General features: G+C 35.2%; 9 protein-coding genes, 1 long non-coding RNA gene and 1 pseudogene across 14 annotated transcripts in view; 8 read left to right on the plus strand and 3 right to left on the minus strand.

The window, feature by feature from the left end:
* The first annotated feature begins 6576 nt into the window (after positions 1–6576).
* On the plus strand, positions 6577–8456 carry LOC116164595 (cytochrome P450 6j1-like). Its single transcript, XM_031478789.1, has 6 exons — positions 6577–6807; positions 6860–7097; positions 7152–7438; positions 7484–7839; positions 7886–8152; positions 8204–8456. The coding sequence occupies exons 1-6, from the start codon at positions 6623–6625 to the stop codon at positions 8374–8376; spliced, it is 1506 nt and encodes a 501-aa protein (XP_031334649.1). The 5' UTR covers positions 6577–6622; the 3' UTR covers positions 8377–8456.
* A 3499-nt stretch (positions 8457–11955) lies between these two features.
* LOC116163922 lies at positions 11956–13775 on the plus strand. Its single transcript, XM_031478051.1, has 2 exons — positions 11956–13414; positions 13474–13775. Exons 1-2 carry the CDS (start codon positions 11956–11958, stop codon positions 13773–13775), a joined length of 1761 nt encoding a protein of 586 aa, XP_031333911.1.
* A 206-nt stretch (positions 13776–13981) lies between these two features.
* LOC116164144 lies at positions 13982–15729 on the plus strand (annotated as a pseudogene).
* A 2684-nt stretch (positions 15730–18413) lies between these two features.
* Positions 18414–19173, plus strand: LOC116162753. Its single transcript, XR_004143603.1, has 3 exons — positions 18414–18703; positions 18805–18950; positions 19014–19173. It is a non-coding gene; the product is annotated as an uncharacterized LOC116162753 (long non-coding RNA).
* Positions 19174–22966: 3793 nt separating this feature from the next.
* Positions 22967–24810, minus strand: LOC116164869 (cytochrome P450 6B5-like). Of its 2 annotated transcripts, XM_031479115.1 has the most exons (7): positions 24563–24810; positions 24280–24508; positions 23960–24231; positions 23795–23913; positions 23535–23747; positions 23215–23487; positions 22967–23170 (listed from the first exon to the last, which is right to left on the minus strand). In XM_031479115.1, exons 1-7 carry the CDS (start codon positions 24748–24750, stop codon positions 22992–22994), a joined length of 1473 nt encoding a protein of 490 aa, XP_031334975.1. In that variant the 5' UTR covers positions 24751–24810; the 3' UTR covers positions 22967–22991. The 2 variants fall into 2 exon arrangements, with proteins under 2 accessions (XP_031334975.1, XP_031334976.1); XM_031479116.1 differs by lacking the exon at positions 22967–23170 and having other exon boundaries at positions 23316–23447.
* Positions 24811–37026: 12216 nt separating this feature from the next.
* LOC116163369 (probable cytochrome P450 6a13) lies at positions 37027–43378 on the plus strand. Its single transcript, XM_031477260.1, has 7 exons — positions 37027–37273; positions 41512–41746; positions 41791–42080; positions 42131–42267; positions 42317–42538; positions 42590–42850; positions 42898–43378. Exons 1-7 carry the CDS (start codon positions 37092–37094, stop codon positions 43059–43061), a joined length of 1491 nt encoding a protein of 496 aa, XP_031333120.1. The 5' UTR covers positions 37027–37091; the 3' UTR covers positions 43062–43378.
* Positions 43379–45438: 2060 nt separating this feature from the next.
* LOC116163370 (cytochrome P450 6j1-like) lies at positions 45439–48364 on the plus strand. The gene is made up of 7 exons (XM_031477261.1): positions 45439–46722; positions 46765–46993; positions 47045–47322; positions 47367–47494; positions 47544–47756; positions 47802–48074; positions 48120–48364. Exons 1-7 carry the CDS (start codon positions 46535–46537, stop codon positions 48284–48286), a joined length of 1476 nt encoding a protein of 491 aa, XP_031333121.1. The 5' UTR covers positions 45439–46534; the 3' UTR covers positions 48287–48364.
* A 2998-nt stretch (positions 48365–51362) lies between these two features.
* On the plus strand, positions 51363–65406 carry LOC116163371 (stearoyl-CoA desaturase 5-like). Of its 4 annotated transcripts, none has more exons than XM_031477262.1 (6): positions 51363–51380; positions 64065–64308; positions 64362–64492; positions 64543–64748; positions 64798–64983; positions 65033–65406. In XM_031477262.1, exons 1-6 carry the CDS (start codon positions 51378–51380, stop codon positions 65316–65318), a joined length of 1056 nt encoding a protein of 351 aa, XP_031333122.1. In that variant the 5' UTR covers positions 51363–51377; the 3' UTR covers positions 65319–65406. The 4 variants fall into 4 exon arrangements, with proteins under 4 accessions (XP_031333122.1, XP_031333124.1, XP_031333123.1 ...); XM_031477264.1 differs by lacking the exon at positions 51363–51380 and adding an exon at positions 51795–51896; XM_031477263.1 differs by lacking the exon at positions 51363–51380 and adding an exon at positions 58110–58176.
* Positions 65407–79840: 14434 nt separating this feature from the next.
* LOC116163924 lies at positions 79841–122212 on the plus strand. The gene is made up of 3 exons (XM_031478052.1): positions 79841–79924; positions 120881–121486; positions 121644–122212. The coding sequence occupies exons 2-3, from the start codon at positions 121174–121176 to the stop codon at positions 122210–122212; spliced, it is 882 nt and encodes a 293-aa protein (XP_031333912.1). The 5' UTR covers positions 79841–79924; positions 120881–121173.
* Positions 96623–107572, minus strand: LOC116164484 (nose resistant to fluoxetine protein 6-like). Its single transcript, XM_031478668.1, has 9 exons — positions 107313–107572; positions 98280–98604; positions 97996–98233; positions 97624–97950; positions 97398–97573; positions 97232–97352; positions 96998–97184; positions 96807–96949; positions 96623–96754 (listed from the first exon to the last, which is right to left on the minus strand). The coding sequence occupies exons 1-9, from the start codon at positions 107518–107520 to the stop codon at positions 96644–96646; spliced, it is 1836 nt and encodes a 611-aa protein (XP_031334528.1). The 5' UTR covers positions 107521–107572; the 3' UTR covers positions 96623–96643.
* A 21831-nt stretch (positions 122213–144043) lies between the features above and the next one.
* LOC116165029 (rho-related protein racD-like) overlaps positions 144044–144179 on the minus strand; it is an 8375-nt gene continuing 8239 nt past the window's right edge. The window contains exon 4 of the mRNA XM_031479297.1: positions 144044–144179. This exon is cut by the window's right edge and continues 143 nt beyond it. Within this exon, the coding sequence (XP_031335157.1) occupies positions 144111–144179 (69 nt within the window). The 3' untranslated portion in view covers positions 144044–144110.

The following is a 144179-nucleotide window of genomic DNA, read 5'->3' on the forward strand; positions in this document are numbered from 1 at the left end:
GCCAAACATCGATAAAACTTAAAAGGGCTAAGGTGACGGAAAAATTTGGTTCAGACTGTGTTAGAGGCTTTGGACACACTCTTTCAGAATATTTCCACCCTTTAAATACATCAACACTCTTGTGGTTTAATAAAAAAAGTAGTTTACAGTCCCCACTCGCAAAGGTTAATAATTTTATTTTGTCGTCGACCTATTGTGCAATTTCGAACAAGTTGTGGTGTTCAAACTTCCTGAATAAGATGGGCATATTCAAACCCCTATAGTACAATATATAGAAATATGAAGTCTAATGGAATCAATAATGAGCATATACTGTCCAATATACCTACTCGGAAGCAACCCAATGACACGCATTAGTTCAATGCTTAAGCAAGCCTAACTTAGGACTCGACATCAATTAACTAGCTTATATATGCCTACGTTAATGCCACCACAACTTCCGAAACAAACGCCTTAAGACGTTAACAGTACGCCCAGGTGCTAGAACGCCTGCTAACCCACACTGATAGCACGGCGGGACACAATATTTCTCTCCTCGACACCAGTGTAAGCATCACAACACGGCTCAACCAACTCATATAGCTCACTATGTATATGTCTTCCAACCAATAGAGCACCATGCAATCAACAGTAAAATACAACTTCAAGAAGCAAAGGAAACACTCATAAATACAAGATAACGCAACAGGCACTACAACAAGCAGGTCCATCCAATGAAAGTTACACGCCCCTAGGCACATTTAAAAACTAACCACAAAACTCCTTCTTCACGAGAATAACACACCACATTTTCACCAACCCACTGCAGCTATTCACCGAAACGCAAAACCTTGATACAGAACTATGGCTGCACAGACATACTTAAATATCTCCGAGCAGAAACCCAAGCAACCTTCTAATATACACCTCAATAGAATCAAAAAAGAATAGCACACTAAATACAATAAACGCAACATTGGCACACTAACAAGACATGGAAGATCTGACCTCATCAATAAAATTACACGACCTAGCGACAAGTAAAACACGTAAACTCCTTCTTACACAGAAACACACCACATTTTCACAACGCCACTCGTATTCAACCGCAACGCAAAAACTTAACAGAAACTACAGGCTCACGAACAATACTAAAAATATCTCCACCACTTAAACACCCAAGCAAACTCTCACAAATACAACCTCAGAACAAGAAACAGTCATAAATACAAGTAACGCTACATGCACTTAGCAAAGACAGGTCCACCCAATAACGTTAACACGCCTAGCACACATTATAAAAACACATAACATCCGTTCTTCGCACCGAAAGCACACCACGTTATCGACAAACCCCACTCGTATTCACACGCAAGGACGCAAGTATACGCTATCAGCATACTAGATCATCACAAAGATACTGTAATTATCCCATCAATAACCAAGCAACCTCACAAATACAACCTCAAAACAAAGGAAACCACCATAAACACAAGAACGTCAACATGTACATTTACAAGACACGGTCCATCCAATAAAGTTACACGCCCTAGCACGTTTAAAACAGATGTTTACGCATATCGACAAATACTCCTGTCTTCTCCATAACGAAGCGCCGACTCGTATACAACCCAAACGCAAAAGACCTTAAGCACCAGCAGGCTCACAAAATTACTGCAATATCTCCACCAAAACACGCAAGCAACCCAAAATACGACGCTCAGGAACAAGAAAGACCCATAAATACAATTATAAAAAACAAAAACTCCTCTTCCACAGAACAAAACCAAGATTATCACAACCACTCGTATTCACACCCAAACGCAAAGCAAAGTAAACACTTACACAATTTAAAGCTCCATTTTTAATAAAATTACAGAGATCATTATAATATATGATTTATTTGTTTTTGTTTTCTCTTTCCTGATCAGAGTAGTATGGTATTAGTGCCCATCAATAAGTATGTATGGTAAGTACGAATTACATTATCCCTAGATGTCCAATGCTACGTCGTGTATTATATATTCATTTTTTTTTTTTTTTTTTTTTTTTAAGACCCTGACATAACTCACGACACAGACACAGACACTGAAGTCGTTACTTAGATTTGTAATCCGTGCGATTAGTTAACGCAGGCTAGGACTGAGTTCTCACCAAGAAACACCGACCATACACTAATCGTTACTTGATTTAATCCGTTGCGATTAGTTTAACAGGCTCTAGACCTGAGTTCTCACAAGAAACACCGAACCATATAATAATAATAATAATAATGCTTTTATTAATCCAGGTGATCCATTATAATAGATATAGGACATGTCAGAAATCATAAGTATAATTTAATGTAACTATGATATTGATAAACATAATATATTATGATAACTTAATTTAATTTACTTAATACCTAAATTATCGCTAATAAACTCTTCCAGGGAATAGTAGGCTTTGAGAGCTAGGATTTGTTTTATCGTCTTGACAAATTTATGATACGGTAATTGTCTTACCGCGGGCGGTAGTTTATTGAACAGTGTAATGCCCATGTAAAAGGGATTCGATTCAAAAAGAGCCAATTTGTGATTCGGGTATTTTAGGTCAAAGCCCTTTCTCGTATGATAAGAGTGGTTTTGATTTAAATGACAAAATTTGTGTGTATTCAACCGAACAAACTTTAGTACTTCAAGTATGTATATACAGGGTAATGTCAGAATTTTTTCTGTTACAAATGCTGTTCTACAAGTATCACGGAAAGGAATATTAAACATACAACGTATGATTCGTTTTTGTACAATAAAGACTCTGCCCACATTTGAGGAATTTCCCCAGAATATAACGGCATAGCTTAATAATGACTCAATATGCGCGTAATAATAGGTTTTGCATACATCCTTATTTGTTATGTGAGATAGTCTCTTAAGTGCAAAACAATTTGGTGCAATTTTTTTGCACAGGTAGGCAATGTGATCCTTCCAGTTGAGAGACATGTCAATGTAACAACCCAACAATTTAAATGCACTGACGTGTTCGATGGATTTTTCACCTGTTTTGAATAGGGCGCTTTCCCTGTATTTGCTTTGCTTGGTATAAAACTGCATAAAGCAAGTTTTGGATTTATTTAGTATCAATTTAATATCATCTAAATGATTATGAACAGATCGCATGGTTTTGTTCATGTCAATTACCATGTCTGACATGTTATTCTTAGATGCTAATATTGTCAAGTCGTCAGCAAACATACAGTGATCACTACTCATGACATTACCAATGCTATTTACATATAATAAAAATAGCAGGGGTCCTAGTACGCTACCTTGTGGCACCCCTCTCTGTATATCCAAAATATCAGAATTGCAATTTGCAAACGTGACGTACTGTTTTTAAACAGTTCATAGAGAAGAGGAGTGTTTGTGTAGCGGGTGATCGAAAAGAACTGCAGACAGTTTAAATTGGGCGCTTTAGTTTTTAATGTTTTTCACTTAAGGAATTGGCAAACACGTTTAGAAGGTAGTTTATTTATGCATTAGTGATTAAATTGATCAACCACTGCTTTTACATAAATGACATTTGGTATGTTACCAACTTTATAAATGTTTAGTTTTACGGGAAATTCAAACTGTCCGCACTACTTTTCGATCACCCGGTATATGTGCAAAGGGAAAAGTTCCGGGTAGCCGCGTACGTATAATCGTATCGATATCTTTCGAGTGGGGTCATATTGAACATCTGTGAACCTATTTTCTAGTGGAAAAAACTTACTTTAACACTTTTCATTTGAAATTAACCCATGGTTCTATTTTGTTTGTTTAATTAAAATTCAGATTTTCAAAGCAGTGATATTCTTTTTGAATCGCCCTGTAAATACATCACATAGTGTATAGGTGTATGGAATGGATGTATATATAGTATACGAAATATACCTATATCGGCCATGAAAATCATCATGCTCCGATTTGTTCTTTCAGAATTATTTGAAAAAAAATTGTGAATCGTTTTTTAATCATAATTCCTTTATTTTTTATGGTGGAAAGTGCATTACACATTTTAAACGTCTATATTTCACTTAATTTTTGTCGTACAGAAAATTGCCGGCGAGGAAATTGTTTGGAATTTAAAAAGCTACAATTGGATGCGGCAGCATTTTTTACGTATCTCCAGTTGCCTTGTAGTTACTTTGGAGAGAAGGACGTTTTTCTCAAAATTCGATTATTCACTTTTAGCCTCAATTATTTAAAAATTAAATCTTCCAAACTGGTCACACTTCTAGAATGTATTAATAATACGTAATTAAACAAAACTGGAGAAAGGGAAGGACTAATTTTAATTAGGGTGGTAATCAGAGGGTTGCGTGCGCTGTTTTTTTGCTGAAAAAGGTACGGATCTACCTTATTTTCATCGTAACTCAGTTATGCTAAACTTTATTTAAAAAAAAAAAGGTTTTTTTAAATACTTTAAATTAAATTAAATTAAATTTCCTTTAATGCCCAACAGAAAAACAAACATTCCAATTACAGGACAATATGAATTAGCTACAAATAATAGAGTGTGCACAGACGTAATAATATATTGAATCTTAATATAATAATACTTAATGTTAAATAACAAAACAACTAAAACAAAGCATTTAAAAAGTATTCTACAAGTTTTCCTCGAAAAATACATTTGCCATTATTTGACGGTGAAACTCTCTAATTTAACGTTTGACGAACAAGAGCCGCAACTCGTTTCGTATTGATCATACAGCAATTATTAATAAAACCATTTTCTTTGTTAAAAGCTTCGATTTTGTTCTCTACAGTTTTCATAATAAAATGCATACTTCCCAAGTTTTTCGCGAATAACGAATTAAAAACATCGTTCTTTTCTATGAAAAACTCGTACCTTCGGGCGCGAATAACTGGAGAAGTATTAACATAAAAAAAAATGTACCTATAGAACACTTTTTGCTTAGAATTAATTTTTCTATCTATTCCTGTGTCAAAAATTGCCACCCCCGAGTGAGGTGACAACTACCCCCAGGGTGAAAGCGCCCTTTGGCAGGATATAGATTTTGATCCTTAGGCCATTCCTTATCTACTGTCAAAATTTTGAAAAAATTTCCAGGGCAAAACCTTCGTTTCCTGTTATTCCTGAATTGGAATATAAGACCAAAAACGCTATAAAGTATATCATACTGTTTTTGAAACATTCGCGATAATTGCTTTTAAAGTTTTAAAACCAAAAACCTAATATCAATCAAACGTCAAAAGAAATATTAACATTGGAAAATACCTAATTAACAAAGGAAGGTACGCGGTCATTCTAAAACAGAAAATAATTGCATATTAAAATGAAAGTTGGATAATGTTCGCAGCATTACCACTTTTAATGAGATTTTACAAATTGCTAACAAAACTATCATGATGAATTTACCGATCGATCAATTGCTCGGCGATTATTCCTTTCGACAAATTAATGTTTCCCGTTTGCATCCAAAACGTAGTCAATTTTGCACTTATACACGGTGGAATTGCATGGCATTTGGCAGAGGTTGTTATTCTTGAATATAGTGCTAGGCTAAAATTGGGGAAGTTTTATGTGCTGATTAAAACTCCGTTTAGCAAATTTTAAAATTCGGACTCGATTAAAAGTTATTTAAAGAAAAATGAAAATGCTACTATCCAAAAGATTAAATGCCTGTCTAATTACGAAAATTATTACAAAAAAGATTCTCATTTTAATGGAGCAAACCCCAAAATATATGAAAAACAATGTTGCGATTATCGAAATATGATAATAGCATTTTTTTTTCTATTAAATGGGGAGTCGTAAACAATTATATAATGATAATTTGGAGTAAATTAGGAGCAATAACAACATCAAGTGTGATGCAAAAAGTAATTATAGCAATGGAGTAATCGATTGTAGCGGAGTGTAAGGGCCTTTAATCCTTTGGGTGCTTGTTACCTTAACATCGTTTCTGGTATCCCACTTTAATTTTATTGTATCATTGATGATCTGTACGCTTTAGTATATAGAATTGCTCAATGTGCAAATTTGATAAAAATTTGGAAATCCATGGTTAGGAAAGCACGACCTCTATGTTATCAGACAATAATGATACGGACACGCATTTTACTGCTTACTATTATAATAATAGGTGTGAACTACCAAAACAAAATCAAGTACGAGCTTCACAAAAAATGATTGCAGATATCCTTAGTATAAGTAAAAGCAATGCTAAACGCGTATAATTTCCTGATTGACTGGGATACATGCTACCTGCAATTCCGGATCAAGTTGTATCATGTAATTAGCCAGGTGGCATGATGCAATACGTGTTACTGTTTCGCGTTCTTGGATTTAGTTACCTGTGAATTTAGTTGCGGTAATTTCGATATAAGATTAACGCATTTAGCAATGTCACACCCCTCTAGTGTGTTTAATCTGTTTAAAAAAAATCTTGTTCTGTTGAAATCTTAATCAGCGCAAGTAAATATTATTCCGATTATTGAGAAAAAGCAGCAAAGTTCATAGTTAACGTCATGAACGATCTCTTCGCACTTCTTCAACTTTGCAACATTTCGCAATCCTCCAAGATCACTCTATAAATACTGTAAAATCCTAGCGAAGCGTATCAGTGTCGGCAGAACTGTTCACGAAAATAAACATGTACATCGCCTGTTTACTTTCACTAGTGCTACTAACGTGCATTTACTTGTTTCTTAAACGTAATTATAATTACTGGAAAAGGAAAGGGGTACCAAATCCTCCGGCTTCGGTCATCTTTGGAAATTTAGGCGAATCGCTTACGTTTACGAAGTCTCTGGGACAAATTTACCATGAAATTTACCAGTAAGTGATAGCGTAGGTACCCAGTTCGTTTGAATTTACCTTAATTTTTAAGAAAATACACGGATCTCGCGTACGTTGGTTTTTACAAAATGCGAACCCCTGGCGTTATACTTCGAGATCCCGAGTTGGTGAGGGAGGTTCTAGTCAAAAGCTTTAATCATTTCCAAGCGAATGATCTGAAGATAGATGACGCAAATGATCCTTTAGTTGCAAAGAACCCATTCTTCGTGCACGGCGAGAAGTGGAAGAATAACCGCAGTATACTTTCGCCATCGTTTACCAGCAAGCAGGTACTTTTGTAAATTTCTGTGGTACTTAAAGCGTTACGTGTTCTACAAATTTAGGTTAAGCCATTGTTTCCGTTAATGGAAGAGGTGTGTCACAAGCTGGTAAAGTACTTGGAGACCAAAGAAAATGAGAAAAGTGGGATTGAGGCCAAGGAGTTAGCGCAAAGATTCACAATGGACGTGGTTGCGAGTTGTGCGGTTGGGTTGGAAGCAGACTCATTCAAACACGAAAACACCGAATTTCGTACAATGGCGGAAAGGATATTGTCACCCTCCTTCTTCACCAACATTAAACTATTCTTCCTCTTCGCTATGCCGTCATTAGCTTTATTCCTCAAGCTTAAGTAAGAAACTGATCTAAATGAATCCTCCCTTACCAATTTTTCTAGGTTTGTACCTGACGATGCGGCCGATTACTTCCGAAAAATTGTAAATCAGACCATGAATTACCGGAAAGAAAACGGAATCATAAGGCACGATTTCCTAAATAACATGCAGAACGTCAAACTAAGCTTGGGAGAGGAGAACTTTACAAACGAAGACATCACCATTCACTTAGTCGGATTTTTCATGGACGGTTTCGAAACAAGCTCAGTCGTTCTGAGCCACGCATTGTACGAAATCGCCGCAAACCCCCACCATCAAAAGAAACTACGGGAGGAAATTGAGCAATCGTTGACAGAGCGCGGAAAGTTTGACTACTACACTCTGCGCGATTTGGACTTTTTGAACAGATTCTTGCAAGGTAAGTCCCCAATCGAAATCTCGCTAAACTAATCGGTAACGTTTAGAGAGCTTAAGAATGCATCCAGCCGACATGTTTATTGCAAAGCTCTGCACCGATGAATTTGAATTTCCATCACCGACAGGATCCGGTCCAAATATCAAGATAGAACCTAAAACCCCAGTAATCATACCGATCCACAGCTTACACTACGACCCGCAGTATTACCCCGATCCTGAAAAGTTCGATCCCGATCGATTCACCAAGGAGAATAAGGAGAAGATTGTAAAGGGCACATACCTACCTTTCAGTGATGGGCCACGGATTTGTCTAGGTAAGGGCAGTCGATTACTTAATCGGGTTTCATCATAACGTATGGTTTCAGGTCAAAAGTTTGCCTTAGGTCAGATACGAGCGGCGATTGCGCATATTGTAACAAATTTCGAAATTCGTGTAAATAGTCGAACGATTCAGCCTTTACAAATCGATCCTACGTCGTCATTAGTGGCAGCAAAGGGGGGCATTTGGTTAGACTTTTATAAAAGGCATCGGAACTGATAGAAATGTAGGTATTAGATAAATTATTTATGTAACTTAATTTTGTACTAAAATAAAGCTGTAAGATAAGTTATCAATGATTTTTGTTGTTGTGTTAAATCACCATTAGTTTGCAATGCAAACGCGTCAGTTTACGTTATTAATATTGGAAAAGTCAATGAGTAGTTCACATAAGATCGGAACTTTTGCTTGGAAATACTTAGACCTCTTAAAAAGTCCGCGAAGGTTAAGTTATGGACAACCGATATCAGTTAACAATCGACTTTTAAAAAATCAGCGAATTAAAGATTGTTTTCTGAGGAACCACGAAGAGAAGAACCCAATATAAGTTAAGTTATGGTTTTCGTGTTAAACTGTTTCCTAATTGTGATTTCAATGAAACGAGTTGACTACTAATTTTTCATGATTAATTTCCTATCCATTAGAAAGCGGCATTGAAGGTAAACCTTTCATTGGAAAAGGTACTAAATTCTAAATTCGTATATTTTTTATGTAAAATCCACTTTGCGAAAGAAAGTTAGATTGTAAGATGAATGTTTTTCCCAGATGACAGATTAAACTTTCTCCTTTTATTTAAACATTTATACTAAGCCGACGGAATTGCAATATAATTTTGTCTAAACATGATTATGAAAAGTTCAGTATCATAAACATAACTGGAGGCTCAGAAATAATCATTTGTCAAAATAAAAGGTCAGTATTTTTCTCTTCCTTCAAGATGCTCCGTTATCCTTAAAATTTTTGAAAGGGTTTCCCAAAATGCGGTTTTCAAATCTCTTGAATAAACTATTAAATGATCAACTCAACTTTCCCAAACTTTCTTTACGGCCTCTTAATGTGTTTTGCTAATACTTCCTCCAAAAACCCCTCAAGCCTAAAGCCGGATTCTTCTCTAAAGTTCTCATAGAATTATTCAAATATTTTCACTACATTGTTTCAGTATCGTTTTAAACATTACGTTCACTTTGAGCAAGAGTAACAATAATCAATATTTACCTTGAGATAAGCACCCAGGGAAAGTAGAGATGAGTCAGGGTGGATCCTAGATATTGGATTACCATAAGATGATGGACAGGGTCCTCGGGAACCTAGGCTTCAAATTCGAAGCATTTGTACTACCTCCAGGACTAGAGTTGTTCAAGCCCTCAATGTCAGTCAAGCCATCCCATGATCCCACACGTGAGATGAACCTAACGATGCTGGAAAGGAAGGTGGCTCCAACCGTACGGTCAGGATACCCTCAACGTTGATCGTTTAAGTTAGACTGAAGGGGGACATTCCCAAAGTATGTGGTGTCCCGTCTCATCGTATGTGTATAACATCCTCTAAAAGATGGTGATTCTACCAAACCCATGCGGTGCAAGTGTTTTTTAGTTTGCAGTGCCCAGAAAGTATACCCACGAGTAACCCCAGGTTCTATCTTGATAGCCGTTTGCAAAAATCAAGGGATGAAATAATTTATATGGGAGATTTTAACATTAATTTGCTGGAAGTTCATGCAAAATCGACAATTGGCGTCTAACTCTTCTGCAAACATTAGGACATGACCAAATTATTCACGAACCAACTAGAGTCACCCAATTAGGTGGTAGTCTCATTGATTGTATTGTAGTGGGCGATACAAGTAAGATATATGATTACGGAGTATGTAGTGTACATGAGTTGTCTGATCATCACCTGGTATTTTGTATAGGCTTGCCAATATTCAGCCATCAAAAACAGTAATGCGTTCATACAGGGATTTCAGTAATATTGGCATTATAAGGTTTGATAAAGATCTAAAATCCGTTCCTTAGAATACCTTGTACGTAATAGTTGGTCTTTCTAATCAATGTATTTGCAGTTTGTTTGATAGACATATTTGCGTCAGAATTATAACAAATACAAAACCGTATGCACCGTGGCTTACTGACAACCTTAAACTGATGATGACCTTGCGAGATAAGGCCTTAAATAGATATAAAAAATCTAAAAAAACCACACATGGGATTACTACAAAATGATACGGAATTATGTAAACTTTGCGGTAAACAGTGAGAAAAGGGCGTTTCGGGAACACAAAATACATACGGCAGCGTAATAATAACACTAAGGCGGTTTTGGACAGAATTAAAACGAGCAGATATCCATAAACGTAATAAATTCCATATTCTGCAAGAGCTTTGTGATGAAAAAATAATTAGTTCTTTTAATAGTTTACCTCTGATAAACAATACCTCTAATGATCTAATCATTTCTACAACAATTATTTCCAAAAGGTCACTGCTGGTGAAGTATTGAAATGCATTTCGGTTTTGCAGTCCCACTCAGTTGATGATCAGATAAGCCTTCGTATGTTACACTTGTGTATCTCGTATTTAATTGATATTATCACTCATATAATTAATGAGTGCCTTATGCACAATACTTTTCCATATGTTCCCAAAAATCAATTCCCAAGCAATTCACTGACTTTACGTTCTATCAGCATCTTGCCCTGTCTGTCAAAGGTTCTTGAAAAGGTGATGGCAGGACAAATAAGATTGTACCTAAATGCTAAAAAGGTTTCACCTGCTTTGCAATCTGGATTCAGACCCAACCACAGTTTTACTACAGCTTTATTGCATGTATCTGACGCCATTATGACTGCTGTTGACAGGAACAATCTTATCATGCTTGTGCTGCTGGATTGCTCTAGTGCCTTTGATAGAATTAATCATAATGTGCTTCTCTCCACCTTGAACTTCATAGGCTTTGAACTGCCGTTAAGAGTATTCGTGAGTATATGAGTGATAGAACGCAACGAGTTTTATTGAACGGAGAGTCATCTAAAACATACAGAGTGGCCCAACGAGAAGTATACAGAGGGCTTTTATAGGGTATTAAATTTAGAAATTTCGAAAAATCCTCGAACACGTCAATTTTGTATTCGAGGGGGACAACTTTTGGAATACAAATCACGAACCCAAGTCTTCACCCCTCTACGTAGGGAGCTTAACCCCTAAAATTTTAAATGGAATCCTATGGCAAATGGCACGTTATTTGAAAGCCAATTTACTAATCTGCTTTGCTTTTTAAATTCTATTGATTCGTTTCGGAGATTAAATTACATTAAAGGTACACGCAAAAACCGATTATGCACTATTACCAGAGGTTATAATTCAACAAATTCAAGGCATGTTTTTTTGTTCAAATACTTAGCCCTTCTGCTCTCGCTCTGCAGTCGAAATCGCAAATAAAATTTTTGACGTTCATTTGTTAATATTGTAATATTTCTTTGACGTGGGAATTTAAAGGATACATAGGGGAATTTGCTTTATTTACAAAAAACTGTTTGTTTTTGCTTATTTTGTCATACCTACAATTTGTAATCATTATTTTCACTAATACTTCATACTATGCGATCAAAGAAGAGTTGTGTCGAGCAACCTTTGGAATTTTTGGTTACCCAGTGATATGATATTTTATCTAGTTATCATTTGATAGTCATTTATCGTTATTGTCAAAGTTAATTTAATTGTCTAGTTGATTTCTTTAAGCTAATAAAAGCCATATTTCCAGTGGTTACAAATATTATATCAATTTTATTAGCTTAAAATAATGATTAACGAAAACCCATCGTCAACTAGTTTTCCTATCACGAGGTATTTACGTCCTGACAAATTTGATGTCGAACCTGATGCTGCAGAAGCGGATGCACAATGGCAGCACTGGAGGTCAACGTTCGAAAGTTTTTTGAATGAAGAAGTAAAAACTGATTTAATACCAGATGCATTAAGACGCAAGCTCTTAGTAAATCACCTATCAGCTTCAATCTACAAACATATCAAAACTTGCGAAACTTACGAAGCCTCAATTGCAGCTTTAGAAGGTATTTATATTAAACCTAAAAATATAATTCTAGCCAGGCATATTCTTTTTAACCGGAAACAACGTGCGGATGAAAACATCTCTGACTACGTAAGAGCTTTACGTTTAGCGGCAAAAGATTGCTCTTTCGAAACCGTTACCGCTCAAGAACATGAAGAACAAGCAATCCGTAGCACCTTGATCTCCGGTTTGCTTTCTCGTAAAATCAAAGAACGCCTGCTAGAAAATAAAAAACTTACTCTTGCCGAAGCACTTGATCAAGCTATTGCACTTGAAACAGCTGAAAAGGACGCGCTAATAATAAGTAACAATTCACCACAAATTAATGCTATATACGAACAAAAACAAGATACAGCATCAAACATAGCAGCGGCTACACAACACCGACCATCACAAACAATACTTGAACCATCCTCACGATCAGTAAGATGTTGTTTCTTTTGTGGTGGTAACGTACATCAAAGGTTTAAGTGCCCAGCTTTCCGTGCTATATGTAACCTGTGTTCTAAAAGAGGTCATTTTTCAAATGTATGTAAATCACGAAACGCTACCAACAACTCGGCTTCGTTCAAAAACACAGTCAACAGTCTTATCGATGACGGTTCATCTCACTGTAGTACAATATCTGCCGCTTCACCGTCAAGCTTGAAAGGTGCAACTATTCTAATCACGGTGAATGGTTATAAAGCTGATGCTCTTGTTGACACTGGCAGTTCTGTCAGTTTTATAAACAGAAAAATCGCGCGCCTAATGAAGTTACGTCAAAAACCATGTACACAGTCTGTTAACTTAGCCTCGCTGAATCAAGTATCGGTTGTCGAAGGTATTTGCTTTGCCAATATCACCATGAATAAACACAACTACAGGCAAATACCACTTCTTATCGTCGATAATCTCTGCGCGGACGTGATCGTTGGACACGACCTACTAAAAGAACATTCTAAAATTGAATTTGAATTGGGAGGTCCCCATGAACCATTACGCATCTGCAACGTAATGCAGTCCTCGGTGCCACCAGCATCTATTTTTACTAATTTGTCACCTAACATCAGACCTATCGCCGTAAGGAGTCGTCGATACAGTATACAAGACGAAGAATTTATCAAGCAAGAAATATCAAAATTACTGGAAGACGGTGTAATAGAACCAAGCATTTCTCCCTGGAGAGCACAAGTCCTAGTAGCGGGAGGTGGCGCTCATCGAAAACGTCTAGTAATAGACTACTCTATGACTATTAATAAATTACAGAATTGGATGCATTCCCATTACCAAACATGGAAGCGGTGGTCTCAAAAGTATCAAAATACAAAATCTTCAGCCAGATCGACTTAAAAAGCGCATATCATCAAATGCCCATTTTAGATAAAGAGAAAGTCTACACTGCTTTTGAAGCCTGCGGGCAACTGTACCAGTTCACAAGAATTCCATTCGGTGTTACCAATGGTGTAGCAGCGTTTCAAAGAACCCTAGACTTCATCATAACCAGAGAGAAACTAGAAGGTACATTTGTATACTTAGATGACGTGACAGTATGTGGTAAAGATGAGTAGAACATGAACGTAATCTAAAAAAGTTTATGGATGCGGCGAGAAAATATAACTTAACACTAAATGAAAGAAAATGTGTTTTTAAGAAAACAAAAATCGATCTACTTGGCTATACTGTCGAAAATAACACAATCAAACCAGACGCTGAGAGATTGAAACCCCTTTTAGAACTTCCCGCTCCCATTAAAACCTCAGAACTCAAACGCGCTTTGGGAATGTTCGCCCACTATGCGAAATGGGTTGAAAGATTTTCGGAGAAGATAAAACCTTTAACTTGTGTTTCAAGTTTTCCTTTAACGCCTGATGCTCTAAAATGCTTCCAAGAGATTAAATCAGACATAAAGAAAGCTGCTCTTATAGCAATAGATGATGATGAAACTTTCACTGTTGAAACTGACGCCTCGGATTTTGCTATAGCCGCTACGCTTACGCAAAAGGGTCGTCCAGTCGCTTTCTTCTCTCGAACGCTTTCTAATCCAGAATGTCGACATTCATCAATAGAGAAGGAAGCTTGTGCAATTGTTGAAAGTCTTAAAAAATGGAGACATTTTCTGATTGGAAAACACTTTCTTTTAATTACGGATCAAAAATCAGTAACGTACATGTTGAATCAAAATCACAATAGCAAGATTAAAAATGAGAAGATAATGCGCTGGAGGCTAGAGCTATCCTGCTACAAATATGACATTATATATAGACCAGGTTCGGAAAACACAACAGCAGACGCTCTGTCACGAGTTTGTGCGTACATGAACACCGACAAATTAAAACAGCTTCATAATGCGCTTTGCCATCCTGGAGTAAGTAGAATGTTCCATTGGATACGCTCTAAAAACCTACCGTATATAGCAAATGATGTAAAAGAGATGATTGCATTGTGTCCAACGTGCGCTGAAATTAAGCCAAGATTTTTGAAAGCAAAAGGTCAACTAATTAAGGCTACGTCTCCATTCGAACGCCTTAATATTGATTTTAAAGGTCCTCTCCCTTCTAATTCTTCAAACAAATATATTTTAACGATTATCGATGAATATAGCAAATTTCCCTTCGCTTACCCATGCAAAGATATGACCTCATCCACAGTCATTAAATGCCTGAAAGACCTGTTTCTCACTTTTGGCCAGCCTCTTTACATACACAGCGACAGATAACCTCATTCATGTCTGAAGAATTTAAAAATTTCCTAAAAAACTCAAACATTGCATCCTCAAGAACGACGCCATACAATCCACAGGGTAATGGTCAAGTGGAACGTTTGAACGGAACACTTTGGCGTACTATTCAGCTCAGTCTACGTTCAAAGAGTTTGTCAATTGGAAACTGGGAGGAAGTCCTTAAAGATGCCCTTCATTGTATCCGATCACTTCTTTGTACATCGATTAATGCTACGCCACATGAAAAACTATTCACGTACCCTCGAAGATCACCAAACGGGGATTCGCTACCATCATGGCTTTCAACGCCTGGACCTGTTCTAGTAAAAAAGAATGTCCGTCACTCAAAGACTGATCCCGTAGTAGAAGAAGCTGAACTTATCGAGAGTAATCCTTACTACTCTTTAATTAGAAGAGCTAATGGAGAAATGTCAACCGTGACAAATCGTCATTTAGCGCCCTTCCCAAACAACGTTGACGAGGGTGAAGATGACGTTAGTCTTGAAACTTCAGAGACTGAGGCCTCACAAGAATTACAAACTTCTGATGGATCTTCGACGGAACAAGAGGTTAGAAGGTCTACTCGAATTAGAAGGCCACCCTCGCGGTTTCAAAACTTTGTTGTAGAAAGTGGAATTGAAAATTCTACACGGGCAGAAAATTCTGCAGAAGAAGAAAATTCTACAGGGGAAGAATGATATGATATTTTATCTAGTTATCATTTGATAGTCATTTATCGTTATTGTCAAAGTTAATTTAATTGTCTAGTTGATTTCTTTAAGCTAATAAAAGCCATATTTCCAGTGGTTACAAATATTATATCACCCAGAAAATCGGCGACTCGATTGTCAATCCTTTTTTGATCGCTCGTTATATGAAAAGCTGGAGAAATCCTACTCGGGGGTTATCGGGGGCGTAGAGTCCATCTGTGCCCTCGAAATTGACAGAGGATGCCCAGGGGCGGCGCTACGAGGGTGCAGTGATGTAAAGTTAACCGTGAAAAATCGTTACTCGGGGCAATTCATATTTTTTTTACTGAAAATTCACCCCCGCCCCCCATGATCTCTACTCCTGAGCATACCCGGAGAATTTGGACAGTAGATCTGGTCTCTGCGCCAACGAAGATAATAAATGCATTTTTGCACCCCTGTGATTTTACGGAAATGCACGTCGTAGGATAGACAGGATAAGGGCAGCGTTACACCAGTATGTAAAATTTCCAAACGGTTTTAACTACCTGTCTTCTTTTCCGGAGGGTCGCCCACGCACATTCAAATCACAAATGTCATTTTATCTTGGTAAACGAGAAAGGAATGTTGGCATTGGTCGCGTTTATGACTCGTCTTTAGACAAACAACCTTTCATTGTATTCAATGACATCATAATCGGCTGCAGCAGTTCCTTTATAATATTTTTTTACAGACGCGCGCCAAGTTAAGTTGTACCTTAGCGACATCTAGAAATAAATAGCTGCACTACTGCTGCTTGCCGCCATTGTGATTGATTTAACTTTTTAAAAATGAAATCTTTGAGAATGACTCCTGGCTGCAGTATTGGGTTTTAAATGACAAAACTTTCAATATTGAAAGAGGAGGAGCAGTTTTACAGCGACTGTACTTTAAAATTCAACAATTGCTTAAAATAAAAAATAAAATGTGTCGTCTTATTTCATTTGAGCAATATTGTAGTAATTACTGTCTTTCTAGTAAAACCTTTATACAGTCGCTCTAGAGTAATGTATGTAGAATTTATATTTTCAAAAACCAAGCTAAAAAATGATTGTATAAGCCCAGGAGTCATTCTCAAAGTTTGATATAATTTTACAATGCAATTTGTCAGTGGCGACCTCTATTGGTTCTCATGAATGCCGTCCTTAACTAAGAAAATTCGTCGGATTTTGAAAAAAAAATTGCACAGTCCGTCGATTTGAAGGAATCATCGGGACAATTATTGGAAAAGATTGTTTTAGGGTTATAATATGTATAAAAAAATTGAGAATACTCTTGTACTCCCCCAGTTTGAAAGACGAAGATCTCTTTTTCTACTTGTTTATCTAATTAATCAATGAGTATGAAACCTACGGTGATCTGGTTTGTCACATTGTTTTGTAATCAAAAGTAGTTACTAAATACGGATTTTCAAAAAGATCGAATGAATTTTACTTAACAATAACAAAGTGTTAATTTTAGTGATTACTGTTTTTACATTTTTCCCTAAAAAACAATAACAGTTGAAAATGAGCGTCCTGGACCAACTGTATCTTATAGAAAATTTTATTCTAAACAAGTTCATTTCTATTCATTTTTTCCCTCAGAGCAATAGTTAACGAGATATTGGCAGTCAAATGTGAAAAAACACGACATTTTCCCATTTTTTCTTCGTTTTTTGTTTATAACAATTTGTTCCGGGCGTTTCCGGCCGGGGGACTATGATTTTCCGATTCAGCGGATTTTTTTACATAGAATACGCTTGGTTTCGTTCAGTGAAATGACAACATCCAGTTTATACTACTTTTAGAGCTAATTTGACTGGACTACTAATCTGTAACAGATAACAACAAAAACAAACAAGAGGGGTAGTGAATAGCGTGGCACAATAGTGTTGCGACAGCAATTCCAACGTCCGACATTAAGGCAAAATCGTACTCAATAAGAATCAATAATTCAATTTACGTTAACCAACCAAGAGCAAAATTTTGACTCGAACACGGGTTGCTCGTACAATTCAGGTATGTATATAAAAAAGCATGAACATGACTTTAACTTAATGAAAACTACTCTATGAGGCACAAATAACTAAATTTCTAGAAACAACAGTGCAATCGAACTAATTCAAAATGTAAACAAGATAAATATGAAAATTCTTTACTTTGATAACATTCGAAATTGAAATAAAGAAAACCAAAAAAATTATTAAACGCACTAATAACAATAAAATTGCTGACTTGCCAAAAAACTTCCAAATATTCTATGTTAACTTAAGAAAAACCGTGGTTTATTTCCATAGTACAAAGTGTAGGTGCATAAAACTCGTCGAAGGTCTCTTTTACATAAGGTTTTACGTGTCAATGAAATTCAAGAGGGGTTATGTCACGATAACAAAAATATATAGGGAAGTTTGGGACATAAAAACTTACAAATTTCATTCGAACATCCTGGGTTCCTGTACGTGTTGGCATTCTGGGGAATGAATATGCTGAAAAACTTGCCAAAGAAGCTACCATTGTTCATGAACTAAAAACGATCACACTCCCGTTTGCAAATTCTATATGATCCCGTTTTATGTCAAATAGTCATGAATCTAATATTATCTAATATTGAAATCTACTACCTAAAAGAGTTACTTACCTATGCAAAAGGACGTGATGATTAAAAATCAAGCACAACAATAATAAAAACAGGTCAAGTTCACTTGTTGAACCAGGTAAATCCGAATGGGTCAATAGGTCTTGAATTTAACAATTCAAATTCCACAACGAAAAGTAAGTTGAACGGCGCAGACAGGAAAAGATACACCAAATTTCAAATACACAGGTAGAATAAAAACTAAAGAGCACTGGATCAACTCCCCATAAGTTTGCCAACGGAAGCGCCGCCTAGCTGAGAAGCGGACTCATGGAAAACTGTACCTATCTCACAAAAGACGATCTGCTTTGAAGATGATCGTAGAACAAATGGCTACTAGATATTGAAGCCCTGGGGAGTTGATTATACACTATTAAAGTATTGTTTAAAGCTATCAATGACAGCAACCGGAATACGAGTGGTACTTTTCTTGGTACGGATACAGCCCCAAAACTGCTATAGATCGTTGATTACATAGTGCATAGTGGAACCATGAACGAGATTTTACATATTTAGTACGCATTTTTGTTTTAGCTTTACCAAGTTGAATCATACCAGAAGTACACCGTCGTATCCTGTATAATGGAACATTGAAATGGCTCAATGTCCATCAAAATATCCATTTTTGTATTACTTTTTCGGTAGATAGGCAAGTTGGATTTTAGAGTGTATTTTGAATGGTAAGGTGACTTAATAGTGTAGAATGTATTTGAGATTAAATTTCAAATATCGTATGGCGATAGGAATATTTTAATTCGCACCCAGATATCCAGTGTAGTGCAGATATCCAGGGATCCTGAACCGCTACCCACAATTTTCCCGACAGGAGATTCGCGGAAGTGATATGCGAGACGTTGAAAATTTCCATCCGCTTGGAGGTCAGCGACTTGCTTCATTAATTAAGGAGGTACATTTTTTCCATTACTTACCTTTTGTTGCGAAATAAAGTGAATGAAATTAATACAGAATCAACTTTATTTATTAGGTTAGAATATCTTTCAATAATAAGTTTATTTCTATTGCAATTAGGTTTAGGTATATACATTTTAATAATTTTTTTGGAATTTTTGCTTCTTATAAAAGGGAAATGAAAAGGAGTTTATGTTTTAAAGAAAAACCCAAATGAAAATGACATAAGCTCTCCAAAATGTATTGGGGTATGCGTATTTTTCCAAATTTCGATTACATTTTGATGACGATTAGTGAGATACCGGTGAAAGTGGAATGAACTTCCTTAATTTATACCATTTTTTACCGGAGCTAACTAGAAGCAAACATACGAAATAGGTAAGTTACAAGGGTACGGCAACATATCAAGTCAAAGAGATCTACAGAAGAATTTACACCCGGATCCTGAGAAATAACCTTTACAAGATACCAATATAAGCTTTAGCAAACCTTCGACTGGAAAGAATTACTGGACCACTCTTTTATTTGTAACCTGAGGACCATTATAGCTACTAACTGTTCCTTTCATGAAACTTAATGCAGAAACCTCTAAAACTTTCGTGACAAGTTGGGTACTTGCAAATCATAATCTGGATAAAATTTTAAGCCAAACTATAAATTTTGAATTCTGATTCAGTTTTTGTGCTTATTTCAATTCTAACGAAATCCTTAAAACTTACTTCTTTCTTTTCATTAGTTAGTAGAAACTGTTTGCAGAAAGGTTATCTACTCATTACAAGAAAGGGCAGTTGTAATTTTGACTTGTCGAATTAGTGTTCGTTCAGTGCACATATAAACAATATCTGGTCTTGTTTCGAGGATTTGATGTGGAATATGATCAATAACGCATTGCAGGAAAAGAAATAATCCATGTTACAGAAACGTACGAATTGTTTCTGTAGTTTCCAGTTAGGAATCTCTCGAAATTTCACGTGTCCATGCGTATAGGTACTGAATAAAGCTTTCATTCTATATTCCAGTTCTCGGCACAGGGAAATAGCAGAACTACCATTATTATAAAAATGTAATGTTTCCATAGGTACAAGAAAATAGAAGTCGTATTTCAGATTTCGTTTAAAGATACCTCCCTGAATTTCTCAATCTGTACTGCCGCTGATGCGCGTTTAGCGTTTTCTACTTTACCTTTGTTTAGATCAAAGATATAGTGCACTAATGTACTTCAATTCAGATACCTAATTCATGTTGCATAATTATAGAAGGGAAATATTTCCTAAGGGGTTTTAGTATGTATTTACTGTCTACAGCAAATGAAGGCGATTATGGTGAAACAATTTATAGAATGAGCAGTTTGTGCCATTCTCATCCAGGTGGCAGGATATTCCTTACTATTCCTGCTATATTACGTTGATACGTAACCTACCTTACCCATTCTTTGATTGCGGCATACAGGGATACACAATACGCATTGCACATAGCATATTCGTTAGAAGTTTTCGAGATCTCAGCAATTACAATAGCTAGAGACTTCAAATTTTCACTAAAAGCTTTCTACCATCGTGTAGATGTGTAGACTCTAGTCTATTTTGAGTTAGATTACTCATGAGATAGATAATTTTAAACTTTGCTAATAAAATACTGATCTGTATTACCAAAAATGTTCTTTAATCGTGCATTATGCTGATTTACTACTTCTTTTTCTAATGGTGGGTTTCTCCAACATGACTTTTAAGTTTAACGTTACTAAGCAACCGAATAATTTCGACCAACCACAAACTCGTTTCTATATCTTAAGCCTTACCCTTAGAGGGCATAAATGTTCCATTTTATTTTGTATTCAGCGCATTCCAAAATTAAGTACCTATCTGTCATAGTCTTTGACATAAGTCAAGCTTTCTCTAAAGATTTGGAGATGCAGAAAACTTTATATGCATCCCTTAAACCGTTAAAGATGAGTGAGTGCTCTTTTTAGCGCATTTGTGCAAATTTATTTGTAAAAATGTAGCTTTTAATTTCATTTTGGCTGGCTGGCTATCAGTAAATGTGGGCCCGTAGAAGAATGCCTTTTAATTATTATCGTTTTATTTAGTTTTGGCCTTAAGCTTAACATACCCTTTCTTTTACTTAGCTTTGCACCGTTTTGCCGCTGAATAATCAACCGTTATTAATTAAGGAAAATCACCGTCAGGGCCGTAGGCCATATTTTGTTTTAGGATTACCGAAATTACCGCCGCCATTTTGCTGGACCTGACCGCAGAATTCCTAGAATTAACATCTCCGGGGCTACCGGGACCGACCCGTCCTTCCGTGGTTACCGACGACCTCGTCCTGGCGCGAGGTTTTTGTCTGGTGGCGCTCGAGTCCGTCCGTCCGTCGATTCCCTGTACCGCCGTTTCGCCGTTTTCTACAGCCGACTACCGCTTGATGAATTATTACACCCTGTGTATCATAATATATTTAATGAAATTAACTTCCAATAATAATTGAACTAATTAGGTTTAATTCCTCCAGATCACCGACTATGCGCGAACGGCGAACAGTCCAAGTTCGTCGCAGGAATACCGATCTGCCACACATAAAAGCGCTGAAGTCCCTTCGGTCTTATACTAGGACTTTGATCATTATTTATAATCGAATCCTTAAAGTCTAAATAACTTTTTGAGTGGTCACTAAAAATCTGAAAAAGTTTCCAAGAGCTGTTTCGATAATTAGTAATCAAAAAATGTCAAAAATTTCAGTTTTTTCAAATTGCAACTACTATTTCTGATGCCAGAAATGTAGAACATTCTGTATGCCTGTATGCGTTAGTCTTTGAAAGAAATATTCTTATCTATTATTCATCAATTATTTTTTGAATATTTAAAAAATACGATTACAATTCTTGGCTGAACAATGAGAGTCATTAGAATTCACGAAATTTCTTGTACACTTCCTTTAAGTACTTGTCTAAAGGTTAGTCCTTAAAAAATAAGTTCATGTGTAGGTGTTTATGTTTAAAAACAGTACCCGATTTTCTACCCTTTAAAAAAGATGGAAGAGCACTGCTTGTGAAGAATTGACCAAGGACGTATTTGCATTCTAACAAACCTTCTTTGAAAATCAGATGTTTTCATCAAACAAAGTCGATAGAGCAATTGGGTTTTTGATATTACAATATGGACTTCTCTCTCATTTGTTACGTAAATGCGTTTTGCGGTTTTTATAACAAAATTAGTAATTAGATTACATTTCTTTATCTCGGCGATAACATTAAATTGCACTGACAAGATTGAGTATTCGCTTTCTACTGCTTTTGCTGAGAGGGTATACGATTTTCCCGTACTCGAGATTTTTACATCTGGCTTTCTAATTGATTCCATTGCTCTTCAAAGATTAAAAAAAATCGCTCCCCTAAAACGACATCAATTTTTCTTGACGCACTTGATGGTCTAAAGGGATGACCAAAATTATATCCAATTAGTCGATTCAGCAAAATCTAGACTCTACAGATTACAATTTGGAGCCTTACAACTAAAATTTAACACGTACTCTAGAAAGAATTCTTGGTGCAAGCCTAGAGATCACGATGAAGAAAATTATCCAAACACGCCGATAGCTTTTAAAACAGAGGGGAACTGACCAAAAGAGCCCATTTTTTATTTTGGGATGGAAATCAAAACTATATCTTACATAAATCAATTCAGAATTCTGGTTTAAAACCAGAAATTACTAGTTTCAAAGTGAAAATTTCCAGAATGCTGGGTTGCAACTTGGATATTCTTTTCACTTTTTCAGTACTCATAGTAAATAACACAATTCAAAAATTATATTTTGTGTTAAAGTTCATTTACGTGTCTAGCTGTAAAGTTTAACCATATTTTATTTTTTGGAAATTTAGTCAAATGGTAAAACACCTTCTTTAAAGGAAAAGTTGTCTTATCATTTATGCTAATTGTGAAATGTAGTAAAATAGATGCAAGTGCTACTTTTAGTTGTGTAACTGCGAATTGTTGGCCTAAAAAATAAGTGTTACAAAGGTGGATCGCTCTGGATAGTTACCTAAACAGATTCTAGGTCCGTACCCAAAACCTAAAAAGGTATGTTTAGTTCTTCCGCTACTGCTCGTCTCACTAAAGCGAAGAGGGTTAAATTGATGTGGGTCAAGATAGTATTTGGCATCTCGATGAATTGCCTCAACTGGTATAAATACTTGCGTACCTTTTTTGATTCGAACAAATCTTTCGTTCCCATGTGCATTTGGTAAAGGCATCAAGCATTCGTTTGTACAGCTTCTGTTCAAAAATTTGATCACCGGGTGTTTTCGCAGCGTTTCTGTTACAAAACGAATGAACAAGGGTGCAAGTGGCTGGAATACTTACCGAAAACAACGCTTTCTAAATAGGACATATCTTTTAAAGCTTCATATGAGTATATACTTTTTTTGGCGCTGTTTATATCATCTAGTTCATTTTGTGCTTGAATTTGTACCGATGGATTTCTTGCCAATTCTAAAAGTGCGTAGGTGAGCAAATTTGCGCTTGTTTCGTACCCATCAAGGAAGAAGGCCATTGCGTGTCCCAAGAATGTGAGATCTACAGTGGATAAATGAAGAACAAGTGAATTACGTGGATCTACTGACCGTTCTTCATTTTGGACTCTTTCAAAAAGTCAACAAACTCCTTTTTGTCTACTTTTCGATCTTCTACAACTCTTGCAATTAGATTCTTGAACGATTCGGGCACCTGCTTACCCATGTACCTTAATTAAACACAGAGTTTTAAGTCCTCACGTGAAGATAACTTACGAGATATTCAGCATTTTGCATAGATTTGGAAAAAATAATCCCAGAGTGTGAGTTATTGGCATTGTACCCATCGACATACTATCTCTGATGCCATTCATCATGGAACTGTTACTTAGAAATGATTCGTTATCAACCCCATAGGCGCAAACCATTACATTATTCCCAGTAAACATAAATGCCAATTCATCCGCGCGGATACTGCAGTTGTTGCCTTCCAAGTAGGACGTCATGTTTTTACCCACCCTCTCCATGCGATCCAGCATTAGCTTAATCTACAAGTAAGTGTTTACTCAAGCTACTTTATTTGAATTAATAAAAACCTTTAGGCTTGAAAAGTTAGGGGCCAGCAATTTTCTCAGTGCCTTCCACATTCGTTCTTCGCAGAAGAACGGATTTAGTTTAACGATCGGATCGGCAGGTCGGATTAAGGTAGCAGAAAAAGAGTCAAAATTTTTAACGAGACAATACTCAATTACTTCTGGATCTCTTAGGACAATCGCTGGCGTTAAAAAATTGTAAAACCCGACAAACGGAGAATCCTGGTAATTCCTGTAATTGCGTTTTTAATATAAGAAAGTAGGCACCCTTTCCAACGGTACGTACCTGTACAAGCTGTTTAAGAACTCGGATAACGTACATTGTAGAGTGATCATTTTTATAATATTACCAAAAAGAAGGACAGGTTTTGGGTGTGGTACTCCTTGATCTTGCCAAAATTCGTGTTTTCTTTTCACGTGCAAATAATAGGCAAAAATAAAGCCAAGTAAAAATACTGCAGCAATAATAATCATTTTGTAATGATCACAATAAGCCAACAGAGTTTAAATCTGTTTGTATCAGGGTTACATGCAGTTATCAGGGCTCCATATTATCATTTATAGGTCAACTTTAAGACAGATTGATTATGCTTATGCCACGTGTTTGGCATGCAAGCTTTAATGCAAAATTATGTTGGAAAGGTCTTGACCTCAACTGCTACTATGCGAGGTTTGAAAAAGAAAATCCACATAGTGCCATAGACCCGCCATGCCACAAAGTCATTATCCATTGTCATTGTACTGTGACAAAATAGAACTTTCAGGTGTGGGGGCCAAAGTATGGAACCATCGGTTATTTAATTTCTAGGAATGAGGTACCGTACAAGACCAGTGTTTTGGTTGATTTACGCAAACATTTGGCTATTTTACGCAGTATTACTGCGCCAAAAAGGAACTTCTCTTAGGGTTTTGGGAGGATCATAAACAGTTCTAAATTTGTGAATATTATCGCGAAAGGTTAATGCAAGCTCTGGCCATAGTTCTGAGATAAAAACACAAATGCTGATTATACTTCACTAAATATACACATTCCACCAAATATGTTTTCAAGACCAAATGCAAATGGTTTTAGTGCCCCTAAGGGATTATTGGAAAGTGCATAGTTATAATTTTATGATTGTACGGCAAAGGTTGCACTTTTCTTCTGAAAAAAAGATTTAATTATTGTTGAGAAACCGTTACAAAGAATAAGTTTAGCATTTCTTGAGTCTGCAATAATTTTTCCCAGCCTATAAAGTTCCCTTTCTCTACTTCTTAGCGATAACCATAATAATAATAATAATAACATTTATTGCAGCACAGACTTACAAATGGAAAGAGTTCGCCTATAAGGCGGTCTACCACTCTTCCAATCACTTAATATAAATAAACCATAATACAAATAGAATAAAAACAATAGCATAACAACAATTACAATAAATAGAAATCTCCAAATCTAGTGTGAACCAAACAACAAACAAACAACATTTTACCTCAGGGTGTTTTTTTGGGAGCTTTAGTTAAACGTTTCTGGGAAAGTAAAATAGGTAGGTTTTTGAAAATTTGTAGTTAGGAGTTACTCTGAAGGGCGATTCGATGTAAAATATTTTCAAAATTACCACACTTCCGGAAATACCGGAAGTAGATAGTAACTTCATTATTTTAAATAACAACCCCTATTTTTAGCGCATTTTTGCAAATTTATTTGTAAAAAGTAGCTTTTAATCTCACTTTGGCTGGCTGGCTGGCTGGCTGGCTGGCAGCAAATGTGGGCGAGTAGAAGAACTCTTGTAGAAAGGCAACGGGTGTACGTGTATCTACAGGGCCGTGAAATTTGTCAACCTTAGGGACATGGCTACATGATGTGGGGTTGGCGACATCTGGGCGTCATCCTCGAGCGTAGTATACTAACGTGAAGGTTTTTCAGTTTTTTCCTATCTTCTACTACAGTTTTGGTCCGATTCTTTTGAAATTGGTGTCGTCGGAAAGATGTTGTAAACGCGCACAACTCCTGCGTGGCGGAATTTTGTTTTTTGTCATAGGGGCGAAATTAACGACCTTTTGCGAGGCGCGCGCGCGCGTCTTCGAGAAGTAGTCAACTTCGGGCGCCTTTTACCTTCCGTTGCGAACTCACGCGGTTTATCGTTTCGTGAATCTCGAATCGCTGTCTCTCTTTCTCGTGTCGCCAATAGAAGTGAATTGCGAGTGAACGGGACGTCGGAAGTGGGTACCGTAAAAGAGAATGTGGTAGCCCGCGACACGATCTCACTGATGGTGGAGTCAAATCTTCAAACGCGAATTGCGGGTGCACGCGGAAAGTGGGAAGCGGTTCGTGAATGTAGTAGCCTTCGACAAGATCTGTTATTGATGGTTGAGTCGAAAGTGGCTAATAGAATACTGATCTGCCACACAAAAATGCGCTGAAGTCCCTTCGATCTCAAACGAGGACTTTGATAATTTGTTATTTTTACGTGAAATTTTAGTTATTTTGATACCTTTTGATATCTGCCATTTATGGTTTTTAAGTTATTTTGACTTTAAGAAAAAAAATGGCGGATGCAGATGAGATGGATAATTGATTACTTGAAACCGGTTGTAGTCATGGCAACCCATTTTTATCAGTGTACTTAAAAAAAAGTTAAGTTACGTACAACCACACCTATGGAGATCCAATTTTAAGAAACTTCAAAGGTTAAAAACTCAGTTACTTTAAATGGAATGACAATGTTCTTACTATTGCTGTTTATATTAAGTTATTTTTATTTATTAATTAATTTTAATTTATATTAATGTCAATTAAAATATTAATAATATTGATTTATGTGTTTACAATAAGATGATTCATTTTGAAATTGACAGTGGAAGTCCTGTCGCAATAATAAATTATACTACATCCTTAGAATTTTTTCAAGATTTTGAGATAATTCCAACTCAATTGAAACTAATATCTTACTGCAACCAAAGTTTAAAGGTATTGGGATATGTTAAAGTTGATGTTGTATATGAGGATTTCAAGGGAGATTTAGATGCTTACATAGTTACAGGAAATAAACTTTCATTGCTAGGTAGAGAATGGATTAGAAAGCTAAAAATACAGTTATTAGAAGTGGGAGAGTTAGATATAGTTAATAATAATGTACAAACAGAAATTTCAGCATTATTAAATAAATACAAGGGAATCTTAGGTTCAGGTATAGGTAAAATACAAGGTATACAAGCTGCAATACATATAAAACCTAATGTTAAACCAAGATATACAGGGTGGTGACTTGCATAACGCATCATAGGGATTTCAATGTAAAATTCATAACATGCGATTATTGGCTCCCCAAATTATTTTAGAGCAAAAATGTATTGAGGTTTTTTGTAGAAAAATTGTTTTTACGTCTATCAATCGCATTACTTTTCACTTTTTGCATAATAAAGACGGAAAATTGGAAAAATAAAACCCGCACCTTTGCAATAATCTGTGATGCCATGGAATTTTATAATACAAAAACTACGCCAATATCCGTCATGCCATGGAACGTCAGCTATAAATCAAATCAAATTCTATCAAAAAGTATTATATTTAGAACAGCGAATTCAACATAAAGAAATACCAAATTACGAAAAACGGTTTCCTATTATAACAATTTATAATAAATGTTCGAATAAGTAACCATTAACTGCAAGAGAGTAACCAAGTCGAACATAAAATCCATTTCGAACTGCTGCTAATTGATAACTGGATATCTTTTTGTTTTAGAAAATTCCATGGCATCACAGATTATTGCAAAGGTGCGGGTTTTATTTTTCCAATTTTCCGTCTTTATTATGCAAAAAATTGAAAAGTAATGCGGTTGATTGACGTAAAAAATTTTTTCTACAAAAAACCTTAATACATTTTTGCTCTAAAATAATTTGGGGAGCCAATAATCGCATGTTATGAATTTTACATTGAAATCCCTATGATGCGTTACGCAAGTCACCACCCTGTATAATAGCACGTACAGTACCATTTGCTTTGTTAGGCAAAGTAGATAAAGAGATTGAAAATTTAGTAAAACAAGGGGTGTTAGAAAAATGATCACTCTGAATGGGCTACCGTAGTAGTACCAGTACTTAAAGCAAATGGAGAGGTTCGGTTGTGTGGGGATTACAAAGTTACAGTCAATCCTAATATTTTAGTGGATGATCACCCTTTACCAACTATTGATGAACTTTTTGCAGAAATGGCAAATGGAGAGAAATTTACAAAAATTGACCTAAATAAAGCATATTTACATTTAGACGTGAAGGAAGAGATGAGAGATATTCTTACGTTAAGTACACATAAGGGATTATATCGTCCAACTAGATTAATGTTTGGTTTGGCAAATGCACCAGCAGTGTGGCAAAGAACAATAGAACAAATTTTACAAGGTATTCCTGGTGTGTCAGTTTTTATTGATGATATCAAGATTACAGCAAGAAACACAAAATTACACTTACAAATTTTAGAGGAGGTTTCAAAAAGATTACAGCTACATAATTTAAAAATAAATTTGGGTAAGAGTAAATTCTTAGCCGAAGATATTGAATATTGTGGATACTTAATAAATAAACATGGCATACATAAAATAAAATCAAAAATTGAGGCGATAGAAAAGGCACCAAGGCCAGTAAATATACAGCAAGTACGAGCTTTTATTGGACTAGTTAACTACTATGGTAGATTTTTTAGGAATCTTAGTACAATTTTATTTCCCTTAAACAAACTTTTACATAAAGATACAAAATTTTACTGGTCCGAAGATTTGTAAAAAGTCATTTAAATTAGTGAAAAGAGAAATAATAATAATAATAGAGATTTATTGCCCAACAGAACAGACCAATTACAGGACAATACATAATAGTTAACGCGCAATGATTTAATGTAATAAGAAAAAAAAAGAAAAAGAAAGAAACACAACAAAAAACTCAAAATCTTAACATAACTAAACAACAACAAAATAATCATTTTCACTGTGACATGTAACTACGAAGCACGGCTGATATTTGAGATAAAGTGTCATGGTGAATTAATGTCGCACAAACTAGAAATGTTATTAAAACTGTCACACATCTGCTGGATAGGTGCCCTCTTCAGTAAACTGGTGCGCGCCTTCTCACAGTAAAATGTGTCTACGTGACGAGTGTGGTACTTCGGAACCAGAAATTTTAATGAAGAAAGTAATCCTATGCAGTCCACTTCATTATGCAATAACTTGTATAGCAGCCGTAGTCCCATGATGGTTCTTCGATCTTCCAAGGTTTGAAACTGGAAACGCTCCGTTAATAACCTATTGTCACATCCTTGTGGAGGATAGACCCCATCGTACCTGAATGACATAAATTTCAGGAATCTTCTTTGTACCGACTCAATCTCAATTTTTAAATATTTATAAATCGGGTTCCAAATGACAGAAGCGTATTCAAGTTTGGAGCGAACATAAGTGACGTAGAGTAATTTTGATACATCAACTGTACTAAAAGGCTTAGTGTTACGAATTCTAAAACCAAGCATTCTCATGGATTCACGTCTAATGTTAGAGATGTGGTCATTAAAGTTTAAGTGGTGATCAAACGTAATGCCTAAGTCAACCGTACTAGTATGTCGTCTCAGTGTAACATCGCCACATGTGTAGTGGGTAGCCTCTTCCTCGTAAATGTAATAACTTTACATTTAGATGAGTTTAAGCGCAGACAATTAGTATTGCACCAATCTTGTATAATGTTCAGTTGAGTTTGCAAAAATTCGCAGTCTTCCATGTTACTAATACGTGAGAAAATTTTTAGGTCGTCGGCAAATAGTAGATGGTGACAGTTTATATAATTTGATAAATCGTTAATAAAAAGTATAAAAAGTAGAGGTCCAAGGTTAGAACCTTGCGGCACACCTGATGTAGCGACAAACGTTTTTGACCGAGAATTCCCGACCTCCACATACTGGACTCTATCACATAAATAAGAACGGAAAAAGTACAACAGATTGATATGTAAACCACAGTCACTTAACTTGCTCAGGATTAGGGATTGTTTAATCGTGTCGAATGCTTTCGCGAAGTCTGTATATATAACAACCGTTTGTCCTTGCCTATCCATCACTTCCGAGGTGTACTGAGCAAAGCAAGCGAGATTTGTTGTCGTGGAGCGACCCTCCATAAAACCATGTTGGTGCTGCGAAATGAGGTGCTTCACTTGGGGCTGAATACGTGCGTATATTACCATTTCAAAGATTTTCGCAAAGTTGGAAAGTATGCTAGCGGGTCGATAGTTTGTTATTTGGTTTGAGTCCCCAGTTTTCGAAACCGGACACACTCGAGCTTTTTTCCACATCTGAGGAAATGTATTAGTTTGAAAAGCAAGATTAAATATATGTAATAATGGTAAAGTCAACACTCCCCTACAGTCCTTAACCAAGTACGCTGAGATCTGATCCGGACCAGCAGTCGGTTTATTCTTGAGCCTTTTTATGGCTCGTATAACTTCAGCATCAGAGACATTCGGTAAAGTAATGCATTCCAAATTGTTACTAATCACCCCTCTGCCAACACCTTTACTGTTACTTTCGTTTAGGTAAATACCACTAAAGAAATTAGCAAAAGCATCTACAATAGAATCAGGATCGTTATAGCACACGTCGTTGTGGTACATTTTTCCAGGTATTCTTGTGATGCCCTTCCGTTGCCGAACAAAGGACCAAAATTTTGTAGAGTCAGCCTTAATCGATTCTTCAATATTAACGAGGTAATTACGATACGCCGACTTGGTTAGAGCTTTTATACTTGATCTAAGTCTAGAGAAATTTTCATAGTAAATTTGCGACTTAGTTTTCTTAAATTTCCGAAATGAATAATTTTTCAATTTTTGCATTCGTCTAATCTCCACAGTAACCCATATAGGATATGATCTGAAACCTCCTTTTCTAACAGGAACGAAACGATGAAAGAGTTCATTTAGGACATTATAAAAGTCCAAGCACGCTAGATTAACATCTGTGTAGCTACTAAGGAATGACCAGTCAATGGCTAATAGGCTATCGTAAAGACCAATGAAATCGGCTTTATTAAAATTAAGGGTTTTATTCGAGGTGTTATTGCAACTGGCTAGCGGAAAGTTATTTCGAGCATCATGCTTCAGCTGAACGACAATTCGTAAGGCCGGATGGTGTTGATCCTCGACAACAAATGGCTCCGTATCATGACTTACTTCACTACACAAATCAGTTAGTACGAGATCTAATAGTCTATTGTTTGAATTTAAGACAAAATTACATTGCTGAAGGTTACACAGATCCATTAAATTAGTAATTAGTTGAGATTTCCGATCAATTTTACAATAGTTGCTAAAATTTGGAGCATTGAAATCTCCCATAATTAGTAACTTTTTCTGAATGTTATGACACATTTGCTCAAGTAAACTCATAAATATCGACCAGTCATTTATAGTAGTATCAGGTGGAATATATAGCACAAACACATAAATCGCGAACATATCGAACTGACATTTGCACCCTAGCACATCAATAGATGGAACAGTTCTAGAGAGTTCAGACATATCTAAAGAGTCTATGTACTTACAGTTTTTTACTGCAAGAAGTACTCCACCACCCCATTTTTGATTGGTTAATTCATATTGACGGTCGCGCCTTACCACAGTGTAATAGTCTGGAAAATATTCATTGCTAGAAATCTGCGACATTAAAGCAGTTTCAGCAATTCCTATTACGTCATATTCACACATATTAACAGAAACAAAAAATTCGTCCACCTTCGACCGCATACCTCGCACGTTTTGGAAATAGCACTCTAATGTCACTGCAGTGTTGGGCACATTTAGTTTAAATTAATAATTTTAGGGATTCCACGGACATATTTAAATGCAAGCATATTCATTTTTGGTACATTTTGATAGCAGTTTACCAATTGTGCTAGCTACAGATGCGAGTCAATATGGTGTAGGGGCTGTACTTAGTCATATTTATCCAGATGGATCTGAAAAACCAATTCAATTTGCGTCACAAACATTAACCAATACACAATGTAAATATTCACAGATAGACAAAGAGGCATATGGAATAATATTTGGGGTAAAGAAATTCTATAAGTATTTATATTGTAGGCATTTTATTTTGAATGCTCCATTAGTACAAATTTTTAATCCGGCAAAGTCTTTACCAGTATTAAGTTCAACTAGAATGCAACATTATGCATTGTACCTATTTACAAACATTCGATTACGAAATACGTTACAAACGTTCTCATTTAAATGCAAATGCAGACGTGATGTCCCGATATTTTTGAATTAAATCAAATACAAACATTACCAGTTACAGTGAAACGATTAGCGGAGGAGACTTATAATGATGATACATTACGACCTTTACTACAAGGTTTAAATTCAGGGAAGGTAGTTGACAAACAATTAAGATTTAATTTAGGTCAAAGTGAATTTACGGTACAAAACGGATGTATTTTAAGAGGATCTAGATTAGTTATACCAATTGTTTTACGCAGGGAAGTATTGGAAGAGCTTCACACTTCACATTTTGGTGTTGTGAAAATGAAAGGGTTGGCACGCAGTAAAAAAAGTCGAAGTTCACCCATGGGAAGTTTCAAAAGCACCATTTGACAGGGTACATGCCGATTTTGAAGGACCGTTAAATGGGGGCTATTATTTTATATTGGTGGATTCATATTCAAATTGGCCCGAAATTCATTTTACCAAAGACATTACTAGTGAAGGTACAATTGAAATTTGTAGGAAAATATTTTCGACTTTTGGAATACCGAAAGTTTTTGTAAGTGACAATGGTAGCCAATTTACTTCATTAAAACATTTCTAAAACAAAATGGAATTTTACAAAAACTTTCAGCTCCATACTATCCAGCAACCAATGGGTTGGCTGAGAGATATGTTCAGACTATGAAACAAGCACTAAAAACTATGAAGTGTGAGGGAAATACTCGAAATTTTGAATTGAGTAAATTTCTACTTCAGTATAGGAAAATGCCACATTCAACCACTGGACATTCACCTTCTTATTTAATGTTTAATCGGGAGATACGATCTAGAATAGATTTGATAAGACCCGAGTCGAAAGTTACAAGTTCAGTGGAACATTACATAAAATCTCGTAGAATTAATGTTGGTACAAGAGTAGTACAAGAGATTACTTTCATGAGAAATGGAAGTTTGGGACAGTAATACAAACTTTTGGGAAATTACATTATACGGTTAAATTAGACGATGGTAGACAGTGGCGTAGACACATAAATCAAATGAGAGAAATTGGAGAAAATACTCCTTCTGAGCGATTTTTACCATATAATATTCAAGAGATCCCAGAAGATGATATCAACGTAGTACCTGAAGTTGACAGTAATAGAACTTTGGAATCAGAAAGTACAACCGATAAGGAATTACCTATGCAAGATTCTGCGCACGATCAAAGTGATCATATTCACCCAACAATGACCGATAATGCAAATGTTCCGGTGTTAAGGCGCTCTATCGGAACTAGAAAAGCACGGGTTAGATTTGATTTATAAGAAATGTTAAATATTATTTTATTTAGGAAGAGGGGAGTTGTTATATGTCGGTTGTTTTGGTTGCTCAGCAGTGTTACTTAGTTACATATTTATTATTTTTCAGTTAGAGTGTCATTAGAGATTCTGCTCTGTACGAAATAAATAAATTGAATCAATTTATGTACAATTGAGGTACCACGAACCCAAAACATACAATACAAAGATTAACAGATAGAGAATCGAAATTGACATATTTTGATGTTACATGTTCCTATAGCTATCTTTAACAGTTTCTGATTTATTCCGATTTCATTGAATTGATACGATAATTATTACAGGAACAAAAATTGTTGATGCAGAGTTAATTTTGAACGAGGAACTGTAGCTGGTAAAGTATGTCTTAGATTATGCTGCTTATCAAAATTGCAAAATTATTACTGCTTCTAATGTAAAAAAGTTTCAATACCTTGAAAACGTACATATGTCGTAAAGATAGAATTTTTAACTGTTGAAAAATTGGTCATGAGTGTGTCATTTCACTATTTCTAGTAATTACCCTTATTACGGTTTTCTGCAAAACCATTATAGGGTAAAGATTAGAAGTATACGTACCACCGAAGCAGCACAGCCCGTAACCTAACTTAGAACTCACAAGAGCATGATAAATATTTGTTAGAACATTTACTGGACAAACGTTCCTTAGGAAATAAAACTTACGAAGAACACCAAACATTTCTTGCTTTAATTTACTGATATGCTCCTTCCAAGATCATATAGTATTAATGATTAACCCCAGGTATTTAATTTTTTCGATATTTTCAATTTGCACAAGAATAATTTAATCTGTTTGTGCAGTTTAAATCATGAAAGTAACACGGACTTTGGAAGATTATGTGCAGTTTAAATCATAAAAGTAACACGGACTTTGGAAGATTATGTTTTCTTTAAGAGAAAAAATTGGGTACTTAAGTTTTATCACTCAAACCCATATAATTTTTGTCGAACCAATTGCGCAGTAGTTCTAAGGCACATTGCATACTAGCTTGAAGAGAAGCGTGTGAATATTCAGAATATGTAAGAGCCAAATCATCAGCGAACGTAGTGATATTGCCTAAAAAATTCCCATCACAGATGTCATTAATATAAATCAAGAATAAGACCGGTCCCAAGACTGAGCCCTGAGGAACCCCATGCTCCAATAAACCTTCTTCGCTGAGATAGTTTCCAATTCTAACACACTGCGTTCTTTGAGAGAGGTAACTGGAAAACCATTCATGGGACAACCCTCTCGCCACAACTTTTCTAAAAGAATACGGTGGTCAACCGTATCAGAAGCCTTGGTTATGTCAATATGTATATGGCAGCAGTTTTGTTTACTGTTATTTAAGCTTTCATAAATATCATGAAGAAAATTAATCAAAGCATCCTCGGTTAAAAGGTCACTCCTGAAACCAAACTGGTGTTTACTAAAAAAACAATTTGAATTGAGAAACCCCATTAATGGTTTTTCACAAGTTTCTCCAAAATCTTAGAAAAAGTATAGAGCAAGGAAATCGGACGAAAATTATTTAGACTACTGGCACAGGCACTGCGCAGAGGAATGACAACCGCTAATTTTAGACAATTCGGAAAAACGCAACATTGAAAGCTAAAATTATATAAATACACTAAGATGTCGGCAATAAAAAATTAGATCTTTTTAGCCACGGATGAAGTAATGCTATCAGCACAGCAGCAGTTTTAAGACTTGAAATCAAGCCCAAAACTTCAGCACGATCAGTAGGTACAAGAAAAAATAGAATTTTGCTGTTCAGGAAAAGGAAAAATTAACTCCACGTTCCTGACATTAACAGGCTATTTCGCAAACTATTAGGAATATTTAAAAAATAATTATTAAAAGCAGATGCTATATCTTCGGGTTTGTAAAGTGTAGATTCCGCAGTATATTTCTGAATTTACAGGGTTTTTATTTCTTTTTCCAATAAACGAATTTATCATGTTCCATTGAGCTCTCGTATTTCCACCACACTCGTTTATTTTAACATATAGTACGTTTAAGCCTGTTTCTAAAGTGAATGTAGTGATTTCTTAAGATTATGTTATTGGGATGGCAATTTGCTAATTCAGAAAGTTTTTTTTCTTTTTTTGACCCGACTGAGTAACGTGGTTGTTATCCATGGATTAAGTTTAGTAAATTTACTGCTCACAGACAAATCATAACGGCTATCCTCAAGCGCTTTATTTAATATTTGTAAGAAAGTATCAAAAGCTAACGAAACTGTTTCTTTTGAATAAACAGGACTCTAATCTGTTTCACCCAACGTATTTACGAGTCTATTAAAATTAATCTTCCTTTTGGGCTCTCTGGTGTCACAGGTAGACAAATTATGATTAACTATTATATCAAGAGTGACCAAAGAATGATCAGAAATACCCAAGTGCAACAGCTTTGTAGTATACTGGACCAAAAAATCAGTTGAGAATCTAATAAAAAAGTGGTCAATGCAAGATTTACTGCTACCAACAATTCTAGTTGCTTCATTTACTACGGGTTTATAACCAACGCTAGCCAAACAACCTAAATAAAGATTAACGTCATTCGTATCATGCAGAATATTTATATTAGCATCCGCAGCAAAAATGAAATTTTTCATTAAATTGAATGTCGGCAGGTGTCGTGTTACTGGGGTGATGCTAAATCCCAGTAATTGCTAACTAATTGACGGTAAACAAATGTCTATGTATGTTAATTTCAGTTAAGCCTGATGGGGATACCCGAAATCGATAGCCAAAAGAAAATTAAATATACCATGCGTCCGTTCTTAATTTAATTTGTTCAATTTTATTACTTCCACTTCGTATACCCTCCTATCGTACTCCAGAATCCAGATACGTCGTTTTTTTAAATGTACCTATTGGCCTCTCAGACCTGTAGGTACGTGTACCCGAGTTATACTATGTCCTTTTGCCCCCTTTTCCATGTATATTTTAGATGTTTCGGCGTTCGGTTAAAGTTTTCAAAAAAATGTTTCATCATAATTTTTAATTTAAGACTTTGACGTGCCGGTGTGATAACAACTATTCATGTTAGCTATCGATTTTAAGGCCTTTGACTTAAAAACCGACTGGTAGTAGTATCGGTACCATATTGAAAAAAACAATCGAACCAATCAAGCAATGATACTTTAAATAAATAATAAGCTTTGATGCTCTTTAAACTATGTTATCAATGATTAGCTCTGCGTCGATTCGTAGGGTATTTTCAATGGGAACTTATCACTGCAGCAACAACTGTAGAGAAAGATGATTTTGTACGTTCTATTATTGATCGCATTTTTTATTTATTTTTGGTGTAAAGTGAGGTACTACACGTATTGGAAAAATCGTCATGTGCCATACGAGAAACCAATGTTTCCTTTTGGAAGTATGCTGAAAGTATTAACTATGCAGCGTAATATATCAGAGGTTTGCTGCGATTTGTATCGGTGAGTGCACTTTTTACGCGTTAACAAAAGGATGACCACAGTTTTCTCGTTCACCATATACTTGCATCCCTTTTCCGAAGGCATTAAATATAGCTTTTACCTGAATCTACTAATGGTGTATATAAAATTAGGCGTGTGCGGACAATTCGCGCCCGGACAATTCGCACTCGAAAAATTCGCTCCCGAATAATTCACACCCGGATAATTCTGTAAATCTTTGGTTTATTAAAATTAAATATTTTTAAGAGGCTACTAGACGATTGCCTTTACAGAATGTATGTAGTAGTGCACATATTGGTAAACATCTACTTCATGGAAAAATGTTTCAAATAATAGTTATTTGGTCTTTCATTTTCAACACATCGCGATTCTTTAAGTATTTCCATTTCTTAAATATAATCACGCTGTTTTTTTTTTAAGTTGTATGAAGAGTCTGATATAGTTAAATCCTGTAATTTAAGAACACATAATTTTTATCTACTGCGCTTTCGTTTTGAGAAAATAAGAATAGGTAACTGAAACGTCTTTTGTGGAGTAATTAAATACCAAATAGTTATACCTAGTTATAGTATATCTACAATATTATGTGTAATATTCGCCACTCCCTTACATAAAGATTTCTTAATGAAGACACATAAAAAATTGTTCTTTATTTCTTTAGTTGAAAAGGGTGACAAAGGAAATGAATTAAATTTTTTTTAGACAAAACGAGTATGTATAAATGACAATAGAACAATGCATTTCATAAGATAATATTATAATTAAAGGTAAATTTGAAAAGACCCCGATAACACAAATTGCACTTCATAAAGAAACAATAAGAGAAATATCGTAATGACATCCTTTCTATTATTTCTAAAAGATGAATGGGGTTTATTACAAGGTAAAAGTAATTAGGTTTGAAAAATCAGGTTTAAGTATGTATGACCACAACTAATTAGAACTTTAACGCCTGTATAGTATCTTCATTCTTGAAGGTTTGATAGAGTGGTATTTTAAAATTTATCTGAGCACGGGTTTTGATTTTGTGTATACTTTTTTTTTAATTTTAAAAAATTTTATTTCTGGTGGCAGTGTTGTGATGATGTTAGAAAGGTAAGTGTCCAGTTTTCTTAGAACCAGTTTTACGTTTCTTTGACCACATATGGCTATATGATGATTCTTGGTGACTGAGTAAAATTACACTAACTGTTTATTTTTTTGCGTTATCTTTGCTACAACTATGGTAGTGAATGAACTTAAAAGTTTCTTTTTGATTTTCTTACTGTTATTTATATATATATATCAAGAGGTACATGGAAAAATTCTGGCATTTTTTAAGAGATTGTTAATAATCAAAACAGTAAGGGTTTTGAAAATCTTGAAACGTTTTAGGAATAGTTCGATATTGATGATTTTTTCTTTTAAATGTTTGTAATTATTAAGTACCTATATACTTCCTTTTTATTTTTTATATGGCATACCTAGTACTAAAGCAAAACCCTTAGCATTGGTAATTGCGCAACAAGGAAGATAGGAAATCATTGGAAAGACTTTCCTTTTCTGAATTTGGTGAGACTATAATTTTTTAGATTTGATATTTTCGAAATATTTTAAAAGTAAGTTGAGGGCGCGCTGTTGTTTATATCATTGGAAGGATGCCGATCACTATGTAATAGAAGCTAATGCGATCGTGCGTCAAAATTATGCAGTTGCAAGTGGTATAAAAAAGAGAAAACTTGTACTTGCAACGTCGAATGCACTGGAAATGAAACAACTAAACCAAAAAAATTACATATCCGAATTCAGAGATGGGCGACCTTACCAACGATGCATCATTTAAGATTTTAAGGGTTGTCAGCGATGCGAGACAAAGACATTAGTGAGCAAGTTTTATTTTAGACACTGCTTCCTTCCATGATCAATTTGACGTGCTAAAGCGTTTTTTGAAAATTATTTTAATTTACAGAAATATATATGTATGGTTTCTAATGCACCACCGTATATTATTTAGCTTCGGAGAAATAACACCAAAATCTCCCCATAAAAATTGTTATAATAATAAATGGGTAGATTTTGGTGTTATTTCTCCGAAGCTTCTTAAGCACCCCACTGAGAGTCATGGATCTTCACAATTTCAGTATATTATTTAAATAATAGCCATATAATTTATAGCAAGATCAATTTTTTTCACGATATTTATCAACATTTTTTTGCTTTTTTCGTTACTTTACAGTTCTTATCTCTTTAATTTTACGGAAACTCTCAAGAATCTATTTGTTTTACGTTCAAATATGATTATAATTTACTTGAGATTCTTTTAAGACAATACATACGTATTTCGTTGTGTCCTTTAAATGGACGACATCGAAGGTTAGAGAACTTGCAGCTATTAACAAATAATAATAATTTTATTTAGACTTTTATATTCCTATTGCAATATTATTTGTACGTGCTAAAAGGTTTCCAAATGAAAAAAACCTTGATTGTGAATTGGTACAATAAAACTGGGTAAATAGGTTTAAGAAATGTCAGGTGACAGTTTTGCTGATAGACCGATACCAGCGTTTAGCAGCATCCGTCTACTTGTGAACATGAGTGCATGGACAATTTACATCACGGATGAGTGTCTTTTTACCTTTTTTTTTGTTTTTTTTTTTTAATAAATTTTCATTCATGGTACCTTTAGCAAGTGTTCTCATGTTTAATACGGAGATTACAATAAAATAAGTACTAAATTCCAGATTTTGAGTGATATGGATGCTATTAAAGTGACCTAATATCTCTACTGCTTTGATACGGTCCATTCCATTTAAAACGGTACATAGGATTGTACGTATGAATTCTAGCCTCATAAATACTATTAAAAAAATTATTCCTCTACAAATTGTATGGCTATTGTTTAACCAACATAAATATTTAAGTGCCACATTAAAATGCCAAAATCAAGGAAAATATCATCAAAAATGGACTTGTCCCTGAGGCTAAAAGTTGAAATTTGATTTGTTACAAAAAGTTGATAATGGATATGAGATTTAGGCGGTGCAAAACTATACGGGCGCGTAACAATGGAGTTCGGTACAACGAAAAGGGGAAAGAGATACATAATCTATGAAGGATACATGTACCTCTTTGCTAAGAACCTTAAACTCCAAAACTGCTCATCATGGCTGTGTCGAGTGAGAAGAGCAAAGAAGGATCCATTGGCTCTTAGTTTAACATGCAATGCCAGGATCTGGGTCAACGATGACAAGGTAAGATTAGCTAAACCGAGCACTGATTTTGGAAGTGCAGATGGTTTCCAGTTTCAAAGCCCTTAATTGGGTATTTTATTAGTTAGGATATCGTCTTTTGACCTTTTGACTTTTTTATACGTAAGTTTCATCGTTGCTTATACCGTCGTCTAATGTTAGTTTTTAGGTTCGGCCCTCCCTTGCAAAAAATTTAGTTTATCAACCTCTTCAAATATCAATTTTACTCTGGAACCAACCACGGATATGGTCGTTGGGCTTTCCAGTTTTACTGCCCTTTTGGGTTTTTAATTGTTTTCCATCTATATTGTAAGTTTTATAGTTATAGTCTCTCCTCAATGATCTCTACCATCTTGTAGATCACCTGAAGATAACCGTTGGTCGAAACATGTAGTGTATCACTTCGTTTTATTAAATTATATGGGAACGGTTTACAGAACTTTTATTCAATATTAATAAATTATCCCATTTAGAGTTTGAACACAAAATGGACGTCACGATTCCAAATTATACCTTAATATTGAAAGTATCCAAATTTTAAATGTAGGTATACGTCTATTACATGCACAAAGTAATAAAACGTTATATTGGTGAGTAATTTTGGAGATTTCAAGCTCTGAGTTAATTTAATACTTAACAGCCGACTTTCTATGTTAAAAGTCAACCATACACAAAATACCCTCTCAGGGGAGCGAAATTCTGGTGCGAATTATTCGGGTGGGAATTGTCCTACAACCAAAATTAGGTCGTCCTTTCAAAGGTAATCGTTGAAATTTAGCAAAGTAGACCTTTCCTTGCATTTTTTTCGAACCATGAAGAGTGTGAGCATTTCGTCTGAATAGTATTCATTGAATGCCATTATAAACAGAAATTGCAAATGTTTTATCGATCATTAAATAATTGATAATTATTATGACTATTTTCTAAGAAAGATTAAGATAAAGTTTTAGCTACTCGTTGGTAGTCCCCCGCTAACCATCGCCTACTAAAAGAAAATTTGGCTTTTAGGAAATACAATCGATATCGATACGTGGGTTTTTTTAACATGTGGTCACCAGCAATTCTGGTATGCGACCCGGAAATCATAAAAGAAGTACTAATAAGACAATTCAGAAGCTTTGGCGTTTGGATTCATGTACCTCACAATGTGGATCGTACGCTATCGTTAAATCCCTTTGTTCTGGACGGGGAGGTATGGAAAGATGTGAGAGGCAAACTGACCTCACAGTTTACTGGTGCAAAAGTAAGTGTTACTGTCATGAGTTGGTTTTCTTTATACTGTTCAAGATGAAAAACGTTATTCCGAATATGGTACATGTTAATGGCAGAATGATGGACTACATTAAAGGTCAACTAAGAGAATCCTGTGATGAGATTAATGTGGGAGATTTGTCCCTGAAATTTACGGGCGAAAGCGTCTACCATTATGCTTATGGAGTCGATGGCGGATCGTTCAGTGATAAATGCCCGCATCCACTGGAAGTTGCTGAACAGATTTGTACTAGAAACCAACTGGGCAAAGTAAAGCAAATGATTGCAATGATGTTCCCTAGCCTTGGAAACCTAATAAAATGCACGTAAGAGTAATATTGTCCCCATTTCTCTACATTTCATGACATTCCTGAAGTTTCATAGGTGGACCCATTACGAGTAGCTTTAAAGAAATGATACTATCTGTAGTCAAGTACCGAAAAGATAATGGGGTAACCTCTAAGAACTATCTGGACCATTTGAGTGAATTGAAATCAATGGGAGTACCTCACTGTGAGTATCTTTGGATTTTCACATTGACTACCACTTTACTTTCCTACAGTTACAAGTGAAGACCAATTAGTGAGTCACGCTTTTACGTTTTTTCTCGATGGTACCGAAACGACCGCGATAACCTTTTCGTGTACTTTACTGGAGCTCGCAAAAAATCCGGCCGTTCAAGAGCAAGTCAAACGTGAAATGGAACGCTCACTGAAACGACATAGTAACGAAATCACTTACGACGCTCTGCAAGAATTAGACTACACTGAATCAGTGATTTACGGTACTGTTGAGGACAGTCGGCCATCTGGCGCTTACAAGATTCATTTTTTAGAGACCTTAAGGTTATACACTGTGATACGATTGATGGGACGAGTTTGCCTGGAAGACGTGACGTTGCCCTCCCCATTCTTCGGGAAGGATGGGGAACATGTCAGGATCAGCAAAGGCACGCAAATATTTATGCCAATGGAAGAAATGCATCGAGATGCCACACACTATCCTAATCCGACCGAATTCAATCCAGATCGTTTTCAGGATAACACTCAACGTTCAATTTTTATGGGATTTGGCGACGGACCAAAGTTATGTTTAGGTACTTTGTGAGTGTTTGTTACAACCTGACTAACTCAAAAATTTTAGGCAAACCATTTGCAATGGCGGCGATCAAGATGGGATTAATAGCAATTTTGTCTGACTTTACAGTAGAATTAAGCGAGAAAATGGATCGTCCGGTGAAATCGGGAAATTGTAACATATTCTATTCACCAGAACCAGATATTTGGCTAAAGTTTGTGAAGGTGTAATGTGTTTCTAAACACTTATTTTTGCACATAAACAGTAATTTTAGGGAGTGGTGGGTGTTAGCAGCAACCATGTCATAAGCTGTACTATTTTATTCATTTATTATTATTATTATTATTAAACAGTAGATTATTTCATGAGCCCCTTCAACAAAGTTCAAAAAGTAAGGCGGTACAAAGATACATTTAAAAAAAAAACGCATTTTTTAATTCTAATTCTAATTTATAAGAGTCAGTCACAATCAATAGTTAAATTTTGATTCCAGGCCCTATATATTTTATTCTGGGTAAAGTAAAAGTCAAATAAATATCACCATGAAACAATTTAAAGTTAATTTACAGGGTGTTTTCTTTGTAGGTCTAAAGTTACAAAATTTTATATTAAAGAATTTCACTTTTTTTAAGTCGAACACCCTGAATATTTTTGTGTCATCTTTTAGCTCCTCCAAAAACAAATTTACTTTTGGTAATAATCTCTGATAGTTTTTGAAATTTCTTGGTTTTCCTGATTTCCTCGTCTTCTAAGATGATTAAATAATTTTTCAGAGATCTGTCCAAATATCTGTTACTGTTTAGAGTTTACGTAATAGTCTGGATGCCAAACTGGGATTTTTGACTTAACGTGGAAATGAGGTACGGTGAAGGTTTATGACGGTTTTTAGTTCGTGTCTACTTTGAGAATCCGTTTGATGCCACATTGACACCCTTGAGCAGTTTGAGAAATTCAAGATGGCGGCCAAAAAAGTCAGCAAAAAATACAAAAATTAAAGTTTTAAAAAATATGGGCATATAGCACATCCATTTTAGGGTTTTCGGGCCTTGTGAATTCAAATTTGCTGTTAAAATTTTTTTGGGGGCGTTTTGGTGGAGTGGGGGCTGTTTTTGGGGGGTTGGTTTTTATATTTTTTCAATATTAACGAGTCGTACATCAATTTATATGTTTTTATGAATAAGAATCTCGAATTTCAGATCAAAATAGGTACAGAAACTCCTATTTGTTAATTATTTTTGGGGGGGGGGGGAGCTGCTTGAGGGGGAAAGCTGGAACTACTGAATAAAACTACTCTGCTGCTCAGTTCAACTACTCTGCTGCTGTACTTGAGCAAAAATAAAAAAAATCTTATTCTTATTCTTATATAAAATAAAAATTAAAAAATAAATATATTAACTCAAACTCAAATACATTACTTACAGATATAATACATTTTTAAACAAAAAAATAACAAGCAAACAAAAAAAAATATTGCAGATAAGCATAAATTTACTCGTTGTCCGATTCTTTGCTTTCGGATTCATTTTGCGCAGTTTCCACAAATTTTGTTAGTGGATTTTTACATTTATTTTCGTCCCTTTTATCCATCATGCATTTGCACATCAGGCTACATGACACCCCATTTGATAGACAACCACATCTGTTCGAGCTGCAGGGGTCATTAGCTTTGCAAGAGCATTTAGCAAGCTCTAGAATAAAATCTGGTGCCAATTTAGTATTTTTGAGGACAGAAATTGGGTTTAAAATTTTGTTTTCGTCATCTTTTTCCCATCCATATTGCGTAACGTCAATTTTAGGAAGAACAAGGTTTTGGGCAGACATCCAGAAGTACATCTGAAGATGCGCCCTTTTCACATTTTCGCAAAAAGATTCGGTCGTCGGCGGTAGAGAAGCAAATAAGGGTGCTTTTAGTTGGGCATGTCCAACTTTTTTTGCCCAAGCAGACAGTCTTGCAGCCGTCATATTGTCTACGGATTTGACGTTATAGCAGGCTGCAATAAAGTCGGTACACTCTTTAAATACATCTTTTAAATTACTGTCTAATTTACCCAAATATTTAACAGTAAAACCCTCTTCTATTTTTTTAATTATTGTTTTTTTGCCAATTCCGTGGTACTGAGCTACAGTGTCGCATCCAGATAGACAATGAGCAGCTGGTAAATAGGAGATAATTTGTTGATATTTTTTCACTGTTGCTTTAATATCAGTTGTTGCACGCGTAGATTTAAAATACACCATAAATACCTCATTTTGAAATTTAAGCAATTGATAATAGTACAATAATAAGATAAAAACATCTGTATCATCACATAGGATAGTAACAACGATATCAGGTTTTTTTTGGACTTCAAATATAAATTGCATCGTTAAAATGATATCTGCTTCTTCGTGCTCAGTTGCCAAATCAGGTCTTTCGGTTTTTGTACTATTTTCTATTTCAGTTGGATTTATTGACTCTCCTATTAAAATAAGGCGATTCCCAAAAGTATACTGTACATTTTGAACAATATATTAAATCAGAATTTTAATTAATTGTTTTTTTATTTTTGGTAGAAGTCAAAATTACTGGTTGAGAGGGAAGTATCGTTTGTTCTGTTAGAACATAACGTCTAGCAGAATGTTTTGCTCGACTGGTTCTAGTGGATGATTTAATACTGTAATCGTAGTATTTATCAAAAATTAAAATCACATCGTATCGCACTTGTTATAATTATTATCTTTTTATTAAAATGATGTCGTTGTGACAAGGGTGACAGAGTGGCATCAATCGGATTCTTAAAATAGACCTACTTAGTGACCTAAAACCGCAAAAAAATGTTCACCGTACCTTACTTCCAGCTTTTTCGTCTGGATTCCAGACTATAAAGGTTCTTTGGAAATTTTCCATCCCTCAGAGTTCTTCCACTCGAAATTTCTACTGAAGTACTGAACATTCTACGAAAATCCCATTAAATCACTGAAGAGTGTGGAGAAGCTCCAAGTAACCCTTGAAAATTCATACTAGAATTTCTCAAAATTTTTCAGGAATTATCTCAAGCAAAACGAACCTGTGGAATCTTGATTTCGGATCTGAACGTGGGATCCTCCTGGTCGTAGCCGAGCATCTAACACATTAGGTTGTGTTTCAACGATGTATTGTTTTTAGAAAATCACTCAAAAACGTAAAAACTTTTTATTGTTTCATTTCTTTGTGCCTTTTTTGTGGTTTTGATATTTGCTACAAATTGTGTTTGCACAAGCTTTTCGGAAATGATTTCAATTTTTTTTAGAAATCTCGTAGCGTAGAATTTTTAATGGATCTCTAGATAACCATGGAGAGAATCAATAAACAATTTGGAAAGCACTTGAACCCGTTAATGGTTCGTCAAAATCTTTGGAAAAGTCTATAATCCAGAATCCTTCTTCCAATAATGTACGAAATACCCCAGAAAAATCAAGAAAACAAGAATCATTGTACCTTTAATAACAAAATTTCTAAATATTTATTGGCCTTGGATCGAAATCTCCCAGTCATAGTTGAAAAGGTTCCCTTCCGTGGTCTATGATCTATATATAGATTAAATTACAGCATGCTGCGTATTTTGATCAGGTTATATTTAGACTTTCACCTTTGGTCTTTAGGTCATGAAGATTTGTAACATTTCATCATAACGATAAGAGCTGTTGTGCTACTTTTAATTGTTAGTGCAGCAACAGTAGTAAAATGTTTGTCACTATTTCGATTTTGTTGCTGATTTTTACTATTTTCTACACCTGGTATGTGAAAAAGAAATATTCGTACTGGGAGGAAAGGGGCGTACCGAATCCGAAACCTTCGCTCATCCTTGGGAACATTGGAAAAATGATAACTTGGCAACGTACATTGACCGATTTCTTTAAAGATGTTTATAGGTGAGGAACTTTGCGGAATACCTTTTTGCAGTTGATTTTTAGAGAATATGAGGGATACTCGTATGTGGGAATCTACAATTGTTTAACACCCGCCGTTGTTCTACGAGATCCTGATCTGATATCCGACCTACTCATCCGCAATTTCGATAGTTTCACGGATACAATGATTGAGATTGCCGATCCGATTGCATCAATACACCCTGGATTTGTCGAGAGGGATAGGTGGAAAACGCTTCGGAGGGAGATGGTTGGGAATTTGACCAAAACGAAGGTTTTCACACAGTAAGAACCACGCATGGGGGTTTATTCTTTCTATTTTCAGATTAAAGGCATGCTCGTCCACATAGAGAAGGTTTGTGAGGAAATGCTGGAGTATTTGAAGCGTAAAAATTACTGCGTAAAGGCTACGGATCTTTCGTTTAAATTTACGGGAGACAATGTCATGGCTTGCGCGTACGGGTTGGATGGCAAATCTTTTATCACGGGTACCTCCCTCATGGAGCAGATCAGAGACGAGATGTCCATGAGTACCAAGATAGGCTCGTTGTTCCACACCAGTGGATTATTCTTCCCAAAATTATGCAAGCTATTTCAAATATCGTAAGTAAACTATTGCTTGCTAACAAAATGTAACGATTAATAAGGTACTTGGGAAAGCAAGTGCCTGATAAATTCAAGGAGCTCATCGCAATGGTGGTTACCTATAGAGAAGACAGCACATATGCTTATAACGACTTTGCTAATTTCCTAAAAGAATCAAAACAGAAGAACGGTAAACCCCTAGGTGGTTAGGTCGCCCAATTTTAATATTAAATTTACAGACGACAATTATTTCGGCTACGCCATGTCATTTTTCCTTGATGGCTTTGAAACAAGTGGATACGCGCTTATTTACACACTTTTGGAAGTTACCAGAAACCCTATTGTACAAGAAACTGCCCGAAAGGAGGTGGAGGTTACGTTAAAAACCCACAACACCGTGCACTCATATGAAGCCCTGAAGAGCATGGTATACCTAGACAGCATAATCCATGGTAAGTGCGTTCTCGGTACACGGTTCCGTTACTATCGGCTTTTAGAAACGGTTCGAAAGCATACAGTGATTAAGTTCATAAATCGCAAGTGTACAAAGGACTTCGTGCTACCCGCACCTCGCGCTGGGCACGGCAAACCCGTAACAATAACAAAAGGGACTCACATCTTCGTTCCAATTGAAGCAATCCATCGAGACGAAAAGTATTTTCCCAACTCATCAAAATTTGACCCCAACCGGTTTTTCGACGAGCACATAATGGAATCGAGACCTAAGAATGCGTACTTGGGTTTTGGTGATGGTCCAAGAGTTTGCCTAGGTAAAGGTTTTGGTTTTCAACTGTGAAATAAATGGCAACTTTTAGGAAAAAAATTCGCGGTGGTACAAATGAAGATGATACTCGTTACGCTTTTGTTAAACTTTACGCTTAAAATTCACGAGAAAACGGTATTTCCATTAGGAAAGGAGTTTTACCACCTGAGTAAGTCGCCGAAAGGTGACATATGGATAGAGTTTTTGCCAAGGTCTTAATCATACATTTTATTTAATTATATTGAATAATGTATCTTGATTTTTTTATTCTAGCAATACAAATCCATTACAAACATAGGTATTTTATGTTAAAGATTATTTTTTTAAAATATGAACTGCTTTCATTTTCGATAGTAAAACCACTTTTTATACACGATGTTCCGGCTAAAGTCAGCATCCCCCTACTACACCTGCACAGAAAAATTTACAAAAAATGATCGGAAAAAAACATGAAAGTCTTCAGATTTTTGGAAAAATGGTTATATGGTGCAAATTTTAGTTAGGGCATCCTACATTAGTACTGCTCAAAACTGTTAGATTCGCAAAAATGGATTTTATGAATTTTTTAAACGGCTAGTTTTATGATAAAAAATGTTGATTGTAGATCATGCAATTATTTATAAAAATTGTCCTTACACTTTTCCCCCTAAGATTCAGTATTTCTGAGAAAAAGAATTTATTATACCGTTTTCCATATATCTCTTTGAATTTGGGAGGCTGTAGTTTCCTCATGGTTTATTCTTCCGAGTTCTAAACGATCATATCTACGGCGTCGTTTTCAATGAGAATCTTTAACTTAAACTGACATTTACTATTTATACGGTCATAATAAAAGTTATAGACTAGAAACCAATTTCGAAAGAAAATTCAAAGAGCTGTAACTTTTGAACTAGTAGCCCAATCTTCGAACTGTTGAAATTATGGATTCTACAGGGTACATTCTATAAGAAAATGTTTTTTCCCGGTCGATCTGAGACAATTTTTTTTTCGGGGCTCAAAGAAAGGCAGTGTATAACCTTCCTTTTTTTTTACCAAAAATCGACTACACCAAAATTTCTCGGGAAAATACTTTTTCTTATTAATTTTGGGGCGTAGAACCCAAAACAATTCTTACTTTTTCGATTAGACTTCTCAATCAAAAGTTATAGACTAGAAACCAATTTCGAAAGAAAATTCAAAAGGCTGTAACTTTTGAACTAGTAGCCCAATCTAGGAACTGTTTGAAATTATGGATTCTACAGGCCACATTCTATAAGAAAACTTTTTTTCCGGGTCGATTTGAGACAATTTTTTTTTCAGGGCTCAAAAAAAGGCAGTGTATAACCTTCCTTTTTTTTTACCAAAAATCGGCTGCACCAAAATTTCCCGGGAAAACACTTTTTCTTATTAATTTTGATGCGTAGAATCCAAAACAATTCGTACTTTTTCGATCAGACTTCTCAATCAAAAGTTATAGACTAGAAACCAATTTCGAAAGAAAATTCAAAGGGCTGTAACTTTTGAACTAGTAGCCCAATCTTGGAACTGTTTGAAATTATGGATTCTACAGGCCACATTCTATAAGAAAATTTTTTTTCGGGTCGATCTGAGACAATTTCTTTTTCGGGGCTCAAAAAAAGGCAGTGTATAACCTTCCTTTTTTACCAAAAATCGACTACACCAAAATTTCTCGGGAAAACACTTTTTCTTATTAATTTTGGTGCGTAGAATCCAAAACAATTCGTACTTTTTCGATCAGAATTCTCAATCAAAAGTTATAGACTAGAAACCAATTTCGAAAAAAAATTCAAAGGGCTGTAACTTTTGAACTAGTAGCCCAATCTTGGAACTGTTTGAAATTATGGATTCTACAGGCCACATTGTATAAGAGAATTTTTTTCCCGGGTCGATCTGAGACAATTTCTTTTTCAGGCTCAAAAAAAGGCAGAGTATAACCTTCCTTTTTTACCAAAAATCGACTGCACCAAAAATTCTCGGGAAAACACTTTTTCTTATTAATTATGGTGCGTAGAATCCAAAACAATTCGTACTTTTTCGATCAGACTTCTCAATCAAAAGTTATAGACTAGAAACCAATTTCGAAAGAAAATTCAAAGGGCTGTAACTTTTGAACTAGTAGCCCAATCTTGGAACTGTTTGAAATTATGGATTCTACAGGCCACATTCTATAAGAAAATTTTTTTCCGGGTCGATCTGAGACAATTTTTTTTTCGGGGCTCAAAAAAAGGCAGTGTATAACCTTCCTTTTTTACCAAAAATCGACTACACCAAAATTTCTCGGGAAAACACTTTTTCTTATTAATTTTGGTGCGTAGAATCCAAAACAATTCGTACTTTTTCGATCAGACTTCTCAATCAAAAGTTATAGACTAGAAACCAATTTCGACAGAAAATTCAAAGGGCTGTAACTTTTGAACTAGTAGCCCAATCTTCGAACTGTTTGAAATTATGGATTCTACAGGGCACATTCTATAAGAAAATTTGTTTTCCCGGTAGATCTGAGACCCTTTTCTTTTCGGGGCTCAAAAAAAGGCAGTGTATAACCTCCCTTTTTTACCAAAAATCCACTACACCAAAATTTCTCGGGAAAACAAAAACACACACTTTAGTCCCTTGGTATATAATATACTATTATTTTTCAGTTGACAGTATAATGGACTGTCACCACATCATTCCCTCAGACGTCCTGTCAAATATATTGATGGAGTTAAATTGATTCGTATGAAGCACTTCAATGTTGTGCAAAAAAATAATCATTACATTTGTATATTGGAAATACATTATTTGGAGTTATGAAAAATAAAATTTTGTATGCACCTCAGGTTTTACTCGATATTTAACCCTCGGGCGACTTACAATTTCGGGGCTCTGTCGCCCTCGGCATAAATATGGCCTTAATGCTCTTGATACATAAATAACTATTATAACGATCTAACTTCCAAACATTGATGTACCTAAACAAGTTTTATGTTAACTTTTTTTCACACAATGTAACAGGTGTAAAACCTTGAATATGTAATTGTCAACTCCTTCAAATTTCGATCTCTAAATAATTTTAAGACAGAAGACAGGCATTTGCCGAAATTAGTCACTTTAACTTAGTCGTCCCAATCTGTTTTCTCTATTAAACAACATTATGAGGGAGGTTTAGTGTTTTCTTACATCAGAAACCAAAATTTCGATATTTTCAAGTGTAAAACTTTACAGCATGGAAGTATATTCTGAAAGATCTCAATAGAGTCTTTTTTTTCCAAATTATTTGTAGTTCCGTTTACTATCCTAGTAAAAATATCAACAACCATCCTATAATATGGTAAGTTTAAAAGAAATTTATGGGGTAAAATAGTAGATAATTATAAAATTCGTGCTATATTAACATATGACTAAGTAGCTTTAAAAATTACAGATGCATCCCCTTAGCTTAAATCTGATGGATCAAAGTGTAAGAAGTTATTACGAAATTTTAGCAGTAGCTCATTGAAATAAAGTGTACGTGACGAATGGCAAACAGAGAAATTATTATTAAATGTGAAGTGCATGCGTACCTACATTACCCAACACTCTCACATCGTTAATAAACAATCGCCCGAACCCGAATTAAAAAATAAATTATCGACGTACCTACCTTAATTACCCAACCAAATGTTGACAGAAAGATGTACAAACGGTGACGTTAAAACTGCAAACGAATCTAAACGGAAATTCAGTCGAATAAACAATTTGTTGCATTTCACTTGGCAAAAGAAACATAAACAATTATTTATAACGAATTGGGATGTTATTAATTTTATTGTATTGTGCAGTGAGTTTCTAGTAATTGGGGTTTGATGTGAGTACCAATTTTGAAATTATTTAAATACGATGGAGTCAACGTTAAAAAATTGGCGCAAGCAGATGATAATGTATTACTTTCGGCTTTTGTTTGAACAGCTTAAATGTATTGGCAATAACAAAACTTTCCTGTTGATTATAATTTCGTCTGACATACATTTAGGTATCCAAAAATGATGTCAACCCTTTCGTCATAATTTTTAATGCACTTTTAAGGACTTTCAGAATGAACGGTATTTATATCAGTGTTCTTTCATAATAACAACTATTGACTTTATTGTGGAAGGTTTGAGTTACTAGCCTAATAAGACTTGGTCTAATTTATTACACTTCTTTAACAGATTTTTGTGTGTGGGCATCTCCAAAGAATCCGGATTAGTTTCTAATTTTGGAAACGCGAAGGCGCCTGTCTTTAATCACGTTTTTGAGTATGCTTTTTTGATCTTGTAAAACTATTCAAAAAATGTCTACTCAAAGATGGAGAGTCACTAGACGGGATATGAAGAATCGACCTGGACTAAATGTGGCATCTGAATAGAAATCTGAATAGAGCATTCCAAAAAAAATTCCTACCGTTTTTTCGGGGGACCTATTTAATTATTTTTTTGGTACAAACGACTTTATCTCGATAGCCCGATATAATCTTGAGAAAAAACACTTTGCAGATGGTAACTTAAGCTTTAATAATAAAGAGTTTGTATTAGTGCCGATTTTAATTGGACCACGCTGTGTAGGGCTTTCTACTGGTATAGCCTTTGGGTAATTCCTCATAGATTCAGGAAATAGGTTATATTGAAAAAAAACGTCACTAATTGCATACGTCCTAATGAAGAGATTACAAGTTAATATTTTAACAATGGGTAATATACGCAATTGTGTGCCATAAAGTTGTGACAGAACATCAATAAAATTTTAACTTACCGTCGCTCATAAATTATTTTACATAACAATTACCACGCTTGAGGTTGTCACTTTCACTTACTACAATGTAATTTTAATCATGGGGTAATTGGAACTGTTAACCATTCGAAGAAAAAATACTATATCGTCAATCAAATTTTACAAGTGTATTAACAAAAAAACCCATCAAAAGATTGTAGGAAACACGCTACTTTTTATGAGCGTAAATTCTGCCTAGCTCTTGCCGTCTTCAACCTGAATCCGCGGTTTCCTTGAAATTTTCGATACCCACGAATTTTTCGGCTACTTAGACTCCTTTGATCACTCCGACTACTCCAAGATCCTAGCTTTTATCGACGTCCTCGACTTCTTTTTCGCTTCGATTTCATTAGCTGTATCGATTTCTACGACATTTTTGAATCTCTGGGTTCTACAGGTTTGTCATCTTTTTCAACACTACCTCATTTTCGGATTCCCTAGTCTCTGGCTTTTCCAACTTCGGCGTCGGTCACGGTCCTAAAATCTACGGTCAGTTTTTATCTACCCAATGAAATTCCACTTTTTTAGCTCAGTTGAACATACTTACACGAGGCTTCTCCAGTATTAATGCCATTACTTACCAAAGCTTCATTAACTTCTACCATTTTTCCAGATGAGCTACACTCTCTTGACCTATTCACTTTATTGATTATGTGGCGTCTTTCTTCTTTGGATTTATTGAGATTTTCTATGCTCCCTCGGTTTTTTCAATGCTGGTCCAGCAGTCTCAACTTGTTATCATCCTGTTTTTAATTTTTTTTGGTTTCCTAATCATTTTTGGCTACAGTATTTAAGCCTTTTGATGCTTTTTCGCTTCCTAGGATTCTTAGGCTTCATTAACTTCTTCAATTTCAGCGGATCCTCGACATCTTGACTCTCTTCGTTTCCTATAACATTGCCACGTCGGTTTCTTCGATCTTTTCATCTTTATTCTTCACCGTTCTGAGGGCTAACGGCGTAAATAGGCTTTTTAAATTACATCATCTTCCAGCTTTTCCTCGGCATCACCTCATTCCTTGTTTTCTTCAAACTTTTCGAATTTTTTGACACCTTTAGCTTCTTTCCTTCTTCGGCTTCGCCGAATTTTTTTGGTGCTTCGTCTTCTACAGTTTCTTCAGTTCATGATTTCCCAAACTGCCTCGCCTTTCCTGCTTTTTGTATGCCCTCGGTTCATACGAATGTACCGTTTCCTTCTTCCTCCCTCAATTTCTTATGCTTCCTTCGTTTCTTTAGTTTTTGCATCGACGTCGGACTTCTCGACTATTTCGGTTTTTGAGTTTCTTTGATGCTTTAAACTTATTGGAATTGGGTTCCAGGTATAGTCCAGTCAAATAAGAAAAAATAAAAACATTAATCGGTAAAGATCTGAATTTTGGTATACATGTTCATTAGTGTTCCCTATTGGACATACTAAAAGTCCCCGTCAAAATCTGTTGCGCTCGAGGCGCCATCCTGGAAAAAAGGAGCACTTCTTCAGTTTCTTGCCTATATATCGACAACAATTATTGATACGGAAAAATAGTTCAGATAAAAAATATAGTTTATTAAATTGCCCACAAAAAATCATATTAAAATTTTTTTGTATGTCCAATACTTTAGCTATAATCCGACATCGAATAGGGAATCAAGTATCCTGAGCTCTCGAAACAGTCGCGCAGATATTTTTTTACAACTTTTTACAAATCATTAAATTCATTGAAAATTCTACCAGTATTCTTATATATGCGAAGTCGTCGCACTCAAGCTTGGTATGAGACACGTTTAAAGGTTTCTTATAAAACTCTCTCTCAATAGAACTTTCATCTTCAATGTGAGCACTGAGTGTGGACTGGGAGCCTTCAGTGCAGTCCGAACAGGGTCAAGGTTATTCTGAAGGTCTGATAACGATGTCGGTTTTAATATCTCTCACTAACAGGCACGTTATACTTATGCAGATAGGGCGTTCTTCAGCTTCAGAAATCATTTCGTTGCTCCAACACTTACACATTTTCGCTTACCTTTTTGAAAAAAACATGATGTATCATCAAACATTATCTCATTGCTAGAATGCTTTATCGCACGACGATTCTGTTCATTTTTTGGCTCTGTTACAGCTATCGGTGTAGTCATAAAAAAGACGGCCCTCCTTCTATAACTACGATACGGGGCCTAAACGCGTTCTGACGTATTCAACGTGAGATTACAGCTAAAGTACTGGAGATCCAAAAAAATGTAAATACTCATTTTTATAGGGAATTTAGTAAACTATATTTTTCATGTAAACTATTTCTTCGTGTCAGTAATAATTGCCGAGAGATGGGCAAAAAACTGGAAAGTGTACCGTTTTTCCAAGATGGCGTCTCGAGCGCAACAGATTTTGACAGGGACTTTTAGTATGTTCATTAGAAAGTCCCAATAAATGTGTATACCAAAATTCAGATCTTTACCGATTAATGTTTTTATTTGTCCAAAATTGCGCTAATTTGACTGGACTAGTAAGTCAAACGAAAAAGGTAATCCAAAAGAAACCACGACGAGAAACTTAAAAGTAAACTAAAAAGCTTTGAGTGAAGGTTACAGCCTTAAAAATACATGCGTTTTAAGAAAAATACTGCGTAAACATATAAAATACCTCGAATTTGTTAGATGCAAATTACTAATCCGTAACAAAACGTTTTAATGGAGTCACGAAGACATCAAAGAGAAAGAGAAAACCACTCCAAAGATAATTATGGTAAATCCAAAACAGGTCAGATAAGTAATGGTTACAAAGAGAAAATTTTACACCTAATCAGCTCGAGAACTGAAACTTTACTGAAGAGGAGAATGAATAAAACTGAGCGATCAAGCAGAGAAAAATGATATAAAATGAAATGCAGAAAGGCACAAAGCGTGGACTGTAGCAACAAGACATAGAAGTAAGTAAAAGAACTATAGAAGGCCTCTAACGGCAAAATAAAGAACTAGGTAGAGCTCCACTACAAGTAGAATAATTAACACTACAGAAATTAACTAACATCTCAAGTAGTGGATTACAATGAAGATACCTAGATGGTGTAAGGAATACTAAATAAAACTTAACAATCGGAATCCAAATTGGTAATGTCAAACGGTCAGAAAATAGCATTACAAACAACTCTGATACACCGAAAGCATTTTTTTAAAATAAGTCTTGGATCGGAAGTGTTCTTAAAGCTACGTTCAGAAAAGTGTTAACAACTTGCATCCTTTTTCGTCTAGTTCTGAGTAAAAGGAAGGTGACACTTTCTGATTGGAGCTAAACATCTTTAAAAAAATTAGTTCCGTGCATTCATATTGCGTGCCTTGCAAAAATATCGGAAATTTTTATTTTACTCCGGACTCTTTGATTTTCTTTCCCCGGATTTCCCTATACATATTTCTATAAGTCCTTTACATTTTCTCGAGTACTCCTGGAGTCTACTATTAGAGTTATGCCGTCGTTTACAATTTTTCTTTCAGAATTTAAATTGAAAAATCTCCAAAAAAGTTAAGCACTGGAACCCCTGTGGCCGTTGACTTATAAAAAGTAAAATAAAACAAAAACATCAATAAACCATAATAATATGTTAAAGTTTAGTATATTATTATGGTTTATTGGTGTTTTTGTTTTGTTTCAGTTTTTATATGTCCAAAAAACTTAAAAAATATAGATTAAACATAAAAGCTGAAATTAATATGAAACAGTTTCATTGTCGTGTTTTTGTTTTCTAATCAGCTATTTTCCCAAATTTTTTACTGAGGATAAATTTACTTCTATTGAATGCTCAATGTATTGGGGATCTGTTATTAAATGATTGAGAGCAGTTTTGTGTCAGAGATCTTTATCCGGAATTAATTATTTTTACGAAACATGTAAAAATATACAGGGCGTTCCATTGAAAAAGAAGTTATTTTGTTGTATATTTCAATTATTAAATGTTCAATTGGTTATCTTATTTGCACACTGTAATCCTGACTGCTTCATACTTTATAAATTAGTCCAAGGCCACGCAGGGAGGAAATTTTATCCCCAAAAAGAGATGTTTTGATAGGATTTTACCAGTTTTTCCCCTTAGGCTTTTGCGTAGAAAGAACCGGGTAAATTAATATTACTCCAATGATTTTCTGCTTGAAAACTAAGAACTCATATGCGGTTACTTAAAAAACAGGCCTGTTCCAAATTAGCTAAGGGCTCAAAACCTTTTTTGAGAGAAACGTCTCCAAAAATCTCAAAATTTGTCAAAAATGGTAACATCCGCTTTAAGAAGGTTTTTTTTAAAATTTCTGAGTTCATAGAATTTTGTCATAAATTTGAAGAAATTTGATAGCTGAATTAAGCTCTTAAAAATACGCCTCGCAGCCTCCAAAAGTTGCAAAATTTGCATTTCTTTTTTTCTCTCCTAAACATAGAGGTTTTGCAAATGTCTTTCAAGAATGTTTACAAGGTGCCACAACCTTAAACGACTTTTCGGCACTTTCTTTGATGTCTAAGAATATGTGTAGACACCAAATTTGGTTCCAAAAGCCGTTTAGCTTTGGAAATGAGAGTACAGAGCGACCGACATTGAGATTTTGTTCAATTTGGCTTCCTGGTGCTTCAAAACGTGTATTTTTGTAAAAAAAAATGGGGGGTCATTTTTAATCCAATGCCCAATTATATTATCCTAATACCGAACTTATCATTAGCATCAATACCGACATAAATAATTGTGTTATTAGAAATTACAATCATTATTGTTACGCGCACTAATATAAAGGAATTATGTAATTAGAATTCAATTATTGTCAACAAGTGTTGATGAAATCTCAATAATACCCTGAATTGTTACATTGCATCCCAAGTCATTTGTGTTTTGTTCATGTTGGAAAAATTTATAATCGGGAGAGTTTGCGTTTCTATTTCGTAGGCGCATAGTTGATGTAAGCATCATTTACAAAACTTCTTATTTCTTTGCTCATCTATACTCTAAGGACCACATGTAAAATATGTGTTGAAAGCTTTGAAAATAATTTATGTGGATTCTCTGAACCTTTTTGGACAAATTATGCACGACATTTATCTTACTCCAGTATTCGAAAATACAACGCAAAAGTGGAAGTGGAAGTAAAAGATGCCTATGATGGGTAAATATCGGCGCCACATTGACATTAAATGCCCATTTTGTTTTATTAACATATTGCGGTAAGTAGGGCTTTAATTAATTATGTAGATTTCAACGTGCTCATTAGGCAAGAGGCAGGTAATTGTAATCTATCCCACTTTTTAAAGCTTCTGAGCAGTACAAGTATATAACTTCATTGGTGAAGACCACGCACGGCGTATATTTTTACTGCTTTGATTCATTTCTCACCTGCCACAGGTATGTCGCTTAAAATAATTTGACTTATATCTTAAAGATACTGATTGTTAACTTGAAGAACATTACCGCGTGCGCAATTTCACAATAAAATAATGGAAGTGCTTGAACAGCATAAACTACTTTTGTACTGACCTATTCAAGTGCAACTGGAATTCCTCTAGTTTTAATTGTCCTACTTCTTGTTGATGGGGATCTTCTTTTTTTGTGTAATTGTTACGTTCCCAGTATTTATTAACCGTTTGGTTTGTTAGAAGATTTAGGCCATGAACCCCACCTCTGCAGAATGGCCAGTGGCAGTCGTAGGTCAAAAGGTTTCCATTGTATGGTTTCCAAATTTTAAATGCGTGGCCATCGACCTAGTCCTCTGTTTTGGAATATTTGCAAGCGATTATTGAAACATCGGCATTGTATTTCTTTAATTATTATGAAATTCGCACTTGAAATATAACGGGAGCAATAGTATGTAAATTGTGGATAGTGATTGTACTGACGAAGGATATTTTGAGAGGGTGAGTTTTATAATTACAAAAAAATAGTTTCTTGTGTTAATAGTCAGTTTTGAATTAGTATTCGGTGTGCAACTTAGTGAATCCATATCATGTTATACATCAAAATTCTCAGAAGAGAGAATCAATGTTAGTAGAAAGTAGCTCCACATACAGTAAAAACAGTACTAAGATGTCTGCCCGAAACACGGTGGTATGCTGGGAGAAGCTGGTGTCAGCTCGCGGTAGATCACCATATTTTATATCCCTGCCCGTTCCCCTTGTAGTCGAGGAAACGAAACTTAAAATAGTATAAAACCTGGCATTTTTTTCAAAATGCATCGATTTGAATGAAAATTTGGGATTAACTTCAACTTACCCTCCACTTCAAAATCTATATTATGGCGATGGACGCTCTTCATTTTTTTAGGGGTGAAAACCACCTCTTTTTGTCAAAACCCATTACACTACATATTAAAGCTTTAGGTGAGTAAAATTTGGTTCAGATGAATTGAGTAATGATTGTTAAAAGCTTTGGAAAATGCCCCGATTTGTGTTATCAGAATTTTTCGAAATTAATTTTGTAATTGTAACTCCTTTATTTTACTGATAGAAGGTGCACTAAAAAACTATTTTGTAGGTAGTGCTCGCATGTAAATACGCGCTTTAAAGGTCTCTATCTTACTTAATTTTTGCCGTACAGTTTCCAGCGAGGAAAATGTTTGGAATTAAAATAGCTACAATTGGATGCTGTAGCATTTTTTACGTATCTGCAGTTGTTTTGTAATTATTTTGAAGAGAAGGACGTTTTTCACAAAATTGCAGAAATTCATTTTGCACTTTTAGCTTCAATTATTTCAAAATTAAGTCTTCTGAACTGGTCACACTTCTAGAATGTACTAATAATACCTAATGAGAGAAAACTGGAAAAGGGGAAGGATTAATTTTAATTAGGGTGGTAGTTAGAGGCTTGCGCCGATTTTTTCACTGAAAGTACGGATCTCTCTTATTTTCATCGTAACTCACTTAATTTTTATGCTAAAGTTTGTTTAAAAAACAAGTTGTAAATCAGCATATTCATGATTAAAGCGCATTTTTGGTAATGCAGGTCAGTATTTTATTAGCGAAGTTTAAAATTATCGATCCCACGAGTAATTTTGGCTGCGTTAAATAATTAATTTTATTTAATTTCAATTGAGGGTACCTACGTCTTCATTTTGTAAAACAAATCACAAAGTAAAGAATAAGTTTTTATACTGGTAGCGCTATCTAACGGTAAAATTAGAGCACCTCCGACACCCATATTGAAATTATTTTCTTCAATTATCGATCTCACAAGTAATCTAACTCAAAATAGACTAGTGCCTGTACATCTACACTATAGCAGAAAGCTTTTAGTGAAAATTTGAATTCCCTAGCTATTGTAGTTGTGGAGATCTCACGCGGACAGCCGGCCTGCCAGCCATAACGAATATAATAGCGTATCTTTTTCAAAAATGCGCTAAAAAGAAGAAGGTTTTTTTAAAATAAATAAAAAATAAAAAATATTCTACAAGTTTTTCTCTAAAAATAAATAGTTTGGCTGTTATTTGAAATCAATCAATCATTTATTATTAATAATAGTCGAAACTATAAGATTCCTGAAAGAGTTAAACAGCAAATTACAATAAATAAAGAAGACACACAAAACAAATTAAAATACACGATGTCCACTATGAGGATCTCGCCTACCTTAAGAGATAGAAAGTTGGGTAAATGGGTTGCGAATTTCCGTCTTGAATAACAATCTGGAAAGAATTTTAAAATTTCATCAATATTTTTGAAAATATTGCAAAAAAACAAAAATTTCTGATTTTTCATCTTAAACTAATCGTACTAGACATTATTCAGATACAGAGATTTTGAATATGGCATCTCGATTTTAATATCTTTTAAGATGACGGAGAAGCACGTGACAACTTTAGTTTTTTTATGGGCGCCATTTTGAATGTTGACATTTTTTCTCTTTACAACGATCTATCACACATGGTGCTTCAGTATCACATTTTTCGTAAAAATACAGTTTTTAATTTTTTGGGAACAGTGCTTTGGAGAAACAAAACGTTCTTGGTTTGATAGTTGCCACGTGTTTCTCCGTCTTCTTAAAAGTTATTAAAAACAGGATGCCATTATTCGAAATCTCCATTAAAAAGTGTCTGAGAAATGTGTTAATTGGAAATGTCTAGTACGATCAGTTTACAATGAAAAAATTAAAAACGAAAATCAGAAATTTTCGTTTTTTTGCGATATTTTCAAAACTATTGATGATATTTTAAATTTATTTTCAGGTTATTATTCATCACGAACATTCGCAACTGCATTCATTTAACCTCTCTCATCTCTTAAGATAAGCATAGTGGCACTCGAAAAATGGACACCGTGTATAAGCCTGAATATCACAGATTAACGGGCTGAGATAGAAGATACTCGTTCACTGATTATAAGGCATTTGCTTTTAGATAATTGCTGGTCACATCTTTTAGCTGAGTTATTGGTAATGATCGATATTTCAATGGTGTTTTATTGTAAAATTAACTGCCATAGTAATTGATGCAATTTAGTAAAGTAGTTAGGCGAACTTGATTAGTGCATAAATTATCAATGCTTCTCGTTAGATATAGATGAGTTCAATCACTAGATTGATAAGACGAAATATTAGCTATAACATGTAGAATGCAATTTAAAATATAAATACATGGCAGAGTTAAAATACTGAATTTGTATTACAGAAAGATCTATAATTAAGGTTAGATATTATTCGGATGGATGGATTGTCTGTGAAACTCTCTAATTTAGCATTTGGACAACAAGAGCTAACCTTTAATAACCCACAACTCGGTTGGTATTGGAGATACACCAATTATTAAAAAACGGTTGTCTTGGTTTTTTTAAAATCTACGATTTTGTTCTCCACAGTTTTTTTTATAAAATGCATACTTATCGAGTTTTTCGCGAATAACCAATTAAAAACATGGATCTTTTCTATGAAAAATTCATACTTTCGGTCGCGACCAATTGGAGAAGTGTAAACTTTCAAAAAAATGTATAGAACACTTTACACATTCATTTTTAATTACAATAAAAAATTGCTATCCTCGAGGTGTGGTGGTAATCACCCCCAGGGTGAAAGAGCATGATATAGATTTTGATCCTTAGGCTATTCCCTATCTACTTTTAATTTAATTTCAAGTTAATCGATTCATTTTGAAAAAATACTGGGGCAAAACCTTCATTTCCTGGACTATTTCCGTTAGAGACTCGTCTGATGTAAACCACACGAGCCCCTCATGTTTGGGGAACGGGAAATCTGAGTTCAGCCACTGCTCCCTGTCCGGGAGGGTGACCATGTGATTCTTCTTAGTAAGACAGCCCCGATCACATCCCTTCTTGTGAGAGGGGGGAGGGTTCCTTCCCACATCGGCCCGCGCTCAAGGGAGCCTCCAAACTTCCGCTCACCCCAATCGTTTAGCCGTATGAAAGCCTTTCGAGCCTAAGTCTAAAGGCTCTAGCCCAGAAGTGCCTCCCTCCATGGCCATAGTAGCTTTGCGCATGACAGACCACCACAAAGGTGCACTGTACAGTATTATTGGCCTTATCACTACAGTTAATATACCAGTCGAGGGTTCAAGCCACATGTGCAACCAAAAGTCCAATGAGCATGTAGTCCATAGACATGCAGCGACCTTTGTTGCCTCCCAAATACTTCACTGAAGAAATACATTTGATCAATAATATTAATCTGAACAAAAGGAAACACTTTGGTGATGAGAAAGTTGGATTTAGTGATACAGGGTGGTCACAAAAAGATAGGAAAATGTTTTTCAAATGCAACTACCACTATTTTATTTCTCCATTCGATAGTCGTTTGTGTGCTTTTCAATTTTTATAAAGGATGTCCAGTGCCTAAACCCCGTAGTTTTTTGTTTATTCAATATTTTTCACAAAAATAGTTACTATGTTAATAAACCGGTGTAGACCGTGATAATAAAGAACAAAATAAAACCAGAAAGTAAGCAAGTGAGACAAATAAATTATCTGCTGCAAGTCTACTCACTATTTCGTAATAAAAAAATAAATAAAATAAATAAAAATAAAAAATTAATTAAAAAGGCGAATTAAAAAAAAAATGAACTAGTCCTTTTAAATAGGTAATCTTATTTTGCTACGAAATAAGGAGTACAATTGTGGCAAATCATAAATTTATGGCACTTGGTTACTGTATGGCATTCTTTGGTTTTTTATTATTATGGCCTACTCCTGTTTATAAACATGTAATTAATTAATATGTAACTATTTTTGTGAGAAATATTGAATACCCTAAAAAATACGGGGGTTTGGCACAGGACGCCGCTTATAAAAATTGATCACACAAAAGACTATCGAATCGAAAAATAAAATAGTGGTAGTTCCATTTGAAAAAAAATAATTATGGCATTTTGAAAATGGAAATTTTCTTATTTTTTGTGAACACCTTGTATCACTAAATTCAACTCTCTCATTACCAGATTGTTGCCTTTTATTAAGATTTACATTATTGATCAAATGTATTTCTTAACTTCAAAATCAAGGTCGCTACGATTGATCAAACTAGGGGTGCTTTATAGAGAATTATTCGGAAAATAATTAATAATTTGGCAACACTGACAGAAAACCAAATAGTGAATAGGTTTCCATGCAGACGTTAAAAAGTGACATCGAATCGGCTAAAAATTTACAGGGTGTTCCATTTAAAAAAATCCGCTATGTATTGACACCGAAAAAATAGGACACCCTGTATATTCAAAAATATTTTCTGTAGATGCGCAACCATCTACAGTTGACATTTGCACAAAAGGTTTTTTCATACTTGATACCAGGTATGAGCTAGGCGCACTGTTGCAGGACCCTATATAACGTATATCAGACAGAAGCCGTTCATATTGACGATGTCCATCAGTCCCTTTACAGGAATCGACAAAACTTAACTACTTTCTATGAAAGAACGCGTTAATGGCCTTAATTATGGTGTGTGCCGATTGTATCCTTGAACTATGCCATACAAACTTAAGTTGAATTTGTTTTGTATCGCGGTTACGTAGGCAATATTTGAACTCCATCATTGTTTGCTAATGTTTTGATAAAAGTGAACCATTTTTATGATTTCAGACTCGTAGGCGCCTAAGCATGTCGCTAATAATCGTCTGTCAATTCTGGATGAATACTACCTAAAATTTAAGTAATTACCATGACTGTCACAACAAAGTGTCGCACTTTTTAGTCATGACGCATTCATGTACAATTAGTCGCAATTATACTGGTCAATTAAATACAAATAACTTTTTAAAATATGCCCGGCGACCTTAGCTAATTGAAGCTATCTTGCAGAGTATACCTGACGCAATGCCACCACAGACCACCACACCGATATGTGCAGATCTGGCGAGAAACATAGAAAGTGAACATCATGCTACTACAGTACAGAAAGAAAAGTACTATAAGTCATATTTTGGCACGTTTGGAGCAGAGTTAAAATGGGTTAACATAATCGCCATCTTCGCTTTACACGCATTGGGCTTTTGGGTAGTGTTTGCTTTCCCATATTGGTATCACAAAAGGTTGTTCGTTTATGGTAAGGCAAAAGTTGCATAGAATTAGTGAACATATTTTGGTTACCTGTTTCAGGTGTATTCATTGGTCAATTGACTGGCTTAGGTATAACAGCAGGCGCACACAGGTTATGGACGCATCGCTCTTACAAAGCTAAACTTCCATTGCGAATTTTTCTGATGCTCTGCTTCTCATTGGCCGCACAGGTGAGTACAACAAGAAGCCATTGTAAAGAAAGCATGTATTCTTGCTACAGAATGACTTATTCGAGTGGGTTAGAGATCACAGAGTACACCACAAATATTCAGAAACAGATGCCGATCCGCATAATGTGAATAGAGGTTTCTTTTTCGCCCACTGTGGATGGTTGATGATGAAGAAGCACCCTGAAGTAATAAGAAGAGGAAAGGAAATTGATATGAGTGACATTCTGGAAGACCCGGTTGTACAATTCCACCTAAGGTCGATCTGGAGCATTCTGAAGCAATAGCTGACTGACTTTTGCTTGCAGATACTTCACACCATTAAAAATAATGATCGCGTTCGTTCTTCCTTCCATAATCCCTCCGTTATTGTGGGGCGAAGATTGGTTTTGGTCAATAATGGCAATTTCGGTCGCACGTTACGCACTTTCACTCAATTTTACATGGTCTGTCAATAGTGCGGCACACATATGGGGGAGCAAACCGTACGATAGGTAAGCACCATGGGTGTTTTATTTTGTCGTAACCCCCAGCATATTTTAGACATATTGCGCCCGGGGAAAACATATGGGTGTCAATGGTAGCGAACGGAGAAGGGTGGCACAACTATCATCACACCTTTCCCTGGGATTATAAAACGTCGGAATTCTTTAACGTTAACTCTACGGCACGCTGGATAAGGTTATTTGAAAAGATGGGCTGGGCGTATGATTTGAAATCCGCCTCAAAGGAGTTAATCGAAAAGGTGGCCAAAAACCGTGGAGATAGATCTAGATTTGAGGACATCCACTTTGAAGTGAACGAAAACGGGGACGTGGTTAATAATTGAAAATTATTATTTGCTAACCTCTGTTTTTGTTAAACTTCATGCCTGGAAATAAGGAAAGGGAGATTGTAGATGATTGATAATTGTTATTTATAATTAAATTTAATTCAAAGTAAATTGACCCTCTCTAATTCGTACCTACAAATTTCGTAAAATCACAACGAACGCTGGTGATGGTAATTATACTGGTTGGAATGTCAACAAACATGACGTTTCCAAAACTACCGCCCTCTCCTGACGCTCGAGTGAATCTCCATTTAGCATCTTGGGCTCCACCACTATCAGGAATGTGTAAAATATTTGTATAGCGATTTGTGCGATAAATATACTGTGCGGGTCCGTTAACTTGGCCCCCCCACTGAGAGATTTCATAGTCGTATTATTTTGAAATGAATGCGCTCGTTATGCTCTCATATGCGCCACCGATAATAACTCTTGCGCCATTATCGTTTTTTAGAAATCCGAAAAAACATTTGGGGGGGGGGCCAAGTGAACGTAGCCCCCCCAGTACGTATTTTGTCCCTTGTAACTAGGTCACCTGATACATTTGGTTATGCGCTCAATTGCGCCACTTGAATTAAAGCTAGCGCCATTACGGTTAAGCCGTGACAAATTTTCAAAAAGTGGGGGGGGGCAACTTAACGTTTTTAAAAGTTACTTTTTTTTAACATCTTTTCATACGAAATTGTACTCTCAGGTATGCGCTGAAATGCGCCGTAAAAAGATATCTTTGCGCCATTATTGTTTTTTGGTTATCCTTAAATATATTTGGGGGGGGCCAAGTGAACGGAATCCCCCATAACGCATTTTGCTACCGGTATTTGTGCCACTTGATACATCTGGTTATGAGCTCAATTGCGCCACTTGAATTAAAGCTAGCGCCATTACGGTTAAGCCATAAAAAATTTTTAAAAAGTGGAGGGTCTAACTTAGCGTTTTCAAAAGTTATTTCCGGAAGTGCGTCCATTTTGAAAATATTTTACATCGATTCGGCCTTCGGAGTAACTCCTAAATACAAATTTTTAAAAACCTACCTATTTTACTTTCTCAGAATCGTTTAACTAAAGCTCCCAAAAAAACACCCTGTATAGTGTTTCTGAAACACTATAATGGCGCCAAGATTTTTGTTTACGGCGCATTTTAGCGCATGATGAAAGGTACGATGTAGTAGAAAAAACATGTTAAAAAACGTAACTTTTGAAAACGTTAAGTTAGCCCCCCCCCCTTTTTAAAAATTTTTTATGGCTTAACCGTAATGGCGCTAGCTTTAATTCAAGTGGCGCAATTGAGCTCATAACCAGATGTATCAAGTGGCACAAATACCGGTAGCAAAATGCGTTATGGGGGATTCCGTTCACTTGCCCCCCCCCCCAAATATATTTAAGGATAACCAAAAAACAATAATGGCGCAAAGATATCTTTTTACGGCGCATTTCAGCGCATACCTGAGAGTACAATTTCGTATGAAAAGATGTTAAAAAAAAGTAACTTTTAAAAACGTTAAGTTGGCCCCCCCACTTTTTGAAAATTTGTCACGGCTTAACCGTAATGGCGCTAGCTTTAATTCAAGTGGCGCAATTGAGCGCATAACCAAATGTATCAGGTGACCTAGTTACAAGGAACAAAATACGTACTGGGGGGGGCTACGTTCACTTGGCCCCCCCCAAATGTTTTGTCGGATTTCTAAAAAACGATAATGGCGCAAGAGTTATGTGGCAGTGGGGGGGGGGGGGCCAAGTTAACGGACCCATACTGTGCACGTCCTTCGGCAGGGAACAATCAATTGGTGCATTTACTCCCACCATAAATCTTAATTAATTGGGGAAAATTTTAATATCAACATGGCGGAGCATTGGCTTTCTATTCCAATGCATAATAACAATATCACGTATTATTTTCGCAAATTTGTTGAACTTTTGTTGTGTATTTGAGTAGTTAAATCCTAAATACATTAGAAATAGTTGTTAAGAGTTTTCAAACTACCGTAAATTTTGCATAATTAGTTAAAAGGGTAATAAACCATTTACAATAAAGTTGGTACTTAATAACTTTACAATACGTATGGACATTTTTTCTTGCCAGTTGTACAGATTCTTTAGGGATATGAAACGAGTCTGGGAAGAGCAGGTCTCACAGTGAAACAATCCAGAGCAAATGCAAACCCGTAGAGGGTTGGCGCCAGACAGGCATTAAATCCTAGCAAAATAAAACTAAAAATAAAACAAAAATGAAGGACCATACGAGTTTGCAAAACTCCAGTACTAGGGGCTTCTTACTTCTTGTCTGAATAATCAGCGATAGCTAACAGACTTAATTATTTAATTTCAATAACAAATTATTAACGTAACCAATTCCGTATCTTAGTAATATCAATATTATAACATTAAAGTACAAAACCATAATCAGAACAGCTGTTCCTGTTAGACCTTGTTGCAACAGAACCAATACAGTAGCTGAATTAGCGTTAGAATATAATCGATAAATGCAATAGAAAATCTTTAACAATTAAGAAATATAGAAAATAGGTCCACAATACCCGCTACAATAAATACATGCAACAATACAAGGGCATAAAGATACACAAAAACGTGTAGGATTAAATTAATGTTGAATGCCCAACGCGTATAAATGGGGTAACCAAACATATGCTGATACAATTGGCTTTGCTTACCTCAATGACTGGGTTCCCAATGATATATTAAACAACTTCGAATTTGCCGGAAACATGTGATATAAACTAACTTAGGAATAATAATAATAATAAATGCCTTTATTCACTAGGAATGGGCGAGGTTCAGTAATGACATGTATGCCATGTGCTGCTCTTCCACCTAACCCGATATAACATATAGAAATTAATATTGATATGGCCACAGATAAAACATAAACATGTAAAAAATTAAAGAAAGAATATCTCCAGTGAACACTAAGGTACATAATTATTTATATACATATAGGTACACGTTTCATACACGCATAATCATATAGGTATATTATTGGAATTAATGGGACACGAAAACAAGCAAAGATTCAACTGAAGGGAGCAATTAAGTGCATAATTTTATATTTGTAAAGGGAACGGCATTTTTTCGGTGAGAGAATTAATTGTAACCTGAAAGTTATCTCATCCACATCAGTTACTACAAGTTTTTGGAATTTTATAAATTAGTGGTCGCTTACTTTTCGGAATTTTCATATTGATTTTGATGAAAGTAACTTTGATATTCCTGATGAAATCGACCAATGAGAACCATTTGTATAAAAAGATTCTGTATCGTATTTTATTCAATGATAAGAATCAAATGCCAGCAAAGGATTTTGGTTATTCTGTTTCAGTGATTATTTTGGATTGAGGAGGAGTTTTATATTTCCTCAGGAGAATGTAAGGATAATCCATTATAAGCTAAAGATAAAATTACGGAACACGTGATCACGAAATATGAATTGCATTATTAAAATTTCTTTTGACGAGTCAAACCAATATTACAGGAACGTGTCAAGAAAAATGGACCCCAAAAAGGTCCAAAGGTCATCCAAAAGTTACTAGTTTCTTTCTCAGTTTCGAAACGAAGTATACGGACACAACTACACCACTATTACTTATTGGCAATATCCACGAATGCCCAAAATTCTATTCGTTTACGCGTGAAAAGTTTTGCTGTAAAGCCGCTTCCGAATAAATTGGTGTTGCTTTAAAAAGCCGTAGCGACCGAGATTTGGCTGTTGCGGTTTACCTATTTCGTTACCTTTGCAGTTTCGTTTCACATGCCGGAAGTTGTACGCTTCCCCACAGTTAAACGCAATAAATCGTTTTAACAAAACCTTAGGCTGTGATATACAAGTTTTTATCGAAAAGCTCGAAGTGTTGCTAGAAAAAATGCAAGGATCGCGTTATCACATTTTGAACGACACTTTGCGGAAAATTTGGTCTTACATCATGCAAATCAAGTAGAACTGAAGTGAAAGGCGAAATTGGTTAGATATAACTTATGGGTAGCACACGGTGCCTCCTAAGGATCCTACTTGAACATGAACAACGCTTTATGAATTTGCTTTTTGTGCAGTTTGTAAGTACCTAAAGCTATTAAAAAAAACCTCCAGCAAGAGAAAGTACAAGTTTTATCATGTAGTTTAGGTTCAGTTGGAACTTCGACCACATCGTTAGGGGTTGATCAGATTTAATCTCTGCGTACACAAACAAGGAATTAAATCGAGCGAATAAGTTTTAATACGCTAACTCTGGTATTTAGTTTGATTCGGAAGTAATTTACGTTTTCTTTTCCTCTGCCTTTTTGGATGTTGTACAGATTCAATGGCTGTGATTAATTGTCTACTCTCGGTTTCCTCATTTTTACGTTATTGCGCTTCTAGTCTTTACGATTCTTGCCTTATAAGTTGAACACTTAAACTTTCATTGTGCAAAAAGCACATTTAAAGCTGTTTACTTTATAGGTGCAGTGATGCGTACGATTTTAAGATCAGCGGCGCCCGAAATCGCGTGACTTAGGCTATGGTCAGGACTAAAGTTTGCTGGAGCATTACAGGGTGAAGAGAAAACGGCCTAAAACGTTTGCCTCCCCAATCTTAAATGACTTGGAATACAAATAAAGCTCGGGGTAAATGAAACTTACAGACCCATATTAGTTATTTATGTATCTAGGGTCCCCACGAGTTGTGAAAATTATGGAATGAATGAAATAAAGCTAGTTGACACTTGTGATTACCCATTTTTTGTCTAGAACTACAAATTTAAGTTAGAACAATAAATTCTTTCAACGAATAAATGCTGAATTATCGTATAACATCGAATAACAAAGATGATTCCTTAATTGAGCATTATTTCGGTAATAAACATTATAATCTCAAAGATCAGAATTAGGATTTGCTTCACGGTCGAACTGAATCAAATTGCTCCGAGGTAATTACTAGAGGTTGGGCCTCATAGACAGTTCATAGTTTGTTGAAAATAAATTATAAGTTGGTAAATTAGCATTTTAAGTAGATTTGTATGTAATTATATGCATACAGAAATCATTAAGAATATACAGTAAATTTGGAACCAGTACACTTGATACTGCCAATTTCTAGAAAATCGCAGAATGAAAGCACCATTTTACCAATCTTCACCCGAGGCAATTTATTGTCAGAAACCATTTCTTGCCACCCAGGAAATACGGAAAGTGAGACCAGGTACAGGTGAGATAGGAGTGGTGTTAAGTATATGTAGTAGGCAGTTCTAAGAATATTAGTTGTTTTTTGGATTGACATTAGAAAATTCGAGACATTTGGATTTTTTTACGGAAATGCACGTTTTGGAGCACCAGAAATCCAAATCAAACAAAATCTCGATGATGTTGATCAGTATATCTGTCAGTCTGTCTTTCCATGCTCTCATTTCCGGTTAAACCGATTTTGGAACCAAATTTATGCACATATTCTTAGACATAAAAGGAAGAGCCCAAAAAGTTTTCGAAATATTTTTAATAATCATAATTTTGTGATTTCATAACTAATGGTGACTATGCGCTTTCCTAATTACGTATAATAGCCAATAGCCCAGGTTTATTTGCTAGCACCTATATTACGTTATATTGGTAATAGTTTTTAAATGTAATGAGGGTATCTGTAGTGGCCACAGCAATTTTTTATTCTTAAAAATTGTTTTTTATAAGTAGTATGTACTGTTCAACAGCCACAAGTAGTTTCTGTGCTTCCACCTGTAAAGAATTTTAAAGAATTCTATCTATGTGTGTAGTATGTACGGAAACGGACAAAAGTAATGGTCCTTAAAATAATAAAATATCGTTATCTGAAATCGGGGAAAAATAATTCTGCGAAAATGTTTGAAGTATCTACACTTCTTTCACTTAACTTCAAATTTTCCGAGAACAACCGGAAAATCAGTTTTTTACGTTTTCGATTCATAATCATATATTTGCGAACAAAAGTCATAGAGTTTTAAAATAGGATCGCAATTTCGAAAGAAAATTCAAAGGGCTGTAACTTTTGAACTAGTAGCCCAATCTTGGAACTGTTTGAAATTATGGATTCTACAGGCCACGTTCTATAAGAAAAAATTTTTTCCGGGTCGATCTGAGACAATGTTTTTTTCGGGGCAAAAAAAAGGCAGTGTATAACCTTCCTTTTTTCCAAAAATCGACTGCACCAAAATTTCTCGGGAAAACACTTTTTCTTATTAATTTTGGTACGTAGAATCCAAAACAATTCGTACTTTTTCGGTCAGACCTCTCAATCAAAAGTTAAAGACTAGTAACCAATTTCGAAAGAAAATTCAAAGGGCTGTAACTTTTGAACTAGTAGCCCAATCTTGGAACTGTTTGAAATTATGGATTCTACAGGCCACGTTCTATAAGAAAATTTTTTTTCCGGGCCGATCTGAGACAATTTTTTTTTCGGGGCAAAAAAAAAGGCAGTTTCCAAAAATCGACTGCACCAAAATTTCTCGGGAAAACACTTTCTCTTATTAATTTTGGTGCGTAGAATCCAAAACAGTTCGTACTTTTTCGATCAGACTGCTCAGTCAAAAGTTACAGACTAGAACCAATTTCGAAAGAAAATTCAAAGGGCTGTAAATTTTGAACTAGTAGCCCAATCTTGGAACTGTTTGAAATTATGGATTCTAAAGGCCACGTTCTATAAGAAAAATTTTTTTCCGGGTCGATCTGAGACAATATTTTTGTGTCCGTGAAGTTAGCAGAACATTGAAGGCACAAATGTCGAGACTAGGTGGGTTGGTTAGTGCTTCGTTTGTGCTGGTTTGTGCCGTAAAAAGTTTGCCAGCAAAACATACCGTTTGGAAATTATTTCGATTTTTAGATGTACTGCTAACTTCGCACACTTTTGTCGGCACAAATCTCGGGACTGGGACTAGGAAAAAGGATCATTTTTGGGCTCGTAAAATTGAGCCGTTTCCGAGATATTTATGATTTTTCGAAAAAACACCACTACAATGGGAAGAAACATTTTTTTTTGCCACCGAACAGAGCTGCGCAGGATAGCAAAATTTTCGGAAAGAATTTTAATACTAATCAAAAATAAAACATCATTCCGATAGACAAGCTTCGACAAAATCACCAAAAACTGAAAAAAATAGTTTTTCGATATACACTTTTTTGACACGATAAATCTGTGGTTTTGGCTACATGATCTACCAATTGGAAATATATATTATTCCTAATTTTTTGCATACCTAATTGGTCTAGAATGTCAAAAAATTATAAAAAATTCATTATTCTTTTGCACCTTTTTGTGGTATGTCCAGTTATCATCAAATCATGTTTACTTTAGAGGAGATGGTATGCGTTAGATTTGAAAATTTGTAATCATATGTAATTGTTTTTTTAAACATTCATAAAAGTAAAAAAGTATACCTGGAAAAAGATGGTATACATCAGGCAGGGGATCAAACTACTTCGGTAACTAGTGTTGGTAATTCTTTGTTTTATTTATCACTATCAATACCATATAATATTTTCCTCCAATTTGAAATATGAGTTACGCTGAAACGTTAACATCATTGGTTATGACTTATGACTCATGTCAATGGTAATGTGAATATACAGGGTGTTGTCTTTCAGGGATCATGTTCCATTTTCTACCCCTGAACTTTGTTTCAATGCACCACTGGTAGATTGTCAAATAAGAACTTGATTTTTTAATTTGTTTTGAAACTTTTTGGTCTCTTATTGCATTTTTTTTTATTTACGACCGTTTAATTTATTAAGTATACGGTCAAATTATAACAGTAACGAAGCGTCTGCGGACCTATGTTTATATAAACTTTTAGTCAAAATAAGCCAAGAATTAGCCCCTTCCGTATTTATATATTTAGGAACACCCCACTGAAAAAATGTCAAATACCTTTGAAACCATGCCATTTACACCTAGCATGAATTTGACAAAATCATATTGATTTTTTAAAAGGAATTCGAAAATCCCCTCAGAAAAGATAGTGCCATTTGAAATAAGAAAGTTCCGGTATCGTTCTGATACAACCGGAAAAGCGGTCATTTTGACAACATTTTTAAATGATTCCTATTGATCGATTATTCAAAAAAGATAATGGGTTCCGAATCAAAATTCCAAACCATTCCTGAGATACTTCTAATGGTCCACTTGAAAACACCACTCTGTATGTATACCTATATAATTATACAGGGTGTTCCTAAATGTGACCTAAATACGGAAGGGGCTAATTATTGGCTTATTTTATGACTAAAATTTATTTATTTATTATTTATTATCCCTCTCTTGTTCTGGGCCCTCAACAGGCTTGTGCCGAATTACAGAGTGACCCGCATAATGCTTTTTAGGGGTGCGTCTGCAGAAGGTCTTATGTTGTTCTATACCACTCCGATATTTACCTTACGAATTAGGAAAACTGCAAGAAAACCTAATGAAGTTTATACAGACATAGGTCCGCAGACGCTTCGTTACTGATTTACAAGGTGTTATAATGCACTGTACACTTTTTCTGAAATACTTCCAATAGCAATAGGCCAAGATATCCTTCCAAAGAAAAGGCGATATGTTACTAGTTCGAGGAGGACAGAGAAATTGACTAAACCGCACCGATTTCAAAATTCCAACAATTAATTTAAACACAAATTTGACATCCGATGGCATAAATATAAATGGTAAATTATCAACTCTTTAAAAATATAATAAATCTATTTTCCTTTTCTTCTGGATTTTTATTATATTAGGTATACGGATATTGTCAAAACCAATGTATGTGTATTCAACTTTATCTATTGAACATTATTCAACGTGCTTCATATGCGTTTATAAGTAGGGTATCATAAACTATTATTCAACGTATCTCATAAACTTTAATAAATAAGGTATCATAAACAATATTTAAACGTTGATCTCGCGGATATTTAGAGTGGATGGGCTGTACTCCCCTAGAACGTGTAGTCACCACCACTGCAACGGTATGCTCAAATACCCTTACAGAGAAGGCATATCATTCATTTAATTACATTTTGATATAAGTTAGTAAATAACCAAATTGATTATCCTGTATAACGCGTGTGCGGACAATTCGCGCCCGGACAATTCGCACTCGGATAATTCGCTCCCAGGATATTTCGCACCCTGGACATTTCGCACCCGGACCATTCGCACTCGAAAAATTCGCTCCCGAATAATTCACACCCGGATAATTCTGTAAATCTTTGGTTTATTAAAATTAAATATTTTTAAGAGGCTACTAGATCATTGCCTTTACAGAATGTATGTAGTAGTGCACATCTTGGTAAACATCTACTTCATGGAAAAATATTTTAAATAATAGTTATTTGGTCTTTCATTTTCAACACATCGCGATTCTTAAGTATTTCCATTTCTTAAATATAATCACGCTGGTTTTTTTTTGAAGTTGTATGAAGAGTCTGATATAGTTAAATCCTGTAATTTAAGAACACATAATTTTTATCTACTGCGCTTTCGTTTTGAGAAAATAAAAATAGGTAACTGAAACGTCTTTTGTGGAGTAATTAAATACCAAATAGTTATACCTAGTTATACTTATAGTATATCTACAATATTATGTGTAATATTCGCTCTTAATATTAAAACAGAATCAACATATAATACCGTACACAAACAAAGTGATAAGTCTAAAGTCTAAGATCAAGATGAAAATAGAAAAAGGAAGTAATTTTAACGCTCCCTTACATAAAGATTTCTTAATGAAGACACATAAAAAATTGTTCTTTATTTCTTTAGTTGAAAAGGGTGACAAAGGAAATGAATTAAATTTATTTTAGACAAAACGAGTATGTATAAATGACAATAGAACAATGCATTTCATAGATGGCACTAAATTTGGATAAGTAATTAAGATAATATTATAATTAAAGGTAAATTTGAAAAGACCCCGATAACACAAATTGCACTTCATAAAGAAACAATAAGAGAAATATCGTAATGACATCCTTTCTATTATTTCTGGAAGATGAATAGGGTTTATTACAAGGTAAAAGTAATTAGGTCCGAAAAATCAGGTTTAAGTACGTATGACCACATACTAATTAGAACTTTAACGCCTGTATAGTATCCTCATTCTTGAACGTTTGACAGAGTGGTATTTTAAAATTTATCTGAGCACGGGTTTTGATTTTGTGTATACTTTTTTTTTAATTTTAAAAAATTTTATTTCTGGTGGTAGTGTTGTGGTGGTGTTCAGAAAAGGTAAGTTTCCAGTTTTCTTAGAACCAGTTTTACGTTTCTTTGACCACATATGGCTATATATTGATTATTGGTGACTGAGTAAAATTACACTAACTGCTTATTTTTTTGCGTTATCTTTGCTACAACTATGGTAGTGAATGAACTTAAAAGTTTCTTTTTGATTTTCTTACTGTTATTTATTTTATAGTTTGAAGAGATACATGAAAAAATTCAGGCATTTTTTAAACAGATTGTTAATATTCAAAACAGTAAGGGTTTTGAAAATCTTGAAACGTTTTAGGAACAGGTCGATATTGATGATTTTTTCTTTTAAATGTTTGTAATTATTAAGTACCTATATACTTCCTTTTTAATTTTTGTATGGCATACCGAGTACTAAAGCAAAACCCTTAGCATTGGTAATTGCGCAACAAGGAAGATAGGACATCATTGGAAAGGCTGTCCTTCTCTGAATTTGGTGAGACTATAATTTTTTAGATTTGATATTTTCGAAATATTTTAAAAGTAAGTTGAGGGCGCGCTGTTGTTTATGTCATTGGAAGGATGTCGGGCCGATCACTATGTAATAGAAGATAATTCGATCGTGCGTCAAAATTATGCAGTTGCAAGTGGTATAAAAAAGAGAAAACTTGTACCTGCAACGGCGAATGCGCTGGAAATGAAACAACTAAAACAAAAAAATTACATATCCGAATTCAGAGATGGGCGACCTTACCAACTATGCATCATTTAAGATTTTAAGGGTTGCACTGTCAGCGATGCGAGACAAAGACATTAGTGAGCAAGTTTTATTGTAGACACTGTTTACTTCCATGATCAATTTGACGTGCCAAAGCGTTTTTTGAAAATTATTTTAATTTACAGAAATAGCTATGTAGGTATGGTTTCTAATGCACCGCCGTATATTATTTAGCTTCGGAGAAATAACACCAAAATCTCCGCATAAAAATTGTTATAATAATAAATGGCTAGATTTTGGTGTTATTTCTCCGAAGCTTCTTAAGCACCCCACTGAGTCATGGATCTTCACAATTTCAGTATATTATTTAAATAATAGCCATATAATTTATAGTAAGATCAATTTTTTTCACGATATTTATCAACATTTTTTGCTTTTTTCGTTACTTTACAGTTCTTATCTCTTTAATTTTACGGAAACTCTCAAGAATCTATTTGTTTTACGTTCAAATATGATTATAATTTACTTGAGATTCTTTTAAGACAATACATACGTAATTCGTTATGTGTCCTTTAAATGGACGACATCGAAGGTTAGAGAACTAGGAAACTTAACTTGCAGCTATTAACAAATAATAATTGTTAAAATTTTATTTAGACTTTTATATTCCTATTGCAATATTATTTGTACGTGCTAAAAGGTTTCCAAATGAAAAAAACCTTGATTGTGAATTGGTACAATAAAACTGGGTAGTAAATAGGTTTAAGAAATGTCAGGTGACAGTTTTGCTGATAGACCGATACCAGCGTTTAGCAGCATTCGTCTACTTGTGAACATGAGTGCATGGACAATTTACATCACAGATGAGTGTCTTTTTACCTTTTATTTATTTTTTTTTTTTTTTAATAAATTTTCATTTATGGTACCTTTAGCAAGTGTTTAAAAAGGTACATAGGATTGTACGTATGAATTCTTGCCTCATAAATACTATTATTAAAAAAATTATTCCTCTACAAATTGTATGGCTATTGTTTAACCAACATAAATATTTAAGTGCCACATTAAAATGCCAAAATCAAGGAAAATATCATCAAAAATGGACATGTCCCTGAGGATAAAAGTTGAAATTTGATTTGTTACAAAAAGTTGATAATGTATATGAGATTTAGGCGGTGCAAACTATACGGGGCGCGTAACAATGGAGTTCGGTACAATGAGAAGGGGAAAGAAAAGAGATACATAATCTATGAAGGATACATGTACCTCTTTGCTAAGAACCTTAAACTCCAAAACTGCTCATCATGGCTGTGTCGAGCGAGAAGAGCAAAGAAGGATCCATCGGCTCTTAGTTTAACATCCAATGCCAGGATCTGGGTCAACGATGACAAGGTAAGATTAGCTAAACCGAGCACTGATTTTGGAAGTGCAGATGGTTTCCAGTTTCAAAGCCCTTAATTGGGTATTTTATTAGTTAGGATATCGTCTCTTGACCTTTTGACTTTTTTATACGTAAGTTTCATCGTTGCTTATACCGTCGTCTAATGTTAGTTTTTAGGTTCGGGCCTCCCTTGCAAAAAATTTAGTTTATCAACCTCTTCAACTTTCAATTTTACTCTGGAACCAACCACGGATATGGTCGTTGGGCTTTCCAGTTTTACTGCCCTTTTGGGTTTTTAATTGTTTTCCATATATATTGTAAGTTTTATAGCTATAGTCTCTCCTCAATGATCTCTACCATCTTGTAGATCACCTGAAGATGCCCGTTGGTCGAAACATGTAGTGTATCACTTCGTTTTATTAAATTATATGGGAACGGTTTAGAGAACTTTTATTCAATATTAATAAATTATCCCATTTAGAGTTTGAACACAAAATGGACGTCACGATTCCAAATTATACCTTAATATTGAAAGTATCCAAATTTTAAATGTAGGTATACGTCTATTACATGCACAAAGTAATAAAACGTGATATTGGTGAGTAATATTGGAGATTTCAAGCTCTGAGTTAATTTAATACCTCACAGCCGACTTTCTATGTTAAAAGTCAACCATACATAATACCCTCTCAGGGGAGCGAAATTCTGGTGCGAATTATTCCGGTGCGAATTATCCGGGTGTGAATTGTCCGGGAGCGAATTGTCCGGGTGCGAAATATCTTTGGTGCGAATTGTCCTGGTGCGAAATATCCGGGAGCGAAACGTCCGGGTGTGAAATATCTTTGGTGCGAATTTTCCTTGGTGCGAAATGTCCGGGTGCGAATTGTCCGGGTGCGAAATGTCCGGGTGCGAAATGTCCGGGTGCGAATTATTCGGGTGCAAATTGTCCTACAACCTATGCTGGCATGTGCCACGCGTTCCTTTCAAGACTATTCCTTGAACTTTTTAGATATCTAAAAGGAATACAAATGTTATGTTGTTATCGCCAGTAGATGCACTGTGTAATGCCTTTAATGATTTTTGTATTGAGATCGATGTCAACCACTGTTCTTGGAGTGAGATTTTAAGGGTATTACATGCTAGATTTTGATTTTTGTTTAGAAGTTGCGTATATTAGTAATGTTTATTGTGTGCTATTTATATTTACATTTATATATTTGTACATTATGAAGATATATATTTGCTATAGGTATATATAAAAATTAGTTGTCAAATAATTGGATTTATTTGTTGGGCATTAAATTAAATTAAATTATCTCCTGAACAGCATAAACAAAGAAAGCCATTCTTATTCTAGGATAAGTAAATTTTTAATAATTAATTAAAGAAATACGAATACACAATATTATATGAAGCGTCATTTGCAATTACATAAAATCGTTAACACGTCAGTTGACATATTCACTTATGTTTTCCAACAATCATGATTACTTACATTCTCTTCCAATAATGGCCCGACAAAAATCTATAATAAAAAATACCATCCCCGATAAAACTTATAACGAGAGCATTTCTCTTCTTATTTCCCTTAAAAAAGATATAAACTTTTTGCACGGTACATATATATTGTAGAATGTAGACCATTAATCACCGCATTACATAACAAATATATATCACATAGAAGATAAGCATCACTTTTTGCCCAATTACATCAACTCGTAATTGTCAAAGGTCATTATCATCGCTTCCCAAACTTCGAGCGGAATAAAATTTCTTTAAAAGGTAAGTTTTTTAAATGTCACAACTATTCGATTTCCCGACGAAACTTTTGCTGTAATTGCGCGAAAGTGTTAATAAAATTAAAGTGTACGGTGTCTGTTCAATGTTTTCTGTAAGTTGGAAATTAAATTACCGAACCCTTTTAAGGCGCGTTTCAGTTTTTAGCGACGATCTTTAACTCTAAACGGTAATTGAATTAAAACAACTGTAAAACGTATACTAGTTTCGTCGGGATTCACCCCCCAGAAGATCGACCAAAGTAATTCGCAAAAATTAATGATGGTATAATAGAGATGGGACGTGTATCGTTGAATAAGCCATCAAAGGATAATTTAACACAATACTTGTGTTGGTGGTGTAGGGCGGGGTTGTTAGTTTTTGCAGTGCGCGGGTTTCTGTGCACGTGGGAGCTTTTCCGAAAGCTCCATTTAAAAGCTCAGTGCGCTTGCATCATGTATAACGTGATGTTACCCTAAGTAATAGCACTCTAGCGTATTGTAGAGTGTAGTGTTTGTGTTGAACTTTTTTAAGTGCTGTGATTTTATGCGTGCACACGTAAGATTAAAGTACTTAAGATATAATCAAAAGGTAGCTTTCTGTACATTAAAAACAATTTCATGTTAACTTTTTTGCGGGGAATCTTTCTCAGAGACGTGATGCTAATCTTCGTACCTATCGCCGACAAAAAGCATTATACGCCACGCGTTTCATTCATGCAAATTTTTACTGAAACACAAATACGGAATTACGAAGAGCTTAACCAGCAAATACGCTTACGTATGAGAAAGCTGACGAGCGTCAGTCGTACTAAACTTTCACTTAAAAAACTGGATTTAGTTAATGCCGTTTTTCATGTTGGGAAACAGAGTTATATGAGGGTAATTTAACTCATAGTGGCATGTCATGTTATATAAGCCGGTCTCTACGCTGCCAATCTAAGCCCTTTAATAAAGCTCATCACATCACTGGACCGGTAATAGATATTTCGTTTCCATTTGTCCGTACAGAAATTAAGCTCTCTGGCCTTGCTGCCATGTGACGAAGTTATTTAGACCAGGAACATTAAACTCTCATCATTATTTGTAAAAGCAATTTACGCTGAACGCAAAATGCAGTTTCTGCCCTATTTCTGAAAACAGTGGCATTCAATTTTCAAGTTTAACTACATTTTCGCACTTACTCAAGCGTGACGCTTTTGTCGAAACTAACACGCTCAAATGTAAAAAAAAATCAACTCACCAACTACCAACAGTACAATAACGACATGGAGTTGGTACGGTGCTTTGGGGACTATTTTGGAATTACATTGTATGTAATATAAAAGTCTCCACCAAATAAAGTTCATTCCTTGCAACGACAAACTACAAAGTGACACATTTGCATGTGCATTTTAAAATCTGCTAGGATGCATGATCTTTCGTTCAATAAACCCACTCATTACTTCTACACCTCTTGGTCACAACCCCTAAAATGTTAACAGGACATATAACATTTTCTTTTGGTTTATATGTCTTGTATAAAAAAAGTAAGACAATGTAGAAGGTAATAGGTAAACTCGGAAGACAATGAGATTTTGGAAGAAATAGTTTGTTGCTCCTTATAAAAAATTGCGCAGGTTAAAAAAAATAAAAAATGCCAGCTTCAAAATTTTATCTGTTAACTCCTTGACGGTAATTAATGGTAATTAATTTACGTATACCTATAATTTACTTACTTTGTTATTTACAGGTTCCATATATTGATACTTTTCATTATTTATTCTTCATCCGAAATATTTCTTAATTTGTAATGTGCCAACTTCAAAATTTTATCTGTTAACTCCTTGACGGTAATTAATGTAACATTTTAAACACACTATTTAATTTAATAATTTTAGCTACAGCCCGAAGATGAAAATTTATCGAAATCGATCGCCTAAAGAAAATCATAAATTTATTATAGTTGTAAATTTAAGATAAAAAAAATAGGTATCTGGTTGGAGAGTACATGAAAATTCTTTACCACTTTATTAAAAAAAATAGGTTAAAAATTAAGGGTCGTATTTAGCTTTGTTTATTTGTTATAGATAGCACATACGTAATGTTTTCTCATGTACGTGTTTCATTGCGAATGTTGCTTCAATTACGTTTTAAAAATTCAAAAGTTACGTTTTTTCTACTACATCGTACCTTTCATCATGCGCTAAAATGCGCCGTAAACAAAAATCTTGGCGCCATTATAGTGTTTCAGAAACACTATACAGGGTGTTTTTTTTGGGAGCTTTAGTTAAACGATTCTGGGAAAATAAAATAGGTAGGTTTTTAAAAATTTGTATTTAGGAGTTACTCCGAAGGCCGAATCGATGTAAAATATTTTCAAAATGGACGCACTTCCGGAAATAACTTTTGAAAACGCTAAGTTAGACCCTCCACTTTTTAAAAAATTTTTTATGGCTTAACCGTAATGGCGCTAGCTTTAATTCAAGTGGCGCAATTGAGCTCATAACCAGATGTATCAAGTGGCACAAATACCGGTAGCAAAATGCGTTATGGGGGATTCCGTTCACTTGGCCCCCCCCCCAAATATATTTAAGGATATCCAAAAAACAATAATGGCGCAAAGATATCTTTTTACGGCGCATTTCAGCGCATACCTGAGAGTACAATGTCGTATGAAAAGATGTTGAAAAAAGTAACTTTTAAAAACGTTAAGTTGGCCCCCCCACTTTTTGAAAATTTGTCACGGCTTAACCGTAAAGGCGCTAGCTTTAATTCAAGTGGCGCAATTGAGCTCATAACAAAATGTATCAGGTGACCTAGTTACAAGAGACAAAATACGTACTGGGGGGGGGGCTACGTTCACTTGGCCCCCCCAAATGTTTTTTCGGATTTCTAAAAAACGATAATGGCGCAAGAGTTATTATCGGTGGCGCATATGAGCGCATAACGAGCGCATTTATTTCAAAATAATACGACTATCAAATCTCTCAGTGGGGGGCCAAGTTAACGGACCCGTGGATTTTACTATTTGTTAAGGGAAGGTTGAAGATTAGTACAGGGTGTTAATACAAGTTAAGGCATACTGTAGTTAGTTAAAGTGACAGTTTCCATAAATGTGAATGGCATTCATTTGAGATTAATATACAGGGTGGTTATTTAATTCATGGTATCCGCTTTCCGCATGTATTTTATATTTTAACAACAATCTTGTTATTGATAATCTTCTTTTGTATAATTTTAGCTTTAAAGTTTCGGTACCAGTTTCTGTAACTGTTTAGAAGTCTGAAATAAATTATTATTATTATTAAAAGTTACGATGTTTATCATCGGCTTGTACGATGGGTCGGAGGTTTTTGTTTGCTTTATGCAGGGGCGTAATATATCGGTTCAATTTATTTGCACCATCTTATATTGCATAAATGCCAAATGTAATTATTTTTCATGACTCTTGAATTTTTTATGGTATTGGAATACTGTAATGGAATGAGTCTCGAAACCCTACTTTGCATGCAAATAGTAGGTATACTCCTGTGTTATATGAGACAGGTTTGTGTCCTGTCCAAAATGGCAGGCGCATCTACCCATATTTCTTCAACTGTGAGCCTTTGGTGTGAACAGTCCTAATAAATACACTCATTTTCGTGAAAGATAGTGGTACAATATTTTAATTATCGGTGTAAAGTCCCGATTATGAAGGAGATAAAATTCCTCGATGTTGTCGTACGGGTTGAAGAGTACTATAATGTCACATTGTAAAATGCAGGTTGGAAAAGAAGTGAGAATGTACGCAATATCCCGGAAGGTTTCGTTGGAATCAATGAAGTCCCTAGAGTTATTCTCGTGTGGTTAAGAGAGGGCAACCCTGATTTGAATTTGGATTTGATTTATTTTGTAATTAATTAATTAAATTTCACTCTCTACCCCCTCCTCTCTATTTCTCGAGTTTTATTTATGTTGACCGATTCTGAAGGCGGGAGTTTTGAATTTTGGTTTTGAGTTTCGCAGTCGCTTTTCGGCTGGTCCTGGGTTATTACAGAATTTTGGTACCGTAACCGGTATTTGACCTTGGTTCATTACAACGTGTAAACCACACATTCATTTTTTACACCGACAAAATGTGAAGGTGGTAAATAAACCACCTGTCCAGCTAAGTCAAATAAATCAAACATTGATACTTCGAATTTTTATGATCTCTCCTCGTACACCTCCGATATTCGCCGCAAAGCAAAATCCTAATATGAAGATCCAGTAGCCTCGATCAACTTCCTAAAATTCCAAAGGAATCAATTACATAGATTTTTTGAGATAAATCTTGGGCACAAATACAAAAAAATTTGAACATGAGAACTCTATCTGGGCCGTACCGTGGATTCAAATAAACACACAATTAAATATTTTACAATGACAAACAATGTATTTCGAAATACATACGCAATAATTAATCACTAAACAACCTGAAATAAGGGGTTGGGGGGCACATTTACACCACACGCAGTTGGGAGACAAATAAACAAAGAAAGTCTTAAAATTGTTTAGTTTCCTCTTACAAATGCACTTAATCTCGCCAAAACAACGGTTTTGCGAGATTCAGGCGCACGTAACACTTACAGAAGAACACTCGAGTCATTTTTTTATTATTCCATTGAAACAATGATAACACAAACTGGCTTAATTAACACCATTACTAATTTTTAATGCGATCGCTGTTCAAACGGGAAAACACTTTAACTTTTATTATACAAAAGAACCTTCGAACAGGGTGTCGTCTTGCGCTACAAACTGATTTTGCAAAATCAACGTAACTTTCTTCCGAAAACGGACAAACCGCATTAAATTTTGCACGAACTTTAACTTAACTACAGCTACAGCACCAATTATTCTGATTGCGACGAAACTACGTCTTCAAATATCCAAAGAGGCAATTTTCTTGAAAAAATTAGCGTACAGAAACGTACACGCTCTTTTCCCATGGCGAGGTGAACCGCTACTTCTCTTCCTTATTTTTCTTATTGAAACAGAATACCACTCAAACTCCTACTTCCGCCAATTTCTAGCGCAACACTAATAAGAAGCGCTTGAGATGCCCGCTCTTCCATAACAACATTATTATTATTAATTATTAAAATGTAATGGAATTACCACGAGATGAGCACAATGTAGGCTCAGGTAAAATTGTGGTGGGCCAGGGTGAATAACGGTTTTTTTACACTAGCCAAAATGAAGAGAAAGGGAAATGTAGTAATAGCAAACCGAATAGAGAAAAGAGAATACTTAGGTGCCTAAAGGGGAGAAAACAAGGCAGACTAAGAGACCATTGTTATGGTCTTTACAATCTAAAGAAATACAATAATGGATATGGAACGAAAACATTTAAACTTAAATCCATTTAAGTAAAAGTAAAAAAAACAGGATCAACTCGTAGTCAGGGTCAATATCCAAACGGGCTTCCGCAGAAAACAACGGAACTATAATACTTAAATGACTATTAAACAAATGCAGTAATTACCATTCGATTGTATCAAAAACCAGTATGTAATCAAAGGTGATATCAAGGAGTAGTCGAAAATTAAAAAAATTACCTTTGGATGTAAGGGCTTTGTGAACCCAGAAGGACGCTTTCTGCCTTATCTATAACAGATGACAACACAAACAAACAGAAGGATCGTGAATAGCGCGGCACATCGTAGATATGTTTCCAACTAGGTCTCAATCAAACTAACCTTGGGTCTCAATAACCTAGTGATGGTGTAAGAATATTGAATATAAACGAGAGTAAGACTCGAAAAGAGTTACTTAAACAGAATATAAATAATAGTACTAGCGGTATAACGGAAATTCTTGAAAGATACTGCATTTTTTTATACCAAGGTGCCACTTGGTACAGTTGTTCCTTAGAGCCATTTAAACGATTTGACCCGAAGAACACGTGACATTTGCCGTGTGGGTAGATTTTAGAGGGGGTGGGGGTGATTTATTGTAACATTTTTTTAAAAACTAAATATGGCCTAGAGACGAGATCTGGGTGTCGATTTCGTATGATTTTAACCCGAGGAATCCAATGGTAGCGCCAGAAATGTAATCCGGATACCGGAAGTCCGTGAAAAGCCGCTATTTTTAGAAAATGACAGACTTTTGATCGAATTATATTTTTAAGGCACACCGGGTCGTGTAAGGTGTCTAGACTTATGTTTTTGGGGTCAGGGAATTCATTTTTGATAACAAATATAACCTACTGGCATCGGAACTGCATGAGAGGCTTCCCTACTGCACTTTTTGAAGACATCGCGCGCGGTGAAACCCAAGATATTCCAAAGTTTTAATATATAAACTTATATTATTTTATTTAATAAAAATACCCATTAACAAAACATAAGATATATTAAAACATGGGGTAAAAAATGTATAAGCCTATGAAGAATCACCAAGTACATCGCTGACCTCCTCTGAGATTGCGTTATCACCACTGAAAAGGAATTTTACATATAAATATTAAAGGTTCGGTAGTAAATTATATCCGAAAGTATACAATATTCTTACCCTTTGTTTGAGCAATCTCCCATACATTTTTGGCATGCAGGGGAACATGGTAATCCGTGTCGCCGCAGCACGAGTTGGAGGAACACATAAGGAGGGCGGCGTATGTCGCTGGCCATATCTGGGGATGTGCAAACCAGGTGATGAGAAGCTCTACAAGTCCAGAAGGATGGGGATGGACACTTGAAGCCAAAGGCAGGAAGGTTCTGTAGTCCAAGCTGCCACAAGTATGGAAGGCAGTCCGTGCTCTGAACAGGTGTGGCTGCGAGACCCTTCGGTGCAGCTGCCGGCGAGGCGGATTGCCATGTTCCCCTGCATGCCAAAAATGTATGGGAGATTGCTCAAACAAAGGGTAAGAATATTGTATACTTTCGGATATACCTAATTTACTACCGAACCTTTAATATTTATACCGGGTGAATATTCCCAAAACGAACATAGGGAATTAACATGGGAAAAGGGGTTTTTGTAGATAGTTGCTTCCCCATGTTAACTTAGAGGGTTGATCATGACACCAATCGAAAGAAGATTTTTTCCTCGTCTAATGATATACGAATTAGTTCATTTTCAGGTGTATTTCTCACTATATTATCAAAAACTCGAGAAATCCACTTACCAAAATCATGTTGAGCCATGACTAAGACAAAAAGCAGATTCAAACATCGAAATCAATATCAGTTTATGACGCCTGGCATTAATTTTTTTGTAAAATGCGGTTCACTGAGGAAAAAGTATTTTGTTTTCCGTGCATGTGAAAACCTATTTCAATTCGTTAGGAAATTTCCATGGCTTAACATGATTTTGCTAATTGGATTTATTGCCGAATTTTTGATAAAATAATGAGAAATACACCTGAAAATAAGCTAATTCGTATATCATTAGATGAGAAAAAAAATCTTCTTTTGATTGGTGTCAATACAAACCCTCTAAGTTAACATGGGGAGCAACGATCGGCAAAAAACGTTTTTCGCATGTTAATTTCCTACGTTCGGTTTTAAAAAATATTCACCCGGTATGTGAAATTCCTTTTCAGTGGTGATAACGCAATCTCAGAGGAGGTCAGCGATGTACTTGGTGATCCTTCATAGGCTTATAAATTTTTTACCCCATGTTTTAATATATTTTATGTTTTGTTAATGTGTATTTTTATTAAATAAAATATTACAAATTTATATAGGTATTAAAACTTTGGAATATCTTGGGTTTCACCGCGTGCGACGTCTTCAAAAAGTGCAGTAGGAAAGCCTCTCATGCAGTTCCGATGCCAGTAGGTTATTTTTGTTATCATAAATGAATTCCCTGACCCCAAAAACATAACTCTAGACACCTTACACGACCCGGTGTGCCTTAGAAATATAATTCGATCAAAAGTCTGTCATTTTCTAAAAATGGCGGCTTTTCACGGACTTCCTGTATCCGGATTACATTTCTGGCGCTACCATTGGATTCCTCGGGTTAAAATCATACGAAATCGACACCCAGATCTCGTCTCTAGGCCATATTTAGTTTTTAAAAAAATGTTACAATAAATCACCCCCAACCCCTCTAAAATCTACCCACACGGAAAATGTCACGTGTTCTTCGGACCAAATCGTCTAAATGGTTCTAAGGAACAGCTGTACCAAGTGGCACCTTGGTATAAGAAAATGCAGTATCTTTTGGTATACCGCTAGTACTATAAAGAAAACGTAAGACTGTGTTATCAATGCTAAATATACGTACATCTTGAAAAATGTCGCACAACGACCAGATATTTCTTACATTCTAACACGCAATTTTTACATCTTATAATTTAAATAAACAAATTTATACTAATGATAAACTTTAAACAAGAAATTAAGCAGTTAAAAACAATTCTAAAATGGAAAAATAAATACTAAAACAACAAATTCCAATGAAATGACTCAATTCTGTGTTTATTCGTAGTAAAATCGCCCAGATTTAAATCAAATGAAAACATTCGCACATACAGGGTGGCTTGTTATTTTCGGTATTATTTCAGCCTATTTCAGTCTACTTCTTAATCAATATCACTGTATTTATGGGTATGGATTTCGATCCGGGAAATTTTTGATCCTCGTTAAAATAAACGTATGCCGATTCGGGGTGCTGACTTAACGCAGTACTTAATGTTTCTTTGGGCTCTGGCTATTCTAATGGACGAAATCGATCGCTGTATATAACACTATTATAGCATACCTGGTTACACCGTTTCCTAAATGACAAAGAGAGGTCCAGATTCTTATAGAAGCAGTTATCAGGATCTCAATAGATCTTAATCATTTAGTCCTTTTGTTGGCTGATAAAATAAATAAATAATCCTTAATCGTTTAAGTTTGAATCCTACTAACTCAAAACACTGAAGATTTTGGACATAAAAAAACTCATAAAAACATTAAAATATCCAAGTCTGGCAATGGAATTAAAAGGATTACGAAAACCAAAGGAAGTAAAAGTGATTTTCAGCAAAACAGATTTTACTTGTATCCCGTCAGTGTTGAATTAGTCACGGAGGACTTTTAATTTCAGATCTGCGAATCTAATTATTTTCATATGAATTTCATTCGATTCTCTAATTACATTCCGAACCTGAATCAGGGTTAAATTACTTTTGCACGCCGTAATTAACTTTAAAATTAAATTCATAGTTAAAGAAAGCGAAAACGTTTCTAGAAGATTAAAAAGGAAAACTAATTTCGCGAAAGTTTTAAGTAGTAAAACTGTACTTAATGCAAATGTCGGGCTTTATGTCGAAAATTTTGAACTTAGATGTAAGTTTTGAAAATATTTGTAGTTTAGGAAATGGCGCAATCTTCATTCGATTACGATTAAACTACAATAAAATAAGTTTTAATAGTGATAATTTAATGTTTCTTTAGCTATTAATCACGTTGTGCTTGGATAGTTTGTATGAGTTCAACGCAGAGATTTAGATCGGATGTCACGTCCTCGTAAATTTACGAGATATTTGAGTTTTCCTAACTACGTTTACGGCTTTGAATTCAATTGCCATATTATTGTCCATCGTTACCTACAAGGAACAAGTTGGAACTGCCGTTCAAACTTTCTCCAGCTATCGCTGTTTCCATGTAAGTGTAGAGGTTCCGGCGATCCATTGTTCTTTCTTCCTGAAACCATGTGTTATCTACATGGACCGTACAATATTACGAGTTTATTCTAGGATAGCAGTAATGCCAAACATAACACCATATGTAGTGATAACATCTCACTCGTACAGTTTACGGCACTCGCCTACGTCTCGTGTTGCAAAGTGTCAGTTAATTGACTGTCACTTGTGAGCTACCGAAAAATTATTCCTCATAATACCAACCACACCTTGAAAAGGATTGAGAACATCCATCTTTTATAGCTTAATTCAGTTGGCACGTCTTTTTCATATTGCATACCGGATGAGATTGAAATGAGAAATAAAATTGAAAACTTCTGAACTTAGTACTACAGCATTTATAGACAGATCTCCCATATATTTTATATACGACATTGACGTCCAAAACGATAAAAGTTTACTACTGCGACGTCTAATAAGAAACGGAGATATCTAAACTTATTATAACAATTTAACTCTAAATTAAAACCAGTTAATCTGGACGTTTGCTAAATTGAAGCACCAGTTTAAAAACGTGTTAACAACATCCCTTTAGAGGAAATTCAGGCAGAGACAATCGTGCCTGCTTGTTAAATTTTGTTCTTGGGTATGCGTGACCTTTCTTTGATCGTCTTTGAAAAGCTTAGGAATTTTTTGAACATAAACGAAAGCAAGATTTTGATGTGTACATTGTGTGGGCGACCCTCTTTAGTAATCGGTGCTGTATCTCACACGGTGTTCGTTACTTACTTTTTAGAAAAACAGTACAAAATACTCTAGGACTGTTTTAATTAGTTTATTAAATTATCCTTTTAAAAAATTTCTAGGGGCTGTGCCGTGCCAGCAGTACCAAGACGATTTTTTTTAATTGAAATTAAGTAAATTATGTGATTGCAAAATATATCGGCATTAAAAGCGACAGCTACTCGGCGTCCCCACATCTTACTTTTCTCCGTAGCTCTATCTATCGGTTGTAGGACAATTCGCACCGGAATAATTCGCACCAGAATTTCGCTCCCCTGAGGGGTATTTTGTGTATGGTTGACTTTTAACATAGAAAGTCGGCTGTGAAGTATTAAATTAAATCAGAGCTTGAAATCTCCAATATTACTCACCAATATCACGTTTTATTACTTTGTGCATGTAATAGACGTATACCTACATTTAAAATTTGGATACTTTCAATATTAAGGTATAATTTGGAATCGTGACGTCCATTTTGTGTTCAAACTCTAAATGGGATAATTTATTAATATTGAATAAAAGTTCTCTAAACCGTTCCCATATAATTTAATAAAACGAAGTGATACACTACATGTTTCGACCAACGGTCATCTTCAGGTGATCTACAAGATGGTAGAGATCATTGAGGAGAGACTATAGCTATAAAACTTACAATATATATGGAAAACAATTAAAAACCCAAAAGGAGAGTAAAACTGGAAAGGCAAACGACCATATCCGTGGTTGGTTCCAGAGTAAAATTGAAATTTGAAGAGGTTGATAAACTAATTTTTTTGCAAGGGAGGGCCGAACCTAAAAACTAACATTAGACGACGGTATAAGCAACGATGAAACTTACGTATAAAAAAGTCAAAAGGTCAAAAGACGATATCCTAACTAATAAAGTACCCAATTAAGGGCTTTGAAACTGGAAACCATCTGCACTTCCAAAATCAGTGCTCGGTTTAGCTAATCTTACCTTGTCATCGTTGACCCAGATACTGGCATTGCATGTTAAACTAAGAGCCGATGGATCCTTCTTTGCTCTTCTCGCTCGACACAGCCATGATGAGCAGTTTTGGAGTTTAAGGTTCTTAGCAAAGAGGTACATGTATCCTTCATAGATTATGTATCTCTTTCCCCTTTTCGTTGTACCGAACTCCATTGTTACGCGTCCGTATAGTTTGCACCGCCTAAATCTCATATACATTATCAACTTTTTGTAACAAATCAAATTTCAACTTTTAGCCTCAGGGACAAATCCATTTTTGATGATATTTTCCATGATTTTGGCATTTTAATGTGGCCCTTAAATATTTATGTTGGTTAAACAATAGCCATACAATTTGTAGAGGAATAATTTTTTTAATAGTATATATGAGGCAAGAATTCATACGTACAATCCTATGTACCTTTTTAAATGGAATGGACCATATCAAAGCAGTAGAGATATTAGGTCACTTTAATAGCATCCATATCACTCAAAATTTGGAATTTAGTACTTATTTTATTGTAATCTCCGTATTAAACATGAGAACACTTGCTAAAGGTACCATATGAATGAAAATTTATTAATTAAAAAAAAAACAAAAAAAAAAGTAAAAAGACACTCATCCGTGATGTAAATTGTCGTCCATGCACTCATGTTCACAAGCAGACGGATGCTGCTAAACGCTGGTATCGGTCTATCAGCAAAACTGTCACCTGAAATTTATTAAACCTATTTAGTATTTACCCAGTTTTATTGTACCAATTCACAATCAAGGTTTTTTTCATTTGGAAACCTTTTAGCACGTACAAATAATATTGCAATAGGAATATAAAAGTCTAAATAAAATTTTAACAATTATTATTTGTTAATAGCTGCAAGTTAAGTTTCCTAGTTCTCTAACCTTCGATATCGTCAATTTAAAAGACACATAACGAAATATGTATGTATTGTCTTAAAAGAATCTCAAGTAAATTATAATCATATTTGAACGTAAAACAAATAGATTCTTGAGAGTTTCCGTAAAATTAAAGAGATAAGAACTATAAAGTAACGAAAAAAGCAAAAAATGTTGATAAATATCGTGAAAAAAATTGATCTTGCTATAAATTATATGGCTATTATTTAAATAATATACTGAAATTGTGGAGATCCATGACTCTCAACGGGGTGCTTAAGAAGTTTCGGAGAAATAACACCAAAATCTACCCATTTATTATTATAACAATTTTTATGGGGAGATTTTGGTGTTATTTCTCCGAAGCTAAATAATATACGGTGGTGCATTAGAAACCATACATAGCTATTTCTGTAAATTAAAATAATTTTCAAAAAACGCTTTGGCACGTCAAATTGATCATGGAAGGAAACAGTGTCTAAAATAAAACTTGCTCACTAATGTCTTTGTCTCGCATCGCTGACAGTGCAACCCTTAAAATCTTAAATGATGCATCGTTGGTAAGGTCGCCCATCTCTGAATTCGGATATGTAATTTTTTTGGTTTAGTTGTTTCATTTCCAGCGCATTCGACGTTGCAGGTACAAGTTTTCTCTTTTTTATACCACTTGCAACTGCATAATTTTGACGCACGATCGCATTAGCTTCTATTACATAGTGATCGGCCCGACATCCTTCCAATGACATAAACAACAGCGCGCCCTCAACTTACTTTTAAAATTTTTGAAAATATCAAATCTAAAAAACTATAGTCTCACCAAATTCAGAGAAGGAAAGCATTTCCAATGATGTCCTATCTTCCTTGTTGCGGAATTACCACTGCTAAGGGTTTTGCTTTAGTACTAGGTATGCCATACAAAAATTAAAAAGGAAGTATATAGGTACTTAATAATTACAAACATTTAAAAGAAAAAATCATCAATATCGACCTGTCCCTAAAACGTTTCAAGATTTTCAAAACCCTTACTGTTTTGATTATTAACAATCTCTTAAAAAAATGCCAGAATTTTTCCATGTATCTCTTCAAACTATAAAATAAATAACAGTAAGAAAATCAAAAAGAAACTTTTAAGTTCATTCACTACCATAGTTGTAGCAAAGATAACGCAAAAAAATAAGTTCTAATTAGTTGTGGTCATACGTACTTAAACCTGATTTTTCGGACCTAATTACTTTTACCTTGTAATAAACCCTATTCATCTTCCAGAAATAATAGAAAGGATGTCATTACGATATTTCTCTTATTGTTTCTTTATGAAGTGCAATTTGTGTTATGGGGGTCTTTTCAAATTTACCTTTAATTATAATATTATCTTAATTACTTATCCAAATTTAGTGCCATCTATGAAATGCATTTTTCTATTGTCAATTATACATACTCGTTTTGTCTAAAATAAATTTAATTCATTTCCTTTGTCACCATTTTCAACTAAAGAAATAAAGAACAATTTTTTATGTGTCTTCATTATGAAATCTTTATGTAACGGGGCGTTAAAATTATTTCCTTTTTCTATTTTCATCTTGATCTTATAATGTAAATATTTTTAACTTTAGACTTATCACTTTGTTTGTGTACGGTATTATATGTTGATTCTGCTTTAATATTAAGAGCGTCTCAAAAGTAGCGAATATTACACATAATATTGTAGATATAGTATAACTAGGTATAACTATTTGGTATTTAATTACTCCACAAAAGACGTTTCAGTTACCTATTCTTATTTTCTCAAAACGAAAGCGCAGATTTAACTATATCAGACTCTTCATACAATTTCAAAAAAAACCAGCGTGATTATATTTAAGAAATGGAAATACTTAAGAATCGCCATGTGTTGAAAATGAAAGACCAAATAATATTATTTGAAACATTTTTCCATGAAGTAGATGTTTACCAAGATGGGCACTACTACATACATTCTGTAAAGGCAATGGTCTAGTAGCCTCTTAAAAATATTTAATTTTAATAAACCAAAGATTTACAGAATTATCCGGGTGTGAATTATTCGGGAGCGAATTTTTCGAGTGCGAATGGTCCGGGAGTGAATTATCCGGGAGCGAAATGTCCAGGGTGCGAAATATCCTGGGAGCAAAATGTCCGGGTGCGAATTATTCCGGTGCGAATTATCCGAGTGCGAATTGTCCGGGCGCGAATTGTCCGCACACGGATAACTCTCCAACAGCCTCCGGATTATTATCAAATGTGATGGGGAGGAATTTCTGCATTTTTTTGGTGGTAAAAATCACGACTCTGCCAAATGTTGGAAAGACATGACCTATGAAGATGAGCAAAAATTCTTGCTTCAGGTGCTTGAAAATTGGTTACACCTCCAGGAAATGCAAGAAGAAAATCCGATTTGAGTCATGTAACCACAGTCATTATCACAACATGTGCTCACCTGTTAATAAGCAGAAGTCGTTGAAGGAAGAGGACATCATAGTGGGAGAGGAAGTGCACTCCTAGTATACTCCTAAATACTTTAAAAGTTACTACCGTTGATGAAACCGAGAAAGCAGTCTCAGTTCGGTTAAGTGGAGACGCGGGAAGTCAACGCAGGGAGGAAATGCTATAAAAATTGGAGAAGAATTTCTCGCAGTCTTTGGAGGAAAGCTGTCGCCACTCGAAGGGTACGATAAGTTCGCAGTAGGACTAAAACAGCGAAAGCAAGCGCTTTGTTATCAAACTGTTGGCAAAGAAAGAGTTCTGTGCAAGGATCAATTCTGTTCCTGAAGGATCTCGGCTGAATGAACTCCAAGAATGCTCTCAGACGTCGGAAAATCTTCATCGGATATTCAGATTTTGTTCGGAAGGGATAATTGGTAAGGTGGTCAAATCAGAATGTGGACTGATAGCAACAGAAACCATCTTTGGATGGTCCTTGGGAGGACAAAATCGTTTCAACCCCGTCAGTCGTTTCTGACTTATAGAATATGGAGACCATCGGCACAAAGGACCCACCAGGCAAGAAGTCAAAGGTGGAGAGCGACACGAATACTATTAACCTCATTTTGAAGACGGTTCAGAGGGAAGATAATGGAAGGTATATTGTGGCACTCCTATGGAATGGGAAAGAGGAGTATTTCGTTACAAATCACTCAGTCAGTCAAAAGAGGATGGAATCGGGTAGAATAAAATTCGAACAACATAATAAGTGGAGTGACTACGGAACGGGAAGGACTCATGACGGAGATATCTGAAGAAAATATTGGACCTTTGTAACCTCATCGTCCCGTGTTTAAGGACAGTGCTATTACTCCACTGCGGCCAGTTTTCCACGCATCATGTCATCTTTTCCAAGTTTGAATAAATGTCTCCCAACTTGATTGAGTTGATTCCTTCCATTATGCCGAGGTTTTAATAAAACACGGTGGGAGTATCTTCACATATTAGGAAGGCATTCCAAAGAATAAGTGTACATGAAGAAGACAAGCTATTCCAGAAGTTTCTCTGGCGGAAGGACAATAGCTTTAGAGGAGAAGATTTGCCAGCACAATCTAGTTGTTTTTGGTCTCAATTTATTGTAGTCCATATCTGCTTGGTGCATCTGGATTTTGGATTACGATAGCAGGGTGGACAGGGTCCACCTCAGCCTCAAATTTGGCCCCTTTGTACTGTCTCCCTGACTAGAGTCGTCCGACCCGTCAACGTCACTCATGACATCGCATGGAGGATGTGAGAGCTGCAAGGAAAAGCCAAATGCCATTATGGGAGCTGCTAAAATGGAGGAGGAATTGGCTTCATCCTCAGAAATAGTTCCCAATGCAAATGGAAATAGCAATTCTTTCTAGAAATGTCAGTTTTCGGCTTGAAATGGAGTAGAGGAAACGGCACAATGCGTAATCAAGGATCCGAAGTTTGAAAAAGATGGTACAAAGAGATGTATTTTCTCCTCAGTGGTTGATCCGATGGGATACTTGTCACCAGTCACAATCCAGGCAAAATTGCTACCTACTTCAAGGAACTTCATGTTTTTTCTGACGCCTGTGTTTTGCGTATGCTGCTGTTGTGTTCTTGAAGAGTGAAAATAGATGTGGATTTCTGTCGAAAGCAAGATTAGCCCCGTTACAAAAGAAAAGTTCCAGTAGGGCAAGTATTCCAAAGTTGGAGTTGATGGGATGTATAATTGGAATGAGACTAGTTTCGAGTTGTGAGTGAAGTGGTCGGATATGAAGACATCCCCACTCACTTCTGGACTGATTCTTCAGTTGCACTCGCTCGGATACAAAGAGGTGAGGATCGGGGAGTGTTTTCTTCTCTCGTCTCTCTTCGGGTGAAGGAAATACTTAAACCAACGGGACGGGAGCAATGGAGACATGTCGCCGGCAATCTGAATCGCGTGTAAACCTGAGTTTGGTGTAGAGAAGACGCCACCATCTTCTTACCAAAAAGTCATCCACTTGTCACAGCTCTAATTCATGAGCATGACTATCTTTCTTTGTATTATGACGACGGTGGAGTCAACTCCACTCGTGAAAGTTTGAGGAGCAAAGTACTATGAGCTTCAGGAGGGGGGCGTCAACAGTGACACGAAAGACGAAACTGCAATATATGCCTTCGTCACAGTACTATACCACTAAAAGTGAATTCGACAGATACAATGGACCTTCATTCCACCTGCATTTTCTTGGTTTGGGGATTATTGGAAAAGATTAGTTCGCTTGGTAAAGAACCTCCTCCAGAGAAGGGGAAGGTCAAAGCTGGAGTATTACCAGATAAGGACTTGCTACCACCACAAACCACCAACAGTGGTTACAGAACATAACGGTGATCTACATCCTTAGAGCCCTTCTATGTTCAATAGGCCCCTTAAAACAGGAATTTCTCCTGGCAAGCAGAAGGCCTTTCTGAACGATGTAATTTAATGCAAGAAGTTAAGAAGAAGGTGCAAGAGGGACTTCGTAAGGAATAGAATAGAAGAATTTTAACAATCGACTCACCTTTCAGTTTGAGCTTTCATATATACAATTTGTAAGTGTTTAATGAATAAAAACTATTTATTTTTAATGAGTCGACTAATAGTTATAAAAGGCATTTCCAAACATAAAGTTAAAATCACCGAAACATACAATGTTTCCAACATGTGACCATTAGCTCTCAAAATCTACAAAGTAAATCAATCAGTGCCAAATGAGAACAGGCTTAATTGCATTTACCGCTTCAGTTATTGTTAAAGGTTGCTCTATACGGATCCTAGCGTGTGCAATAATCACAAACTCAAAATGGACGAGATACGCTGTGTATGTGAATTTCGACAATACCTGAAAGATTGGTAAGGAAAGAAATTTGTTAACGAAACCTGGAACAGAAAGTATCAGAAGTTTGGGAATTTCACAAGTTTACTTACCGCCATATCCGAATCTACAAGCGTATATCAACCAAGCTATGGCTAAAGACCATAGTGGATGCATTAGCCCCATTCTTGTGGCATTTTCCAGTTTGTATTCACTGGTATAATTCCTCGTATGGACTCCAAGTATAATTAGACCAACAAAAACAGCTAAAGACGCCATCCATAAGACTCCACACAGAACCTAAAAGCTAAGAGATTTTTCCACTGCATCGACCAATGTCACCTAACTTTGTTTAGGGTATATTTCCTCGTTCTTGAAACATGAATAATGTATCCAAGTATAAATCCTACGAACCATGGTGTTGCTCTCATGTGAGTTTGGTACTTCTGCTTGAGGCTGATCGCTTTTCTAAAAGTTTGGAGTGTACAGATAGTGTGGCATATAATAACCTACAAGGTATCAGCGTCGAATATCCAAGGAAGCGTAAAAGGTGCCACGGTTAAGCATCCAAGCAGAGCACCAGCAAGGAGCATACCCCAAAATGGTTTTCGCTGCAATGGTACTAACAGTAGAGGGGAAAGGATGAACAGTTGCATATCAGCGCACAGGTACCAACTCGCCAATGAACACTGCAAGGTTATAAAAAAGATAAACTGCACAAAATCCCGAAGTATCCAACCATGTTTCCAGGATTGACGTAATTCTGTACGAAAAGTAACGTGCTCCACCAATACGTCTGGCACGCGTCATTCGAGCGCACCAATTTCCACAAAGGCCCATCACCTACGTGCTTTAAAAGAGACAAATGAAATACGACAATCACAGTTAAAACTGGTAAGAGCCTTAGTAGCCTCGCCGCATAGCGTCTGCAAGGATTTAATTGGATAGCATCCTTTTTGTACCTCTTCATCTCATTATATACCAAGAGCATGCCGCTCATTACAAAAAACGTATCAACCGCCAAACTGCCACCAAGCACCATTGTGTGGATCACCTCATCCCTCACCTGTAAGTCAATCACTCACTGAAAGGTAGCCAAATTCCTACTTACACTACGAATCCTCAAACGCTTACTTCGGAATACGTGGCGAACAATGATCCACATCAAACTCAAAACTCGCATTCCTTCCAGGCAGGAAATTGTATTTGCGGCGTTAGTCGATGTGGCCAGGCACTTAGTAATGTTATTCTTCAGCGAGAACGCTGAGAGGATCACGTTTTTGTTCCCGTATTTCATATGGGCCACAGTTGAAAATACCACTAGTGCTAATAATCCAGCAAGTAAAGCCCTAAAAATACACCTGAATAAAAGCTCAATTATCACATACGTCTTACAAGAGGAGGATGGCGGTACCGTTTAAACTAGGACCACTTCCATAACTGTCGCAAACGTCCTCATCAACTTGAACGCTTGCAGTCAAACGTCTAAAAATATCTTCCATCTCCAGTGCGGAACATTTGCTAGGGAAGCACAATCCGGAACGTAATGTCTCATTTGACTTTGTTTGGTTGGTTAGTAAAAAATTTCCCAAACAATACTTTCCAGCGACAACGTCCTCGCCCATTGTTTCGTGGAGACTTAAACACGCATCGTAGTTTCCCAAGCTGGACGTGCCGTCTGGTGAAATCTCCAATGGATGTAGTCCGTTTGCGTAAAACACTGCAAATAGGAAGACTTTTGAGGTTCTTCTCCAGTGGCGTACTTGTTGTGGACGGAAAATGTCTGCGCCACTACTATACCTAGCCATTCAGAAAAATGGATGCATACAGGCTCACTCACAAGATAGGTATAAATAAAATGTTCAATAGTACAAAAATCGACTTCTGATTTGTAAAATTAAAAAAATATACCGGGTGATTCTTTAGAAGTGATGGTTGTTTGAATTTCGCGCGTATGGTTCTAGTATTTTTGCAATGTTAAATTGGTCGTATGAATTTTGTTAGTATTTTTCTGTCATAAAACAGAAGAAAATCCTGGTCATAGAGTAGTTGCGTATGGGAAAAATTTGGACCAAGACAAAATCAAAGACTACAAAAATTGTATGCAATACTGGTAAGCTGTTTAGAGTACTATATTGAAAGTAATAGTAGTATATATTTAAGAAAAAAATTAGTAGTAGAAATGTTAGATTGAGATTATACGAGAAATGTGAAGAGAATATTTTGACACCGATTCGATAATGTATATTGATAATATTTGTAACAGTTTTATTATTATATCAACATTTTGTTCGTATTTCCATTTCAATCACCCTGTTTATAACTTTTCTATTCTGTGGTAGTCACCTTTTGTAACCTTCACATTCGTTTATTTCCGTACCTGCCCGTTTTAATGTTTTATATTTCTATTATTGGTCTAAAAGCCAATTTCCGCTTTAGATAACCTATGTAATTTGATACCGTAACCATATATGGTATTGTAAGCTTCGATGGACCGCGTTATTGGTTGGAGCAAAACTTCGTTGATTCATTGGGGCCGGAAATGGAAAAATTCAGCGTGTTTTACTTGCTAACCGAAGAGAACGGTCGTGCGGTTCATCCTGATTTAAGTGCTAATTTAGTTCCTGTTCATTTGTTTTCAACAATTTGGCGAAAGCATCTTTAAAAACAAGTGAACCATCATTGTACCTGCCATTTCTTTTTGGGCATGGTAACCATTTAATCCGAAAGGAGTTCTTCTAAAGGAACGTAAGCATAATTGGGACCATTCTGACAACGATCGTAGGATAACTTCCATTCACTTTCGTACGTTCACGAAGCTCTTTTATTTTCCGTTGACTCTCTCCATGTAGAGAGTTCACGTATTGGGGTCAAGAACTACGATCCGACTGTTTACCTGTGAAACGAAACTATAGACCACATTGTGTTGCGGATAAGGGGGCATAGGAAAGTAAATCGACTAAGTACTGGAGTGCAGTGTGTACGATCTAGCATCAAACCATTGAAATAACTTAATGGCCAAGTCGTACATATCTTGAAGCCGCTACCTTACTTCCGACACTTTGTGTAACATTTAGAGCAGCATTTGTCATTCAACGTGCAACCATATACCAGGACCTGTGGAAAAGAAGACCTAAATATTGATCGTACGGTGATGTAGCATTGTTAAACCTTTTTGTAAATTTGTGTGTTTGCATTTGACCCACCTCGGTGGTGATCAATTGCTAATTGGCCTGCATAGAGCCAAGATTATTACTGTTAATTGGTAAGCTTGACATTTTTGGGGTACAATATTTTAGCTAGTCAAAAGATTACTCTCGTTATGGAGTGATAACAATTTATGTAAGGTACGAACGAGCTCGTAAGAACCGAATAATTTCATTGCCCACTCAAGCTATAAATTAAGGTATCTATTTTCAATTTAATTCATTATTTTGCCACTGTAACGATATTTGTGTGTTAACTCCAGAGATTCTGGTGTATTTTATTCAACATTTTATGGGAAATTTTATGTAAACCCCTTCTTTTGTTAACTTTGGGAGGATTCATATTTTGAGTTGCTGCTTACCTTAAATAAGATTATGAATTCCCAGTGGGGAATCTAAGTTGTGCAATTTTGAATTTATTTCATGGTGCAGTGCACCGAATAAAACTTTTTATTTGTGGGTCATTAGTTGCCTATTTTAAAGCTAAAGCTACCTTTCCTAGTTCCGGTAGTGTAAGCGAAACTTATATCGGAATTAGGTGGCGCCCAGGAAATTTACAAGAAGCCACAAAAGTAAGTAGTAAAGATTTATTTGGAATCGATGATATATGATGAGCCATTACCAAATGTATTAATTCTGTCACCCACTACCCTGTGTATTTGTCTTGCTCTCTCCGCTGTTTACTATTTGGGTCAACAGAGCTAGCTGGCCGGTCAGCGGCGTGTGTTTTTTTTATTAAAGCACATGGTATTTTGTAGCGCCTAGCATTTTGCAGCTTGCGCGTTATAAAAATTGGCGCCTCAACTAAAGTGGCCTGGTTTGTCATTGAAATTTTCATTATAAAAATTGGCTCTTCAACTTTAGTGGCCTTGTTTTTGAATTAATTTTAACATTTGTTTTTGTGTAACCATAAAAAGGTGGAGAATTATAAACAATTGGCAATCGCTTCAAGTAAGATTTTAATCACTTTTAATTTGTACAATTTTTACTCAACTTTTGAATTTGAACTCGATCCAAAGAAGTCTGAACCTACTGTACTTCTGTTTTCATTGTGTGACTTAGTTCACTTTTATTATATTGTGTATTTGTATTAGGTGTTATTACCTAATCATTATTATCATTGTTTTTGAATATTATAAATTACTATTATGGCGATGGACATTAATCGCTTACGAGACACTGAACTGCAGTATGAAGTCGAAATCAGGGGTGGTCAAGTAGGGTCAACTGTCACTGAAAGTAGGAACATCCTTAGCAAGCTCTTAGAGTTGGAGAAAGCACCTGGCTATGTCGCTCCGATATCTCCGATATTATAAATACATGACGATTAAAAAAAATCATTATGTAATTGATAGATTAAACTGAGCCTAAAACTTATTTCTATATAAAAAACAAAGAATTGATAAAATGAAAATCTGTAACTTAAAGGACTTACCTATCCTGAATTGTAAAAACACTAAAAAAATCAAACAGTAAAACTATAATAAAGTTAATTAAAGAAGAAAGTACCTCTACAACTAGATGCCAATAACGAACAATTCGATAAACACGTACCATATTCGCAGTTATCGTGTTCGCAGATAGACAAACAGACAGACACACTTCCCTAACAAGCTTGATCTGCCGCTTAATAATAGAGTTTAGCATTTAAATGCAAGGGACGCCAAAAAATAAAAATATATTATACAGTGTCTATTTTTTTGAGCTAAAAAACCCTCAATCGGTGATTCCGCATTATTTTTTGAGTAAAAAGTCTAAATTTTCTTCTAGATGACTCCTTCAGGAAGTATAAGCCATCCTAGTTCACATAACAATTGAGTTTTCAAGTCTACCTTAATCTTGCGTATTTTATCAGTCACAAACGGTCATTTGTAACTGTCCGTATAATTTCAAATTACTTGCGTCTAATTAGAACAGTGTTGCCAGACTTAAAAATCTAAAAGCGTTCATATCTACCCGACTCATTTGGAGGAAAGTTTTTATTAAACTTTTTACTCAGAAAATATCGCGGAATCACGTAGCGATGAGTTTTATCGCTCGAAAAGATACACCCTGTATAAGACGTATTTTAAAAATATAGAGCCGAAGATATTATATTTGGAAACTCAAATGTTGTCATATTATTAAAGAGGAAAATAGTCATTCTTTTGACGTACAAGCGTTTTATATTTCAAAACTTGAAAAATTCGCTCCACCCCGCCCCCTACTGATCATATACCATACGATGGAGGCCTAATTGATTCAAGACTTTACTGAAGGCACCATTACGTATTTTACCTTCCTTTTTGTCTTTTCGTTGTTTTAATTTCACAAATATGTGTATTTGCCTAAATTTCATGCATATAATACAAGTGAAACAGTTTAAAAAAATGTTGCAACAAATTCGTTGAAAAAGAATAAAATTGGTGCTCCACGATGCTTCTCAACAAAACTTTTTTTTTCTGTACGTACTTAACTATAGACTAGAACGTTTCCACATGTTGAAGGTGGAAGTTATCTTTGAAATTCAGTTACGATTTTGTTATCGCCTTGTGCGATGGGCCCTTCGATTTTGATTGTTTTATGGGGGTCGTAATATTGCTGTCTGCATTGATCCCAGGCCAAGAAGCATCATACAGAAAACACTACAAACCTAGCTAGCTCCGCAATTTAAAATTTTTCCCAGTACAGATCCTCTGGTACAGAAGAATGATTCAATTCTGACTTTCTTAATTCCCAGCAGACAGTGACCAAGCTCAAAATCCTCAAATTCCAAACGAATTTTAATAAAATTGTGACCAAAACCAAAATGAACACTTTGGGCAAGAATTCAATAAAATGAATCGTGATTTGAACATGAAACTTCTTGGGTCGGTATTAATGAAGTGTCCGGATTAACGCCCAACTTGCGTGAAATTACACAGAACTACCAAATCAAGATTTAAGACTACTTACACTTTTATTCTTTAATTACAAAATATTCTAAATGGGTTCGCACACACATATCACAAATTAAACTAAAACTGGACCACTGACACGTGGGAGGGGAATACTCCCCTCCCCATTGATGGGAGTTTCTCCCCTGGAAAGTTTGTGGCTTTTTTTAGCTTCAAAAATGTGTTTTGAAACCGCCGTCTTAACCTATTTGTAACCCCCCAGAAACTTCTTCGAAAAATCAGCACAACTAAATTCAGGCCGGTCTTTAACAGATACATAAAACTCGATCTTAATTGAACATTCTTCTTTAGCTTCTAACGTAGTCGACCGCGAACTGGACGAAACTTCTTATCTCTTTCAACGTAACGACGCTGGACACTGGCAAACAAACTTCTAACAAAGCGAACCGAAAAAAATTAGAAACAAGTATAAATTATGCACAACTCTTGTGCAGATAAAGTGCATTTGTTTTTAACCGAAATAGCTTTTGTTTTGACATCACCAATTGATATATTTCTTGCAGACGTCTCAATCGCCCTGCGTGGGTACCCACTTCCGACAATCCGTTCTTGAGGTATATGGGAATATACCCGATCACGATAAGAGGTCGAGGAGGAGGGCTATGGTTGGTAGAAATTAATTCCTTTCGTTGAGACCTTTCATTAGAATACCATGAAGGATAAAAATAGTTCCACTCCCCCCCTTCCCCCTCCCCTTCTACCCCGTACTTTGATAAGAGGACAGAAAGAAGGGCAGTAGTTGGTAGAAAACTGATCTCGAAAAAGGGTCGCATGGGAAAGTTATAGAGACCTTTCACTACCCTGAAGGGTAGAACATGTGTTTACCCCCTCCCCCATTTTCTAAAGGTTACCTTGGCACCACTAAAGGCATGCGTATGCAAAATCTGAGACTAATTGGTTGTCGTATGTAAAAGTTATGCACGTTTCAGTTTCAAAAACAGCATCTCAGGAAATAATTCGTGGGGGGCTTTTAGACAGCGAAATTTGATGGCCGTCTGGCACACCTTCAAGGTATAGGCTACCTACTGCAAAAATTCCAGGACTCTAGGACCATTCCCTTAGAACTAGTTCGAAACGGCAGAAGTGGGCCCGGACGGACGGACGAACGGACGGACAAACCGCAAACAATAGAATTTTTTTTATTCTTAAAAAATGCGCTAAAAAGCAACTTCAAACGAACGGTACTCCGGCCTCAAACTTGGCAAAATGCGTCTTCTTTTCCGCGTCTGTCCGATTTAAACGGGAATTCTACTTAATTTTCGTTTGCACCAACAAATTTAAGCCCAAAATCCATGGCAACCATTATTTAGACAATGGTTGCAATGGGTTTAAGCTACGCTTAAGGTAAGCTCCGGTTAAACTTGTCGGTTCGAACGGCCATTACACAGGCAATAAAACTGGCTAGAAACGATACTGGTCAATATACAATCCCTGGATACCGTTAACATTTCTACTACAGAATACAATTTTTTTAATGATTAATGTAACCACGTTATCTCCGAAACAATTATCTTTATCTCTCACAAATAAAAGAAAATCCTAATAAATCAACTCAAGCTGTCACATTTGAGCTAACAAGCAACTTGATAACAAATAAATATTATACATAGAAAATTTTTTTAAACTTAAGGATTCTCAGAAATGCCTTAATACATTTAACAGAAATTAAACAAATATAACCTTGACTACACGATCGTATTGAAAAATTGTGTTATGACGTAAAGCGCGGTTTAGACGCTACGATAAATTGTAACAATTTATCGTAACGATCGAATCGTTACGATTTATCGTTGCGTGTGAACAGAGGATTGTAGCGATTTATTGGAATTGGAATTGGATTGGATGGTTGATGGCGGCCAGCTTCAATTTCTGCGAATCGTAGCGATAAATTGGAACGTGTAAACAATAACAGCGATTTATCGCTACGATTTGTGATTAATGTTGCCGACGTGAACCATTTTTGTATCCATTTGGGCTACTTGGACTGTCTCTAGCGCACACGTTTTACATTTGGCGAGTGGCGATCAAGTTTGGCCACCCAAAAAAAAATATTTAGCGACACATGGCTACTCATAAATCATAATCGAGATTAAGAGTCTATTGTAACTTGTAAGCAAGCAATGTAAGCAATAAAATGCGAGTATAATTTATATTAGTGGACAGAACCAAAAGACAAGTTGAAAAGTAAAAAAATAAAAACTGTATTAAACCGTGATCGACAATGAGATTGGAACAAGAAATCGTTACATGTAAACAGTACGCACTTTTTCGATTTATTGAACGATAAATTGGACAATCAGATCGTTACGATTTATCGAAGCCAAGATCGTAGCGTCTAAACCGCGCTTTACTAGACCCACGAACATTAAACAAAGAAAACAAAGTTTTGAAGACCTTAATTAATAATTAAATTCTGACTGTTCCAAATTCCGATACACCGTCCTGACGGACGTTGTTTATACAATAATATTTGTTGCATTTGTTCTTGTATTGCCATAGTACTTTGCTAAATAGTAATTGATGATGCATTTCTTGAAAGATAGAATAATTGGTTTTCGAGCCAAAATAAAAGGGGAAAAGCCTCCATGGTGATGGCTACTAAAGTGATTGAAATGGCCTTGATTGTGGTACATAGAATAACTCTTCGGGAGTTTAGCGCCCATGTGTATGATTCTATTTTAAATGTAATTTCAATTGGCTAAAAAAAATTACCTATGCAAAAAGGGCCTATACCTTGGATTTCTTCATGATTATTAAATGATTTGCACCCTGGTATAGAACTCAGTCTTAGACCTAGCTTCACTCGGCTCGGAAGCCAATAAAATTAAATGTTATGTTTCCATTCCTTTTTTCCCCTTTTATCCTCGGGTACAAATTATGCTAATATTTTATGATCATGTTTCCCTTCTTCTGAGTTTATTATGACGATACAGGACAATGCCTTTACTAGGTCTATCGGCGTTTTGAAGCACTATTTGAGAATTTTGTTCTTGAATATCTAAACAACTTACACCGGGAAAATTTGTGAAATCCTGATCAGTTCGTTGCCCGCGAATTTGTCATTTTCACCACCAAACCCCAAATTTCGTCGGAATCAGAACTATTTTTTTTAATAAATATTATTATTATTATTTTCCTCGCCCTATTTAAGGGTGCGTTATTTAAGGAAAATGCAATTTTGAGGACTTTTCTAAGGTAGTTTCCAAAAGAAACATTTGTGACTCTGTGTATTACAAAAACATGTCTGTGCTTTCGTATCATCCAATTTTCTTTGCTCTATCTAACACAATCCTCTTATGCGAGTAGGACCAAACATTTCGTCTTTGGTTGGTATCTCTACGAGTTTCTTGGGGAGATCCAAGAGCACTCAAGTATTTTTCTTTTATTTCATGATTAGACTTCAATTCTCATGCAAATATTGGGAGTAATTTAGAAGGATGGTCTTAAGAACGAGGGTTTTCTAACGTTATAATTACAATCCAGGACATAATTATTTCTTTTTTTCACTACTAGCGTCTGATGACATGATTATTAACCTTTTTTCCACTTGTAAAGTAGGCTTTCTCGGCATTTGTTCAAAGTGGTTAATAATTTTTTATTATTAACTAGTAGTCAATAATGAGAACTGTCACGCTGTCACTTTTAGAAAACACAACCCGAAATTTCGCTCAATAAACGTTTAGACAAGTTCTCTAAAATGAATAATTGCCACCATCCGCCATTTCCAGAGAAATTACATACCTAAAATTATCATATTTTGAAAAAATTCGAACGAAATTACTCTTTGAAAAATCTCAATGACAGAACAAAATACGGCCTGTTTGACTTGTACTTCCACGTACTTGATTGACATGTTAAATTAAGAAACAAAAAAATCTGTCCAACCGTTCACTTTCTTATCAATAAAATATGTTCATTTAGAGGATTTCAAGTGCTAGTAGTGAAAAAAATAGTATATATACCACGGTAGAGAAGTCTATTATTGCCTTCGCACCTTACACCCCTCGGCGCAAGCGCCTCGAGATGTAATCTTGGTGCTCAGGCAATAATAGTGGACTTCTCTACCTTGATATATAATGTACTATTATGACGATGAAAACCTAGACAAATCGAAAGTAATTAGACGACTGACAATCGCAAACAAGTGGAAGGTAATTAGAGTGTTTAGATACAACCTTTTGTTCAAAGTTCAATTTTCTGTACATGTTTCATTGCACAGAGGGAAGATGAGCGTGATGCAACTGCAGTTAACGGGAGGTATAACGAATTACGAGTACTTAACTTACTTTTAATGGCCCATTCTGTACCATTGTTGAAGTGTTGTGAGTAGATGTTTAGCTGTTGGGCACACTCGCTCGAAATCTTTTCAGAATTTGTAAGCACTGGGATGTTGGTGATGAATTGTTTGTAAATTGAAAATGTATCAGTGTACACGTTTCCATTAGTGTCTTGAAAAAGAAACGATATTATAATTAGCGTTGCCACACTAAACATTCTCACAAAACTAACTGCGTAACGCGCATTATCATAAGTTTCAAATTTTCAACAATAACGATAATTTACTTCTAACCTGTTATTGCAGTCTACATTATTCAAGATAAGTAATCGGTAACGTTTAGCTATATTTTAGGGAAATTGGCTAAAGCCGGCATAAGGAATCCTGACATAAACGCGAATAAAAATCATTTCGTTCTCTTTTGCAAACAGCTTCTTCAAAAGGGCAAAATCCCGCGGAGAACAAATAGTTTACAAATCGATTCCATCTGTCAAAGCTGCAGAAATATGGAATATTGGGAAACATTCACCTTTTCCGTCCACGGCTGTCAAATTTAGTGGAAAGTCGTGCCAATCACCATTTAATGGAGCCATGAATAGCATTAAATGTTTTGAAACAAATCTCCTACATTTGGCCTATCGATTTTCTAAATACTAAAGCCGTTTATCATTTCAATTAAAAACAAGGTTATTCCCCTTTCTAGTTGTTGTGTACATCGAAATGTGGGTTATACTCTTATACTATACAATGGAGGATGTTTCCTTTTAAAAACGTTTCGGGCTGCAATAAAGTTACGTCAAAACATAGAAAGGCCTGCAGCTATTGTTGCTCACATTTTCCAGCATTAATTGAATTTTCCTTTTAATAAAATAAATGTACTTACGAGATGCTTTTACATGTTCGTTCAACTATGACAAAGCCTTTTAGTGGAATAGATTTAGTGGCATGGGCCCAGCAGAATGTCGCCAATAGCCGAACAAATCAAATATTGTTGAAACTTACTATGTTGTGCCACTTTTTGGCAACCAGATGCATTAGAAGGTATGGTCGAATTTACTGCACATGCATGCAGGGAGACCAATTATCACCGTGAATGATTTTGGTAAGAATTCGGTCCAGTTTCTGTTACCTTATTCGTCAGGCCCGTTCCACAAATTCCCTTTTTTTTATTAATGTTAATAGACTATGGGCCTTTTGGTAACGAATTCAGTAATGGCCTTTTGCACATTCTATTGCAGACGAAGACCTCACTGGTAACTTTCCCAATAAAATCTAATCTTCTAAATAAACCATTTTTTTAAACAAGTGGCTTTCAGACTTGAGTTACAACAAGATGGATGATGGATCAAGGAAATTCCCCCTAAATTTTAGAAGAACCGTGTGCAGAAAGCAAAAATTTTGCCTGTGTTCTGGTTTCTGGTTCTACAAGCAAAATTTTTTTAAAAATAATGTCTTTCTGGTTAGTCTGAGGCAACTTTTGTCCCAAGGGAAGGTAATGGTCTTAGCGTCATATACTCTTTGTAACGTCCCTTTTTGCTCAAGGAACATTCGATTTGTCCGAGCGGTACAGGTTTCATTTACAATAGTTCTTTATTTTCGCTGCTAGAGGTCGTGCCGGTGTTTTCTTAATTCTTTCTGCCCACGCATTCCTTGTACAAGAACAGTTTCGGTTATTACTTGTAATAAGAACGTACAGATCGTTTTGACAAATTTTGTTGCTACCTGTAAAAGAGATTTGTTGGTGGTTATTGCATTTCTGTGAAGTTTCTTTCTTGAGTATTTGCTTGGCTTTAGAGGATACGCGTTTTTGTGGATCTATTTACAAGTTCTAAGGTCGTTTACGGTACGTATATCATTATTTTCTACTTGATTATTGCTATCTACTTCGATATTTTTGGCGGAAACCGCAGAATTTTGAATTTCGCAGTATTTCACAATCAATGAAGGTCCATTGGAAAATTCCATTGCCATCTAGTGTACAGTCATTCGAATTATTGATTCTTATTGATTATTAATTACGGTTTTAGTATTCGATTTCTATCTGTTACAGATAATGCAAAAAGCGCCTTTCTAAGCTCAAAAGGCCGTTACATCCAGAGTTCAAAAGTAAATTTTATTTTCGACGATTCCTCGATATAACTTTTGATTGCATACTGGTTTTTGATACAATAGAAATTTAATTACTACATTTGTTTGATAGTCATTGAACAATTATAGCTTGGCGGAAATCTGTTTCGATATTGATAATCTCTCTGATTACGAGTTGATCTTCTTTTTGAGTTAAATTTAAATGTTGACATTTCAGATGTAACGGTTGGTAGTGCGTGTCCTCAAACCCGCCGCATAAACGGCCAACTGGCTCAGGGTTAAACCAGAAAATACAAGCTTGAGATCTGTCACAGTGGTAGTTCGTTCTGGGCATTTGATCTTCGCCCTTCGTTGCACTTACCCATGCTTGATCGCCAGTCAATTTCTAACTTAACTCTCCCCGTATGAGACGAGGGTAGTAAAAACAGTGCAAATCAATTTAGGTACCTAAAGAAATACTGGTTTATTCGAACAAATCGCAAAAATAAAAAATCTACTCACAATTAGAGAGCGTAACACACAAGTATACAAAATTCTGCCAAATTACGAATTACGTTACCCATAAACTTATATTTACTTGACTTTACAATTGAAATTTTCCAGTTTAACAAACCTCCAATCAAGAATAATCGATTAAATTGATTACTGAATTTTAAAACATGTTTCCAGAGATAAATTCAAATAAATTGATATTCCGGGCAACAATTTGTACGTATAGGGCCAAGAAGAAGTAAAACATATAAGGCATAAATGACGCTGACGCCAAGAAGTGACCTCAATCTAAAACCTGCAAATGATCAAAAGAAAACCTCCCAATCCGCAGAGCTTCGTATATATTTATTTGACTAATGCCTGAAGGGCCTTGCTCTACTCTTAATCTGCGTCTATATCAGGTACGGTATTTAATTGGCCAGCCGATTTAACCGAGATAGTAAAGATATTAAGCAGGACAGAAGCTAATAAATTAATTGAAAGTGATACTAATACGCTAAAAGTTACAGAAGTTGTCCCTTTGTTGAGAGGATCGCTTATTGATCAAATCCAGAAAATGGCCGCTCGCGTTTTCAGCAGATGAAAGATATGTCAAACGCGTCGGTACTCGCAACAAATGGTGAATTTAACGCAAGTTAATAAATCGGAATTATATCCTCCTACGGAGTTAAACGTGAATCCGGTCACTAATTATTCTAGGATCTCCAATTTAAGGAATCCAATTGCCAAAGATGAATAGAGTATGGATGATGGCAATTCAAATTCCATGCTAGTGATGTGTGTATTTCTTTTTATGAATCAAACGAATATTTTGTATACCAGAACGTGTAAAGCACAGAGTGAGAAATAGCATTATTGTGTTTTAGGCACATATAAGTGCTATATCTAAAACAAGAAAATCGAGTTTTTCTCTTCTTTTTATAACTTGAATATGCGCATCTACCAGGATTCACATTTCCTTGCCCTTGTTTTTTATCAATTCCGCAAACTTTTCTAAGTCGAACTTGTAATCGATACCCTTGGGGCAGTAAAATTGAGCATATTCACCGAGAACAATCCTGATATTTTTAGTTGTCCGGTGTCATAGACCTTGGCGCGACGACTTGAGAGTTAAAGTGTACACTTTTCGGGATACAGCAGCATAAAGAACTTATTACATTACATAATCAAATTTAAGAGAAAAATTCAAATTGAAGAAAATAGTGCTAATTAATTTAATTTCTCTTTTCTTTTGTTAGTTATGGGAAAGCAATTTATTGTATCAAAAATCATTCAAAATTCCGTCATGCAGGAGTTGTGGGCGTGTAATATCTTTCCGGCGATACCAATTTGAAATCAATCGCAGTAAAACTGTAGAAGACGTTGGGAAAAAACTGAAAAATCACCACGTCTCGGAGATGTCGCCCAGATGTTGCCGACCCCACATCATATGTAGCCCCATGTCTAAAGTCGTTAATTTCACATACACTCCTCGTCTTTACAAAAATGCGCTAAAAAGAAAAATATGTGATGAACACTAGTGGTTCTTACTTTAAAAAAAGTATGCCCCTTTGGATAATGCAGAAGTACGCCACTGGCCACAAACTTTATTAATTATTTAACTTAATTTCGTGATCACATGTCCCTGATAAATTTTATTCTTATGTAGAAATGATATTTTTACCACATAATGATTTAATAATAATAATAATAAGTGCATTTATTAGATTACTGGAAGTACAGAAGGAAATAAACATAAAATAAACATTCAAATAGATAATAAACTAAATAATTAAAATTAAATGAAAAATGAAATTAATGTTCCGTAATCTAACGGGGCGAAGTTCAGTTCTGTGGTGAGACACCCTAGAACTGCTCTACCACTTAACCCCATCCTAAACTAAGAAAATAAAACAATTAGTGGAATGAACTTAAAAATATGTATATTAAAAGGGAGAGAGAGATAAATAAATCAGTCGTGGTTCTAAATAAAGAAGAAGAAAATGAAAAGGGGAAGAAAAATAATCATTTGTTTTGCTCGCGTAGAAGTAAATGAAAATAATTTCGTTTAAATGCGCCTTTTTCTTTTCTTTTTATATACGCGGAAATATTGTTATATACACTTGCTATGTTGTATGAAAAAGATCGCTTAAACATTTGCGTTTTATGTAGTGGAGGGGTAATTAATTTGTAATGTCGACTACTAGAACTGAATTTAATGTTTTCATACAGGTAGGTAGGCATCTTAGTAGAGATGCTTTTATGAAATAAGGAAGCAGAATGTAATAATCTTCTTTTCGACATATTGAGCCAATCAATTTCTTTCAACTGAGAGATGTGTTCATGCTTCCTTATACTAGTAAATTCTCCTGTTCAACACACACCTTAAATACGAAACAACAATTTAATCCAACTAAAGGAATGGTAATACTGAAATTAAATGCAAATAAAATTCCCAATGACAGAAATAAATCAACTAAATCCTTTTGCTTGGATCTGATTCTTATCAATGAATGAAGTACAATATAGAATTTTTTTATAAAGATGGTTCGCACGGTCGATTTCTTCAGGAATATCAAATTTACTTTAATCAGATATCTCCATTTTTCTCTCTCTCTCTCTCTCTCTTTGTCTGGAAAAATGCCGCTAACTTTAAGCATATGGAAATAGGCCACTGCGTCCGTAGAGGTTAACTTCGCGGTGAATGCCAAGAAAAAATGTCCGCACGTATTGCGAAGACAAACCAGCTCCAATTTCGCGAAAATAATACCGGATATTGTTACTATACACTGGAATAAAACGCCAATTTTCCGTTGTGTTGGTATTAAAATTATGTCCAATTAATTAAGCTTTATGATGAGTAAACGCACCACTTCACTGTCTGTTAAATTTGCTGCGGAATGACGTTGTGTACAAAATATTATTTATCGTACAAAGCGCTGTAAATAGCTTTGATAACACAGTTTTTTAAATGGCCGTTACTGTTAGCTATGCGAACTAAGAAAAATCTTTGTTTATTACAAAGATTTGTTTTAATTCCGTTTCTACGTGTATGAGCGTCTCCAATCCGAAAATGTTCCCCCGCGTAAATTATTATTACAATTGCTCTCAGGTGTTCCCCAATCTTCCATCCTCACTCGACCTTCAGTGTTCTTGACTCCAAACAAAATTTCATTTTTTCAGAAAATCGAAAAAATACAAAAAATGTTTACTTTTACACCCTTCGTAACTCTGGAATGGTTCCCTTTAGCAAGATCATACCCAAGACAATTTTTGTGCGCAATTTAATGTAGATTATTTTTGTGTATCGCACTTATCGCGCTAAACCCCACAGTGTTCCAACGATAGATATTCTGTACCTTTACATCTAACATTTAATTTTGGTAGCCTAATTAAATACTTTTTACAAACATTGTTAGAAATTAAATTTTTAGTAACTAAACAGAAGGGCCCTTTTGTGGTCGTAGCATCGCGGCTAAGCAATTAAACACGGTCCTGATTTTTTCAGTCATCTTTCCTAAAATTATTTTTTCAAAATTATGGAAATACGCTCTATAAAGGTCATTTTCATGATTTTGTTATGCAATTGTTCCCTTTTAGAATCGTATCGATTTTATTTTACCAAACCATTGCATATTTGCAATGCAGTAGCTAGTGTAACTGTAAAATAATGAACACTTCAATAATAAAAGTGGTGTATTAAAATGGATTGGAAAAGATGGCAAACGTTTCCAAAACTGAGCCATCCAGTAAAGCGATTATCAAATTTTTACGATTACGTTATTTCCTGCCCTATGTGTACTTTTGTATCACATAAAAATGATTTGGTACTACGTTTATTTTTTTATTGCTCGCGTAATGTTTTCTGCAAAACGTAAACGCTAGCTGCCGTCGTCTTAAAATCAGTTCGCAACGAATGACTATGCTGCTTCCTTCCTTTGCACAAAAAAATGCTTTTACGGTCGAAGAACAAAATATTTGTGTAACATCAGTAGAAATTCGTGGGATAGTAGGTCGATAAAGTTGCATGTGTAGAATTGAAAATCTCAAAGGAGAATTGTTTGAAATGCAAATGGCAATGGGAATTGCTTGAAAATATTGCTTTTAATGTTACTGTTTTCCATTACCACTGAAACCGTTCACAGGCGAATACGGGGTAGTATTTGTCGTTTTTCAATTATTTTCAGAATAAGTTCTGAAAATAAGGAGACGTAAAACAATATCCCCCTTGAGGCGGAAAGCGTTCAATTCTGCTCTACAATGAGAAATTAAACTGTCATGCAGGAATATGGAATTTTTAAGCCATTTGAAATTTATTATAAGAAAAGTATCGTGCTGCGAACTGACCTAGATACGAAAGAACATGGCTTGTTATAGTTTAACGTGCACACAAAACATGACTTGAACAATGCTTCAAGAACCGCGAAGTAATGAGGGATACAACCCTATACCTACCTATGTACTGTAGGTGGGAAATCAATGCTATTATATATAACTCAGCAGATTAACCACCCACGCTCTCTCAAAACTAGACAATGTGTATAATTAAGTAAGAGATGAAACAGGGGTTCCTCTTGTGGATTTCACCCCATTATTCAATTCAGAAGCTTTGAGTTATAACTTATAAGGCACATTACACAATATTACATTTTTCATGGCGCCTTTTACCTAAAGCGAATTTCAATTTTCCATTTTATGAACCAATACACACTGCAATTACGACAATGCGCAAGATATTGACGTATGTGAGAGTATCCTCCTTTTTAATATGTCGCATCCCGCAGCAATTTATTACACGATAAATTGTCTTACAACTAGCGATGGCTTGCTAAACAAATTTGTTACGATCCGCTACTTTACGTAATATTTATTACAACCCTTAAGAAAATTGAAGCAACTTCAATAAAGTCGGCCTACTCTGTCCGGGATTGATTACATAAAACGTTCGCCCTCGGATTTTCATTTTTTCATGAATGAATTACTTGACAAATTCCATTCCATTCTAAATAACAACGCAACGCCAACCTTGCTCGTTTGTTGCACTTTGAAAAATTGCAAAACGATATGATCCGTTGCCGTGCTTGTGTAATAGAAATGTAAATAAGGTAACAAGAGACCAGGAGAACATGCGGATTTTAGCCGGAAGCTGTGAATAACAGAAACGTATTAATTTACTCGTAAAGCTTTGAGTTGCTTTCACTTAATGTGGAATGGCAACCGGCCACTCGGGAGAGATTTTGTGAAAGCTCTTGAAAAAGCCAGTTCATTGATACCGTAACTACAGTGGTTCGTTCATTTCGACCTTCGCTGCCGCAGAAACAAATCAATTTTGATTAGAATTAATTGTGCCTCCTGCATTAAATACCGTTTTAATTGTGCCTTTATTTATACAGTGAATTTTTTTTAAATGCGAACATAGGAGTTTGCATGCAATGTAATTTCCCTATGTTCGATTAAAAAAAACACATCAATCTATTGAGTAGTTCAAATGAGTAGTAGATACAATTGACGGCTGTCACATTTTTAAAAATACCGCCGTCCAATTTAATTACGAAATCGGTTAAGTTATTGCTTAGAATGTCAAAGAGGACACTTTGAACATTTATTGTAGTTGTTTTCGCTATTTATTTTCTTATTTTCTTCGTTTATGTATTGAATAGATCAAATTAGTAGAATACCAGGTGCACATGACCTACAAATAATTGAAGGTTGGTTCACAATGAGTTGTGGTGTCAGTGCGTGGCCTCATGGCCTGTGAGGTCAAGTTATCGTAAGTCTCGTAAGTAAGTTATCGTAAGAAAAATGTTTCCTAATGTTGCTATGGCCTCACATGGCTTCTTAAAAAAAATCTTACCGAGTGCTCTTCATCATAAAGACTATAGAGTCGCTGTTCATAGTCACACAAGTTGCGCGATTTGGGAATGTGAACCGCGCACACCTCATAGATTGATGTGTTTTTTTTTAAATCGAACATAGGGAAATTACATTGCATGCAAATTCCTATGTTCGCATTTAAAAAAAAACTCACTGTATATTGTTCTTTTAGCACTTTAGAAAAACGATGGGGGGTTGTTCTGTTGAACCTCAGTACCCCCTAAAATTTAATGTTTCTTTACTTCAAATATGGCATTACATATTTAAATGTGCCTAAAGTTTAGTGCTTGATTATTCTTAGCATTGGTCCGATAGTCAAACTCTCAATGAACACCGACATCTATCTAGATAGAGTTATATAAATGACATTACATTCTATTATTTAGAAATAATACGAATCTAAGTACAGCAAATTCAATAGAAATTAAGGGCGACCATGAAAGAACATTCCCTCTCACCAGTTTTTATTTGCCTGTCTTCGTCTTACTTAAATAGTTATTATTTATGTAACGAACTTTCTTCGTCTACTAAATTGAAATATGCTGGATTTAACGTGTACCCAGTGGCGTAACTATGTATTTTTCGAAGCGGTGCCGGATCAGGTTTAGGCACCCTACCATATTTTGGCGCCTTATTAGATAACATTGAGCTCTAATTAATAAAACACTGTCCATTTTTGAGAGAAACTTTACACGAAATTTTAAAAGCACTGCACCCTTTCGAATTTACACACACATTTTGCATACTTACATTTTAAAAAGATGCTTTCACGCAATGAAGAATAGAAATACATTTATTTATAATGTTTTCAATTCTCGCGTCAAATTTAGCTATGTCATGGGGCACAAGTCGTAGAAATGATTGCGTGCAAATGCTGGTCACACTAATACAGCCTATTGTATAGATCACAAATAAAGTATTATTATTATTAAATTAAATTTGCAGCCTTTTCCTACCGCTGTAACTTTGTAACAAGGGCTATTCAGAAAGTAACAGACGTTTTGAAATAAAAAATTAAGAAAGTGTAAGAAACAACTTTTATTATATACATTTGGAAGCTACACTCTTAGGCTGTTTTTCAACATCCATATTGAGGCACTTAACATAGCGTGGTAGTGTTTTGATTCAAACTTTGTATACATCCGGCGTCTGTGGGGGGCAGAAGTGGGTACCGACAAAGCGAATGTGGTAGCCCTCGACAAGATCTTATTGACTGTGGAGTCAAAACTGGCTAATAAAAGTACTGATCTGCCACACAAAAATGCGCTGAAATCCCTTGGATGTCCGTTCATCCTAAAGGACCGTAAATTTAGTTTTAATTATATTTCAGTGCAGCCTGTATTCGTCTTTAGCAAATTATTAGAATTTAACCGCCGTTATTGGCTTTTATGACTGGCCTATACGGTACACCGCGTACAGCCCATCCCGACTTAGTGCCCTCGGTGCTTCAGCGGCTCCGGCGCGCCCTCCCGCCTTCAGAGCGCGGTGCCGCGGCACCTTTGGCACCTACCTAGTTACGCCACTGCGTGTACCTACCTAGATTTAGGATTAATGTAATAAAAGGCGTATAATAGGCATAATACACATACAGTTTTAGGTTTACTTCGAGTTATACACCAAAGTTGAACGCCTTAGAGAAGAAGAACGTCTAGAGGGGGAGGAAGACTTGTCGCATCTTCCATGGGTGACCTTTTTGTATCGACCGCCTTTTCCGTATCAACCGCCAATTAGGCTCGACCGCCTTTCACACCCGGAAGGGGAAGGGGAACCTGTCGCATCTTTCATGGGCCACCTTTTTTGTATTGAACGCCTTTTTTGTATCAGTTACCCTTACCCATCTGCATACCTGAGTTGATAGTAGAAAATGGAATTTGGGAAAGTTGAAAGAATTTGACAAGGAGGAAATAGAATGTAAAATGGGGTTTCTTCCGCAATTTTATTTTGTTGATAACGCTTAATTAAGGTACCCTCTAATATTTAATTTCTTTGCACCGTAAAACTGCGGTTATCCCTTATAGGTTAAGATGCAAATCCAATAATACCATTTCTCGCAATACTATTGGGCACTCCCCTAAGCGTTAATGAGAAATGTTAACTGTTTCGCTGAATCCACTATATACAAATCGGCAATATATAAAAGCACAGACGTAACGTTAACTTCCAAAACTGATTTATAATGTGCAGGTAGCTAAGAATTTTTGCTTGAAGGATTGAAACGTAATTAAAGTCACATGAATGTATTCTTCGTAACGACAAAAAGTAACGTAGATAAAGTGTCGAAAGTATTCTTTGTAAAGGTAAAGGGTAGTGGACGTAAAATCAGAAGCATCTAAGCAATTGCAATACCTGCAGTTAACAGGAACAAATACATCTTCAGATGTATTAATTGGTATGTAGATGAGGAGTAACGTATCGCGTGACTAGCTTCTAACTCAAAATTCAAAATGGCGGTTCAATGTAGAAATGCTATGTCATCCAAATTCTGCGTATTTATCAAAGACGTCGATGTAGGTAGTAATAATCAGGCAACAAACAGGAAGAAAAGAGCTAAACCAGAAAATAAAAGCATGAAAGAATTAGTCAATCTTAAAAGAAATATTGCGCAACGTCACAATACATACACAAAAGGGTAGAAAAAAATCCGCAATGGCGTCAGTGAAGCGTAGAAAGTAAAAAATTTCAACAAAAATACCATTAAATCCCTTATTAAAGGTAATGACGAAAATGTCACCGCAAATATGGCAGCGTGAATCTTCTTTATTACAAGTCTTGATCGAATCTAATTTTCAGTACAAGGAGTGCGCACGCAAAATCAAAGAAAAAGGGGAAACATCATTAAAGATGCATGACCTCAAGCCGAAAAATAAAGAAAACCAAAGTGAAAACTTTACCAAAAAAATTAAGTAGATATATATAGTGGGTAGATTTTACAGTAGACAGAGTTGGCGCTGCTTAGACTCAAACTCGCCACATAAACGGCCAACTAGAGCAGGGTTAGAAAATAAAATAAAAGCGCCAGAATCTCCAGAGCGGTAGTTTGTTCTGGGAATATGAACTTCTTCACTTCGTTACCACTTACCAATGGCTTGAGCGCCACTCAATTTCTATCTTAACTTTTGCTGTAGAAATTAAGAAAATACGAGGGTAGTAAAAACAGCAACAATCAGTTTAGGTCTCTAAGGTTGAAGCACATTAATTACACAAAATATTCTCATACACGAATTTCCCCAAAGGGGTACGTTAAACTTCCCAGAAAACTCCCAATTAACTTTCCCAAAGTCAATAAAAAATAATTACTAAATCTTAAAAGCTTTCCACACATGAATTGATATTCAGAGCAAAAATTCGCACATATAGGAACAAGTACAAGTAAAACATATCAGGGCAACTCTTGTCTAACAAGCGAGCTCAGTTCTCGCATCCAAACCTGAAAACAATGAAAAACGAAAACTCCCACGCCGCAGGGCTATAATTAGTTGATTAATGCCTGAGGAGCCTCGCTCTACTTGTAATCGGATTCTATACGGTACTTAATTGGCCAACCCCTTCAGTAGGAAGTGGTGGTGTCCAAAAACAGTAGTTGAGTAGGTCAGTATGTCTGCCATTTAAGGATTAACTGATGTTAACAAATTACCTGAATGTAATCGCATACAAAACCCCGAAGGTACAAAATAGTAATCACAGTTATCAGTTGCCATAGTTGTCCCTCAATGTTCAATCTGCTTCATGGCCGCTTGTTATCAGCAGATGAGGAGCTAAGCTAAGGGCGTCGGCACCTGGTAACGGTGAATTTAACGCAAGCTTACAAAATATGTACGTCGAACAAACGTATCTGGAACTTGAACCCTAAAAGAAATCAAAGGTAAGCTCCCTTCGTTGATGACATACAATTTAGCTACCTCTTGTAGAAGATGGCTAATCAATATTATAGATGAAGCAGAAATATTGTCGATGGAAATTTCACTAAGTACAACAAATTACAGCCGAAACCTAAAGAAAGTACACGCGGTACTTACGTTAAAAGGGAAGAACCTCCACTGGGAACACAGGCGAATCCCGGCCAAACTAATTACTTCCCAAATTAAAAATTCAATCCCCAGAGATCAAAATATATTCGGATTTTTTAAATTGCTTGCTAGCAAAATTAAACACTGAATTACGATCAAGTTTGATGGCTACGGTTTTTACCCTTAATTCAAAGACAATAACAAGCAACGGCAAATTGTTCATACAAAAATATATCTTATACTATTCACCTTGGGCTTATTCACTTTGAAATTTTTTTCATTTAAATTACTTTAAATGAAAAACTGATTTTTTCAGTCAATTCCAATGTTTACTCAAATAAGTGCAATACAAATGGCTTCAATTTGCCCAACTTAAGAACGTTAAAATTCGACCTTTAATGAAGACTTTTTAAACCTCAACCAAAATTATGTATTTTTTTCTTAAAGATAACAACTTTTACATTTACATAAATACAATAACGGTACCTTTTGTGAAAAAATGTTGGAAGAGAATAGGTTCAGGGTGGTACAAAACTACACGTAAAGTAATAGGATGACACGGACTGTATAAGGATCTTTCCGTCGGACACCTTTTCTTCTATGAGTTTGTGAGGGAGTTGTGGCTTTCTAGATGAAGTTTTTTGGATGATAAATTTATAGATCGCAAACAAGAAAAATTTTGTTACCGTAAAAGTTTGATACTATTACAGAATAATTCTCCACACGGCAATTATGCCTAATCCTACTACTTATTACCATGTAGACGAACTTATCTAACGGTGGAGAAATTTTATGTTAGCATTTTTGTTTTCGGTTTTCGAAAACAATAATTATAAGAACAATATAATAAAATAAACCTGTACCCCTGTAATGTCGTTTTGGTAGGGATTATTTTTAATCAATACTTCAATCATGTTTTTTTACATATTTATATAAATATGGTTTATAAGTATTCAATCATTAAATGAGATGTGCAAACAAATTTTCGAACAAACAATTTCAAAAAGATTAGTACATCCACAACTGCGACAAATTTAAATTTCAATAGCTGGTCATTCTGTTGTTAAATTAAATGGAAAGCTACCTTTTTATTATCGGATGCATATTGAAATTACAGGAATTATATGAATATTTTTAGATTTAGGTCGTAATTTACATATGCAACGGGCCCGAATGAAAACTATAATCAACAGCTTCCTGAAATGCGTTGCCGGTGTTTGTACGTATTAATATTCAAATGGCGATGCAGATACATTTGAATGCGAAAAGCGCACTGATTACTGCATTACACCTTCACGTCCTAAATACATTTCAACGTGAAGACAATTGAAAGTGTGCTAAAGTAGAGAAGTGACATACTTTTTACAAAATCAATAACTGCTGAAGATGTGCTGTTAGAAACAATGAGTCGTAATATGACTTGTGACGATAATGACATTAAATCATATAAAAACATGGCCCGTGGGTACTATGGCGGTTGTACAATTACGTGTGAATTTGGAGGAGGAGGTGCAAGATTTTTACGTTAACAATATTCCGTCTTCCCACTATGAGGATGTTCTTCACCCTCGACCTTCTCAGGAAAATGGAGATCTGGAAAGTGGGCCTGTTCTGCCGTTATCCAGGAAGCATCTAGAGTTGTTTACGAAAATGTCGTCTCATCCACACAAAACTGTTCGAACTGATACTGTTTCGACCATCTTGGAACAGGATGAGTTCGACTCCGAGCTTCAGAGCAGTACAGGTGAGTACTTCCATTCTTACATAGTACAAGTCTTTCGTCGAGGTATTATTTAACAGTAAATAAAATACCATAGATACATCGTGGGTCCAATCCATACTTTACAATGCTCTGTTCAAACTTTCAAAATAAATAATACGTGCAATTATCCTTTTTTCAGTTTTCAATCAAACAAACAACATTAGCGACACAATTTCCGATCGCTACGAGAGGTTTCACGTACTGGCCCTAACTCGTGTCGAAGATGAGATCAGGTACACCCGAAATTGCAACAGCGTGGGACGACGGCCAAGCAATAAGGTCGACAATTGGGACCTCATCTACACCGAAGCCGCCGAAAGCAAATTTACAAGAAACTTCAATGAAAACGACGCGGCGAACGCCAAATCGAAAAATAACATGTGCAACAAACAACACGAGTGCTTATTACCGGATATACCGCTGGATGCCCGTAAAGCGACGACGTTACGACGACATTATTATCCTGAAGGTGGTTGGGGGTGGGTTATAATCGTGTGTGCAGTGCTCTTAAATGTTGTTAATCACGGATTACAATTGTCCTGTGCGCAACTTACAAGACCGGCGGCTGACAAGTTTCATGTGCACGCGGGAGATTTTGCGGGTAAGTCTGAAATGCATGCACAAGTTTTTTTAGCAAAGAAATGGTTCTGGTTTGGAGAATCAAATTTGAGAAGCGAAATTGAATTACATTGGGAAAATGCGAGGTAATAGCATATGCATCGATCGCTTTTGATATGTAAAAAAGCGCTCAATTTTCCCGTATAATTTAATCTAAAAAATATCTCTCATAAAAAAAATGGTAATGTTTAGCAAATAGTGGACCCAGTTAGTTTAATACGAGACGTTTATGCCTTGTAACCGTCGCAAACATCGTGGTCCTTTTGGTAGTTAAAAGTTATTGACACTTTTAGACATACTGTAACGTAAATTTAAATACGTCATTTATTTGTTTACAGTAAATTCTTAATCAATTTATAACAGTCCTTAAATCAATTGACTTATATCAGTTAATTATTATTTATCACTCACTTGTACTGAAATTTATAACATGTAAACACGAGCGCAAACTATTTGTCACTTCAGTGTCGATGTTGGAACCAGTAAACGCGATTCAACTTGCTTATACAGCAAACGGAACCTTTCTAGAAAAATTACAGAACATTCTCGAAGTTGGCTATCTCATTTCATAGAAAGAATTATATTCAAAATATCAATTACAGAGAAATTTGTCATGATGATTGATATTTCGAACTTTGTTACAATGGATTAGATCAGTTCCAGCTAATCGTCAGGTAGCACTCTTCAATTCGAAAGCGAGTGTTTGAATTTTATCCAGAACACGGTACTTCTTTAATACGATCAATCGAAAACTACAATACCAAAATCACACCTAATTCCAATTAATTCAAACTTACGTACCCCATTAATAAATTGGCTTCGGATTGCGATATAGGTAAAACAAAGGTAGGTAATTTAAATTAAAATATATGGCATAAACCATAAAAAAGAAACGCGTTAACAAAAAGGAATTGTATAAAAATAACTAAAAGGATACAGCTACCTCCCCAAAACGAAATGTTTGGAAAATGTCCTCCTTCACAAGGTAGTCCTTTTTATAAGATAAATGAGGTAAACCCATTATTTTCAATATTTTTATAAATAAATAATGGTAACAAACGTTCGAATGTCAAACCACTTATGTCAGTCACACGGTTCCTGATCCTGATCCTATTTCTACTGTTGAAATTCAGCCCTGTGATGTATCAGAAACGTCAAACTTAACGTGCTGGTTATCTGGTAAAAAACGCTATTTTGAATCTCTATCGCTCGTAAAGTTTGCAAAAAGCCCTTGACTTTTGGGGGTGCTATGTTAAAACTAGCACCACCATTGCAGCCGATCACTTCCAAAAGCTAGCGCGGTTAGCGCCACCCATTTCAGAGCTAACGCTACCCCCCCAATAGTGTGGAGCAATTTTTCACCGCCATTTTGTCTTTTCGTGTAACATTTTGACATTTTGTCTTCTGCTTAACTACCACCAGTTGCTCCATTTTGAGTTCGGCAAGTGCATTTTGCAAAAACGTCCTTGATTTACGGAGGGTAATATGTTAACGCTAGCACCACCACTGCATCCGATCCCTTTCAAAAGCAAGCTTACGGTATAATGACCTTTTTTTTCAAAAATCAACTTCCAATTTTTATAATTTAGATCTTGTAAGTCATAATTACGTAATTTAGCAATAAATAACATGTATTGTTGTGTTCCTAACATTCAGGCCACATAAACAATAAATGCCCCCAACGTTGGGTGAGCAAATTCCAAATTCTACGGCAAATAATGGCCACGATCAAATTCCTTAAATTCCAAAAATATGACTTAAACAAATTTTGAAGACACCTGAAATAAACTTTGGGCACGGATTTAAGAGTGAGACATTTATATGGATCGTTAAAAGAGTTCGAATAAGCACACGATTTACATGAATCACCACAGAAAAAATTTACTCTAAAAACAAAAACCAAATTAATCACAAAATTCTAGCAAACAAAGTGGACTACAGCCAAGACCGTTTAACACACCCCGCTGTAGACAGAAAAGGCATTGTGGCAACTCAGTGTTTATTGTTAAATTGGAAAAGTGAACTGTACTTGAAATTACGCTAGAAAGAAAGTTCCACAGCAATATCAAACCGGACACACACAAAACTTTTAAATATTATAAAAGTTGGGAACAAAGTGCAGTTGATAAATTAAAAAATCTAAAGAAGAGAAACGGTATTTTAAAAACCATCTAAATGACGTATCATGCGTAAGAATTCTTTCTTGCGTTAAATTTTTTCCTCATTTTATTCAGATGGATATCTTTTACGGAAATTCGTACACCCGTCTGTTTAAAGGTCAAGGGTGATGCTTTTGCATGAACTCACTGATGGGGGTATAAATCTCCCGACGAGGTTCCGTTTGAATAAACACAAACTGGGTAAACAATCAAAGATACATAATTGCCAAAAGACAAAGTAAATAACGCTAACATTAAGGCACTCAGTCGGATATCAACATAACATTTGGAAGTAATTTGTGCAAATTAATTTGTTTAGCATACCAATTACCATTATCTTATTTTCGGAAAAGGTAGCTTAACAAGCGGTTTGTAGTTCAATCCAGTTCATTTGCACAAGGAAGGAGCGATTCCAGTAGACCTAAATTCGGAATAATGCCGAAAATAATCGAAGAAACGAGAAAACAAAGTGCTAATTAGTCTTCCAATGGCCTTTCTCGATTACATTATTTAAGTGCGATCGACATTTATAAAGATCGTAAATTTTTACGAGAAGGAATGAATCGGCAGCCTATTTATTTTTAACTACCCCAAAGTGTATTTATTAGAAATGTTTCTGTGTGCGCGTTTTACTTCCCCAGTGCGAATGTTAGAGTTTAATTCTGCGTTCCCCAAGGGGTGCTGGTTTCTGAAGACGGACATAATATATTAACGCATCTACCACCTACATTACTTAATGCTGTCAATTTCACGCCCTTGCACCAAATTTATAGTGCTATTTAAATATCATTGAATAGTTAAACAAGATGGTGAAGAGATACGAGAAGTTTCCTTATATACAATTTTTCGAAGTTGTGTTAATTTAGATCTGTAAATATCCTTTGAAGATTCTTAAGAAAAAAAGGAAACTTCTGTGGCTAGCCATTTGTCAAAGCTATATCTGTACGTTTGCTTAGAGAAGGGTTGCGGGCGGGTAATATTGCAAAAATGTACGGTCTATGATTGATTGATTGCATTCACACTCTTATAGTAAAACGGAGAAATAATATATTCATGCAATTTTCCATAAACTTTTCATAATCTTCTCTATTAGAAAAATCAAGTAATAAATATAACAGTTTTGAAGTCAATACAGCTAGCTGGATAACGAAGATAAGCTTTATTTAATTAATTTTACAACTTTATAACAGCTTAGCAATGAGGAGGATTGACAAAATTAATTAATTTACGTTATTAACTTAAAGTGTAGGTATTTATTTATTTATGAAAAAGTACCACCTTATTGCTCATAACTCATAAATAGAAGCAAGATTGCGCCCATTGGCTGAGATCATACAAAGATTAATTTCTAGATAGGTTTAATTATTGATTCGCAGGAATATTTTCTTTGAGTTAGGAGTAGGTTTTTTGTTTGGTTTAGAGATGTTAGGATTTGTTCGTTTATTTTATAGCATATGTTAAAATGACATTTTAATTTGTTTCAATGAGTAGGCTAAGCCGTTCTTTAAGGATAGATAAAGTGACCACTTTAACCGTAATGGTAGATAAAGTGAAACAGATGAGTGTGCATTCTATTGACATCTGTCATTCTTATTTCAAATGCACGATATAAAATGACGTCCAGAACAGATGACAATTCTGCATCGATCGCGACGGCAGAACCTTAGCTTACTATTTTTGACGTCTCTAAATTAAATTCTGAATTGTCAGAAGCTTTATAATGATTTATATGGCTTCTATAAAATCAAGTTTTGTACTATACACGACGATAAAAGGAAACTAACCATCTCGTGAAAGTTAATATCTTTCACTCAATGGTTAAAACATCCCTTTATCGTCTTGTATAGTAAATGACTATTATCTCATTGTTTAAGCGTAATCAATGTAATTTAGTTTTAATGAGCTTTTTTGTGGAATAAGCGTCGTAGTTGTAAGTCCTACAGAGAAAGATTTTATAGATTTAAAAGAGAGTCCTATACGTAAGTTACATAAACATATTGGAGTATCAAATTTTTAGATAATAATATTTCCAAATTTTGGTTACAAAAACAAAATTGATAAAAGAATTTCACCAGGAACCGGAAGCTTATTTCCTACAATTTGTAACTACTGTTGCAATATGCCGCCCATAAGTGGGGGCTTTACAGTAAGGTACCTTTACAGATAAATAATACGAGGGCGAACCCAGCCCAACCACCCTTATGGGTTTTAAGCCTGTCTTGCCTCTCATAGCTAGCGAAGCCGCAGTCTAGAAATCCCGTATACCAACCAACAGCAGCCGTTAGGTAATCCGTGGGGTAAGCTTATAGGCCGGCGAGTCTATAATTTCTTTTCAGGCAATTAGCAACAGGTTACCTGCAAGTTTGCGATTTCTGGTATTTGCGATAAACATTATATCGAAAAACGAAAATCAGACCTAATTCCAAGTAGGGTTTCTTCAGATTACCAAATAGATAAAATAGAGATACGTAATTAAATTAGCACTTATGGCATAACCTAAAACGAAACGTGTTAACAAAGAGGAATTCTATGAAAATAACATTACCTGAAGAAGATTACAGCCCTACCCCATTCGTGTAAAGACGCTTAGATAATTAGTGTTAAAACAATTTTAGCATGATGACTCTGGAATTATCTAATTGAAATTGATATTCTTCGCCAAGTTAAACCTGTCATTACCACGATAAAAGCAAAAGTGAAAGTCATGCCAATGCCAATGAACCATCCAATTCCCAACACACTAAGAGCGCATTCAGTCAGTTAGACAAACCAGAACAAACCGGAACATTAAAAATGATGTAAATGCGAAAAAATCTGAAGAATCGGAGAAATCTGCGGAATCGGAAGGGTAAAGAGCCCATGGAAGAATTGAATTAAAGTCAGGTACGGGAAGAATCTGAAGTTGAAGACGAATGATCCAATAAAGTGAAACCTTTTGAATAAATTCATATGAAACGAAAAGGATCCGTAAAACTCTGAAGACAGTGAATGGATAGAGAAATAGAAACAGAATTCGAAACATTTGATATAATGGAAAGTTCTGAAAAGTCTAAAAAAACTAAAGAATCTCAGAAATATCAGGAGTAGTATTTCAAAATCCAAAGAATACCGACATATGTATTAACAATTGAAATAAATTATTAATACATTATGTCCGTATTACGCGTGACGAATTTGGTTAAGTTGGTACTTTCTGTTGCCTGTCGAAGTGCCATTAGCTGTCATTGTCAAAGATTTGCTTTAAATTTAGTGCCGTGTTATATTTTTCCCGTGTGTGCTTTCCTTCAAACACAGCGCCACCTACCTTCAAATAATAAATGCAAGTTATAAGCCCGTGTGGCGCAGCAGTTAAAGCTGAACTGTGGTGTTAAGGGTCCCTCGTTCGAATCCGGGCTCGGGCATGGATGTTTGTAAGTGTATAGTGGGTTGGGTTGGTAGAGCAGCCTTGGTTGAAACCTCGACCACTCAAAAATAAAGGCAAAATAAAATAAAATATCGTATACAGTGTGTTTCATTAGAAAAAAAGGGTTTTTGTCGATATTTTTAGAAGGCGATTGTCAATTGACTAGACTACGGTCTAAATGTGCCTTATCATCACTCCTAACCTTTGGATAGTTTTTAACTTTTATTGGAAAGTGGATTTCAATATTAATGTCTCCAAAACGAATTTTATTACAGATACTAATTAATTCAGTATACGTATAAAAGACTATCATTTTTATTGGCCATAAAAAAAGTAAAATTTAAATGAAACGGGACTTTTTTTGCATTCCAGTATAATAGATCTCCTTCGTCGTACTAAAGTGCAGGAAGGAGGAATTTAGAGATTTCCGCATTTTAAATTCGCCCTCTGTAAGGAATAAAGTTACGGTATGCTTTTAAAACGAATGATCTATTCATTGTATGTGCAAACTGGATCATTAGTCCAAAAGTTCTATGTAAACAGCTGTAAATTAAACCAAAAAGAAAGTTATCAAATGTGAGTAATTTTATACCCCCACATTATCTACTTCGAAAGATTCGCAATATATGCTCCCATATTCACCCTGGCGCTCAACACCAAATTCTACTAATTTATTTTTTAAAACTATGTAAACTGGGTTAAACTATATTTTCCGCGACATTAATTTTCCTCCGCAAACTTTCGTCAACAAATTTATGTGTATGTGTGTAGTTATCGTATAAAGGGTTTTGTTGTAAACCTACGAAATATTGCAAGGAGGCAATGATCCGAAAACGGCGTTTATCTGAAAATTGCTCTTTTTTGGGAATTGTTAATATAAAGCTATTTGGAACGTCGACCTGACTGTACAGGATTAAACATGGTGGAATATTTATTTTGCGACCTCGAACAATGAATTCGGCTGATCTTTCTCTCACTGATTTACGGTGCACGATATAAATCCCTAAAACAATGAATAGGTCTCGTGCCACTTAACTCAATTTTTCAGTCCCTCGTACAGAATAATTGAGCTCCGAGATTAAATCGGTTATTAAAAACTAAGTGACACGTTCGGCTACAAAATTTCAGCGTTTTAATTTGGTCTCAGTACTGATTAAAATCGTTTCTCATTTTAGTTTATAGAGGAGGTGCAGACAAAAGGGTCATAATGCAGAATTTGCATGAGTCACGGATTAAGATCGGCGGGACGTTGTGGATTGCTATAGTGTCTTTCTCCTCTTAATTCGCTCGACGTGTATTTTACTAAAATATTTATGTGGAAAGTTCAGAAAGGAGTTCAATTACTATTTTTCTAGAGCGGACTTGCATCCTGTACAAGTTGGATGAAAATTTTAATAACGAAATTGTGAAATATGTTAAAGGGGTTTTTCTTAGTCATTCTTTCTAGGTTATGCACTCTATTGTTCTGTCTTTAATAAAAAAAAAACAACGAAAGGGATACTTACCGCCCTTATCCTGTTGATCCGCAAAGTGTCAAACTAACTTTTATATATATCGCTTGTTTTCGTTAGGAAAGGGAAATGTTTAAAGGCAAACTTAAAGAATATAATGGGCGGCGGAAAAGTATTACAATTAATAATACTTAATTAAGCCTTCAATCGATTATGTGGTCACCCAGGCAGATAATCCATTAATTGAAAAAGACACAGTGTCAATGGTATTAAATTTTGTTCAAGCCCACGATCTTACAGATTAATAACATCCCCTCCGTACAGAACTCAGCGACCTTATTACAATATTATTAAGGTGTTTAAAGACTCCATAGAAATAAAAACAAAACAAACTTTTTGCACTTACGGGGTCCAAACAGCTATTTGAACACTACAAACTACAAAAAAGTTATTTGTTTGCTTTCAAAGGATTAGACTACTCAGAAGGAATTAAATTTTTATTTAATCTCTCGGGATTAAAATATAAAATAGTGACGTATATTTAATTTTTTATTCATAATACACTCCTGGAAATTTTTTACAGAAAATATTAATAAAGGCCCTATAGCTAAACAAAATTTGAATTAATATATGGGCAAACGTATGAAAAATATGAACTGAACAAGATTCCCCAAACTTCTTTCTGTTTTCCGTTGCCATGGTCTCCTTTTTAGCGTTCTGTATGTAAATTTTCATGTCACCACAAATGCCAAGGGATATTATCACTTAAACAAAAATAATTCAGTGCAATCAGTGATTAGGTTACGAATAGCACTGCCTTCTTTTGAAAAAGGCTCCCTCCGAAGAAAACTGAGAACTGGATCGCTTTGGAGGCTCTTGTCACTTTTTCTCGTACGTCTCTCTTTGGGCAAAAGTTATTTATTACTCGTTAATGGCGGGGTTCTCTCTAAAAATCGCGCGGTTTACTTAGGCGATCGAAATACTAAACGGCAAGCTCGCACACTATTGCGATCAAGGTTGAGCTGGTGCCTTCTCGCCCAAATACAAAGACTGTCAGTGGGTGTTTTTGCGTGTCTTTGTGCCTGAATATCTCAAATCCTTCACGACCAGATTATTAAGATTATTAAAAAAGAAAAAAAACTGTAACTTTTATTAATTTTTTTATTTTTAATTAGCGACCGTCTGAGTGCGGGGTACTATGTCCCTTTGTAAGCTTCTTTTTCTTTCAGGAATTTTGTTTTAATTTTCATTTATCATGTTCCGGAATAAATTTGGGTCATTCTCAATCAATTAATTGTGTGTTTATTGGAATCCATTGTCTGGTCCGGATAGAGTGTTCATGTTAGCCACTGAGTCTCCCAAATAATTAATTTTGGTCAATAGTAGGTGCAGCAGGTGCCGGAAGTGTACGAGGGGAAATTATAAAAATTCTAAGCTTCAGATTTGATTTTTTTTGAGTTAGCAGGACAAGTGTTTAAGGGGAGTGTGGTTGACCGTACGCCACTGTCCACAGCAATAAATTTATTTATAGTAATGAAGAGCGAGACTACCAGAAACCGAAAGACCCACCAATTCGAAGAGTATGTAACGTCTTGAAAAATTAGCGGGGCCAACGCTGTTGCAGATCTACCAGTGATGGGAAATTTCTGACCGATTTTGGTCGGTAGAATTCAATAACTTTATAGCCATCAATATCTGATCGTATACAGAAAACAGGGATGGTACGTAAAGCTAAAGCCATGAACTTTCGCTTCAAAATTTTGAACGGAACGGAAGGTGCCTCAGTTGCCCTAATACATTTTTTTCTGTATACTCTTAAGTCATTTATATCCATCAAAATCTGACCACTAGAAACAGAGATAGAGCCTTTTATTTGAAGAGTATGTAACGCTAAGGCGGTTTTTGAAATTTTGTGAAAGGTCTCGATCTCTCCAAAATAACTCGAAAACAACCGGAGATAGGTAAAAAATGCTAGTGTCAATTTATCGCTTTTTAAAACCGACAAAATGGTTTTTTTAATTAACTTTCTGTCATAAAGAAATAAAGGAGGTATGATTAAAAAACCGATCACAATTATTTTCAAAAAATCCTAAAAGCACGATGGTCCTACATTATCGGTATATATTTCGTAAGGGGTAGTTTTTAAGGGTTGAAAAGTTACAAAAGGTAATTAGTAGAATTTTCAGCAATAACATTTTTTTTAGTAAAACGGCGTAAAAAATAATTAATTTTTTCAGAGTAATAGTTCTTTACATAAAAGTCCGGAAAAAGACACATTACTGGCGAGGAAATAATGAAGTTTAATTTTCGAGTCAAGTAATGTCGTTTTACGGACGAGTTTTGTATTAAATTTTACCCGAAATCTTAATATAAAATTTCAATTTTTATATACCTAGAACTATTGATTAATGTCAATCTGTCAGTGATGACAGGAGTCATTATAGACATTTAGCAATGTCAGATGTGCGGCCGGTAAATGACGGTGCCGCCGGTAAAGTTACAAGCGGCAGGATATTTAGTCTGCCCTGCCTCTGTCATGGATAGAAAATGAAATGAAGATTTCAGGACGATTTTGGGTAAATACATTTTTAACCACCCGTACGTTAGCATTGGGATAAAAAACCACTCCTCACTTTTTTTGACAAAAATACACCACCAGGAATCCGAATCAAACTAAATCTATATGATTTCGGCCTGTCTCTCTGTCTGCACTCTCATTTTCTGCTAAATAGCTGAACCCGAGGCTGAACCAATTGGAGCCAAATTTGAAATACATTTATAAGGGTTGAAATAATCTTCTAAAGCTTCTAACAATCATTATTCAACGCATCGCCGTTGTACAGGTTTTGGTAAAAAGGGTCAATTTTAACCCCTAAACAAGGAAGAGAGCCTATCGGTAAAATGTATATTTTAACGTGGAGTTGAGTTTAATTCCCAATTTTTATGCCAACCTATGAATTTTGAAAAAAAATGGTAGGTTTTAAGCTTCGTTTCCTGGACTATTAGTTGCCAAAATGTCTCCGGTAAGAGAAGATGTTACTGCTGAAATACCACCACAGAGGAGGACGTTGCAAAGATACTAATTGCAGAAATAGACCTGCATTATGGAATACCAAGCTAACGTCTCTTCTTCCAAAGATTCTCCATACAACGCATTACCATGACTGCGCATTCTTCAAGGTCCCTGACTATCTTCACGCAATAAAAATCTCAAATTTTGGGCCGCTTTTGAAGCCATCGTGGAACCTCTTTATAGCTCATCATAGTCGTAGAAAAAATAGTGTATGAAACTCGCATTTGATGTCTATTAAGACACTCATACTCATTACGAATCTCGCCAAAGCTCGTTTCGGAAATCTCATACTCGTGTCTTAATAATTATTGACATTTTAATAGGTTTGTCCCTCTTTAACAGTAAGAGTAGATAAAGTGATTGTTGTGCATTCTAATGGCATCTGTCATTCTTATTAAAAATGGAACGCGGAGCACGAAATGAAATGAAGTTCAGAACAGAGAACAATATGTTTTCCATGAAAACGACGTGAAAAGGATCTAAGTTTGCCATATTCAACGTCTTAGTTAAAAATTCGTAATTTTCAGAAGTTTTATAATGATTTGTATGTACGTGCTTTACCAAACTTAAAAAAGGTTGATTTGCAGATAATTAACAATCTCAGGACTTTTTGCGTTTCCTTTAGCGTTCTTCGGCGGAACTCCTGGACGAAATTTTTTGTCGGCGAGTCAAAAACAAGAATCATAAATCATCAAATAACATTTTGGTCCCATTAGATTGCAAATGTTTTGCATATGAAATGCTTAAAACACCTTCAGCATTGCCAGTTGGGCGAACCGTAACAAAAAAGGTAGGAATAAGCTTGTATTAACATTAAACATAATGTTACAATACCCCATTCTACGTATTTTGAGTAATACCTACTCAATATACCATTGACTGCATTTGAACTTTTCTGAAGCTACATTTATAAAAGCAAGCTTTAATAAACATTTCCTTTCGTAAATACGCCTAATTAGTTCGAAAGTCTCTGAAACTCCGTCTTGCTTGTTCATATAAATTTAATTGGTATAAAACGAAATAACGTAAATACTCAAAGCATCTCTCTAAATACATGAAAATTTTAATGGACGTTACCTAAAACGAAAAAACCTATACTACCCTTTCATATGTAACTAACTACGAGCGACAACCCACGCCTTAACATTTCAAATGTAGCGTTTTCGAAGTCAATAAATAGTTCCCGTTTCTAAAGGGTGCCTTTAGTTCAAACGTCATATAAAAAAATGACAAATTTTCAGAAATGAAAGCGGAAGTAATAAGTAAAAAGAAGCACTTCTTTTCGTTGCTTTAATAATGGTCCTCAATTGAGACCGTCTTTCGTCTTTAATTTGGAAAAGTAATTGGGGTGATTTCGGTGAAGTATTAAAGAAAGGGGGGTTCGGCAGATTTATTGCGCGAATCGATTTGTCGGATGTATTGATAAACGGCCGCGACCTAAAATGGTATCTTGCCGTTTTTTAAAAAGCGCTACGTCTTATCGATTATAAATATTTTACATATCCGTTTTTAAGTTATTCTATTTACGTTGATATACAAGCGTTGGATATGGATTTCTCGTACTAGCGCGACTGAATATTGTAAATTAGGTCGTCGAATTCTGTTGCGACCGTATACATTTTTCGAAAATGCAGACGCTAGCAAGATAAGTCAATTCACAATAAAATAAGTTAATGCAGCTATATGCCACATTTTAGAAAATGTTTCCATGGTACTATCCTATATCTAGATTTCTTATAGTATTTTGGGCGCCTTAGTCTCATTACGACTTTTTTATAGATGCATGAATGGTTTAAGGGTTGCCAGTGCATTTTTGATTAGAAACTTTGTATTCTTTAAGTTCACTTTTTCATAAACCAAGTTCGTAAATCAAACCTAAAACCTATTCCGTGCCGAAAGAGAATTAGATCGTAAAGCATCTTTGAGCATACCTCAAAATTTCAGGTACTAGTTTTCGAGTTTTATTTAAATTCGATATTTAAGTTCAATATTCTTACATGGCGTAACGTAGGTATGTACTTTGTAAACCACAAGTTCAGATGAAAGTTGTTCCAGTAGTGAATTGGTTACAAGATTTCTTATTACCTTAGTTCTTTACTTTCGCCGTTACATATTTCTTAATACAATAGTTCCTGTTTAGCCGACGGAGGTCATGCACTGAGAGTTTGTCCGAAGCCGATACAATTTTTTAGTTATATTTGTTTTATTCCGAAGAATTATTCGCTCATATTACCTTTGGTTGTAAATGATTGGTCGATGCTCGATCTATGATTAAATTACAGCCAATTACATTTGCTACAACATATTTTCCTATGATTGTTGTCGTTAAATGAGTAGTCTCCTCGATACCGGGGCCGAAAATGAAGCAAATCTTAAAATTTTACTTTTTTGGAAAAAATTGTCCATTTTTGGAGGGCTGTATTTGGGTAAGTGTTGAACCTATAGAACTGCTTCTGGTCTGGTCTGGTAATAACGTGCCCAAAAGTACGAAAATTTGGCAATTTTCCAAATCCTGCAAAGTTAGCACAGATCTTTGGTTGTAGGAACAATCCACCATTGTGGGCTTTCAAACTTCCTAAGAAATAAAAGGGTCCACCAAACAAATATTGTTCATGGTTGTTTTAAGTTTTTATTTTGTCGATTGTAATAAAAGTGAGCAGTCGTCATCTTCCCAGAATTATCAATGGTTTAATTGTTCCTAATCGTTTTGTCGCCTCATTGTCTGGATTTGGTTTTGAATTACACTCTGTAAATTAGTCATCTTTTGTTAATTCTACGATTCAGCAAATTGGGAAAAAATATGCTGAGCCTACAGAGCTCTAAAAGCCGTTTGGTAGTTGTGGAAGGGAGATAATTAACCAATTAATTAAAGACCTAACTATTCCGCCTGGCATTAAAAGCATTTCTGAGTAATTCAGAGAGGGGATTATTTTGCACTAAATTACGAAATTTGCGTTTAGAGCCGTTTATAAAAAATTAGCGTTTTGGTAGTCCACCTGTCCAGAAGTAGCAGACATGCTGGTAAAAAGTACGATCTATAGAAGATTCGTTTTCTCTGAACGTGAAAAGTAAAAAAAGTTTCGCCATCGAGGTGTTTACAAAAAACTGACAGTTCGTCCCTCTATTATTCTGTTTCAAATTCAAATTAGTCAGCGCCAAAATAATGACTGGTTCACCAGAGTAGTGAATGTTTCAAATTACGCCAAGGAATAGTTGTATGTCTAACTGTACTAGTTAAAAAATTCGTCAATCGTACAGTATTAATAAAAATAAAAGACTCCGTTCTTAGTTATAAGTAAACGTGTTAGCAGGCATATTCCTTAGAAACACAATCCGCTACACGAAAACTTTCCATTGTATTTGTGCAGCATAATAACGTAGGTGAGAAGGTGTAATTAACCCAAGGGTTTACAATTACAAACAATTAATAATTAATTAAGAAACAAATAACACTGTCATTATACCAGTAAAATCAAATAAATGATACGGACGTTATCATAAAAGGCGAAGTTAATGCAACCGCTTACATAAGAGATGTCTTCAAAAAGTAATCAAGTTAAGTAAATGCTAGTAAAAACGCATTTTTGGGCCGGCTTTCATTTACAAGCAAAAAAAAACCAACACTGGAAGCAGTATCGTTTCAGTCATCTGTAAATTACACCCAGAAAATTGTTGTCGGAAGATTTCCATACAGGCGGGTCAAAGTATGCAGTCTCATAGAAACTTTCTGCTTTCAACCCCAAATTGACGAGTAAGTAGAAATTAGCAGTAAGAGTTTCCATCGTGTCCACGAACGAGAAGAATTGTGAACGAAGGTTAGTCGTATTTATTTATTCTGCCAAGTTTATTGAATATCTTTATGATCTCTTGTCAAAAGAAATAATAATCTGTAGAATATTTGAAGGTAAAAGGTTTCAAATAAGTTTTTGTATTTTCATTGTATTTTACTAGTCAAAGAACTTGTTGAATTTGATGTCAGTTCCTCGTTCATTTTCTCGGAACTAAAGGAGATTCCGTATTTATTTTTTATATTGAATGTAACAAAATGCAATGGTTTATTTATTACTTATTTTGTCATGTTCATATCAATGGAAAATTAAGTTAGATGTGAGAGATGCAGTATTAAACAATATTAAAAAATATTTGACATTTTTCTGATTTTTCTTCAATATACACTTATATGGCCTTTCAGTGTTGTTATTTTGTTGATAAATGGAAAGAAGAGTTTTGTAGCCAATTGTCAGATTATGAAGGTAAAATCTCTCAAGTACGCCAAAAACTACAAACCAACTAAAGATTTTGAAAAAAAACGAATAAAAGCTAGCCGTCGGCATTTGCGTAATTTTTTTGTACTACAGTTTTTTTTCCATTTTTTAATAAACAAAGGAAATTTTCAAGTTTGTTTACTACAGGGACTACTATAAGGGTAGTAGTCCTAAGAACATATTAAAAAAATCAGAACTAGCAGTTACTTTACGATTTCTAATGTTAAATAAGACTGGCTCAAATAAAAATCTTTTATTAAGACAAAACTAGAAAATAAAATCGAAGAAATTACATCTCAGCATCGTAAACGAGCGAATATCCGTTGCCAAAACCATGCGGAAATTCACTTATTTATTAAAATTAGTTTTGTCAAAAATTAGGGGACATGTTTGCGAGGAGTTAATCAATACGCAAACAGAAAACGACAAATTCATACTGACAGTACAGTGCCATTTTAATACGACAATTAGATTTCGGTTCACAAAGATCCAGAATGTTTCCTCATAAGTCACATTTACTATGAAACCACTTCGCCGTCGTTATTATCCTCCTCTTCTTTCGACTGAAGTAATGCGAAAATTGATAGTTCTACACAGATTTATTCCCATAAATAATATCTAAAGCATTAATAAGTATCTATTCTGTTCCATATTCGACTGATTTATAGCGATATACGCACAATAATATTTTTTCGGTGCAAAACTGGCGACCAAAACATTTTTTTAGTTAGCAAATAATTAAAAGTTTTTGTTTTAGACGATACAGCTCAGCGTGTCCCGTTTCCCAACTAACGGCGATATTTCTTTTTTTTCCCCGTTCTCGTTGTCTCGTAAATTTGAAAGTTTACGAATTTTTCACTTCTGACAAAACGGATCGCTAATGTTAATAGCTATATTTTATATCAGGTTGATGCATGTAAAAATCAAAATAAAATTAAGCAAACATCTTATTTCCTCCTCGCCTAAACCGGAAATATTCTTAGACTTCCTGCAAATAAATATCTCAAATTCCTCTCGGCATTATTACCGAGAATCTCGAGTAATAAGGAAAATGTCGGTTAAATACTTACGGTGCTCGAAGCTTGATGCATGTGGGCGTCCTTAATATCCACAAGGATATACCACAAAGAAGAAGAAAAGATTGGATTTTTCACTTTGTAATTAAAGCTCGGAACATTGCAGCATAATGTATTATTAAAATGCTGTAAGGATTCGAGTTGGGCTGTGAATAAAGATGTGTTTTTGTTAACAAAAACAAATTGAATTTTAAGCTTTCAGCAATATAGGTCGGGCAGTCCGTATCATTTATCAAACTGAAATCGTAAAAGCGAACAATTCGAAAGTTTTTGGTGGCAAGTTCACAATAACGATCTTACAAGATGAAATGCTATTAATTAATTATGTAAGAAAACAGTACCCCTCGTTGCAATTTATGGTACGGATGGATAACTTAACCGAGATTCAAATAATATTAGTCAACTTTTAAATGAACTGAGACACCTGGTTCAGCAAGCAAATGAAGTTTGCTGTCTGCATTGAAATTTTGAAATTGTACTTCCATCATACGTATCGCCTACACAAAATGGAAATACAGAAAATGAGGTATACGTTCACATAAATGAAAATTTAAATTTATCACAATGACAGGGGAGTTGTTTGTCCTATTTCGTGTTATGTCACGTACTTTTGAGAACATGTACCACCGAATTACAAAACATTTATTTCTGAAGCCTATCGTGCTAACATTGTGTGTGCGAGGTATATTCAAAGAAGTGACAGACTTAGTTGTTGGCTAAAAGAACGTCTACTCTTTAGATCCCTTAAAGACATATTCTTCAAATAACCCTAGTTCTGCTAGTGGTGATCTGATTTTGATGGCTATGCATTTTTTGGTGTCTACGTTGAATATTTCTGGTCGATATGCGACATCTTTTAGTACAGGCAGTATAGATCTTAGAGTAGAACAAATTAGAGACAAGGTAATTATTTTTTTTAATGAGGGAATGTTATGACTTTATAATGAAAGTAATATCAAGTTGTTAGATTGAGAAAAACAAAATATCAATTAGGTACATATTTCAAAATTTCTCCGCACCTGGATATCCTGCGACTAATGGTTTAGTTGAACGAACGGTTCAAACGCTGGAAATGAAATTAGTGGCAATTAAAGGAAATGTGCCCATTAAAATTAACCGATTTTTATATCGATATCGATCGACGCCACTTGCTTGAGGAAAAACACCTTCAGAGTTATACCTAGAAAGAAACATTCGTACAAAACTTGACACGTTAAAACCCCCAAAGGAAAAATAGAACCAAGAACAGAAAAGGTGAGAAGTTGGAATGATAGAGATCGAGTCCAAGCAAGATGGTACCAAAATAACAAACATACACGGCGATTTGGAAACGTTACCAAAAGATCTCCACTATTTACTTAAATTAGACAATGAATACGTTTTTAAAAGACATTAACCAGTTTCGTAAACGTTTAGTGCGAGTAGATGCCAAACATGTTAAATTTAACGACAATATTGAAATATTTCCAAGTGAAATTCGTATGGAACCTGAAGTCGAAAATATACCGGATAGAGAAAAGGAAACAAGAATACCAGACGAGCAATCGATAGAACGTCAAAATCAAAAGCAATCAAGACAAAAAAGACCACTAGGTAAACTGCAAGATTATTTGTGTTATTAGTTCAATTTTTAAAATAGTGTGGGAGAATTGTTATGACTTTATAATTGGACCAAAACTGTAGTAGAAGATAGGAAAAAACCGAAAAATCTCCAGATGTCGCCCACCCATCATGTTGGTATTACACATTCATTTTTAATGTTATTGTTGTTTGTGGAAGAATATAAAAAATATAATTCCGAAAATTAACAATTTATTATTACTAAGTAAATTTCATCCGATCTTTTTGAAAATCCGTATTTGGTCACTTCATTAACTATCAAAATAATGTGAAACACCCGATGTTCCTAGGTTAGGTATCATATAGTCATTGATAAATTAGATTAATAAATTTAAAAAAACGAGTCTTTGTCTTTCAAAGTGGGTGACTCCCATAGCTTTCTCAATTTTTTTACAGTTAGTGGAACCCTAAACCAATTCTTTCCAAAAATTGTCCCGACCATTCCTGCAAATCGACGGACTGTGGAATGGAATATTCTCCGAAATATAACAAGAAATGTAACTCTACAGGGTGTAGCACCTAAAACCCCTCGGATCATAATTGCTTTACCATGAAAGATACCGCTAAAAGTCCTAGAGCAAAATTGTACACATTTACCGTCGCCATTTTTTATCACCAGGGGCGTGATGTATTCCAGTGGCATATCAAACTTGCGATTTATAAATTGAACACCTCATATTTTATTCCTGATTTGGAACGTACTTGAAAAATACTTACCTATTTTTTATGTAATATGTTATACCCCTAACTTTAACGGTGTTATATCCTTTTTTCGTCAAAATTTGACAGTTTTTCGAAATTTTTTTTGAGAGAAACTAAATCATGCAGGGGGCTAAGTTTTGGACTGAGGCACAGGTTAAGACTTCTTCCACAGTCACATAATTTTTTAAGTACTTTATCAAAAAAAATTTTGTTTGACCTTCGCCAAATGTCAAAAAGGTAACTAAAAGGATACTAGGCGGAAGTAACAGAAGGCAGAAAAATCAATACCTACAACAAACAAACGATAGAGGACGCTACAAATAAACCCAAAGATGCGACACAAAACCCAGAAAGCAGAGATGAGCATTAAATTATAGGAGATAGTGATGGATTAATAAAAATAGATAAAAGGTGAAAGCGGAAAGATGTATACAGGGTGCCCATTATGTCATATAGTATATAACTAGGTAAATATCGAATGCATACAAAGTTTTTTATGTGAAAGTTGTTTAACATTTTATTTCCCACAATAAAGCAGCATTCAGTTGTTTTTATTTCAGAAAACAAATGAGTAACGAACAAATGAATTTTTATTAATGACAGTGTATCTTTTTATTAGGCTCATTTGATAAAGATTCTTTTTCTCTTTTCGATGATATAACATGATAGTACCCTTATTCAAGAACATTTAAACAAAAAATTTTTATAAATAGATTATTAACATTAATCTTGGAATTATCTTTATATTCAAAGCATTAATCCAGATAGCCGACAACAAAATAAAAACGTTTCTTATTAAACGTTGAAGACAAAACGAAATTGTGATTTTCATCGCAATGACCATTAACTACAAGAGAGTGACATAAACTATCTTAAAAAGCTTGAAATCAAAATTAATTTCTTCTAGACGGGTGGCTAATGTGTTACGTCATTGAAAAGTGAAAAAAATCTCTATCAAATGTGCCTAATGAAAGTGTGCATTGCTATTTAAAAAAATTCAATTGATTTTAATATTAATTTGTTTTCTGAAATAAAAACGCGCCCTGTATAAGGGAAACAACGGTGAACTAGATAGAATTTACAATCACAAGAGAAAAATAAAAAGAATTCTAGTGGATAGCACGCCACATGGTATAAAAACAACCAACAAAAACCCAAAGAAAATCGTTAATTATAAAACTAAATATGAACCCTAACCTAAATTAAAAACAAAAGAAAACTTTATGCGAGTGCCAAAACTAAATACACATTCAAGCGTCATAATTCCCCCTATTAATTATTTCCTGAGAAACTTTTCCACGGAAGCATCCAAGGAGGACTGTATACACTTTACCGTGTCGGTAAAATGTGAATTTTTATTTATTAGAAATCGTCCCTATCATTTATAGTCCAGGCTATATATAATATTTTTTACAAAAAAAAATTAGTTACCGGGCGAAACCGGGTTTTTCAGGCAGGTGAAATGAATAGAAATTGGGAAAAAATAATTAAAACAGCAGAATTTTTCCGCGGTTGAAATCACGGGGGTTGAAAGGGGTGGAAAGTGGTGTTTTGCAAATGGTGGCTAAACTATTAACTTTAGAGGAAAATGTTCAACGTAAAAGTTATAGAGATTAGAAAAATGAGCAACTTTTGTATCTGCACTATTTTCACATACCTCCAATTTTCCTGGAAAAACCGGAAAAACTGTTTTTTTTTCGTTTTTTATTTGCGAAAAAATGCCGTAGGGGTTTGAAATTTGGAGGAGACATAGCTTGTTTTATGATAAAAAAGAAGATAATTTTTTGGGCCTGTAAAGTTGAACCGTTTCCAAGATCTCACGATTGCTGAAAAAAATCACCTCTTTTCAAGGGGATGAAAAATCTATTTTTTTTCATTGTACAGAGGTGCGAAGACTTATATTTTAATAAACAAAAATAAAAAATATATTCCTATAGCCGAAATTCGATAAAATCGCCAAAAACTGGAAGAACAGTTTTAAGATATGCACGGTTTTTGACATGATAAATCAACGTGTTGGACGTTAATAAAGATTTTTTCGAAACCTGTCTTCTTGCTTCTCTTTAATGTTTGCTTAAAATATTCTCTTTTGTTATCTTATTGTTTTAGTTAAAACATCTTTATTATTTCTTTTTTCAGCGTTTTTACCGCAATAAAAGCAATTCGAAATAAAATCTGATTATCTTGCTTCCTGATTCCCGAACAATTTGTTTTTGTTCACTGACTCTTCTTCCTGCCTGTTTTATAGCTGATGCAAACGCTTTGGGCCTGTTGATAAACTTGCAAAACCGGCCAAAGCAAATGATTTGAGAGGTAAAACCTGGAATAAACTTTATGAGGATTTTATTCATAATGCCTGTAAATTAACGATCAACAGGCTTAGCTTAAATCTTAATCCCAGCAGCTGTAAAACAGGCAGGAAGAAGAGTTAGTGAACAAAAACAAATTGTTCAGGAAGCAAAATAATTCGATTTTACTTCGAATTGCTTTTATTGCGGTAAAAATGCAGAAAAAAATAATAAAGATGTTTTAATTAAGGCAGTCCTGGGAAATATTTGAGCAACATTAAAGAGGAGAGACAAGACAGATTTCAAAAACTTTTTATTAGCGCGGAGCCAATACGTTAATTTATTTGCAAAAAAGCTTATTTACCTACTGTCAAAAACGGTGTATCTTAAAACTGTTCCCCCCGTTTTTGCCGCTTTTCTTCAAATTTTTCTATTGGAATAATGTTTTTTATTTTTGATTAGTAAAATGTAATTCATTACGAAAATTTTGCTACCCCGCGCACCTCTGTACGATAAAAAAAAATAGATTTTTCATCTCCTTGAAGAAGAGATGGTTTATTTCAGAAATCTTGGAAACGGTTCAACTTTACAGGCCCAAATTATTTTCTTTTTTATCATAAAACAAGCTATGTTTCCTTCAAATTTCAAACCTCTACGACATTTTTTCGCAAAAATAACAATAAAAAAACGAAAAAATTTTCGGTTTTTCTAGGAAAATTGGAGGTTACGTGAAAATAGTGCAGATACAAAAGTTGCTCATTTTTTTAATCTCTATAACTTTTACATTTAACATTTTCGTCTAAAATTAATAGTTTTGCCACAATTTTCAAAACACCACTTTCCACCCCTTTCAACCCTCGGGATTTCACTCGCGGAAAAATTCAGGAATATCCCGATACAGGTACGAGATTCCAATAATAAATAAAATCAACTTTTACATGAACTTTAAGGGCTGCTACAGACGGATGTTTTTGTACGCGTTTATGTATCTGTATCAAAAACGCACATACAAAAACGTGCATTACCACTGTCTACAGGCAAATCTACAATTTCGCAGTATTTTGAGCGATGTCCAAGAAAGTAGTTGATTTAGTATTGGCAACAGTGACGTACACGGCTGTGCTCTAACGAAAATGAACAAAATAATTCAAAAAATTCCCGCAGGATTTCGCGGGACAGTATTCTACCTTTAGACATTTGTAAAAAAACAGAAATGATGTGCGACGCACAATTTGCATCCACACGTTGAAACTTTTTGTACGCACGCACAAAATTTCTGTTGCGCATTCACAAATTCACGTTGTTGTATGTGCGTTTTTGAATGCACAACGCGTACAAAAACTTCCGTCTGTATGGCCCTTAATATATACGAGAAAGCCCTAGTTCAACAAACAATTAATGAGGTTTGCTTCCTGCTTTGAATTTTGAATTTTACTTTTATCATACGTACATATCGCGTTTGCAAAATGTAAAATATAGAAAATTAGGTACACAGATACATTTCCTTAATTGAGAATTTAAATTTATCACAATTGCACGTGACATAGGTACTCGTTCTATTCCTGGTCCTACTCCATTTTTGTGTGAGGTCAGTTACTTTTGAGGTTTGGATTATTAAGAAGATGTATACCATATTCTCAACGTTAGTAAACACTGTTTGGATTCGTGTACATTCTTGACTATTCTTCCTTGCAGGATTCAGTTCTGGGGCGCCTTTGGATGTTTTTCCAACCATAATCGAACTATTAATATGATAAATACCATTATGAGGCTGAATTGGATTACAGGTGCGGAACTATCGCTATACATGAAATCAGAATGCCTGGGAACTATATAAACATTCATTTAAAGTTAAGCTGACTTATGGTACATAAATTACAAAAATTAATCTACACGTTGGAGTATTTATTGAAATATAATAATTTGTCTATAATAGAGAGATTGATTTTAACTACAATAACATGCAAAAGCCCCTACTGCTTTTAGGTTCTTTCGGTTTCCCGACAACGCTCAGTAGAGC

Source organism: Photinus pyralis, unplaced genomic scaffold (assembly GCF_008802855.1).
Source record: "Photinus pyralis isolate 1611_PpyrPB1 unplaced genomic scaffold, Ppyr1.3 Ppyr1.4_LG2, whole genome shotgun sequence".
NCBI classification, from domain to species: Eukaryota; Metazoa; Arthropoda; class Insecta; order Coleoptera; family Lampyridae; genus Photinus; species Photinus pyralis.

Bases quoted from the DNA above. Each gene is read 5' to 3' on its own strand.
- LOC116163922 (XM_031478051.1), top strand. From the start codon at position 11,956: ATGATTAACGAAAACCCATCGTCAACTAGTTTTCCTATCACGAGGTAT. The intron at 13,415-13,473 runs GTGGCGCTCATC...AATAAATTACAG, and splicing joins ACAAGTCCTAGTAGCGGGAG to AATTGGATGCATTCCCATTA.
- LOC116163924 (XM_031478052.1), top strand. From the start codon at position 121,174: ATGACATTAAATCATATAAAAACATGGCCCGTGGGTACTATGGCGGTT. The intron at 121,487-121,643 runs GTGAGTACTTCC...TCCTTTTTTCAG, and splicing joins CGAGCTTCAGAGCAGTACAG to TTTTCAATCAAACAAACAAC.
- LOC116163371 (XM_031477262.1), top strand. The intron at 64,309-64,361 runs GTAAGGCAAAAG...TACCTGTTTCAG, and splicing joins CAAAAGGTTGTTCGTTTATG to GTGTATTCATTGGTCAATTG. The intron at 64,749-64,797 runs GTCGATCTGGAG...TTTTGCTTGCAG, and splicing joins GTTGTACAATTCCACCTAAG to ATACTTCACACCATTAAAAA.
- LOC116164869 (XM_031479115.1), bottom strand. From the start codon at position 24,750: ATGATTATTATTGCTGCAGTATTTTTACTTGGCTTTATTTTTGCCTAT. The intron at 23,914-23,959 runs GTAAGTTATCTT...TGTTTAATTAAG, and splicing joins TGCAAAATGCTGAATATCTC to GTACATGGGTAAGCAGGTGC. The intron at 23,488-23,534 runs GTAAGTATTCCA...GTTTTGTAACAG, and splicing joins TTTAGAAAGCGTTGTTTTCG to AAACGCTGCGAAAACACCCG.
- LOC116163369 (XM_031477260.1), top strand. From the start codon at position 37,092: ATGATTTTGTACGTTCTATTATTGATCGCATTTTTTATTTATTTTTGG. The intron at 42,268-42,316 runs GTGAGTATCTTT...ACTTTCCTACAG, and splicing joins ATCAATGGGAGTACCTCACT to TTACAAGTGAAGACCAATTA. The intron at 42,539-42,589 runs GTACTGTTGAGG...TTCATTTTTTAG, and splicing joins CACTGAATCAGTGATTTACG to AGACCTTAAGGTTATACACT.
- LOC116164595 (XM_031478789.1), top strand. From the start codon at position 6,623: ATGTACATCGCCTGTTTACTTTCACTAGTGCTACTAACGTGCATTTAC. The intron at 7,098-7,151 runs GTACTTTTGTAA...CTACAAATTTAG, and splicing joins CATCGTTTACCAGCAAGCAG to GTTAAGCCATTGTTTCCGTT. The intron at 7,840-7,885 runs GTAAGTCCCCAA...GGTAACGTTTAG, and splicing joins TTTGAACAGATTCTTGCAAG to AGAGCTTAAGAATGCATCCA.
- LOC116163370 (XM_031477261.1), top strand. From the start codon at position 46,535: ATGTTTGTCACTATTTCGATTTTGTTGCTGATTTTTACTATTTTCTAC. The intron at 46,723-46,764 runs GTGAGGAACTTT...GTTGATTTTTAG, and splicing joins TTCTTTAAAGATGTTTATAG to AGAATATGAGGGATACTCGT. The intron at 47,757-47,801 runs GTAAGTGCGTTC...ATCGGCTTTTAG, and splicing joins CCTAGACAGCATAATCCATG to AAACGGTTCGAAAGCATACA.
- LOC116164484 (XM_031478668.1), bottom strand. From the start codon at position 107,520: ATGTTTAGTGTGGCAACGCTAATTATAATATCGTTTCTTTTTCAAGAC. The intron at 98,234-98,279 runs GTAAGACGTATG...GTGTATTTTTAG, and splicing joins GGTACCGCCATCCTCCTCTT to GGCTTTACTTGCTGGATTAT. The intron at 97,951-97,995 runs GTAAGTAGGAAT...ATTGACTTACAG, and splicing joins AGCGTTTGAGGATTCGTAGT to GTGAGGGATGAGGTGATCCA.